A 107511-nucleotide genomic window follows, 5' to 3' on the forward strand; every position below is an offset into this window, starting at 1 on the left:
TTCTATTCCTTCTTGTATGAATATCAGTTCTTCCTGATATAACAATAGACATGTAGGAATACAATTTTCTTCACTCGATCTAAAATGACAAAGTTCTTGTATTGATCCATTTAGATATAATATATTCATGGATAGTGCCCTGGATTTAAAGTTTACTCTGTGGTGTTCATCGTTTTTTTTGTTCTTCATGAAAGAGATGATAGAGGTGTAGAGATAACAGAGGTTATGGGTGGTTTAACAGAGAAAAAGCAGCAATGACGTGGTCCAATTAGAATTGTCTGTCACATATGCCAGGTGGAATATTGACGGGAGCATATATAGAAAAATTTCTCGTGCAGGTGCAGCAAGAAAAGTATTTTTTATTTCTGGGAAATTATGGACTCAAAGCTTTAGAATTACATTAATTTGAAACTTATTGGCATAGCTCTCTGGTGCAAATGATACATGTAGGTTTTCTAGAAAACAGGGATTTTTTGGGGACATCAAACAAGAACCGATGATTTGCCTGCTGAAATGCCCCTAGGATGTTTGTTCCTTTATCACTACTAGAGAATATAGCCATGCAGTAATAAAAACCCACAAGTTCGAAAACAGCCCTGGGATCCGGCACAACGTTTGCCCATCCTTTAAAGTGGAATGTCATTGATGGCAAACTCTTGTTTCCCCTCCTAATGATCCATAGCAAAGGTCAAACATACCTAGCCGTGTTGGACGCTTTCCAAAATTCTCCAACATATACTGCACCATCGCTGCTCTCAATGTATTATATGCTCCTTGAACAAGCATAGAGTAAGGACTACCTGTGTCTATCATAAATTTTCCTCTCTCAAAAAAAAAAAAAAAAAAAAAAAAATCCGCATATCCTGAACAGTGCTGGATCTATATTGAGGCGCTTTTGAGCAATGGTGATACCTTAAAGATGGACAAAGTATGCCTGCATATTTCTTGCTGTGAAAATCTCTGTTTTCTGTACACTTCCACTTATTTTTGTATCCTTACCGAAGCTTAATGTTGTACGACTTAACCTTGGTGTTGTCGATGATGGTAAGCGGTAAATGTAGCGCCGGTTGGTCTCCTTAGCTAGTTGTATTAGGAATTTAGGATTGACCGCTGCCCCAGACCTAACCCAAATACGCCAGCTATCGGATTCTTAGGTCCATCATTTTTACCAAAACTGATCTTCTGGTTATCAATGCCACAACCAAATGCTACCCTGAAGTTCATAGAGGTATTGTCAGTGCTTGGGAAGGTGAAGGTGTCAGTTGAAACCCCCCCCCCCCCCCCCCCCCCCCGAGGTTTTGCTTCCACCTCCATATCCCATCTTGTAGTGACACATCCCTCCACTATCACATAATTTGGGAACACAAAGGGGCCTACAAGGTAAGACACGATGTGATGTAGAGTCATTATATTTGAAATTTCCTGCAAGTACAGGGAAGCAATTGCGGCATCCTTCACGCTGAACCCATATATGTATCAGCAGCGGTCGTATCCACCATTAAGTAGGGTGTATAGAGTTGTGAGCCAATGCCAATTCGCGTTACGTAGTAATTACTTAGAGATAGAGATATAGGGGGTTGTATAGTAGTAGGCATATCAGTCATGAACTCATCTGATGGGTTCATTGCTCCGACTGAACTCAAGGCCATGAGGTTAAGAACTCGATTTCTTGATATTTCAGCCATTAGTTTATGCCTTGCTTCAGGTGTGTGATTCTTTGGGAGGATAACTGAACCAATTGGGATGAGCGGGATGTTAAAACCACTGGTTTTGATGGGAAGAGAGAATGAACAAGAGCAGGGTCAACATAATCCCACACTTGATTTGCATATTGCTTCTTGCAGTTAATTAATCTCTTTGTTTTGTGCAGTGCGTGGCAGTATTTATAAACTTAGATGTCTTGTTGTATTTGATATGCAATAAATTTGCTTTACTAAAATGAAATTTTCTTAGCTTGCATTAAATTACTAGATTAAGTTTTGTATTCAATTCGATCTGGTGGATTGTTCTGCTGTATACTTGATGAAAATGATATTCTCAGTGGCAATATCATTACATTTTCCGATTTTGAAGCAAACTAATTAGGTTCTCTAGCTAGTTACTATCGTACTGACTTTGTCATTAAAATTGCAATACAAAGTAAGGGGATTTAGGAATCTTTCTTCTGCTGGATTTTAAACTTAATGTCTACCTTTTCTTTTTGTATAATTGAGGCCGACATGCTAAACAAGCTAGAAAGAGACTGGCCAAAATAGATTCGAGCCAGTGCTCAATCACGTTATATAGTAGTTACTTAGAGCTGGAGAGATGGGGAGTTGTACATCATTTCATGAACTCCTACGGCTTATATTGCTCTGGCAGAACTCAGGGACATGAATTTTTTTTAACTTTTTATTTTTATTTTTTATTTTTTTATCGTAAGGGACATGAGGTTAAGAACTCGATTTTTTGATATTTTAGCCGTTAGTTGATGCTGGCTTACAGGGTATGATTGGTTGAGAGGCAGCTTAATCAATTGGAATGAGCGGAAGCCACTAGTTTTAATGAGAGAGGTTGAAGTGAGCATGAACAAGAGCAGGGTAATTATTACTGCAGTCGGTTAATCGCTTGGTTTTTCTTTGGGAGTAACACGAGTACTAGGGGAAGTATTTACTAAATTATAGAGAAGTCTAGATGCAATAAATTTTGAATTAGTTGCTGCAAGTGTTTGATAGCCTTGGTAGTTGTTTTTGCGTGCAAGCCACAAACAAGGAAATAAAGGCCGAACTCAGGGATCTGAGCCATATGAAGATCGAGAAACCCTCACAAATATTCATATTTTGGAGATGATGCTATTAAGAATATGATCACCATATAAAATCTGAACTTTAAAGGAAGGAAATTAATCCACTCTCCAATGAAAGTTGGAGACAAACTAACAATCCAAAACGCTCAAGGAAAACAGAACAAACGCAAACAACATAACCCATCCTACATCAATAATCAACATAGATTAGGTACAATATGGAAGGCCTTGAAAGACAAATTGACAGAGGGCCGCGCTGTAACACACATATTTATCAGCAGTAAGTAAACAACATATAAGAAAAAGTAGCTTGGGTACATTCGTATAAGAGTGCGGCTTATGATCCCATAGACTTTACATCGATGAGGATTGGCTCAAAAGTCGCAAATTTGCAATTCATAGACGCAAATCGTTGAGCTTCTTAGTCGCCAGCATCGTGGTGACCGTATTGTATGCAGGATGCATTTTACTGCAACATTCCACAGCCTTTCTGACTATTGTTAGTCCCTCCAAAGGACCAATGGCAATAACAAAGCCATCGAAAACAACCCCATCGCGAACATACCCATCACGCGAAAAAATTTGGCATGACGTCTGCCCTTCCAGTTCCTTTAAATAACTATTGTTGACTTTACTAAGACCAGTGAAGATGATTTCGCATTCGCAATTGGGCACTTTTATTATGTTTAGTGCCGAAGATGCCGGAACATTCCGTGACAAAAGTTGGAGAAGATGCCTCGCCTTGCGCGCAATTTCTGGCTCCTTGGTTCTGGTTGTTGAGAATGTCATGCGACTGTTAACCATATCCAAATGGCAATTAATATCATGCTCCCCCAAAGCAGATTTCACAATCGGCCAATCTCTATACACATTTGCTTCTATTATTATAGGAAAGCTCTTAACGAAATAGATGACTTCCTGAATTCCATCTTCGAGATCTGACATCGAAGAACAAGAAGCAGACGATGACAGGAGAGGGCCTGGGGTTGATTGTGGGATAGAGTCGATGACCGCCATTTGTAATAGTCGATGGAAATTAAAACTTGGGTAATTGTTGGATTCTAAGAGTGTAAGTGGTCTTATTTATAGAATTAGAGTCGGTCGTTCTCTCCTAATCCTATTCAAGGTGGGATTTGGCTTCTCTCCTATACGAGGTAGGATCAATCCTATACAAGGTCGGATTTGGCTTCTCTCCTAGACGAGGTAGGATTTCCTAATTATTTCAAGCGTGGCCAACGTGGCAAACGTTGTAGCAGATGAGAGTTCTATTCGATACATGCGCGGCTAAGTTTGGACAACCTAAAATTTGTTAAAAGTTTATCTATATTTTAGGAATTCTATAGGAAGATGATGAACTTCTCTTAGTATTTGTTAAGTCATATTTTGTCAAATTACATATTATTATTATTCTTATAATCTCAGACGAGGAACGTCACAAACCAAGTGAGTGCTTCAATTAGTTCAATCTCAGATGGGTCTTTACTGGTGGCTCGGAAAGAGGCATTGGAGTGGATTTTGAGTGTGAAAGCGGAGACTATATATGGGATCTCATGCTTGACCATATACATGCACTACTGCATGTTTACTCAGCTGTGGCTTGTCTATCTATGGCTGCCATAGTGGAAGAGACCCTTGCCATGTGCCCCTTCTTGTAGATTTGCAAGTATGTGTATGCATGTGTAACACTGTACTGCTGTGCTTAATTTTTTTATACTTTTTTTTATAAGAAATTCGACTGTTGTGAAATGGTTATACTGTTGATCGTCTTCTTTATTAATCAATGTGGGTTGTTGTTCTTGTTGTTGTTTTTGTACCGCGTTGTGTTTAGTGGAGGATCAAGTATGCATTTGGAGCGAGGACTATTCAGTCCATGGAGCTATTAACTATTAACTGGAGGATGATTCCACCAACCCTAAGTTCATTCTTTGATTGAATTATTAGGAGGCTTGGTTTGAAGATATCCACTTTCATTGTGAGATTCGGTGAGACGTGAGTGCCCCATTGTCTCTGTCATTGCGGGTGAGCAATAATCAAGTAGCTCTATCTGGTTGCTAATCATCGAGTCTATTAGTATCAAATGCGCATCATAATGGTTGTAGAAATCTACGATATGGATCAGTAGGCTTTCAGTATCTGCCTTCCATTTTAGCTGCTGCAAAAATGAGATCACTGAAAACATTATTGCTGAATCGGCTTCCGGGTGTACTTAAAGTCAGCAAGTTCTTGTACTCAATACATGGATATGTCATTTATTATGTACTTCAATGTTTGCTAGATCAGCGCTACTTCTGCAAATATATACGCATGAATGCATGATGTCGATTGAGACCAAAATGGATGTCCTAGTTGTATATTAATTATGGATATCTTAAGTTTAATACAGAGATAGCAACTACTGTCGACGTATTTACAAAAGGTGTATCAATATATGTATAGAATTTTTTTCTTGAGGTTTTATTATATTGATTCTGACAAGATAAAGCAGTAGAAGATGCATTAGCAGATTATTCTTGTTTATCAAATAAACTGATAAGATATGTATATAGAGACGAGTTTGAGTTGTGACACAGTTGTTCTTATGGGCAAAAGGCTGTGGAATCAATCCTATATAACAGTACAAGTCCCTGAACTCTCTCTACCTAACCTCTCGTACTAGTCGGCCATCTCAATATGATGGTGGAACCAGTGGTGATCATCGGGAGAAGTGGTAGGCTATAATCGAGAAGATCTTCCCCATTGTAAGTGAGGACATGACCTCCACCGATGATGCCTGGACCTCTGGGGCCATGCAAGATCCGATCCATCAGTGTGCCAACAGTGTTGTCTGAGGTAATCTCGAGTGTATCAATATATCCACCCACCTCAGAAACGATATTCACTATAGTTGGAGTATAGTGAATATCACTAATCCTGCAAAAACATAACATATACCATAACATATACCATACTAAACATTCAATGAACTAACTGTACGTGGATACTAAACATTCAAAAGATATTTGTGAGATCAAATGTCTCCTCCCCATAGCTATTAACAAAAAGATAGCAAATGCATTTAAATACTTTTGAGAACCGATGCATTTAAATACTTTTGGGCATGTGTACTAAATTTGCACTACAAATTAATTGAGCAGTCCTCATCCTTTGCTCACATTGAGCCAAAACAAACAAGGAATCGAGATCATTCCATCAGAATTCAAATCAACATGTTGCATAAGACAAACAAGGAGTCAAGGACAAATTAGAGCCCGTTGATTCAAGACCAAGAGCATCATAGCATGCATATCAACAGCTGAAAATATCAAGAATCAGAGTAATTTATAGCAATTCAGTATATGTTTAATAAGGTACGTCTCATATCAGTCCAAATAAACAAACCATGGCGGAGTTCTGATCATTCAAATTAGTGTAGAGATAAATGGAGTTGTATTATGTTAACGAAAAGATTAAATACGCAAATTGCTTTCGGTTTCCTAGCTAGCTTAGGAAAAGCCACGTGTAGCATTAGCAAGACTATAAATTGTTTAGCTATCTAAATTGTTTTAACGAATCAATTATTTGACGGATATAACTAACGATTATAGTCAAAGTGTATATTTTCTGATAACTGTCTCTAATTCTCTTAAGAAAGGTCAAATGCTTTCAATAGGAGGCTGAGAGTTTATTCTTAAACTTTAAAGAAATTTCAGGCAATATTGCTAAGCATTCCTCTCACTTGTGTATAATTTCAATTCCTTCATGCATTATAGCCTTCATATATAGGTGATCTCCTAGTGATAAATCTTTTTTATCTACATCAATCATGTGCAAACAATAATCCTGAAGTACCTTGCAACAAATCTAAACATCATATGATCCTTTGCATCATCCATATGAAACAGAATGCACAACATATTCATGCAAACAAGAGAAAGTGATGTATACATTTGCAGTTTTAAAGAGTAAGTGCCCTGATTCCAGGACTGATTCATTTAACAGAATCTAGTGAAACCTGATTGTATCCTAGATGGTAACAACTGAGTAAATCTAATAAGCAAGGGAAAGCACGAACAGAGAGCACAACTAGAAAGTCTAGAATACAAAGGATGCTACTAACCACTGTCATTATATTCAGCCGGCATGATATTGTGCAGATTCCAACAGTTCAATTTAAGAGAAGATATTATGAGAACGAGCCATATAAAAAAGTTACCTTATGTAGCTGCAGTAAGCATTCACTTCAGTAGATCTGTTAGCCACCCCAAAAGCTGAGTCCCCACCAACGCTGATTACCAAAAGACCAATCACTAAACCTGGGCATATATACTAACTTTGCACTACAAATTAATGAACAAGTAAAAAAGTTACCTTATGTAGTTGTGGTCTTCACTAAAGTGTGTTTCATTGTCTCCAGACTCTCCACCAAAAGACCAATCACTAAAGATGGATAATCAAATCCAAATCAAACAACATTGTTACTTGGTGACAATCAGATTGTAACAGAATTTAGGAAACATATAGAGATATAGTCAAAATGTTCTAATACTAAATCGAAACAAATGGCCACCATGACTTCGGAATCATACCTCCGCCTAGCTCGCCGAATCCTCCTAAATGGCACAGGCTCATCAATGTGTAACATCATCACCAGAATATCAGTCTTCCTAATATTAAGTTGCCTCGAAGAGAGATGGTCGGGAAGTGCACGAAGACTTGCATGGCGATGGAGGGAAATCATCTCAACTGGAATCTTGTAGTTGTCATGTATCCATAGCTTCATTTCCTGAATGGTCACCTCATCTGAGGGCGGCGATACAGAAAACTGGCAGTAAATGGTGTTGCTCTGTCCTGCATAAAGCCGAACACAAATCGCATTATGCCTTGAATCATATTGATTTAGATCTAAACTTCTACATACAGTAATAACTTTAGCTAATTTCCTCTTACTCACATTATGAACAAGCATGCATGATTGAATTCAAGCTGCTCTTAATCAGTCATTCCTAAGTTTCTGCATTAGCGACTTATTTATTTACATAGGCTTTCAGTTACTCATGTACATTGAAAAAAACTTTCAACTTCCTAAGAGGGAAATATGATCCTTGAACTCAAGCTTCATTACTCAAACTTAAGCTTCACTAGTCCAATTACATCTCTATCCTCTGAATTATGACTTCATTGTCTAAAATTAGCTAGGGATTTCATTTCCATTAGTTGTTCAAAGCCATAATACACATTGAGACTTCAACAACAAAACTAATCATGCTCAAATTTCAACTTCCTAAGAGGTAAATCTGATCCTTGAACTCAAGCTTCATTACTCAAACTTACGCTTCACTAGTCCAATTAGATCTCTATCCTCTGAATTATAACTTCGTTGTCTAAAATTAGCTAGGGATTTCATTTCCATTAGTTGTTCAAAGCCATAATACACATGAATTATGCTCAAATTCTCAACAAAGCGACTCAGATTCATGAATCGATGAAGGAAACGATCGAGTTTAAGCCTCAAATTAAAACATGAATCGAGGTCCATTACATTTCGGCAAACAAAAACCTAATTCCACTGGATCAGTCTCAGCATAAACAAAGACGAATTGTTTAGCAAAACCAGACTCAAATCAGAGAAATCATGCTCGGAATTCACAAGTGAAATTCTCGTCACTGAGTTACCTGGAAGCTCCATCTTCAAATTCACGAACTCTCTGCGTCGGATCTTTTGCTCTGAGAAAGCTTCGCTTCGCGCCCCGTTCTTTCTGGAGAGAAGAGAAGAAGAGCTAGCTTCCTCTTTTGAAATGCTGCAGAGTAATTGGTGTTTTCGAATTGGAGGGAACTTTATAAAAGAAAGCAAATCCGGGTCACCGGGTCACAAAACTCTTCTAACCCGTACCCGAATGGTCTCCCGGCTTTTGTTTTATTGCATCTTGGTTCCCTTCTGACTTTTGAGGACGCTGTACCCAAATCCTTGTTCCAGCACTGTCCCTCCCCTAACAGTTTGACACCTGGCCAGGAACCTTTTGAGGACGCTGTACCCAAAATCCTTGTTAAGCTCCTTCCCAGCTTCCCCAGCAGATTATGGGTTGAAAGTTGAAACATCACAACTATTCGAAAGCTCAAAACCCAAGCCATCAAATCATAACCCCTCGAAATCAGAATGAAAAACGGATTTTAACCCTTCTTGACCCAAAATTGCCAACACGAAGCACCCAGAATTCCAAAACCAAAGCGCATGAAATCCAATACGCTTTGATTCTCAGCTCGGGAAGAACCCATGAAGCAAATGGTTTCTGTTTGTTTCAGGATCCCAAATACCCATCTGAGTGTAAAGAAATGCAGGAACCAAGTGTCTCGGAAAACTGAAGTGGGGGCTCATGGATTTTCAAGCTCGGCCAAAAGCGACAGCCCCTGGCTTCGCTTAGAAAATAGAAACCCAAATGAGGACTACAGGAGACTGAAAGGAAGTCATGCGGTTTTCGTTTTATTATTATTATTTTTTCGATGACAAAGGAAGTCAGGCGGTTGAGAGTTAAAATGTAAAATTTTTTCCTTTTCAGGGTTTTATCTTTTATTTTCATTTTCAAGAGCAAAAAATAGCATCTTAATATTTTTTTGTTCTTTTTCAAGTCCAGCAAATACTCAAATAGTCTCAGGCGTTACACAAGTCATCAGCGTTGTGCTCGTAAACATATCAACGAAAATCATATTAGACGAACTTTTTTTTTTTTTTTTGTTACAAAATGTTAGACGAACTTTGTGTCTACTACACCACATGATTTTTATTTTTCATTTTTCATTTTCGAAATACAATGTTAGGAATATTTTGAAGGATCTATTTATCATTGGTTGACGTATACTATGGATTCAATAAAATGAATTTCCCGTTAAAATTAAATTTAACATTCTACCGAAATAATTTTTTTAGAAATGTTTAATTCAAAGTTCAAACCATTACTATGCCACTAGTGTCTTTTCTTCTTCAGAAATGCTACTTTCTGTGTACATTAGTTGGAGTATTTGGATTTTGGAATGCCCGGAATGATTATATTATTTGCAATAAGTTGGTTGCTGCTCCATTGGGATTACAGAAAGCTTATAGGTTGATGGAGGATTTAGTGCTAATATTGGGACTTTGGGAGTATCTTACCTACTGGGCAGCAAAGACACCTGCATCCATCTCGATCACTCTACATGTCCCGAATGGGTGAAGCATGTTTTCCCTTTTGTGAAAATCAATGTTGATGGTGCAGTTAATATGGAGAATGGTCGTAGGGGCTTACGGGTTGTGATTCCCCATTGGGACTGTTTTGTATTACTTGCTAGTTGCTATCAAAGGTTTAACTGGAATTTTCTCTCCAAGGGCAACAGAGCTTTATGCTGCATCTTTGGGTCTTCATTTAGCAAGGAATGGAGGGTACACTCGTGTATTGCTTGAGATGGATGCCAAAAAGGTAGTAGACTTCCTTAACTCTACAGATGAAAGTTGGGCGGCTGATGGAGCTCTATTGACTGTAGTTAAATCTCTTTGACGCAGTCGGAATGATCGGATTGATAACCTAGGTTTACCAGCAATAAACCTAACAAAAGGATTCTGGAGTCCACCAGAGATAAAAGAGAAAATCTCTATTTTATTTATTAAAAGTTGAAAGATGCGTTCTGCAGCCACATACGGCTGCTTAAATAGGAGAAATAAAACCCTAGGGCAACTAACATTGAACCCTAAAGCCCATGGGTAAAAACAAAACAAACTAGAAAACCTAAAATAAAAAGAATGCAAAACTAGCCTCAAATATTAAATCCCGAATCGGATAATTAAAACGACATATTTTGGCCTAAATCCGTTAGGGCTCACTAAAGCTTGAAGATCTCGTCGTTCCCATTCTGGAAAGGTATCATGCGTCTCAAACGGACATTCTGGTCAAAAGTTAGTCAATTCTGATTCAAAATCAAAACCTGACTTTTCGCACAAGAAACCCGAAAAGTCCAAAACCAATTTTTCTTGAATATTCCAGCAGCTAATAACCTCCTTACACGTGAGTTACCTATTTTCCAATCACTTTTCTTAATTATATGCCGCTTCTTTACTTTTATGATTTTCTGATTGAATCGGGTCCATTCTCGTCCTACATCACTCTTTTTTCTTATTTTGATGTAATTAAGTGTATTTTCTCACCCCGTGAAAGTAATCAAGCGGCACATTTGGAAGCTAAATATGCACTCATGTCCCTTGATTTCTACGTTTGGGTATGTAATAACCCTTCATGGCTAAATTATGTATTATCTTCATAGGTCTAATTCCTCTGTAATTAAATAAAGTCTATTAAAAAAAAAAATCAAACCATTACTCTAAATTTTGGACTTAGCACTTTAGGGAAAATGGTCCGTACGGTACCCCGCCTTTTCCTCCTTATAACTTTTGGTACCTGACAAAAAAAAAAACATCAATACGGTACATGAGGTTCTTTGCCCGACCGAAGATTGGTATATATGACCGTTAGCTCTGTTACGGAACTTGGCATCTGACAATTTTTTAAGGGCACTTTCGTCATTTTATGTCTTCATCCTCCCTAATCCCAGTCATGTCCCCAATGTTAATAGATTGATGGTAATGATCATCTAAACCTCTGCACCCGGGTCGCACCAAATCACTCCCCCCCTCCTCCTCCACCACCACCGCCGCCGCCGCCATTAGATCACCTACGACCACCACCACCACCACCCCCGCACACTCCCTCTCTTTCTCTTCCATAAGCTTCTTCTGAAGTTAATGATCATTCAAACTGACAAAAAGCAAACATAAAGGAAGAAAGACAAAGACCCATATCGTTCAAAGTGTCATGTTGAATCAAAATCCCTCAAACAATAACAAAACCCACAAGATACAATTTCACCTTTTGCAACCAAAAAACCAGTTTCTTGAATCAAAATCCCTCAATTCTTGCATAACCTTGATCAAGACTTGTGCTTTTTCAACAAAATATAGGAACCATTTCTTCATTACTATTGCTGCAGAATAAAGGATGGTTAAGACAGCAAAAGAAGAAGAATCAAGCTTGAATTCCGACGCACAGGACCAAAGCTCTCTCTTTTAATTTCTCCATTTCGTTTCTCTGTTCATTTTGATTTAGATTGGATGACAAGTGTAGAAAACCACAGCGGAAGACATTCCGACACCAACATCGACGACGACGATGCCGCCAAATACTACTAGTCAGTCTCCGCCGTTGATTCCGAAGACGACGACGAGGATCAGTATCTCCATTATTGCCATTGCCCTCTACCGCACCATCTCCGTCCTCCTCCAACTCCTCCTCGCCCTCCTCCGCTGCCCGAGTCGACCCGTCCCTCTTGGACCTATCCCCGCCCTCCGCTCCCTCCTCATGACCATCCTCTCCTTCACCATCTTTGTCGGCATCAACCTCTTCCGCTGGTTCTTGCGGCGCTCCAAAACCCATGAAATTGATGGTGAGATTCAAATAGATTGGGATAGAGAAATGAGAGGGGAATTAAGGAAAACAAGATCGGAGGAAATTGAAAGGAGTGATGGATTTGGAAGGGAAAAAAATTGAAACTGAAACGTTGGGTTTCTGTTTGTATTTACTTGCTTTATTTTGATAGAGCTTCTGGTAGTGCAACTGAAGAAGAAGAAGAAGAAGAAGAAGAAGAAGAAGGGGAGAGAGAGAGAGAGAAAGAGAGAGGAAAAAATGTTAAGAGAAAAAAAAAAATTAAGATATGAATGGGCAAAAGTGCCCTTCTAAGATTGCTAGCTGGCAAGCTCCGTAACAGGGGTAACGGCTATATGTACCAATTTTCGGTCGGGCAAAGAACCTCAGGTACCGTATTGATGTTTTTTTTTGTCAGGTACCAAAAGTTATAAGGAGGAAAATGCGGGGTACCGTACATACCATTTTCCCAGCACTTTATGGAGTCGCAATCTTCCTTTCAGTTGCTGCCGCTTCAGTTTATCTTAATATTGGTTGTCTTAAACATTTTTTTGTTTTGTTTTTCATTATCTGTTGCATTAATTTTTTTTTATCAAAATAAAATAAAAATAAAAAAAGTCACAAATAGTACCTCAACTTAAAGTTATTCTACACTTTGGTACCTCATTTTCTAAATAAATCACTTTGGTATCTCAACTTATTGCTCATGCTTAACATTCATACACGCCGTTAATAACATTATCAACTCAAGTGCTATGTGACCTTTTGAATGAGTGTTTTCGTCCTTTAAGCCTTCACCATATCAACTACTTCCCTCCCTCCAAAAAGTACAGCTGTACATAATTCCCTCCAAAATATTTGTTCGATCATACCCTCCCATCAACTTGGCATTTCTCTTTCAAGACTAAACCTGAAATTTGATGGAGTAGAGAAACATGACACTGTAGTGCTATTGGCCATGTCTGCTCAAATAAAATGCATTTACATTGACTGCAATCATTTGCAATATTGCCAAGTAAAGGAAAATAAATAAGCTAGCTTGTTTACAATCATATGCACTTTCATTGCTTTAATAGAAAACCATGTTCAAATAGCTTAACAATCTTCATAAGAAGTTTGCATTGTTTCAAAAACACATCTATTTGTTACACAAAACATTCAACTGCATCATTTGCACTTTCATTGTTTTCAAACATAAAAAGATAATAAAATGCCACAAAAATAAATGTGTGTCATAAGTTTTTTTTTAAGGGAAAGACGACAAAATTATATTAAGTGAAACTGAAAAGTACATGGAGCGATGCAAAAGCATCGAAAGAAACAATAAAGCATAACAAGATGCACAAACGCATCTATAAAGTAGGAAAATAATAAAAGATAGCAAGACGCACAGACGCATCTAAAATTAAAGGTAATCATGTGACTTGATGTCGGACGACATCGCTGCACTGCATATGTCACGAGAGCAGTGTAAAGATATGAGTAACCGTAACCGTAGCTGTAACCGGTGATATGATCACCTAGGAGAGGTGATTCGCTCACCAGGAGTTTGAAAGTAACCGAGGGTGTCAAAAACTCAAAAATTAGCAAACAAACTCCCAAGAACCAGAACAAATACCATATCAATATGAGCAGCTGTCTCTGATCCAAGATCCGGAATTGTAAGCGACCAGGATCCCAAATACGGATCCAAATCCGGCCCGAGACCAAAGTTAGGTCTGCCAAAGCAGCCTTGACAAAAGCCCACGCCAATTCGAATCTGATTAGGGCACCCAAGCTCATGGGCACCCCAGCATCATCTCTTCTCTGAGCACTCGAAAGCCTCCGCACCCAAACACCAGTGATCCGAGCGGTCGCGCTGTTATCCCCGCCTGAATCAATCCGGGGCTCCACCAAACCTTGATGGAAGAGACCATTCCGGGGAAGGCAGCTCAACAATAGATCTGAGATGCCCCGCCACGTCAATTCGATCTGCGAATTCTGCCAGAGTCGGCCCGAATGCAGCCCCTCCAACCCTCGTCGAAGAAGACTCAACCATCGTTCCAACTTATCACACCGGACGGGGCCAGCCTCACCTTGTAACGATTCGGTGACAACACCGCCCGATCGATCCGGTCTGGGCATGCCCTGAACAGCCAAGCACAAACCAACCCGACCCACGTCACCAAATTTGAGACGCTCCCGCTGAGGCCTCGACGAACCACCACCGTGAGCCACCCTCCGCGATGATAGATAGGCTATCATCCTCAACACCGATCGAGCATGCAAAGCACATGCCGCTTCCAACTCAACGCAGGGGACCGTCAGCGGATAAAACGAGAAGGAGGGAAGACGAGAGTCCCCACTCCAAAGAGCCGACACCACAGAAGGTGAAGGAATAGAACCCCATTGAAGGGGGAAGGTGCTGCAAAACCTCACCCAAGGGCGGCGGCCGCTCAACCCTAGCAGCGCACTGCTAGGTCTCATAGTTTTTTTTATGTGTGTCATAAGTTAGCTCCAAGCATCAATACTTTCATGTCTTTTGGGCTCCTGATTTTGCTCGATCTCATTCTTTTTGCTTGTGCCAATGTTAGTTGCTCCTGGTTTTTTCAAAAAGTTTAATCCTATTTGTAGGTGAGAACAACCTTCTTGCTTGATCAATTTTAGTGGTAGACTTGGCTGTAGACATTGAGACTAGTTTTACATGTACCTTCATTACATTGTATAATAGCACTAGAACAATTAATAAGCTAGCTAAAACAAAATTAACCAATTCACACTTTAAAAACTAAACAACCAAGTATAACAATCGTACTTGATTTGCATAATCCAAATTCTCATTTTGCATTTGTAGATTCTGTAAATTATCATCTGCAACATTAATAGTGGGGACTTGGATAGTAAAAGATGACAGATAATCAGTTGGAACATTTGAATAATTATCACATCCCACATTGACATTCATATTTAAATTCACATTATCATTCATCCCCAAGTTCTCAAGTGGGCTCCAGTATGCTGATTTGGGATTACATGCAGCTCTCAAATTTGAGATTTTCACATTGTCAGATGGAACTGCTCTAATATTTGGGTTTTGAGTTATGGAGATACACGAGAGTGAATGAGATTTTACCAGCCTTTGAATCACTAACATAACAAATAAAAGGTTAGGGCGTATAAAAAAACAAATAAAAGGTTAAGGGAAAATGGAAATGGACGAAAATACTCATGGCAAATGTCACATATCCCTTGAGTTAATGGTGTTATTAGCGGTGTGTATGAATGTTAGGTATGAGTAATAAGTTGAGCCGTTGAGAACTAAAAAAGTGATTTATTTAGAATATGAGGCACCAAATTGTAGAATGACTTTTAACTATGTTATTATTTGTGACTTTTTTTCAAATAAAAATTAAAAATGTTTTTGAATTCCTCCTTTTCTGATTTCTCTGCATTTCCCTCATGCGGGCCCCACCCAACGAAGTGCGAACCAATTGCCAGCGAAACGAGAGAGTTGGAGCACGCGTCCAACTCCCGCGAGTATAGCTCAAGTTTAGTCCACTCGCTCACCATAGCTTAAACAGAAAGACAAAATTACCCTCGACCAAAACCCCCAAAAAAACCGAGTCAAAGGACCCAGCCACAATAAAAATCGAAACCCACTCCCAAAAATTTCCACTCTTCGAAAAATCGCAACTCAGGCGAGACTGAGAAGAAGAAGCACAGGCTTGAAATTCTTCACTCTTTGATTGATTGATAAGGTTGGTAATCCAATTCCATTTGTTTCCGATAATTCCAAGGCTTTAGTTTTAATTTGTTTTCCGTCTCCGCCGATTTTGTTCATCTTGATTTTGACGAATTAGAAGAGCTGGAGTGATCCGATTGGCGATATATGAAATGATCAATGAGGTTTATCTTCTGCTGTTTTAATCTCGATGAGGTTTTGCGGAAGCTTGGGGTTAACTATTTCCACTTCGATTTTAATTTTAATTTTTGGTTAGGTGTTGAAAAAAAAAGTGAGGATAGATTAATAGGTTGCGTGGAAATATTGATATGAAGCTAGTTTTTTTTTTTTTTTTTTAAGGCTAATCTAAATTGCAGTTTGTTGGTGGCACACATATTTTGTAGTGAGTTTTGGTGATTGCATAATCAATTGTGGGTTTTCGGAGCGATAGGGGAGTTTAGGGTGTGTTTTCTGCTGTGTGTGAGTGAGGCGTAACTGACTAAGAAGTTTCGGGGCAATGTTTTGGTATGTGACATGAGAGAGTAGCTTTTCGACTGAATCAAGAAGAGATAGAAAAAGAAAAGAGAAGATAACGTTGGGAGCCTAAAGTTTGCATCTTTTTTATGTGCTGCTTTTTAACAGTAACTGATCGGAGTTTCGTTGGTTGGTTTCAGTTGTAGCTGCATTAGGTCTGTAGGTTTGTCAAGTTATTAATCATAGGTTTAGAGCTGGTAGTGATAGATATTCCTTAACATGTAGAGAAAGCAAATTGCGTTTTCTCATATGGAAATGTTATATGTATGCTGATAAACTTAAATGAAAAAAAAAAGCAAAGTTCTTGTGCTCTTGCTATGCCTCAAGTCTATATGCTACAACTGAGGTCCCTAGCTTTTAGGAAGTGATGATTGTCCTCCCTTTAAATTTCTTGGTTGATCATTAACTTTTATTACTTTCTCTTGTAGTTGTTTCGGCAATGCACCGAGTGGGTAGTGCTGGGAACACGTCCAATTCTAGTCGCCCTCGTAAAGAGAAGAGATTAACATATGTATTGAATGATGCTGATGACAAAAAGGTGAATTATTTTGTATCTTTATCCTTATTGTTTTTGAAGTATATGTCTCGACTTCAGTATCGTTTTTGTTTGTTTGAGACATAAGTGCACAGGTAGTAGTTTGCGGGTCTTATTGTAGTACATGTTTATTTGCCTTTAACATCAAGATATTCCTCTCCATATTGTTAGCATGGCACTGGTGCTAAGTCATAGATACTTGTGTTACAGTATTGAATGGTTTCTCTGTTTGCAGCATTGTGCAGGCATAAATTGTTTGACTGTATTGAAGGCATCAGCGTCTGGATCTGATCACCTATTTACTGGGAGCCGCGATGGAACACTAAAAAGATGGGCTGTGGCCGAAGATGCCGCTACCTGCTCAGCAACCTTTGAGTCTCATGTGGATTGGGTATTCATTTTCCTTCCAATATTTAAGTCTAGTATTTGACAGGACTTGCAATATGATCTAGATGCTAAAATGATGGTATTTCCCTAAAAAAATAATGACTTCTTATTTGGTCTTCAAATTTCATTGTATTTTCTTCTAGTCTCATTTCAAGGTGGACAGAGTCAATTTTTCAAGTGGAATTCGTAATTCAGTCCAATGAGCTAGTAAATGGTCGAACGCAGAATGAAAAAAAAGAAGAAATTGTACTTTGTTTAGAATCTCGTAGACTGTTTTTGAGTGGCATTTTTATGTACTTTGTAGCTCCCCATAGGCAGTTTTTCCACTGAACATTTTAGGACTTCTTGACTGCATGCATAAGTTATGAACTTATACTTAAGAGAGAGTGCTTCTGTTGTGCAGGTTAATGATGCTGTTCTTGCAGGGGATAATACACTTGTTTCCTGTTCTTCAGATACCACCCTCAAGGTTTGTTAGCCTTGATGTTTGTTGTGACCTATACATTCTTTTTGAGCTGTTCCTGGTTCGTTATATAATTTAACTTATTTGTCATTGAATTGCACCAGACGTGGGATTGCTTGTCAGATGGAACTTGTACCAGAACTCTTCGTCAGCATTCTGACTATGTCACTTGTCTTGCTGCCGCAGAAAAAAATGTAATTTTCTTGTCAAATTTCTGATCAAGTAAATTAACTGCATGGAGAAAGGGTGTTGTCGGTTTATTCCTGCTGTATAATTAGTTTCTGTTCAATTTTGGTAGCATTCTCAAAGGCATCAAAAAACTATATAATAAGAAGTTCATTATTTGATCCTTCCATAGTTGTATCCGTAGAAGACCCTGTAATTGCTTATTGCACGTGTTTCTCAGAGCATAGATCACAACTTTCTACATTGCCCTTCAACTTCTTAAATTTAGAATTAGTTGTTGCAAGCGTTTTGCTGTTGTCTTCACCAACACCCCACAAACAAAGAAATAATGCATCTCAGCAGATCTGAAAATGATTCGAGTCATATTAAGAGAACTCTCATGCAGTTATATTGGTCTTTTGTCTTAGTGATGGATTTTTTGGGTATGCAGAAGATGATAATTGTTATTGTGCAGTCTTTGCGGTTATTTGGTTTGCCTTTGATAAAAGTGAACTACATTAATTTTTGAAGATAAAGAGGTGAGGAGGTAGATTGTCTTTGGAAGGGATGCATATATTTGGCACTTTTCAGGCTGAATTGGTGAATCAGTTTAGGGACAACCACGCTAGTTTGGTTAATCTTTATTTGGCCGGGAGTTATACTTCATTTGAAATGTTTCTACTCTGCATTACATAGACCAACATCCTGTCTGTCTTTGCTTGTATCCTTTCATTTTTAATACAATTAATTTCTTTCTATTGAATAAGAAAGTTTCTGATCCTTTTATAGTGTCATGCATTTTAGAGCAATATTGTTGCCTCTGGTGGACTTGGAGGGGAGGTATTCATTTGGGATCTCGAAGCAGCCCTTACTCCGGTCTCAAAGTCAGGTGATTCTGTGGAAGATGATTGTTCAAATGCCACCAATGGTTCTGGAAATGCACAACCGATTACAAGTTTACGTACTATCAGCTCTAGCAACAGCATTTCTATGCACACAACTCAGGCACATGGATATGTTCCAATCTCTGCCAAAGGCCATAAAGAATCAGTTTATGCACTGGCAATGCATGATAGTGGATCACTTCTTGTCTCTGGTGGAACAGAGAAGGTAATAGTTTGATGTTCATGCTTGGTTTCATGTTGACTTTGTTATGTTTCTCGTGGTCATACCCAAACAAGTCTTAAAATGGTCTGGTTTGGATAGAATAACTTTCATCTTCTAGTAAGTGGGTGAGGATAATACAATAGTGGTAATAACTTTAAGTCATATCCTGATTCCCTCTAGGTCGTGCGTGTTTGGGACCCAAGAAGTGGCTCGAAGACTATGAAACTAAGAGGGCATACAGATAATATCAGGGCTCTGCTTCTTGATTCTACTGGCAGGTTGGTTGGATTAGTTCTTCATAGGCTACGTTGATATAATGCTTTATATGATTTTTTATATTTGTACATGAATTTTATTTTAACTCTTCATAATCAAGCTTCGTTCTTAGATTGAATCCATTTAACTTGCGTATGACTCTATACTCTGTCTAATATTTTTCTAAATGTCTTCCATTGATACAGCAAAATACATTTTGCATATGAGTTAGACCATGATCTGAGATTAGAATGATTTATTCTTCCCATCTTATCTATTATATGTAGTGCTTCTATGCAATTTTGTTATGTTGTCAGTCCATTGACCAATTTCTCTTTGAACTTTCACTTTTGCAGGTTTTGCTTATCAGGATCTTCTGATTCAATGATTAGGTTGATAACTCACCTATCTCTTCTTTACAATGCAAACAATTAGCATTTAGATGCAAGATGAATTATTTATGTCATAAGTAGTTGGTAATTTGGTACTTTGTCCGTTATCTACCTAATTCTCTGTCTATTTTGTAGACTATGGGATCTTGGTCAGCAAAGATGCGTGCATTCTTATGCGGTGCACACAGATTCTGTTTGGGCACTTGCCAGTACGCCAACGTTTAGTCATGTATATAGTGGTGGGAGAGACCTTTCTGTGAGTACAGTTCCTCCTTACAACTTGACTTCCCCCAGACATCTTTCGTCTTTGGCTGTTTGGCTTTGTTGCTCATCGTTTAATGCTCAATTCTGTTTATATTTTCAGTTGTACTTGACAGACTTGACCACAAGAGAGAGTCTTTTGCTTTGCCAAGGAGAACACCCCATTCTGCAGTTGGCTCTAGATGATGATAGCATATGGGTTGCAACAACAGATTCTTCAGTTAATAGATGGCCTGCTGAGGGGCGCAATCCTCAGAAAATTATCCAAAGAGGTGGCGCTTTCTTGGCTGGAAATTTGTCATTCTCAAGAGCAAGGGTGTCCTTAGAAGGATCTACCCTAGTAAGTACAAATTAATTGTCTGTTTCATAAAAATATTGTTCTCAGGTCCTTGTGCATTGAACTTACTACAGCTTGGTCAATATTGTCCAGGTCCCTGTTTATAAAGAACCAGTCTTTGCAATTCCTGGAACTCCTGGAATAGTGCAACATGAAATATTAAATAATAGAAGGCATGTCTTGACAAAGGTAATGAGGATGATTTTCTCATGTGTTATTTTTGATGTGTTTGGTCAACTTGAGTCCTCAAGTTTTGTTTATATGCAATCTCATGAACCAATGTAACTTTGATAGGATACTGCTTCTTCGGTGAAGCTGTGGGAGATTACTAGAGGTGTTGTTATTGAGGATTACGGAAAGGTAATATATATATATATATATATATATATATATATATTTATTTATTTATTTATTCTCTCTCCCTAATTGGTCAATGCTTCATCTGGAAGGATTTCTGAGTGTTTTCTTTATATATATATGTGTGTGTGTGTATTATTAAAAGTTCATTTTTTAGGGACATCATAAGCATTTATCCTTTTAATGTGTATCATACAGGTCTCGTTTGAGGAGAAAAAGGAAGAGCTTTTTGAGACTGTATGCTTCCTATTCCACAGTGATTTCAGCTTAATAAATCTGATTGATTTTATACTAAATTACTGATGCTTACTGCTTTACTGCTTCAGGTAAGCATTCCTGCATGGTTCACTGTGGATACCAGGCTTGGAAGTTTATCTGTACATATGGATACCCCACAATGCTTTTCAGCAGAGATGTATTCGGCAGACCTTAATATTGTAGGAAAGCCTGAAGATGACAAGGTAGATATCATCTTGACCTCATCTTTACTTGTTTGTTCTTCCCTCTCTTTCAGTGGGTTCTGGAAATTGTCTTACTGTTCATGTTATATTTGGTAACTAAGAATGTACTGCAAAAGTGCTAGGAGGCGCAACCTTTACACTGCAAGTATACCTAATAGATAAAAAATGAAAAATAACGGTGTTCTTTGTGTGATATCAAAAATTCTCTCAAATGGCTAGCCTTGAACACATAATAGTTTTCTTCTCTCCTTCAGAAGCTTTTATCTTGTACTATCACTTTCTGACAAAAAAAAATAAGAGACCTCTCTCTGACTTTGTAGTTTCTAAATGAAAATACATTCCAATTCAACTCTGCCTGCTGAAACTGAAATTCTTGTGGCCAGACACTGCAGAAATAGAGATAAATAACAAATTTAGAATGATTGGTAGTACGTTTTTATTATAATTATGGATCAGTACTTCTCATATTAACAATATATTATTCTACTAGCAATTCCAAATCTAGATACATTATTTGTTTCTTTATTGTTTATTTCTTTTTAGCTTTTAAAGAGACCTTTTCCCTACCTATTCCATAAAAGTGGTTGTACCAGAATTGAATTTATTTCTTGTCACACTGCAGGTTAATCTAGCGCGAGAAACGCTTAAAGGGCTCTTGGCTCATTGGTTGGGGAAAAGAAAGCAAAGATCGGGAACACAGGCATCGGTGAACGGGGATGTGTCATCCGGAAAGGAAATCACTCCTAGAAGTATTACCCACTCAAGAATGGAGGTGGATAGTAATGCCGAAAATGATTCAATGGTCTATCCTCCCTTTGAATTTTCTACAGTTTCCCCTCCTTCTATCATCACTGAGGGCTCTCAGGGAGGACCATGGAGAAAGAAGATCACTGACCTAGATGGAACTGAAGATGAGAAGGACTTTCCATGGTGGTGTCTGGATTGTGTGTTGAATAATCGCCTACCTCCTAGAGAAAATACCAAGTAACTTTCTTATTTTTAATGTATCTCCTTTGCTTTTGGCTGGAATTTTGATTTCTTGCTTGAGACTCTTTGCAGTAGACAGTGGTGCTGGTTTATATTAAAAAAGATATACTTCCCTGAAGAATGCTATAAAATTTGTGCATATTTCATACTTCTGTCATCATTTTCTTGAGAGATGCACCCTCTAGCCAACTGTTCCTACACAAACTGAGCTTAAAGCTATCATAACATCTAGTATAAAAGCCATTATATCCTGGTTCCTCTCTCTTAGGTTTCCTTGTCTCAAGTTCTTTGGCTTCTATTTCCACCTTTCTTTTTCATTAAATATTTCTTTCTTTTTGCAATATAATGCTCAATCTTCATGTTGCCAATGAAGTTCTGGTATTCTTTGGCTCACAATAATTGGAACTCTGATGTACAGTTACCTAGTTTTGCATGATTATTCTTCTCGAAAATAAGTTCTTTGGTTATCTTTACAGGTGCAGTTTTTATCTACATCCATGTGAAGGTTCAACTGTTCAGATCCTCACACAAGGAAAACTAAGTGCACCTCGTATATTACGAATTCATAAGGTAAAGTTTTGGATTCATGGTATTTTGTGCTGCAACGATGAAAAATATTGTTCCGTTGCTTTTATGAAATTCATCAGGAGAACTTGATGTTATAGTAAATTGGTGAACGATACTTCTCTAGAGAAATATTGTTTGGTCAACTTAATCTATTCTTTACAAACAGGAACTATTAAGTTGGGTCGGTCATTTTCAAGTTTGCTCTTAACATCAGAAAGCTTTTCTTTATTTTTCTCTTTGATGTAGTCACCATTTGAATGAAGTTAATGTGTATCAGAAACATAACTTACATCATCGAATGGATGAAAGCTTTGGGGTTGTGTATTGTACACACACATATCTTTTCTTCTTTTTCATAAAGTTTATTTTGTTAGACAGAATATGTGGTTGGGAAACGAAACTCACATTCCTTGCATGGATATTTTACATATGTGTATATCTTCTGTTTGTTTCCAGTAAAGTTACTATAAAAAATGTGTTGTGCAAATGCAACTCGTACTCATTGAACAGATGAATGCTTCAGGATTCTGTGTTGTGTGTTCACTCTCCCACATGTATGACATTGTGCCTAATTTATTTATAATATATCCTATGGCCAACTTGTCTTTGTAGTCTGTTTGTATGCGTGCGCGCGCACACACACACATTTCGTTTTGTTAATTTGGGGTATTGTGCATGGTAAACTTTTTAAATACAGTATGGCTAATTTGGTTTTGTTATTTTGGTATATGCAGGTTGTTAACTATGTAGTTGAAAAGATGGTCCTGGACAAACCATTAGATAGTGCAAATCCTGATGCAACATTTGCTCCTGGTCTTGCTGGAGGGCCAGGACAACTCTCTGCCATTGGAGATGGATCTTTTCGGTCTGGATTGAAGCCATGGCAGAAGCTTAAACCTTCTATAGAGATATTGTGCAACAATCAGGCAAGTGGACAAACATTTTGGATGGCTTCAATAGATATACTTATTCTGTCCTACTCAGACCGTCCTGTTAAAACTTATTCTGTCCTACTCAGACCGTCCTGTTAAAAAGTCTAACTCATCTTTTTCTTTGTATGTGCAGGTCTTGTCGCCAGAAATGAGCTTAGCCACAGTGCGGGCTTATGTATGGAAGAAATCCGAGGACCTGGTTCTCAATTACAGGGTGGTTCAGGGCAGGTGATTCTGCACAATTTTGTGGAGGTGAGGTTTTTTCTTTCTATCCTTGGAACTTCATATGCTTTTTTCAGCCATCAGTCCAGCACTAATCTATTGTAGTCAAAACGGGTTGTCAATTATTTCCACTTTCTTTTTTTTTCTTTTTTTTTAAACAATGATTTCCACTCTTAATGCCTTCCATTGAAAATCATGAACTTGAGACCTGAAACTTTAAATTGGTTCTGTAGATGAAATAAAGCAGGCTTTTCCATCGCTCATTTTACTGCTGTTAAGCATGAAAATGTCCATTTGGACTGTAGTTATGTGTATGGCTGATTGTCTGAAAAAATTTGAGGGATGATAAATTTTATTATTCCACTTCAAAAATTTGATGAAGATGAGTGCATGACTGTCTTATTTCTTGAAAAAGAAATAATATCAACTTGTGTTACTAGTTAATATACTACTATGGTGTTCATCCCTAGAATACTGATACAGACTGCAGTTTATGCCCTTTTCACTAGCAAGGTGGGGCAGTACCTGAAGCTTTGTTGTTGATATTTTAAACTTGCAGGTCATAGTTTTATTTTGATAATGGGAAATATTGATTCTTCTGGTACGCTCATGGTAATCAGAACACTTGTAAAGTTTGATAGCCGATTGATTACCGTATGCATGCATCCTCCAACTTGCTGAGAAGGCTCTGGTTAGCATGTTCCTCATTGGGCAGGTGCTATTATGAATTTTGAACTTCATCGCTGACATGCAAGCTTTGCTGGACGTTGCAAATTAGTCAATTTGTTGTCGGGGCATATTGCAGTAGATAAGAGTATTTGACTATGGATGAGAAACAAACAGAGCCGAATTAGACATATGATGATGAAAGTCTTGTAGATTTGTATTGTCGGTTATGATACCTAGCCATAGAATGCTCTATTGTGAAGGGACGTTTTTATGGAAATTTAACTCATGGAATAAAACTGTTCCATTTCTGTCCCATATCGAGATTTCTTTTCCTTTTACCTCGTGTACTGCTCCCGAATGTAGTTCTTATTTCTAGAGGACGCTACTGAAGTAAATCCCAATTTTGCCTTGCATTTGTACTTGTACCTTCAGGGCTGATAGTCCCGGGTTCTTTTTTTTTTGTCCAACAGTGGTTTGGTTTTTCTTACTGTATTTTCATATGTGCATTTTATGCAGTTCTATCAGTGTTTTTGGGGCACCTCATGGCTGTGTACATTTTCTGCATTACATGTTACAAACGTTTACAAATGGCCAACGAACACAACAAAAAAGTAACAAATGAAATGAGACATCGAAGACGATTCCATAGTAGTGACAGATTTATCAGGAATGCAAGCTTGGTGAGAAGAGGCTGATGTCGAAGAGAAAAGGCCAGACTTTAGTGGATTAGACAGAGGACTGCATCAATTTCTTTCCTAGAAGATTAGGGCTTAGAAATAGAGACAAGAGAATCATGTGTCTGGTTATGAACTTGGATGGTCCATCAAGCCACCAAGGGATGGTGAGTATGGTGGCGTGTTCCCTCTATTGTTCTCTTTTGGTTATGGATTGTGTGACTGCTCTGAGTCTTTCACTCCCGGGTGGTGGGCATTGTGACATGCCTCTTTCGATACGAGTCGTATGTGAAAACATCTTAGTGCTCCGGAGCATCGGAACTCTGAACATTCTGACTTTGAGAAGCATTACAGATCGTCCCTCTCGTATGATTTCTCCTTCACCCCCATTTTAACGTATTCGGCGCTTTTGTTTGATTGGTATACCTTGTACGTTTTTGAGCGGGAGAATTCCTACTATAAGACTGAAGCATTTGGGTCCCCAATAGTCACCCACTCATACTTTTGATTGGTTCTCTTTACTTCTTTAGTGCCGTATGGGACTCTGGAGTTGAGCCCAACTGATTATGAGACTTAACCTTTTCTTTAACCCATTTGTATTTCCCAGACACCAGAAAAGACGGTTATTTTTGGGTGCAGGCCTCCATTTAAATTGTTGTCTTCTTTAAACTGGGCGGTGTGGAATGTAGAAATAGTAAAATTACCATCATTTTCAAGTAATGTATTGTGAGATTGCATGACTCCCACATGTGGCCAATTGACAACCAGAGCGAAAAGCAATGGACAGGACGGAACTCTTTCTCTGCCACTCAGACCCACCTCAGGTAGAATCCAAATTCTTGGCTAGTATACTTCCATTTTTGCTCAGTTCATTTCTGTAGCATTATTGCACATTCTTTGTATCATTTTTTGCTGCCAATAATTAATTCTTACAGTAGATTAAAGCTCAGAGCCTCGGAACTTTGCTTGTGTTAGATATCCCAGTTTGGTTTTCTGGGTCTGCTTCTAGTTTCACTTTTGTGACTGTTTGTCTGTTTCTGTGTTGGGCTTTCCATATATATTCCACTTTTGGTTACCTTTCTTTGTCAGACTACACAAATTCCAGTTTGCTATCTGGGTTTGCTTCAAGTTTCACTATTGTGACCATTTCTGTGCCTAATGTGTGATTTTATCCGTAGAGGGTTTTAGGGGCCAACTGAATTTAGTACCTTCTCCTTCATTTCTGTTCAGAAGTGCTAGTTTTTGGAGTTCCAAAGTTTCTCACTTGGTGAATAAAGGGTCTAGAATCAATCTTCTGTAGTTGTTTGCAGAAGAAATGGCATCAGTTATAGGTTTTGGGGGACCTCACTTTTTTGCATTAAGTTCTGAGAATAAGCCTCGGTTTCGAGTGCAAGTTAGGAGTTTAGGTAATCAGGATGCATCAGTTTTGCCTTCAGACTCGGTTGTAGTGAATGGAGCTTCTGTAGTTGGGGAGAGGGAGGGAAGTAGGCCTTTGGTTGATCAAGGGAATGGGAGTTTGAGGCATAAGGTTAAGGAGAAACAGAGGATAGAAGATGGTGTTCTCGAAAGTTTGGAACCTTTGTGGGATGATGGGTATGGGACTGTGACTGTAAAGGATTATTTCGATGCAACTGAGGAGATGATTAAGCCTGATGGTGGTCCTCCTCGATGGTTTAGCCCCCTTGCGCGCAACCCTCCATTGAAGGATTCTCCAGTTCTTTTGTTTTTGCCTGGTAATTGATGCCGGATCAGTTACAATATGTCATTAATTTTGAAGCTACTTTAGTTTTGTGTTTTTCATTGAAGTGATATGCACAGATGGCCTTGAGGAAAAATGGATGTTATGTCTCTTATGGGAAGAAACTTTTGAGATGAGTTTGTTAATGAGTGAAATATATAGCAAAGAATGTTGTTTAATCATTTTGTTATTGATACATACAGGGTTAGATGGTACTGGTTGCGGACTCATTTTGCATCATAAAGCTCTTCAGAAGTAAGTCAGTAACTCTTATCTTTGATTTTTGACAACTTTTTTTTGTTGCTGAGATTCCACCCCTGTAATAGTTGGCCTTGCTAGAGAAACATGGCACTTCTACAGATCAGGTTTAGCAATTTAACTTGGGGTCAACTATTTGTTCTGACCTATACTTCCTTAAACCTTGCAGGGTCTTTGAAGTTCGATGCTTGCATATTCCAGTTAATGATCGAACACCATTTGAAGGTCTTAATTTTTATATCCCTATCCATTACATTACATATGTTTATCCATACAATTTATGTGTAAATGACAGTAATTTCTCGAGTTATTTGTGAAGTTATTTCACCTATTGATGGGCAGTCCTGTATTTATAACTGCTTTTAGCTACTTAATATTTTGCATTGTTAACAACAGTTAGTTTCAATTTTTTTAACGTGATCTGAACACTTAAGGATTTGGTTGCTTGTATCCTTTATCTAACGATGCTCATTTTAGATTCTGTGTAGGATTGACTTTCAGTACGCTTTGTTGCCAATTTATTTTCCAAATGTGTACGGTATTATCTTTAGAATTGAAGGGCGATGACATAGTTTATGACCACAAGTCCACAACTTAAGTATAATTGTAAATCTAACATTTATGTAGTCGAGATACTCCAATTACCTTATGCATGTTAACAGGCTAAACTAGTGTCTAACTTGTAAGTGGGTTTTGTCTTATGCTTGTTCGTTGCTAAACCAACAGTTGCTTCAGTTCTCCACTGACCATGTGGTCTCATTTATACCAAACCACAATAGGGCATTGCTTGTTGTTGAAAAATTTGAGTATCATCAAACTAAACTATATTGTCAATGCCCTTGATTCAATCATTTTAATCTTCAATTTCTGAAACCATTAAGTGGCTATGGATATATGCTGTATTGCTGGACATTTTGTAGTCTCTAAGCCATACTACTTTACCTATGCACCACGTGCATACATTTTCTATTCAAACTTATGACAGTCAGGTTTTGCGCCGTCTTTATTTTCTTCTTCTTCTTCTTCATTTTTTTGTTTTTTTGTTTTGAAGATGTTTGTATCAATCAATTATATAGTGGGCTTACATTTATAGGGCTGGTGAAATTGGTGGAAGAAACTATTAGGGTTGAGCATGCTTCATCTCCCAACAAGCCAATTTATTTGGTAGGAGATTCTTTTGGAGGATGCCTATCACTTGCCGTTGCTGCACGTAATCCTACCATTGACCTAGTACTGATACTAGTCAACCCAGGTTGGTGTTATGGTATCTAGTTTAGTTTCCTTCCTCATATAGTCTTATGTGTTAATGAACTTTGGTTGATACACCAAGTCAGTTTGACTTTTGTGGTTTTCTATTGTAGCAACATCCATCGAGAGGTCTCAGTTGCTACCTCTGTTCCCAATCTTGGAGGCTATGCCTGAAGAATTACATATCACAGTTCCCTATCTTCTCAGCTTTGTTATGGGTACGTGATTTGCTGCTTCCAGAATCTAAATCCACTTATATCTCTGGAGAAACCAGACAAGCTATTTCTAATTTAGCAGTTCTCCATGCTTTACTGCCTTTAATCCTGTCTTAATTATAAACTGTATTACTTTGGTCCATAAAAAGTTTATTGTCTTAAGGTGCTGCTTAAATAACAACTGATAGCCCAGCCGTGTTCTTGCAAGCCTGGTTATGAACCCTGGTTACTCCCTCAAATTATATTTTCTTGCTACATCATTAAATTGCATCATCTTATATTGAATATTACATTACCGGGAGCAATGCTTATGAGGCAGTTTCAAGAACTTTTTTATGTTAATTGTCCTGGAAATTTCATGTGTGCCATGACAGGAGCAAATTATAGGCAGTTTCAAGTTTCTCTTGTTTTCAATCACGATTACGTCAGTTCTGATATTTCCTTTAAATTTTCATGCTATCAGGTGATCCAATAAAAATGGCGACGGTTAACATAAAAAATAGGCTTCCTCCCGGTTTAAAATTTACGCAAATATCGCAGAACCTCACTGCTTTGCTACCATGTCTCTCTGTAAGAAGCATTTGCATTTATGTTTGTTTAACTTTGTATTTTTCGTTCTTGGCATTATCTTTTTCTCTGTTTAACTAGGTTTGTTTTGTTATTTAGTGCAATTTGTTTATACGTGCTTCGCTTATCATTTGCTGTTGATTTTTTAAGTTAGTCTTTTGGATTTACACCATTCTTTTCCTTTCCCTGCTATGGTCAGTAATTAGTCTCATTCATACCCACATCAATTAAAAAGCATGTGTTCACTATTATAGTAGTTGTGCTCACTGGTAAGGCAGATGATAATTTTAAAAGGTATAAGTAATTGAAATGATGCTCATCTTGGTTGAAATTCAAATCTCCTAGTCATGAATTATGGCTATGGCAAATGGAGTTCTCTAACTTACTTTTAAACATCTACTTACTGTCAAGTGTGTCAACATATGGTGAGGCACACACCTTATTCTCGATATATTCATTGAGACTGGTGCATTTTACTCTGAAACAGCTTAATGTTGAGAAGCTTAACTCTAGAGCGTCACTGTTGACAGACACGCCAAACATTGTTCAATGACTTAAAATTAATCTCTATTACTTTAGACACTAAACTTGAGTTTCCGCCTGAGGATCATACACTTTTTGCATAGGAATAGTAGATACACATTTGATACTCTATAAAATCCCTGCACTCTTTATGTGATTTCTGAAAGTTATAGTCACAGCGAGCACGTCATCTTGAATGGTTATAAGAAAATGGTGGATAAGGATGAATGTAGCAGTGTTTTTCTAACTCATGCCATATCATCATTTGCTTTCGTTCTCGTATCTTGTTGACCTACATACTGTATAATCATTTGGGATGAGAGTTGTACCTTGTTGTCTATTTTCCTTTATTTATATCATTTTCTTCTCAGTCTTTGGCCGATATTATACCAAGGGAAACTCTTCTTTGGAAGTTGAAGCTGCTCAGATCAGCTGCTGGTTATGCAAATTCCCGTCTTCATGCTGTTAAAGCTGAAGTACTTGTGTTGGCTAGGTTCTTACTGACTTTCCCTGTCATGGTTCTCTTGTTTTATGGAAAATTGACAACTTTTCTTCTCTTTTTATTTGTTCCTTACCTTTGTTCATTCTCAAATTGGATACTGGCACTTTTGGGTATAACTGATTATTTTTTTATTTCAGTGACAAGGATAACATGGTTCCTAGTCGGGATGAAGTGGAACGACTAAGGAACTCATTACAGAACTGTTCAATTCGTCACTTCCCAGACAATGGGCATACCCTGTTACTGGTAAGTTAATATTTATGCATTTTACAAAGCCTGGCTGCTGGCATGGTGCTATCGGATTTTCTGTTGATCTGTTCTGTTAATACAAAATTACTGACACCAATTTAGATACATTTAAACCTAATAGACTTACTTGATACTATCAAACTGATTAAGGTGAATTATCTTGTATGTTGGCTTTAGTTTGACTTTTAAATAGTGGTTTATAGAATTATGATCAAATTGAGAACAAGGTGTACGCTCGAAGGAATTGCTGGATTTGATTTTATAGAATTACTTCAGTTTCTCTCGTTTTTTTTTTTTCAATATTTGCTGTTGCTTGATCACAGCACTCTTTTGTTAGTTTCTACAATTGACAAGTTGGATGAAAGCTTGTCAAAGATGGAGATTTGACTCAAAAATTCTCCAGGGATATCAATTGGTCCATTTGTCAATGGACAGCTAGACACTAATTCTTTTTTGGATAGAAGCTGGACACTAATTCTGTGACAACATTATTTTTATTTTTTTTATTTTTATAATGCAAACTTCTATTTTGTTATTTCAGTGCAATAGAAAATTTTCCTTCTGGGTTTAATCGCCTTTACCTTGTGGAAATACAAACTTAATTGACTGAACTCCTGTTGCCATGTTACAGGAAGATGGGGTTAATTTGTTGACGGTTATAAAACGTACTCTCAAATATCGCCGTTCGAGGAAGCATGATAGTGTCTCAGATTTCCTTCCTCCTAGTATGACAGAATTCAACTATGCATTTGATGAAACAGTCGGGTAATTTAGTTGAGCAATTTCTCTCTTCCTTTCCTATTCTATTTGTTAATTTTTGATGGCAAGCTTCCACACATGCTACTTCTTAAGGTTAATTAAGGACTCCATTGTTTGTCTACTTTTGAATTTTGTTGTTAATATTAGTTGTGTTTTCTAATGCTTTTGTCTGGACTAAGTTCAGATGATAATAATGTCTTTGAGTTCAGATCCCAAAAACAATTTGCATTTGAAAATTATTCTATGAAGTAAATGAGGTAGTTCATCCTGTTTATTATTCGGCTTTGCTTTGGAATATACATTAAAGTTCTGTTGCACAGGTATATAAAAATTTCTGCAATTATAAGTTGTTTTTTTGAGTGTGGAAAATATTTTCTAAAGGAATATACCATGTAAATATATAGCTATTATCCGAGTCTTTTGACGTCAGAAAAACTTTCGATATCTCATTATACTACAGTACTACTTGAAGAGTTTTTGGTGATGAGAAGCTAAAAAATAAAAACCATAGTAACAAATCTGTCTAGGATCCAACTGTTCCACGTTGTGGATTTTCTGTATATATTTTCATATATCAATTAAACATAACCCTACACATTCATACAGCAATCCCTTTATAACTCATGACAGCCTTTCTGGTCTTCAGAAAAAGAAAAAGAAAATTGCTACTTATATCTAGGAGACTAGGATCTTATAAGAAGTCTAGATGCATCATGTATGGGTTTCACTTGCAAGTTACCTGGACCAGGCTATGTTGCATCTAGTATCTTTGGAATATTTGGGACCAAAGGTGATACTAAAACAACTGAATGGCAGATTGTTACGCTTTGCTGCTGGTTCTGCTTTTTTCTCAACATTGGAAGATGGAACGGTAGTGAGAGGTCTTGCAGGAGTTCCAATTGAAGGACCTGTCTTAATTGTTGGCTATCATAATATAATGGGGCTAGAAATGTATTCTTTAGTTGAAGAATTTTTAAGAGAAAAGAAAATAATGGTTCGTGGTTTAGCACATCCAGAACTGTTGTTGGGGAAGAGCTCAGCTGATTTTGACTTGTTCAACGTATTTGGTGCATTACCTGTTACGGCAAGAAATCTATTCAAAGCGCTTTCATCAAACTCACATGTTCTCTTGTATCCTGGTGGTGCACGTGAAGCTCTCCATTACAAGGTGCACCAACTGCCTAGTTCCTTATAGTACTATATATTTTGAAATGGCAGTTTCCTTGCATTATGTTCTGTCTGCCAGAGATTATCTGATTTTCAGACAGAATTTTTTGTGGGCATTTAAATATATAAGATTTAAAGGATACTAGATGCTTTAACAGGTAAAATGGCCAGGCTAAAGTGGATTTCTCCTTTCATGACAGTTTTTGAGCCAGAGCTAAAGTGGCCATTGTGTCTATCATTGCTCTTAGATTTATCATGGAAAGTATAACCATGAAAGGAGAAAGAAGGCGCATAAGCATATGCACATGTGAATTTGTTTTCAGTTTATTCAGAAAAACATAGGAACTTCAAACTTTGCATGTTTTAGAACATTCAGGGTCACAAAGGAATACAAATACAATATACAGAAACTCTTTGATTTTGTGGAGTAATCAAAGATGTCATAGTTTTTTGTTGCCCATGATGATAGAGTGATTCTATAATTGGCAGGGTGAAGAATACAAGTTATTCTGGCCTGATCAACCTGAATTTGTCAGAATGGCTGCACGTTTTGGGGCCACAATTGTACCATTTGCAGCTGTAGGAGAAGATGACTTACTCGAAGTAAGCTTTTGTAACTGTTATACTCCAAACTTCTCTTGGTAAAATTAAGGACCTTTTCTCTGGGTTTATGGAATCTTAGACAGGGTATATGACTCTCATTAATATTTCTTATCATTTTCTCCTAATCGCTGAAAAAGATAACAAAAGTAGTGTTACCAATCCAAGGGTGTTGGTGGAGAGTAGATATACACTGCATTTTCAATATGTAGGATTAAATTGGTATCAGATGCGATTCTCTAAAATAGGAATAGTAAGCATAACCAATGTAATAATGGTTTGTACCTCGCAGAGTTTAAATCTCTCATCCAAAATACAGGTTCTGTCAATCCTTCTGTTTGACTTTCACTTTTATGTTCTGCTTCTGATAGATGGGGCCTAACTCCATCTTAGTAGTATCTTATGTGGCCATATACCATCTTCTTCTTTACCAAGAATAATATAATAGACATTTTTGTTTTACCTCAAGTTTTAACATCTTATAATGTACTTTGGAAGTTGTGATGATATTTCATTTCTTTATCGACACCTTCTGTCTTGAGCTACAATTTTGAAGTTAACACATTGTAACTTGGTTCTTATTTTGGATGTGGCAGTTGGTTCTCGACTACAATGACATAAAGAAGATCCCTGTGGTGGGCGACTATTTCATCAATGCTAATAATGATGCTATGAAATTGAGGTAAAGATATCCTGAAAGACAATCTAGATTAATGTGATATATGTAAGTTTAAATTCTCTTCTGATCGTTCTCTTAACAAAAATGTGGTCTGGTTATAGGGAGGATACACCTGGAGAAGTTGCCAACCAAGACCTCTTCTTTCCGGGAATTCTGCCCAAGTTACCAGGCCGCTATTACCATTTGTTTGGGAAACCGATAGAAACAAAAGGAAGGGAAGAGATCCTGAAAGACAAAGACAGTGCAAACAAATTGTATTTGGAGATACAATCTGAAATTGAACGAAGTTTAGCATACTTAATCAAGAAGCGAGAGGAGGATCCTTACAGGAATCTTATTGACAGAACAGTATATCGGGCACTATATTCCCGTTTAGATGAAATTCCAACATTTGAGCCTTGAAAAATTGGTTTCGAGGAGCATGCTCTTCTTGGTTTTCACTGCACAGTAGTACAAGTATTTCCTGGGGACAAGGATGATGCTGTGGCCGAACAAGATCATTATTTCTCTTGATACTGAATCTCGTGTTGCAATCTAGCGATGGGGTCTCAGCTGAAGCATTGTCTCTGAACCTGCAAATATCAGACTTGTACATGCCCTTTACATGTTTGTGATATGTATATTTCACAGAAGGTGATAGTGTACTTTAGGGGTAACGTGTACACAGAATAGATGACATGTATATTTCTTTTTTAACCCTTGGCTATATGATATTGTTCATGGCTTAATATGTAATAGTGATACGACACAATATCATAGTGATGCTACCCATTGGAAATCATTATTTGATTGATGAACAAATCTTACAAGGTTTTCGATTACAACAAATCAGACAAGTTTATGCATACATCTTCGTACATGTTCTGGTTACCAACTGTTCAAATTTATGGCAGTGGCAGTGTTTGATTTCTTCTATGTGTTCAAACATCAATACCAGAAATGACAATTTTTCCAGAAACATTTGATAGGTTCCGTACACAGATTTAGCAGTATCAGCCTTCTGGTGTGAGAGTTTCTTAGTCATGAAGCCAGATTTGTATCTCCACCATAAAAGCAGTCAGCGTTGTTTCTAAAGGATGTATAGTAGCTTATCTTTATTATATTCTGCCGAAAGAAGAATGAATTAGGAGTAGGGAAAATTGGGTGTATGTGGAAATCAGAACAGAGGGAATATATAACAGCGCTTAATGGAGGTCCCTATCCAAGTATGAGCAGAACATGATTCTTCAGGTCTGGCCAAGCAAAAGGATAGAATTGATCCACGATATCTTCAGGGATAAACAGGAGCCACAATTATGGTCTTTCAGCTTCAATTTGTAAGTGGTTTCTTTATGCAATATCTATTCGAAACGTAACATTTTCGTGTATCTAAAGTTATTCTGATCTCTTTCCTTCATTAGCTAATGGAACCAATGCATTCTGAACAGTGAGAGACTAGCTCAAATCAGAAGACAATGCAGGTCACAATCCATAGATATTTTTGGCAGAATATGATTCCTTCAGCATTACCAAGGCATTGGAAGAAGCATATGTGATGGAAAAGTAACATAGCTAGTTGCTGTATATAAATGCAAGGACAGGCTTCAACATGTTGCAAGTGAGAAACAAATCCTAACTTGAGTTCCAAGCAAGAGTGACAGAAGTTCCAACCTTGAAGCACAACCATGGCTTACAATGACTACGGCAATTACAGACCAGGTTACTCCACCGGTGGGGTTGGAGCTTACACCGACCAATGGGGAAATCCAAGGTATGCTTCTGATGACGAGGAGTGCCGTACAGTAATTGTTGATGCTGACGGTACTCGAAGAACAATCATTGGTTGTGTCCCTATCCGTAAACCAGAAATTTATGTTACCACAACCGAGACTATCATTGAAGAACGTGTTCACTCACCTTTATTACCTTCATACAGGCAAAGTTCTCACCCAGGTGTTGTTGAGCCAGTTAGAGGCTACGGCTATGCTGCTGATGACTCATGGCAGCGCAGGTCTTCGAGCCCCGTCAGAGGTGGTTATGGTTATGCTGACCAACCCTCCAGGATTGCACCATCCAATGGTGTGAATTGGCGCCAACAGCCCCATCAAACCGGACCCTACAGTGGCACTTCAGCAGGCTATAATGACTATAATGACTACAGCAACAAGCCAGGTCACAAGCATAGCGGAAAGACTGACCACTATGATGACCACTACAGCAACAAGCCAAGTTACAAGCATAGTGGAAAGAGTGACAACTATGATGATCACTACCGCAAAAATGAAAGTAGCAGCTATGGACCAGCTGTCAACATGATATCAAACATGGTATCAAGCCGGCCTAAGCCAAGCCGTACTGTATATTCTACTGGTGCACTCCCCGTTCGCGGTGATGGCAGGCTCACTGTTCCAACAGATGACATGGAGAAGGCCTTGCACTACTTGAAGGAAAGTGCAAAGACTTCACCATGGCCACGAACATAATGAAATTGACTTTCAGGAATGTCATGTATGTTATTTTCATGCTGCTGGTTTAGTATAATCTAGCTACTCTTATCTGTGTGTTTATCTGCTTCTGTAACCTGTGTTGATGGCATGTATGCCTTGTGATATGAAATTATAATAAAGTATTGTAGCAATTATGCCTGCAATAAATATAATATGCATCGGTTCTATTTTATTATATGTTCAGCTTTGTATAAACCTTAATTATCATAGATAATATTAAGATCATATTTCAATTAAGTTTTTACACAGCTAAACTACCAATGAAATTATCGGAGGTTACGGCGCCGTCTTTCGGGATTACAAAGGAAATTATCTTGGTGCTTTTGCCTCTAATTTGGACATTCCAAGCTCTGTCGCTGCGGAGGTAATGGCCGTTATTAAAGCAATTGAACTTGCTTGGGTAAGGGACTGGAAGCATATTTGGTTAGAAGTAGACTCTTCTCTGGTTCTTGACTTCATTCGCTCTCCTCATTTGGTCCCTTGGAAGCTTCGTATAGAATGGGGTAATTGTTTGCACCGAATGTCTCAAATGCAATTCAAATCTTCGCATATATTTCGAGAGGGTAATGAAGTGGCAGATGCTTTGGCAAATTTTGGTTCTACCTCCCCTGGTTTAATGTGGTGGAACTCGGCGCCATCCTTTATTCAAGCACATTGTAATAGCGATCGTTTAGGTCTTCCAAAGTTTCGTTTTCGTTAATTTGCTTGCATAGTTCTTTTTGGTCTCTGAGGTTGGCTTTGTTTCCCCTCCCTTGTATTCTTTTTAGTTTAATAAATTCTGGAACTAAGAAGGGCTTTGCCTTTGTTTAGTTCTCCAGTTTCACCAAAAAAAAAAAAAACTACCAATGAATTTATATCCAATGATGAAGTTACTATGTTTTTGTTGAAAATTAGGGAATATGACAGTGATAATCAATTAATTTTTTACACAAAATTGGATTTATATCCAATAATGAAGAGTAATAAGGCAGTTGGCATGGAGTTAGTTTAGTTACCTCTGTACCATTGGATTATGGTGACTCGTTAATACTTTTGTAAAGCCATGTGTTTTGCCCAACAAGTACTTTTTTGTAGGAGTAAAAACTAAATCAAGTCATGATCATATAGTATTCCTTTGTACGTACTTTTTGGTTTTGAGCTTCAATACTTTCCTACCATGCCAGAATCCATTGGATGTAAAACCAGATTAGGACTCAAGCTACCACAATCAAGATTTGGAATGCAAGACACAAGAAAATCTCTTTTTTGCATAATACATTTATTGCAGATCCAACACAAGAACCATACATTGTAAGCTTATAAATCCTTCCTCTACTGACAACCCTTTATTAAAAAAAAATTTAAAAAAATAAAAAAATCCTTCCTCTACTGATAACTCTTCCTCCCAAAGCAAAAGATAGAAACAAAAATGGCTTTGATAACCATCTGCAGCAATATATTGGCTGTCCTCCTGTACATGGTCACTGCAATGCTGCCCATTGGAACCTGTGGTTTTAGTCTCCACCTCACCCCAATCAATTCAGTCTTCCCAACAAATTTCACTCTGGAACAGAGGCATCAGATGGTTGAAATGTCAAGAAATCGGGCAGAGTTAATGATGAACAATGCAGCCAATGATATAATACAAGCCCCTATTCTACCTGCTCTAGGCCATTACTACATAATGCGAATGATCATTGGCTCACCACTATATTCACCTAACTTACTGGTGGACACAGGCAGTGATGATACATGGGTTCAGGGTGATGGCTGCAGTGGCTGCTTCCCGGTCAAGATAGGAAATTTCAAATATAAAAATTCCTCATCATACAGCAAGTTACCATGTACCCACCCACTTTGTGTTCCGAAAGTATGTTCTAGTGATGGACACTGTCTCTACAAGATCACATACTATGGTGGTGGCAGCAGTGAGGGTTGGGTTTCAAATGACACCCTAACTTTCTTGAGCAGTAAGCGAAAATTTATAAAGTGCCCAGCTGCATTTGGTTGCGGCTATAATAATAAGAACATCAGCTTTGGTAAAAATACAGGGAAGATAGCTGGCATCTTTGGTGTAGGGGCAGGGCCGCGGTCCATTCTAATGCAACTAGCTGATCAGACACATGGTCGCTTCTCTTACTGCTTGCTGCCATTGCCTGCACGAAGAGGAGCTCATACATTCTTAAAGTTTGGTGAAGAAGCAACAGTAGGAGGACTTGTACGAACCACGAAGTTAATCCCTGAGGGCTTTCCTAGATACTATGTCAACATGTTGGGTATTAGTATTCAAGGAAAGCGCCTTAATATAGACCCAGGAGTGTTTAAGTTGAGAACAAACCCCAGGGGTGGTGGGTTTGCATGCCATAGACTCCGGTGCTCAATACACTCTACTGGTTCAATCTGCATATCAAATTTTGAAACAAGAAATGGTGAAGTATATTCTTCAGCGTTACCGAAAGAGTCCTGTGTTTGACCTCTGCTATGCATCTAGAGATTTGAGATATAAAACACTGATTGACATACCACTTTGAAGGAACTGACCTGCTGCTTTATCCTAAATCTGTTTGGGAAACTATTGGCCGTACTATCTGCATTTCTGTGTTTCCTACTAGTCAGACAGGAATAAAAATCCTTGGAGCATTTCAGCAGGCAAATCATCGAGTCTTGTTTGATGTTAAACAATCTACAGTTTCATTTGCACCAGAGATATGACAATAAGTTTGCAACAGTTCAAGTTACTGAAGAAAATACTCGGAAGTTTATGTGATATCTAAGGTTTCCATGTGTTAAGAAATTTTAACAGTTAAAAAATCATGATAATCAAATTTCCTAAGCTCTTCAAAGAGATCAAATGAACCCTTTGGAATCAGTGTCTAATGGCTTTTTTGCTAGTAGTGTGAGGGTTGGATTTCAGGTGATATCTTTACTTTCCCAGGCACTAGCTAACAAAACCTCTATGAACTTCAGGGCAGCATTTGGTTGTGGCATTGATAACCAGAATATATATCAGTTTTGGTCAGGGACCTAGGAATCCAATAGCTGGCATATTTGGGTTAGGTATGGGGCAGCGGTCAATCCTAAAACAACTAGCTAAAGAGACCAATGGACGCTTCTCTTACCGTCTGCCGTCATCAACAACACCAAGGGAAACTCATACAACATTAAGATTCGGTAAGGATGCGAAAATAAGTGGAAGTATACAGAAAACAGAGATTTTGACAGCAGTAAACATGCAGGCATACAGTGTCAATGTTTTAGGTATAAGCATTGCAGAAAAGCGCCTTCAGTCCTTCACATATATCCAGAATTTTTCAAGCTGAAATTTGGCCTTTTTGGTGGATTTTTCATAGACACAGGTACTCCTTACACTATGCTTGTTAAAGGTGCATATACAATTTTGAGAGAAGAGATGGTGAAGTATGTTATGCAGCATTATGGACAGCGTCCAACAAAGCAAGGTACTTTTGACATCTGTTATAGATCGTTAGGAGGGGGAAATAAGACTTTGCCATCAATGACATTCCCCTTTAAAGGAGCAAACCTTGTGCTGGATTTGTTGATGTTGTCTTCACTTGAAGACATGGCAGCCGAAAGGAATGGAATATATCCCAAGCATGTGCTAGCTTTAATTATATATATGAAGACAATGAAGTTGGCAGAAAGTAGAGAAAGAGAAAGAGAAGTCAAAAAGAAAACATGCAAAAGAAGAAAAGTAGAAAGCATCCGGCTTTGAAGAAAGAGCTGGAGAGAGAGTGTGGGTAATATATTTCCCATAAAAAGGAGAAATAGAGAGAAGCAGAAGGGAGAAACATAAATTGAAAGCCATCCTTGAATACTCTGAGAGTTTTTCCTCTTTCTTTGGAGACTTAGCAATTTCATAGTTAAAGCTTCTTAAGCTTAGTTGTTGGTGTTGTTAAGTATTGTATATGAGAAGTAAGAATTCTTCTTCTTCTCTATTTGGCTAAAGAGAGAGTTAATAGGTTTGGGTGTATTGGGGATTTGGGTAGAGAGAGTTGTTCATAAACTCTTGTTGTATGTTTCTCCAAATTGATCATAGTGGAATATCTTGCCGGCTCCGAAAGTGGATGTAGCTCAATCACACTGATTGAGTGAACCACTATAAATCTTGGTGTTCTTTGTGGTTTGTTTATTAGGTGTTTTTGCTTTGTTTGTTACTGTTGAATTCATATCAATACATTGTTTGTTACGCTTCCGCACAACAGGATTATAAGGCTGTGTTTGAACGTTTCAATTCTAATTTCTGCATGGCTATATTCCCTACTAGTGATTTAGGAATCAATATCCTAGGGGCATTTCAGCAGACAAATCATCGGTTCTTGTTTCGATCTCTTTTTGGTAGAAAACGTTCACGAGTGTCATTTGCACCAGAGATGTGCCAATAAGTTTCAAAAGCAAATGTAACCATTACTTCTCTTACGGCACATGCACAACTTGCATCCACATACATACATTTTCATACAGAAATCAAAATGAAAATCGGAATTTTACCAAGGAAAAGTTCCTGTTTAGGGATTAAAAGAATGAAAACAAAAATTTTGACTCGAAAAATGCGGTATTGGGTATAGTAACATTATTGCAGATCCAATACACCTACATATCTTTAAGTTTAGCAAATATTACCACCATGGATAAATACAACTTTCAAAGCAAACAACCAATTGCAGATTATGGGCTCCTTCACTATCAAACTGCAATGACTTCATGGCAAAACTTGCTTCTTGCATGTCCTTATTGGTTGAGAGGTTTATTTTTCTTTGAAGCAAAAAAGAAAGAATAAGAGAATGTCGGATGGAGATTAGGGTTTAACAATTACTGTGGTTCACTATTTATATTTTATTATGCTCTAGTATTTCGTGTACAACTTTTATGGGCCAAAAATATAAATATAAAAGTCCAAGACTTCAAATCCATATAAAGCTCTTGACTTTCAAAAATGCAATGCAAATTAGAGCTTTTATGGCTTCAACTCGCAACCATTTAGTCTTTCCTGGTCTCCCATCTTCTTCTTCTGCTTCATGCGTTCTCTCTTCCTTCTTCTTCATCGCTTTGTGCCCAATACACCCTTCAAGCTCAGCCCCTCATCTTCTTTCTCAGCCTATGCTTCTTCTTCTTCAATCAAATTTCCCAACTTGAACCAACCCCAACCTAAAGTTCAAAACTTTTTGTCACTCTTGCAACGATTTTCGAAAAGTCTCATCTGGGTCAACTCCATTCATGCCCAGATCATCACCAATGCGCTATTCAGAGACCAAAGTTTGGTCTCAAAGCTTGTTAGAGTGTACTGCGACTTGGGTAGTTTGGTTTATGCACGCCACGTGTTTGATGAATGTCCTCACCCAAAAACCATTCTTTACAATGCTATGATTTATGGGTACTTGAGAAAAGAGAGGTACAATGAGGCCCTTGAGTTGTTTGGATTGATGGGTTCTTGTAATGTGGAGGTGGATAGTTATACATGTAACTATGCGCTCAAGGCGTGCATGGGGCTTTCGGATTATGATACGGGTGTGGAGGTTATGAAGAGAGCTGTGGATAAAGGGGTTGAAAGCAATGGGTTCTTGGGGAGTTCAATGATAAACTTTTTGATGAAATTCGGTAATGTTGATGAGGCGCAGAGGTGTTTTGATAGGATGCCGGAAAGAGATGTTGTTTGTTGGAATTCCATGATTGGTGGCTATGTGCAAGCTGGTCAGTTCGGCAAGGCATTTGATTTGTTTCATGAAATGTGTGATTGCGGCATTAGGCCGAGTTCAGTAACTATGCTGACCATGATTCAAGTATGCATTAAAACTGCGGATTTCAAGCTTGCGAAATGTGTTCATGGTAGCATAGTTGGACTGGGAATGAGCAATGAGGTTTCGGTGCTTACCTCGTTGGTTGATATGTATAGTAATATTGGTGACGTGCTTAGTGCATGTTGGGTTTTTGAGACCATGCCGAAAAGAAATTTGGTTTCCTGGAATGTCATGATCTCAGGATGTGTTCAAAATGGTATGGTGCATGAATCGTTTGCCTTCTTTGGTAGATTAGTTGCAAGTGGTGTTAGGTTTGATTCAGGGACCATGGTGAGCCTAATTCAGGGTTGTTCCCAAACAGCTGATTTGAAAGGTGGAAAAATCCTGCACTGTTGTTCATTAAGGAGGGGTTTTGACTTAAATCCCATTTTGTCCACTGCCACTGTTGATCTTTACTCTAAATGTGGTGCAGTAAAGCAGGCAACTTTTGTCTTTGACAGAATGGAAGAGAGGAACGTTGTTACGTGGACCGCTATGCTTGTGGGACTAACACAAAATGGGCATGCAGAAGAAGCCTTGAAGCTATTCTGTCAGATGCAAAAAGAGGGAGTTGCTGCCAATTCAGTGACACTGGTTAGTTTAGTCCATTCTTGTGCCCATTTGGGCTCTCTGAAGAAAGGAAAGAGTGTTCATGCTCACATAATCCAGCAGGGCCATTCATTTGACGTAGTTAACATGACATCCTTAATTGATATGTATGCCAAGTGTGGAACAATAAAGTATGCTGAGAGGATATTTAACAATGGATCCATTTGTAGAGATGTTATCCTATGGAACTCTATGATAACAAGCTATGGTATTCATGGTCATGGACAGCAAGCTCTTGGTATGTATAGAAAAATGAAGGAGGAGGGATTTGAGCCAAACGAAACCACCTTTCTCTCTCTTCTAACTGCTTGTAGTCACTCAGGACTTCTTGAAGAGGGGATCAAGTTTTTCCACAGCATGGAGAGAAACCATAACATTAGGCTGACAGAAAAACACTATGCTAGTTTTGTGGATCTTCTAAGCAGAGCAGGCAGATTTGAAGAAGCTGAGGCATTGATTGAACAAATGCCTTTTAAACCAGGAAGCTCTGTTTTTGAAGCATTGCTCAGTGGATGTCAAGCTCACAAGAACATTGAACTGGGTATAAAGACGGCAGATAGATTACTTTGTATTGATTCCATGAATCCTAGTGTTTATGTCGTTGTTTCAAATATTTATGCTCAAGCAAGGAGATGGGATGATGTGAACTACATTCGAACCCTCATGAGGACAAGAGGTCTAAGGAAAACACCGGGGTGTAGCTTGATTGAAGTGGGAAACCAGGTCCACACATTCTTCGCTGGAGACAATTCACATCCTAATTGGGCAGAGATTTATCAGCATTTAGAGAACATAAGAGTAGAAGTGGAGGCTTCTGGTTATATCCCCAATACAAGCAGTGTTCTTCGCAATGTGGATGAGCCAATGAAGATAAGGCTGCTATGGGGGCACAGCGAGAGATTAGCCATTGCATTTGGGCTCTTAAGTACACCAGCTGGGAGCTTGATTAGAATCACAAAGAATCTAAGAGTGTGTGTTGATTGTCACAATGTGACTAAACTTATATCAAAGATGATGAGGAGGGAGCTTATTGTGAGAGATGCCAATCGTTTTCATCACTTTGTGAATGGGAAGTGCTCTTGTAATGATTACTGGTGATGAGCTCTTTTCTTCTTGTCACAAATTGCCAAACTAAAATCTTATCTGCTATTAAACTGAAATGTGCCCAAGAATTACTTGCTTGACTGACTTTGAGATACAGAGTACGAATAACAACATTTGCCAGTGGAGAAAATTTAGGTTATGTTGTATTCTATTTAATCCGATGATGTTGTATTGTTTGATTTTGACCATTCCAATGCTCCTTTTCGCCATGCATAAATTGAACCAACAATTAGGATAAGCACGAAAATTAAAGCTTCTATAAATATAGATACTCCCAATACATCGAAACTCATTGTCCATGGGTAAAGAAAAACCGTTTCAACATCAAAAACAACAAAAACTAGAGCAAACATATAATAACGGATTTGAAATTGTAACCAAGCATCTCCATTAGTTCTATTACCGTGATCTGTCATTACGTGCGACTATCTCCACTATAGAAATAAAATAAAAAAGGGAAAGAAAGAAGAAATCCGTTAATAAATACTATATAAAAATAAAAGGCCCTCTGCTCCTTCCGTCAGCAGATGACTGAAAGTAGAAAGAGAAACTTAGACGCTAAGTAGTCATCGAAAAAAAAAAACAAACTTAGACACTAAGTATTTATTCAAAGAAGTAGCCATGCAAGTTACTTTACTTTTGCTACTTTAATTTACTTTTGCTACTTTACTAAACTGCTATATCTTTCTTCTTCCTTGCTACAATTTTTCTCCGACTATTCATATCTCAACCTCAGAACATTGGACTAGGCCACGAAGGTGAATTCGTGTGGTTTGCTTTTAGTTATTGTTTTTTTATGGTTGTGAGCTAATTTGATGTTTTGGATTCGTGGTGTCAATTGGGTCTTTGTGATTATTATCTTTCATCTTGGTATTAATTTTATCTGCCTTAAATGTGGATTCGGATGTTGTTAATGGAGAGCAGCCTCTTCTTATTCTTTCTGAGCTTATGTAGTTCTTTGTGTAGTTTGAGATTGAATCATGGGTCTGACATCTGAGAGAGGTGGGTTTAATATTGATTAATGAGTTGACTTCAAACTACATAAGCTTTATTTAGTTGCTGAAAATGAATGTTGTTGAGTTGATCAATTGTATATGGTGCTTAGGTCCCTAGTCTATCCAGTTGAAAGTGAAATAAGGAAGATAGTTGAACACCGTGCGTCAGAATTTTCTTCCATAGTAAGCTAAGTAAACAAGACTTTTATGTATGTAAGCTTATGTAGTAAAGACGGAATAATAAGCTTATAGATTGTGTTGATTAATTTGAAGGAATAATTAACAGGTAAAGGGATGTTCATAAGCTAGTACTTTGTAGCTGTTCCATTGATCATTGATGTTAGCTTCATGAGAAAATGTGATAAATCTTTCGTTACTTGTTTGAGAAGATTCGAAATCCAGATTGATTTGACCATCAAGATCAACGAAAGTTGGAGAGTAGTTAGCTAGCTGCTTCATATTGTTTTGCAAAGATGCACATTGTAATTTGATAGTTGAATTGCAGAAATGAGAGGGGGGTTTCATTGATATATATTTACCTTCTTATGTTCTTGCTCTGCTATGCGGTTGCAACTCTAATCAGAGCTTCGTCATAAGGAAAGACATCAAATTACAAAATAATAATAATAATAACAATATATAACATCACTGTCAGATGTTGCATTGACTGTTTTTTTTTTTAATTTATATATCTATATTATACATATCATGAAACCTTGAAAGAATTAAAACATCAGAAGTGGGGCTCTGGGATTTACTTCTTTAAAAAGGAGTTGAATTTGGTAATATGTCATGCTATAGGGTAAATTTTTGTACTTTCAGTTTTATTTTGCTTACCTTTTCCTAGCATTTTCTTGTAAAGTTAAACTGAAAATATCCTTGTCATCAGATTGAAAGCTTTCTCTACATCTTACAGAACAGCATTTTCAATTATTGTATTTGTTATATGTATGCAGACATGTCTAAGAACCGATTGCAAGAGGAGGCTCAGAAAAGTCGTTTAAAATTTCCCTCGTATTTACACACCCGGGAAGGACCGGATCATGCCCCAGAATTCAAAGCAACCGTCAAATTCAATGGAAAAATTTACAAAAGTCCTACCTTTTACCCTACTCTTAGACAGGCAGAGAATGCTGCAGCAGAAGTAGCATTGAACAAAGGTACAAAAGGAGGGCATAAGGCCGCAGTACTGGTGAGTAGCAAAAACCGTAGTGCATACATGTTTAAGAACCGATTGCAAGAGAAGGCTCAGAAAAGTCGTTTAAAATTTCCCTCCTATTCACACACCCGGAAAGGACCGGATCATGCCCCACGATTCAAAGCAACCGTCAACTTCGATGGAAAAACTTTTGAAAGTCCAACCTTTTACCCTACTCTTAGAGAGGCAGAGAATGCTGCAGCAGAAGTAGCATTGAACACAGTTGAAAAAGGAGGGCATCACCTAGCATTGGCCGCAGTACTGGTGAGTAAAACAAAAACCGTAGTCTTTCTAACTTTGGAGGTCATGTTTTGTTGTGGGTTTTGGTGGGCTGTGTTCAATGTTATCATTTTGGGCCGTGGTCCATATAGAGGGTTCTAGATAGTTTCCACACCCATTTGCTATTGCTGTAAGAGATCATGAAGAATATTGAAATTTACATTTGTTTAATTCCTCTTTGTTTTCCTTTCCTTCCTTTTACAACCGATGTTGTTTCACGGCTACGACCCTCGGGATCGTAACAACTGGTATCCGAGCCCACAACTGGACCTTTCTCCGGTGGGTTACGGCAGTGGGATCTCCGGCGGCGGGTATTACAGCGCTCCTTATCATCCTTACGGTAGCTCTACCTGTGAGTTTACCCAATTTTCATCGCAACCAAACCCTTACCCACCATTGCAACTCAACCCTTCCGCAACCATCATCAATGGCCACCTGTTCCCTCATCAATTTCCATGTGTTGCTCAACAGCCACTCACCACCACTCCTCGAGGCCCATCCATCCCTACTTACCACTCACCTCAATCTAACCCAAATCCCTGCATCTATCCTCCGATTTCACAAAGTCATATCTATGAACCATCAATGACTGGTGTTCATTCTCAGTATGTCCCCACAAAAACCATGACTACCCAACCCATTTCAACGGAATTTGACCGGGTACACAATGATCAAAGGGACGCGAGGATTCCGAAGATGCAGGATTCTTTTGAAGCCATCCGGACACAACAATCATCATTCAGAGCTGAAATTTTAGAAGAGCTGCGTCTGATGCGCAGGGACGTAGCCAGGAATCCTCGGAGGGTTGGGCTAATTTTAGCCATATAAAAATTTTGCGCAGAACTCTTTTCATAGTGCTCTCGTCCAAAGGGCCTTTGGCAAAGGCTCATGAGTTTTGACAGTTTCTGGACCGGCATTACCTCCTTGGTGATGCTGAGGTTGGTGTGTAGTAGAAGAATCTTCGAGAGCTTCAATGGCGGCCTTGGCCTTGTGAATGAGCCAATCAATGGCCTTGCCTGGTCTATCAAAGCCAAGAAGGTCGTGAACATCATAGAACTCTATGGCAGTTTGAGCTGAAAGCCGGAACCTCCTGTCTCTTGGGCCCTTGGACGTGTAGATCTTGCTGTGCCTGTCTTTTCTCGCAATTGATCTAATAACGTGGCCAATCCTCATGACACCGCACCAATCTTGGGATCAATCACATTCACCAAAAGACATAGTTTCATCTCATCTTGTCCTACAATAGCAGCAAATGGATACACCGGCCTCTGGCGCTAAGCCTCAGTGCCTAAAATATGACTAGAATTAACAACACATAAACGGAAAGACATAATCTTTATATACCATTTCTAGTTCTAAACTTAAAAATAAAAAAAAACTATTTCTTGAAACTCATCAAACACAATGTTTCTCCAAAATGGACATAATGAACAAAACCCATCAAAATAATCAGAACTTTCATCTCAAATCAGACCAAGGGAAGCCAATTACAATGGCATAAAGAAGATTCAGACCTGTTCAGAAGGGTTGACTTCAGTGCCACTTAAATGGCCTAAGCAAAATGAAATCAGTAATGCATATTAAACGGTCATCAACTATCACGGACAGACAATTATCATTTATCAAACAATCAATTATCATTTATCAAACATGATGAACATCATCAACATTCAACAACCCTTGCCAAAAAAAAAATCATCAAGTTTCGACCTCACAGGCAAACACCAAACATCACGAATCTGGATAACTCATTCCCAATTATCAAACAGCATCAGCAATTCAGCCATTCAGGGATTGAAGCCTTGAAGGAGTCGCAGACTCGCAGTGGAGGTGGCTCAGGCGGACTGCCGGGACTGGAAGGCTGGAAGGCAAAACCAAAATCGAGACAGCGGCCAGCAGAGACTGGGAGAGTATGAGAGCAGGGAGTTTCGACTGACATTAGTATATTTTTTTTTTATTTGCATTAGTTATATCCCTACTTTGCAGATTTTGGCCCAAATTTTCCCTTGGGCTACAGCCCAAGTACTGCTGATGCGTTAGGCACCAAAAAACCCAGTGACTGAAGCTACATCTCTTATGGCGTCAGGGGACACATTAACAGCTACCACTATAGCTGGAGGTAGTATTCGAATCTCGGAATCAAATTTTAATCTATCAGCTCATGAAACAATATTGGATTTGAATAATGATATTCCTGTTGTGGTGGTATCTGGAAGTATTAGTGAGGATAATATTGCTGTTGGTATGACTGACAAATTGAATACTGTGAGTACGGGAAATAATAGGGAGTCTGAGATTCAAAATACTGAAGGGGTGTGTGCTGTGGAAGAATAAGGCTCAATGCCTCAATCACATTATTTCCAGCATACTAGCTTTGATAATGGATCATCTGTTGGGAACACACTTTTCGGTTTCCATGGATGTTGGCAACGGATTACTTAATGATAATATTGGTGAAGAAAATGTTTATGCGGATGACAGCTATGAGAAAATGCAAGTGACTTCTGAAAGTAACTTTTGAATTTAAATTTTCAAGATGTTAGAAGAGTTTTTGAGAGTTTTATGTCTGATGTGATTAAGCTCTATAATCCTAGTTCTTTGAACTCTAAAGTTGGAGCTGAAATTTGGCCTCCTGATGATGGGGAATGGTTGGATTTGGATTGTCGAGTTGTGAAAGGATTTCTTGATAACAAAAATGTGAAAGAGTTAGCAACTTTGATTAGTAAATTAGCTAGAGTCTTCTACAATTGTGGTTGATAGATCAGGTTGTTGTGGTATTGTTAATGCTGAAATGAATGCTCAGGGAGGTATTTTGGGGCTTGATGTGCATGTGCCAATATTGAATGCTCTTTGCAAAGTGCATACAACTGCTGAAGCCACTCAACTGGTTATGGATATTAGTAACTTGGAGCTTAAGTTGGACATGGAAACATATATATGATACTCTAATAGAAGCATCTATGTCTAGTCAAGATTTTCAATCGGCTTTTGATGGGGCATTATGTGACTTGATTAAGCTTTATGTCATGATTTATAGTGCTTTCAATGATAATGCTGGGAATTTGCTTCATGATTACACATTTGGGATAATGGAATATGTTGCGAGCTCTCTTGTTGATATGTATGCCCACTGTGGAACTTTGAAGAATGCATACAACATATATAATTGCGTTAGAAACAAAAGCCTAATTTTTTGGACTACCATGATCAATGCGTATGGGATGCATGGTCATGGCAAGGGAGCCATTGATTTATTCGAGAGGATGCATGACCAAAAGATTGTTCCCAATCATATTATGTTTTTGGCTCAAGTCTTTGACATTAAGGGTCAAATGGAAATTGATGATGGGTTCGCAAACAATTTGGAGAAGATGTGTTTGCTTATTGCTGGTAGGTTTGAGATAATGGAAGGAAATGCAAGAGTAATGTTGGATGACATTTGGGGAAGATGGAAATCTTAAGTAATTGCTGCAAATGAGAATGGTACTGAAGAGTTGCATGTAATTTTTCTTGAAAACCATATGGAGCTATATTTGCAAAGTGCTTGGGACATGTGAAGTCTACCTTGGCTGCTTTTCATATGATGCAGAAGTTGGGATTCAAACCCAATTACCCGAATTGCCTTCAATTATTCCCACCTTATGTTAGTGTGTTTGTTGTGAATAAGATTCATTTTTAACATCTATTGATTGATGAAGACTATTATGCACGTGTTGAGGGGAGAGAAATCACCTCCAATCTTAGTAAAGTTTCTGCAGTTGCATTTTATATCTTCTTTGAGAATCTAAATGCAGAAGTTGTTGCTGGAATTATTGGGAACAAGCAAGACGTTGTTGATCACCTTACATGGACCTTCTTGTACAGGAGGCTCACTCAAAATCCCAGCTATTATAATCTTCAAGGAGTTATTCAGAGGCATCCGTCTGATTACCTCTCAGAGCTTATTGAAAATACATTGACTGACTTGGAGACAATCAAAGAAGATGTTGTTGAGGAATCACGATTGAGGACTGCTACATATGGATCGTTGAATGAAGTTGTAAGGTGCTGCATCAATGAGATTGCTCCAATGGTGATGCAATTAGTTCCAATTATTATGAATGAACTCCATCAGACTCTTGAGGGACAGAGGCCCTCAATTAATGAAAGAGACAAGCAAAATGAACTACAAGGCCTTCTTTGTGGTTGCTTGCAGGTCATCATACAGAAGCTTAGGGTCACACAAATTGTCCAAAGTAATAGAGCTGCGAATATTGGTCTTGAGCGCTGCACATGTTTGAGAGTTATCGATTTGAATATTAACATGATTTACTCTGAACTATTGATTATGCCTCTGCTTGTCATTCCTGCAATTGTTTCTATCTTTGAGGATCAATATTGTTGGAATGTTAATTCATTAACGATAGAACATGAATAAGTTTTTCTTGAGAAAAGAGGTGTAGAAAATGTGCACAAATGGGGTTGGTACAAACTCCAGGCTATAGTGGGAGTTGATTATTTTTTGCAAGCTGCAACTCTGCAAGAATTGATACAAGAGGATGTGGGAGATGGTATTCCACTTGTCCTTGCACCTAATATACAAGACAATGAAGAAGATGGTGGACTTACTGTAAACGATGAAGATGTGAGAGTTGATGTTGTTGCTTCAAAATTAGTTTCCAGTGATCAGATTTCTCTATATAAGCTCGTGGTTTACATCATGCTTCTTGGTCTTGGGTGTCTTATGAAGGCTTTGGCTTTGCTACTTGGTGAATATTTTGAAATGCTGCAGGCTGCACCCATTGCTTCCTTGAAAGTTGTTAAATTTGTGAGGAGCACCATAACAAAAGTGATGGCACAATTGGTGATTATGAACCTATTGTTTCGACTTGTGCAGAATATCATTGCTGTGATTACATATTCAACTCCACTTGCTGCCGTTCAGACCTTACATGACAACCATACTTCTATGGAGAAATTTTGGGTGGACAATGCTCATGCAGAAATTGGTAGCTCTCTCTAATTTCTACCATTACTACAGTCTACAGGCATGAGGGCATGCCTTATTTTAGGGGGGGGGGGGGGGGGGGGGGGGGGGGCAGAATTGTTAGGACTCGAATACTTGTCATGGGCTATTTTGTCTTGTGGGCTTTGTTGGGCTGTGTTTCATGTTATCATTTTGAGCCGTGGTCCATATGGGTTCTAGATAGTTTCCACACCCATTTGCTTAAATAGCAGACATCCATTGCTGTAAGAGATCATTGAAGAATATTGAAATTTACATTTGCTTAATTTCTCTTTGTTTTCCTTTCCTTCCTTTTGCAACCGATGTCGTTTCACTCTACGACCCTGGGGATCGTAACATGTTTCTACATGTATTCACAATTAGGAGTAAACAATTAATGACCATATACACATGTCTATTGACATTTATATGTATTGACCAGAAAATACCATTGAGTGTAGATTCCCCACTTCCAACAAACACAGTACTAATCTTTTAAGGTAAACTTTTTTGAGACTTCACTCTTCCTTGCAATTCGGTTGAGAGTGGAGAAGAATCTAGTTTGACAGGAAACCAGGAAAGTGAAAATACAAGAAACCCTTTAAATCAACTACTATTCTCTCCCATCTTGTTATGCTGGACTCCGCATGCTACTTCAGAAGAATGTTGTTCACATAGTTAACATGACATCCTCAATTGATATGTATGCCAAGTGTGGAACAATAAAGTATGCTGAGAGGATATTTAACAATGGATCCATTTGTAGAGATGTTATCCTATGGAACTCTATGATAACAAGCTATGGTATTCATGGTCATGGACAGCAAGCTCTTGGTATGTATAGAAAAATGAAGGAGGAGGGATTTGAGCCAAACGAAACCTCCTTTCTTTCTCTTCTAACTGCTTGTAGTCACTCAGGACTTCTTGAAGAGGGGATCAAGTTTTTCCACAGCATGGAGAGAAACCATAACATTAGGCTGACAGAAAAACACTATGCTAGTTTTGTGGATCTTCTAAGCAGAGCAGGCAGATTTGAAGAAGCTGAGGCATTGATTGAACGAATGCCTTTTAAACCAGGAAGCTCTGTTTTTGAAGCATTGCTCAGTGGATGTCAAGCTCACAAGAACATTGAACTGGGTATAAAGACGGCAAATAGATTACTTTGTATTGATTCCATGAATCCTAGTGTTTATGTAGGTGTTTCAAATATTTATGCTCAAGCAAGGAGATGGGATGATGTGAACTACATTCGAAACCTCATGAGGACAAGAGGACTACGGAAAACACCCGGGTGTAGCTTGATTGAAGTGGGAAACCAGGTCCACACATTCTTCGCTGGAGACAATTCACATCCTAATTGGGCAGATATTTATCAGCATTTAGAGAACATAAGAGTAGAAGTGGAGGCTTCTGGTTATATCCCCAATACAAGCAGTGTTCTTCGCAATGTAGATGAGCCAATGAAGATAAGGCTGCTATGGGGGCACAGTGAGAGATTAGCCATTGCATTTGGGCTCTTAAGTACACCAGCTGGGAGCTTGATTAGAATCACAAAGAATCTAAGAGTGTGTGTTGATTGTCACAATGTGACTAAACTTATATCAAAGATGATGAGGAGGGAGCTTATTGTGAGAGATGCCAATCGTTTTCATCACTTTGTGAATGGGAAGTGCTCTTGTAATGATTACTGGTGATGAGCTCTTTTCTCCTTGTCACAAATTGCCAAACTAAAATGTTATCTGCTATTGTGCCCAAGAATTACTTGCTTGACTGACTTTGAGATACAGAGTACGAATAATAACATTTGCCAGTGGAGAAAAAAGAGGTTATGTTGTATTCTATTTAATCAGATGATGTTGTATTGTTTGTTGTTTGATGTTTTTTTTTTGATTGGATTGATGTTTGTTTTTTGAAGAAGGAAAAAAGATAAACAAGCATTGAATATTTGAATATTATGACAGAGCTCAAATTGTTATACCAGTACAGTACAACCATTAACGTACAGGCCCTCTGCTCCTTCCGTCAGCAGATGACTGAAAGTAGAAAGAGAAACTTAGACGCTAAGTATTTGTTCAAAGAAGATGCCATGCAAGTCGATTTTACTTTAATTTACTTTTGCTACTTTAATTTACTTTTGCTACTTTACTAAACTGCTATATCTTTCTTCTTCCTTGCTACAATTTTTCTCCGAATATTCATATCTCAACCTCGGAACATTGGACTAGGCCACGAAGGTGAATTCGTGGTTTGCTTTTAGTTATTGTTTTTTGATGGTTGTGAGCTAATTTGATGTTTTGGATTCGTGGTGTCAATTGGGTCTTTGTGATTATTATCTTTCATCTTGGTATTAATTTTATCTGCCTTAAATGTGGATTCGGATGTTGTTAATGGAGAGCAGCCTCCTTCTTATTCTTTCTGAGCTTATGTAGTTCTTTGTGTAGTTTGAGATTGAATCATGGGTCTGACATCTGAGAGAGGTGGGTTTAATATTGATTAATGAGTTGACTTCAAACTACATAAGCTTTATTTAGTTGCTGAAAATGAATGTTGTTGAGTTGATCAATTGTATGTTGTGCTTAGGTCCTTAGTCTATCCAATTGAAAGTGAAATAAGGAAGATAGTTGAACACCGTGTGTCAGAATTTTCTTCCCTAGTTGAATTGCAGAAATGAGAGGGGTTTTCATTGATATATATTTATCTTTTTATGTTCTTGCTCTGCCATGCGGTTGCAGGTCAATCAGAGCTTTGTCATAAGGAAAGACATCAAATTACAAAATAATAATAGTAATAACGACAAATATAAAACATTAATGTTAGACGTTGCATTGATTTCTTTTTTAAATTATATAATGATACAACCTAGAAAGAAATAAAATATCAGAAGTGGGGACTCTGGGATAGTGGGATTTACTTCTTTAAAAAGGAGTTGAATTTGGTAATATGTCTTGCTATAGGGTAATCCTAGCATTTTCTTGTAAATTTAAACTGAAAATATCCTTGTCATCATATTGAAAGCTTTCTCTACATCTTACAGAACAGCTTTTTCAATTATTGTATTTGTTATATGTATGCAGACATGTCGAAGAACCGATTGCAAGAGAAGGCTCAGAAAAGCCATTCAAATTTTCCCTCGTATTCATCCACCCGGATAGGAACGGATCATGCCCCAAAATTCAAAGCAACCGTCAACTTCAAAGGAAACACTTTCGTAAGTCCTACCTTTTGCTCTACTCTTAGAGAGGCAGAGAATGCTGCAGCAGAAGTAGCATTGAACACAGTTGAAAAAGGAGGGCATAAGGCAGCAGTACTGGTGAGAAGCAAAAACCGTAGTGCATACATGTTTAAGAACCGATTGCAAGAGAAGGCTCAGAAAAGTCGTTTAAAATTTCCCTCGTATTCACACACCCGGAAAGGACAGGATCATGCCCCACGATTCAAAGCAACCGTCAACTTCGATGGAAAAACTTTTGAAAGTCCTACCTTTTACCCTACTCTTAGAGAGGCAGAGAATGCTGCAGCAGAAGTAGCATTGAACACAGTTGAAAAAAGAGGGCATAACCTAGCATTGGCCGCAGTACTGGTAAGTAGCAAAAACCGTAGTGCTTTCCTTTTCTAACTTCGGAGGTCATGTTTCTACATTTAATCACAATTAGGAGTAAACAATTAATGACCATATACACATGTCTATTGACATTTATATGTATTGACAAGAAAAATCCATTGAGTGTAGATTCCCCGCTTCCAACAAACACAATATTAATCTTTTAAGGGTAAACTTTTTTGAGACTTCACTCTTCCTTGCAATTCGGATGAGAGTGAAGAAGAATCTAGTTTGACAAGTGAAAATACAAGAAACCCTTCAAATCGACTATTATTCTCTCCCATCTTGTTGTGCTGGACTCCGCATGCTATTTCAAAAGAATGTAGTTCAACACCAAACCAAGGGAAATTTGAGGACTACTCTCCCTTTTTAATTATCGTTTTTCTTTCCATCCTAATCTAATGCAAACTTCCATAGATAAAAGATCATCAATATAACTAGTCTTTTGCTTCTTTGCTGGTCGGTAACTAGTACTGTGCTTCTAATGCAGGCTGTCCTATTCCTATTTCTACATGCATGGCTGTATCCCGAGTCCACAAGAGAACCCTGAAACGGGAGCAAACCGCCCTTCCACCTTTCTCGAGTGCTGCAGGAGTAAACGTCTTTGGAGCTTCTCAACAGGAAAATCATCGATTTTGTTGTTCAGTGTTATAGAATCTACCGTGTCGTTTGCACCAGAGATAAATAAGTTTGTTAAACTTGTTCAATGTTATACAATCTACCGCGTCGTTTGCACCAGAGATAAAAATAAGTTTGTTAAACTTTATATCAGTTGCACCTTCTTTGTTCGTTGTTCTGTTTTGTTTCGCTCGTTGTTTGGTTCGTGTTGTGTAATGAAGTGAAAACTGAGAAGTGTGATCCGGGGTTTGGAGACGTGTGATCCGGTTTTGCTACATGACACCATGGATACCCCAAGTCTTTATCATCCTCGTCTACCGAAACTGAAAATGGAGCAGTCACTTGGGAATAATCTAAGAATGATGCTAGTTAAATCGTTCTTCATTTTAACAAAAGAAAGGATGATATGAGATTTACCATCAACGTACAAGATACACAATCGTATTGTAAATATGATATGACAAATCTTAATATAAAGAACTGCTGCGAGTTCACTGTTATAACCCTAGCAACTCTTTCAATTTATGGTGGATGAGTTTTGGTTAGTGTTTGTAGGAAGAAGAAGGTTGATTTTTGTGATATGACCATAATTTAATATTGAAAAGAAACACATTTGGGATTGAAACACAATTAACTGCGTAAGAAATTGATATCTGGTGGTCTGATATGCACAGAAAAATTTAAAACATCTTTTACTTCTTTTAAGATTACACACGCGGTGAGACGTAATTAGACGATCAAACAAACCTAATGATCCGATTGTTTTACTGAATATCAGTTCCAATATGTACATAAACACATAATGCGGCTTCCCTAATCATCTCCTCAAATCCGATAAATATGAAAACTGAGCTAAAATACAAAGTGTGTGAAACCCCAAGATTAATCAATGAACTCATATAGTTTAGAAGTAAAAAAAAAAAAGAAAAAAAAATACAACAAAATTTACCCAAGAGACAAGAAAGAATCAACCAACCAAAACTACCAAAGATACAAAAAAGTCAGGTTAACCAAAACGACAGCCCATAAAAGACTGCTTCCCTTAGCTCTCCGATGTCTAAATATAAATTGGCAGAGTTCCAAATTTGCTATACAAGTATGTAGTAGAGTACTCATTGGTCTATTCTCTAACTGTGAAAGTAAAGTATATATAGAAGGGCCTGAAAAAGAGAATCAATACCAAAAAAGCCCCACACTTTACTAGTACACTGCTCTGTCTCTCTTATCGTTCTTGCAGCTTTTTCTTTCTTTCTCGGGCTCTGGAAAATTGGTATCTCAGCCTCTGGAAATTGAGCTACCCCCAGGAAGGTGAATGCCTCTCTCACTCTTTTGGTTAATACCCAGATCGTTTTTTTTGCATTTGATTGCTTAAAATTGAAGTCTTTGATGAGTGTGAGACAATTTGGTGTTTTCAATTGGTGGTGTCAATTGGGTTTTTGTGATTGTTTTCTTTGAGTTTGGCAGTGATTGTATATGTATTGATGTGGGTTTGGATGTTGGTAATGGAAAGTAGCTTTCTTTTGAGCTGCTGTAGTTCATTGTGTGATTTGAAATTCTGGGTTTTGGTTGGTATTGATTGAAGAGTTGGTTGAAACTTGAAAATTTCCGTGGTTGCTGAGAATGATTGGTGTTTGAGTTAATCAGTTGCATATTCTGCTTTAATTTGGTTATGATCGAGATGATTCGTATGCGTTTGTTTTGCATTGAGGACTATAATGGGTTGTTAGGAAAGTAAGGAATATAGTAAACATTGTGCCTTAGAATTTGGTCATATTAAGCTAAGATAACAAGAAACTGCAGTGGACACATGAATTATTCATAAGCTTATGCATTGTGTTGGGTTAGTTTGTTGTAGCTAATAGGGAATAGGAGGTTCATTAGCGGGTAGTTTCTAGCTGTTTCCTTTATCAATGATATGGGGGTGTAATTTCATTCGTTTCACGATGACAGAAATGTTTTTTTCTGCTGAAAAAATGTGTTAAGTCTTTGGTTATGTAACTTGTTTGAGAAGATTTGAGAATCCTCACTGATCTGACAATTAAAATCAATGAAAATGGAAAGTTGTTAGCTTTGTTTCTTCATTTTGTATTTCAAAGATGCAAATTGCAGCTTGTGTTGGCTTCTTAATATTTTGGGACCTTTACAGAAATTTAAAATATGTTGGAAATGAGAGTTCTCGAAGTCCCACCAAACAACAGGCTATTTAACTTGAGTTTGCATGAAAGGTGGCTGTTTGATATATGTATACTTTTTGCATGTTCGTGCTCTACTATGAGGTTGCAGGTCCAAAGAGAGCTTAGTAATAACAAAGCATATTAAAATACTTTAAATTTTATGCTGTTGTTAGATCTTGCATCGAGTTCTTTCTCTTTGTACTTGCACAAAACATCACAAAGTGTGCTATCATATACACTTCTTCAAAAAGGAATTTAATCTGCATTTTTTTTTTTTTTTCTGAAGTTTCATGTATCTTACTTTTTCCCAGCATTGGGTGTAAGGTTATCCTTGTAACTTTGTTAAGAGCACTCTAGTTCTTTGAAACAGAACTATGTATGTTATCTGGATACAGGCATGTATAAGAACCAATTGCAAGAGTTGGCTCAGAGAAGTTGTTTCAATTTGCCCTCTTATTCGTGCATCCGGGAAGGTCCAGATCATGCCCCTCGATTCAAAGCAACTGTCAACTTCAATGGAGATACTTTTGAAAGTCCTACATTTTGCACTACCCTTAGACAGGCAGAACATGCTGCAGCAGAGGTAGCATTGAACACACTTGCAAGAAGAGGACCTTCCAGAGCATTGGCTGCAAGAGTATTGGTGAGTAGCAAAAGTCGCTGTGATTTCCTTATTTAACTTTGGGGGTCCATGTTTCTAGATGTATTCACAATATGGGAGTAAACAATGAATGACCATATCCATATATCGAATAGTTGACCTATGACCAAGCAATCCCAATGACTGTAGATACCCCCCCCTACTCCTAACAAACTTAAACTTTTAAAGGGAAAACTGTTTCAAGACCTCATTCTGCTTTGCAAAATAATGATACTTTGGGATGAAAGTGAAGTAGAATCTGGTTTGATAAAAAATTCCCTCTTCTTGTGGTGAACTTCTGTTATTTGGGGTACATGAGGTTCCAAAAGAATTTAGTTCAATGCCAGGTGAGGACACCTGTTCAAGCTAACTAATATGTCAGGTCCCATCTTATTTTGGTGGATTCTACCATTTTAATTGGCCTTTGGTTTTCTTTCCTAATTTAATGGAAACTGCGGTAGATCATAGCTGATCAATAACTGTACTTCTTGCTGCACAGGATGAAACTGGAGTTTACAAGAACTTGCTTCAGGAGACTGCTCACAGAGCTGGTTTGAACCTTCCTGTTTATACTACTGTTCGATCTGGACCAGGCCACGTTCCTGTTTTCTCATGTACTGTTGAGCTAGGAGGAATGAATTTTATTGGGGATCCAGCTAGGACAAAGAAACAAGCTCAGAAAAATGCTGCCATAGCTGCTTGGACATCCCTGAAAAGACGTATGCACTATCTCATTATTATTACTTTTACGTCTTCCTCTAAGTAGGTTTGTTAGAACTTAGAATTAAACAAGCATATATGGTTTTGCCTTGAAAAATTTGCATGCATTATTTCCTCCATTTGGCTGCTTACAATTCAATTAAGAAACTTGCCTAAAAAACAAAATACAGTGAAACACATATATATATACATAATATTTAAAATTACTCTTATGTTACTTATGCAGTGGCTCAACGTGATTCATCTTCTCCCTCAATGGAGTCCCAAGGCATTGAGGAACAGGAACAAGTCATTATTTCTCGTATTCTTGGACATTTGCGTCCATCTGATCCTAAGAACCCTCGAAATGATCGCAGACATGGACAACATGGATACACTCCCATCTGCAACAATTCTACCCTGCCAACGCCAAGCCTATATCCGATGCAATTCCATCACTGGGCTTATTCTAATTATTCCCCTGAACTAGCCATGTATCAATTGTGGCAGCAAGAGCAGTTACTACAGCAACAAAACCGATTGTTGGCGCTTCCTGTTTTACCAGCTGTTCCATCCATTCCTCAAATGTATCCATTTATGCAATCCATGCTTCACCCAGATCACCATCTTTACTTTCCATCAAGAGAGGAAGAGTCAACCTCTGTTGGACCGAAATTTACAATCTCTACTTCTGGCCCATCATTCTGCTTCTCAAACCATTTGGTTCCTAATCCAATCAGGGGCAAGTCCACAGTGACTATTCAAGAGATACAGGAAGAAAAATCAGAAGAATCAGCTGAGTACTCTCCATCTGTAGTGCCAGTTCCCTTTGGTCTTGGAAACAGTACAACTGAACTAAGAGTCCAGGAACAAGTGCGGGATGACAAACAAAAGCTTGTCGAGTTGGGAAGCAGAATTGAAAACCTTCAGCTGGAAGGGAACCAAACTGGGCAATCTGAATGGGGTAACCCAGGGACCATGGATTCTAGTTTCAAGCCAGTGGATTTTGGGTTACAAAATCCTCCAAGAATGAGTCCTCCTAGAAGTCTTAGACCACCATCTGCTGCAGATCCTGTACTGATCAGAACTGTAAGACCGTCTTCCTCATTAGGATCTAGACCGTCTAGACCACAGAATTTGCCAACCAGGTTTCCTGCTCCACCAAGAATGAGAGCTGGAATCCCTTCATATTCAGCCACACCCACGCTTCAAAGAATGGAATTTGGCAGACCAAGACCTAGCTTCATGGCACCAGCTGTTCGAATTAGGTCAGTTGTACCAGTTTGTTCAGCTCCACCAGCAAGAAGCATGCAAAGTTCCAGCCAGGAGACTGTGATACCCAACATGGAGAAGAAAGATACCAGTCAACACGACATGTCAAAATCAAGTTAAGAGCTTCATTTTCTTCATATATGAACCAAGTATAGGTAATACAGAAAGTCCTTTTGAATTTGGATAGTTTCTGGTGTGAGCAATAGGGCGGTTCAGGAGAAGCAATTGGTGCTTCTACAAAACTAAATAATTCAATAAATGAGTAGCTTTTTTGGGAGTACCTGTATAAATTTGACATTGGTTTGGTTAGCTTAATCAGGGTTCAGACATTCATTCTGATCTCTTATACATATGATACCAATTTAAAGAGGTCTGATCAGAGGCCCGGTTAGACAAATTGCTTTGCACAATCTGTCCAGAAGTCAATGTTGATAACCTTCTTACTTCATATTTCATACAATGTCATGAGGCGAACCCCATTATGCAGCAGAAAATTTTTGGTTAAACAAACTTTCATCAATTATAGTCTACAGATTTCAGGTCATAAGGTTCATCGGAAAGGTTATACATAGGTCGGAAAGGTTATACATACTTCTAAATTCTACTACGGTTTTTTTTTCTTTTTTCTCTTTTGAACCAAAAATTCTAATTTGTTTTGGAACTCAGAATTTTATTTTTGGTACATAGAACTCAAAATTTTGAGTTCACGTAAGAGATGCCAAAGAAAAAAAAATGTGGTTGGATTAGAGACCAAATGAGAATTTTTAAAGCGAGAAAGATCATTGGGAAAGGTTCGACCTGTATGTTTACGAACATGGGTCTCATTTTATTACGGGGAGAGGCCTTTGCGGCATAATGATTGATCGGCATATGTGTGTCCAATTTTTTAAGCATCCTCTCTCACGAACGGTTGGTTAGTGTAAAGATGTCGTGTTCGCAGCCAAGAAAGCAGTGTGGAGTATAACCCAAAGTTTTTGCAGGCAAATCATTTGTTAGAAAAGCTGTGTCTCATTTTATCTTAGTTTTCATCTAACCGGTGGTTATTGGTCAATATCCTTTAAAATTAACGAAAATGCAAAGTTCCAGCCAGGAGACTGTGATACCCAACATGGAGAAGAAAGATACCAGTCAACACGACATGTCAAAATCAAGTTAAGAGCTTCATTTTCTTCATATATGAACCAAGTATAGGTAATACAGAAAGTCCTTTTGAATTTGGATAGTTTCTGGTGTGAGCAATAGGGCGGTTCAGGAGAAGCAATTGGTGCTTCTACAAAACTAAATAATTCAATAAATGAGTAGCTTTTTTGGGAGTACCTGTATAAATTTGACATTGGTTTGGTTAGCTTAATCAGGGTTCAGACATTCATTCTGATCTCTTATACATATGATACCAATTTAAAGAGGTCTGATCAGAGGCCCGGTTAGACAAATTGCTTTGCACAATCTGTCCAGAAGTCAATGTTGATAACCTTCTTACTTCATATTTCATACAATGTCATGAGGCGAACCCCATTATGCAGCAGAAAATTTTTGGTTAAACAAACTTTCATCAATTATAGTCTACAGATTTCAGGTCATAAGGTTCATCGGAAAGGTTATACATAGGTCGGAAAGGTTATACATACTTCTAAATTCTACTACGGTTTTTTTTTCTTTTTTCTCTTTTGAACCAAAAATTCTAATTTGTTTTGGAACTCAGAATTTTATTTTTGGTACATAGAACTCAAAATTTTGAGTTCACGTAAGAGATGCCAAAGAAAAAAAAAATGTGGTTGGATTAGAGACCAAATGAGAATTTTTAAAGCGAGAAAGATCATTGGGAAAGGTTCGACCTGTATGTTTACGAACATGGGTCTCATTTTATTACGGGGAGAGGCCTTTGCGGCATAATGATTGATCGGCATATGTGTGTCCAATTTTTTAAGCATCCTCTCTCACGAACGGTTGGTTAGTGTAAAGATGTCGTGTTCGCAGCCAAGAAAGCAGTGTGGAGTATAACCCAAAGTTTTTGCAGGCAAATCATTTGTTAGAAAAGCTGTGTCTCATTTTATCTTAGTTTTCATCTAACCGGTGGTTATTGGTCAATATCCTTTAAAATTAACGAAAAATAAATAGAGATTCCCACATGAACCCTAATCAGGGATACCAATAAAAGAAAAAAAGAAAAAAAAAAGTCTAGTATCTGGTGAAAACCCCACCAAAACCCTAATATTATCACCTGTTATGTTACCCACGGCAGCATTGGTACACCCGTCTTGTATGCTCGCCACGTAACAAGACACAGTAATTATTGGACAAAAACACCCGAACTAAATTTGGCATAATCCCCAACGTACCCTGATTAATGACACGTGTCGTTCAGTAAAATCTCGCACTGTCGTGCAGAAACCCCTATATAAATTTCGCATCTTTTCTAAAGGGTTCCTTTAAACCCTAGACCCTCCTGCTCTCTCCCTCCCCTCACTCCAACGCAGCCAAAACCTCCATCGCAGCCAAATTAAGAGGTAAGCTTCACATGGGTTCTTCTGGGTTTGTCTCCTTTTGTTGCTCTGTTGCTAAAGTTTGGACCTTTAGTGTTGTAAGTCTGATCATTTTAGTTGGGGCTTTTATGTGTTTTTGAGGGGTTTATGGGGTATGAAGGTGAGAGCTTTCAGCGATTGGTTTCAGGGACTTATTTGGGTGTTGTATTGTGTAGGGTTTGTGTTGAGGAGCTGCGAAAATGCTTCTGTTGTTTGAAAACCCTGGAGGGTTTATGCTCTTCAAAGTTTTGAAAGATGATGGCAAGTTCACAAAAGCTGAGGTAATGACAGTCTCAGGACTCTTATATATGTATTCTGTGTTTGATTTTGTATTTTGGTTTTGCAAAGTAATGGAATATATGTGTGAGCTACTTCTAAAGTTTAAAGAAAGAAAAAGAAAAGGTGCTAGCAGTTTGGTAGTTTGATTAGTCTGTGTTGAAGTTGCTGGAATTCGAGTGGGGAGTTATATATAGATATAGATTGTAGATGTCTGTCATTACAAATATATGAAATAATTGATTTTTCTCAGCTTTTGAGCTTTGGGTGTAATTTTCTTTCCTCGTAAATTGTATTGCAGGCGCAGGACATAGCGAAGGAATTTGCAACTGGAGAGTCAGCAAGAAAGGTAATTTCTCGTTGTGTCTCTGTTTTTTATTATTTTGTGTGTGTATGAGAATGTGTTTTATATATTATCCAAAACCTTATTTTGGGAGTTGCTTATTGCATCATGTACTATTTGTGTTTTCTTTGCTTGATTTAAGTATTTTAAGTCATAAATCTAATTTGTATATGGTTTGGATATGTAGGTTGTAAAACTGAAAGCTTTCTCCAAGTTTGAGAATATGTCAGAAGCTTTGGAGGCAGCAACGATGTTGATCGAGAGTAAAACCACAAAAGATCTGCGCAAGTTCTTGAAAAAGCACTGTGAGGGTGAAATTCTGGGTGTTGCAGATTCAAAGCTAGGAAATATCATTAAGGAGAAACTGGTAAGGAAGCTAGACGTCTGCGGTTGGTGTGAAGCAATGATTAAATAGAGCAGTCTGTTGTAATCTAATGTTTCATGGTTATTTCACATTATGTTGATGCATTTGATATTTTGCAGAAAATCGAATGTGTTCATGACAATGCTGTTATGGAGTTGATGAGAGGTGTTAGAAGTCAGTTGACTGAACTTATAACGGGTTTACAAGTTCAAGATATGGCACCAATGAGCTTGGGTTTATCTCATAGTTTATCTCGATACAAGCTCAAGTTCAGTGCCGATAAGGTGTGTATCCTGTAGTCTTACCATCTAACTCTTGAATAATTTATTAATTAGAAGATCATTTTCCTCTTAATAAAATGAAGGATTGTGAGGAATAGAGTAAATTCATTGATGCATAGGGTTGTGCATTTGTATGCCCCAAGATTGATAATTCATGTTTGTCACAGTATATAATGGTGCTAGGTGGTGGTTTCTTGTCATCTGGTTTGGTTATTTACGTTCTTTGAGTGTTTTGCATATTGCTTGGTGGATTTTGGATGATTTTGCCATTGAAATCTAGACTACTTTTTTTAAAAAAAATATTTTATGTTTGTTATTCTTTTCTCTTTCTAGCTAAAATAAAAGGAAGACAAAGAGTACCTGTAGTTCTGTTTTGCGTATTCTTTTGTTGTTTTTGTTTTACATGGTGTGTTGTGAACCCAACCGACTGCATGCACGCGAAAACTAATAATTGAATGATATTTATTTCGTGGTTTGCTTATTTAGTTATCAAAGGGCTGGTAGTTATGTCAGTACTGCAAGTGGCATAAAGTGTAATTTACTGAAGAAATTTTCAACTCTCTATTGTGGCTCATTATTATGTGAAGGATTGAGTTTTGTGTGTGTACCTGATATATCACTGTGTTTCAGGTTGATACAATGGTTATTCAAGCCATTGGTTTGCTTGATGATCTTGATAAAGAGCTAAATACATATGCAATGAGAGTTCGAGAATGGTACGGTTGGCATTTCCCAGAACTTGCTAAGATCGTACAGGACAATATTGCTTATGCCAAGGTAGTAAAGCTGATGGGCTTTCGTGTTGATGCTGCCAAGCTTGATTTCTCAGAGGTAATAATCGGTTATCTATTTTGCGTATGTAATCATTATACCGTCTCCTTGGGGTGAATTTTTGAAATTGAATATTCTTATTGCTCTAGATGAATGCTCTTTACGGATAAATAGGGTCTTATTTGCGTGTTATCATTATATTTTTGTGAACCCAAATCTTGTTATATGTGTATTTGTCATCATTGTAGTTGCCATATCAATTATGAGATGAAGGTTTTGAATCATTTTTTTGGTCAATATATTTCAGATATTATCAGACGAGGTTGAGACTGAATTGAAGGAAGCAGCTGTTATATCTATGGGAACTGAAATTAGTGACCTTGATTTGATTAATATCAAAGAACTCTGTGAACAAGTCCTTTCTCTAGCCGAGTATAGAGCCCAGCTATTTGATTATCTAAAAACAAGGATGAACACCATTGCACCAAATTTGACTGCTTTGGTTGGGGAGCTTGTTGGTGCTCGCCTCATTGCTCATGGTGGTAGCTTGGTGAACCTTGCAAAGCAGCCTGGGAGCACAATTCAGATTCTTGGAGCTGAAAAGGCTCTCTTTAGGGCACTCAAGACTAAGCATGCAACTCCAAAATATGGGCTTATCTACCATGCATCCTTGGTTGGTCAGGCAGCACCAAAGCTTAAGGGTAAAATCTCTCGGACACTTGCTAGCAAAGCTGTGCTTTCAATAAGAATTGATGCTCTTAGGGAGGGAGATAGCCAAGATAACTCGGTGGGAGTGGAAAGTCGAGGCAAAGTGGAAGCACGGATAAGGAGTCTTGAAGGCAAAGCGTTGAGCCAGTCTGCTGGATCGGCTAAAGGAAAACCATTGATAGAAGCCTATGACAAGGATCGTAAGAAGGGGGCTGGAGGATTGATAACTGCTGCCAAGGTCTGACATTTATTCTTTAGTTCTACTTGAATTTAGTCAGTTAATTATGTTGATTATCACATCTGTTTCTGTTCTTTGTAGGCATATAATCCTGCAGCAGATTCGGTTCTTGGGCAAACGACTCCTGCTGGAAAGACTGATGAAACAATGGAAGAGGCTCCAGGAGATAAGAAAGAGAAGAAGAAAAGGAAGAAGGATGATGACGAGGACATGCCTGAGACAAATGACAATGTGGAACCAGAAAGTGAAGAGCCTGTGAAGAAGGAAAAGAAGAAAAAGAAGAAATCTTCAGCTGAGGATGTTGAGGTACAGAATGGTGAGGGAGAGAAGAAGAAAAGGAAAAGAAAACACGCCGAAGAAGAGGAAGAATCTGAAGCTCCAAGCAAGAAGAAAGAGAAGAAGAAAAAGAAGAAGACTGAGGATTGAGGAACTTTGGCAACTCGACAATTTTGGTCAACTTAGGCACTCAGTCGGCATTTCGATATATAGAAATCTGGTTTCTGTTGTTTTATCCCTTTACTAGTGTGGACATTTTAAGCTACTTCTGCAGTTATGTAACCTCTCTAATTTATTTTCTTATGGACAACTGTTGCATGAAGTTGGTCAAAGGAGTCCTATTCAAGTGTTATCCATTTTATTTGTTCTTCCGACTCCATTTGGACCGTTTCCGAATTTTAATTTGCCGGCGGCTGTAAATCATGACTTTTCTTACCGTATTGATGGGTACCTTTTCGATTCTTATACTGATTTGGTTTGCTATACAGAACAAACCCTCTTTTTCAAACTCCTTTTGCCCTATTCTGATTCCATTTCAGTACTTGGACGCTTTGCATTTTGTAAGGGCAGCACTGCACACTATACATGTGATCATTGTGTTGTGGATGGTGTTTTATATTTGACAAATTGCCATGTGCCTTTTGGTAATGTTAAAATCAAATTGTCTTCTGCGAGTACAAGAACCAAATCCTGACAAATCTGTTTAGTACGACATATGTGACCATAACACTAAATACAGATGCTCTCTGATTTTCACATTTATACGGAATCATTGATGATCACAATTCACCAATACTTTGCATCTCTACGTTGCAATTTTGGAGGTATTTAGCTGTTCTTATTACCCTCTTGCATATCTTTATGCTTCATTAACTTTCGCTATTGCATATATAGTGGAAATTTGATAATGCAAAGAAGTCTCAGATTCTCATCCCATTTAAAAAAAAAAAAATTTCACAAAAAAAAAAAAGGTTACGTAAAACGAAAACTTCAATATTCCTAGATCAAATTTTTTACTTTAAACTCACTTTAAGTTAACTCTTGGGTTGCATCAAATATTGAAAATGAAATGAAAATGAAGAGTCCAATGAGAATTTAATGTAAATCACAAGTAACAAGTGGGATGAGTAAACAAGAGGTGAAGAAGTGAGCCAAAGCATTGTCTTGTAAAAGCATCTTTTGATAATACATGAGAGCAACTCTAGCAGCTCTGTCAAATGCCAGCTGGAGCTCTTAACGACAACTTTTTTACTGATGACATTGTCTCCAACTTAGATGTTAAATTTATCGTGGACGACAGATTTAATTTCATTTAGCAAATCAGCGGTTAAAGTCATCCGCTTTCTTTTCTTTATTGTTTTACTCTCTTTCTCCCACTTTTCCTCTCGTCTCTCTTTCTTCCTATTCAAACCTAACCATAACCCATTCAGGACAAACCTTCATGAGGTCTTTAAAATCTACGATATGTATGGCCTCAAATTAAGGAAAAAGATAAATAAACTTACCTAAAGAAAGAAGAGGAAACAAGAAATGCAATTTCTATGTTTCATAAATTTATCAATATATTAGACCAAGAAAATAGTAATATTAAATATATTCCTTATTTTAGAGAGAGGGATAGAGATTGGAGAGAGTTGTCGGGTTTGACTTATAAAAATTGGGAGATCTGCTTATTCGTCTCTCTTGTCCGAGAGAGAGCCAGAAAGGACATCAAAGCACCACACCACACCAAACCAAAACAAAAACACTAACAAATCTTACCAATCCAACCAACACAGATTCAATCACAGTAAGTTTAACTCTACCCTTCTCTCTTTATTTATATAAATCCACTCTCTTTTTCACATCTCTCTCTCTCTGTCTCTCTGTCTCTCTGTCACTTTCTTTGGAAATTCATTCTTTCACTCAACTCCCCCAATACCCAGATCAGATTTTTGACTTGTGAGTGAATCTTGAACAGAACCCAGTTCTTATCTAACTAAAGTTTCAAACTTTGTGCTATGGTTTGTGTTAGTTTGGTGATTTTGATTATTGGGTTGTTTTTTTAATCACATGCATTTATGTACTTGTTTTGGTGAACAGGTTGATCCATGGGAGTTGTTGGACTCAGTTTGTGATGATTTTTTAGTTGAATCACTGGTTCTTGGGGTTTGTGAGTTGTAGATTTGAAAAGGGTATTTACTATTTAGCCAAATTGGTTAACCAATTTGGGTAGTGATTAGTTTGGGAGGAGAAAAGGAAGAGTCTTTGTATGTAAAATGTTGAGAGATGAGGCTTAGATTCAAGAATGGGGTGTGTAATTAGCAGAGAAACGTCCTCGGGAGTAGAGTCTGAGTCTAAGGGTGTGAAGAAGGATTTGAGTGTGGAATCCAATAGGAAGGTAGATGATGTTGCGGTGGCCAAGGTAGATAGTGAGGCTGAAGTCGGGGGTGAGGTTGCTGTTGGTGGGGGTGAGGCTCAGAAGGTGGAGAATGGTCATGAAAGTCAGCGGCCTCCGAAGGGGGAGAGAAGGCGGTCCAAGCCAAACCCGAGGAGTAGTCTGCCACATAAAGCCCGTGGCGAGCAGGTAGCTGCTGGGTGGCCTCCTTGGCTCACGGCTGTGTGTGGGGAGGCGCTCAATGGGTGGATTCCACGAAAAGCAGACACCTTTGAGAAAATTGATAAGGTGTGTTCCCTTTTTCCACTTTCTATTTCTGGAGAAAGATTATTGTGATTCTGAATGGTTGAATTCGAAGTTTAATAACAATGGTTTATGGAATTAGTGATGTTGTTATTGTTGTGCATTGAAGGGAAACTTTATAGGTCAGGTCATTTTAGATGCATTGTTCAATAACTCCTTATTTGGAATGTCTGTCATAAATGTGTTGCCATAACAACATAGCGATTACTTTTTGTTCATATGCAAGTAAACTTGATGGGTCACATCATTTTTAATGGATCTGTGTATAGCTTGCAATTACTTCCTGTACTTTTGATTGTGCATGATTCTATTAATTCTTTCCTAAACTTTGATTTATTTTTCTCTGATGTCAGATTGGGTCAGGAACATACAGTAATGTGTACAAAGCTAAAGATATGTTGACGGGGAAAATTGTTGCTCTAAAGAAAGTTAGATTTGACAATTTGGAACCTGAGAGTGTGAAGTTTATGGCTAGAGAAATCCTAATTTTGCGGAGATTAGATCATACTAATGTTGTGAAGTTGGAGGGTCTGGTCACTTCAAGGATGTCATGTAGTTTGTACCTGGTGCTTGAATATATGGAACATGACCTAGCTGGACTTGCTGCAAGCCCAGAAATTAAGTTTACAGAAGCGCAGGTTAGCCAGTATTTCCCTAACCTTTGGCATCCAATTTAACACGTTTGAATACATATTTGGTTTTTTGCTCCTGTGATAATCTTGCAAATTGATGCACTTCACATTTCAGGTCAAATGTTATATGCATCAACTATTATCTGGACTTGAGCACTGTCACAACCGTGGTGTGCTTCATCGTGACATAAAGGGATCCAATCTTCTGATTGACAACGGAGGAGTACTTAAGATTGCTGACTTTGGCTTGGCTTCTTTCTACGATCCAAAGCACAAGCATCCCATGACTAGTCGGGTGGTTACTCTATGGTATCGACCTCCTGAGCTTCTTCTAGGGGCTACTGATTATAGTGTGGGTGTGGACCTTTGGAGTGCCGGTTGCATTTTAGCAGAGTTACTAGCTGGGAAGCCTATCATGCCTGGTCGTACTGAGGTAACTTGTTAAATTTTGTTTTTCCATCCCCTGGTTTTTATTAGTAGTCCTTTGCTTTTCCAGTCATTATAATGGGGACTCGTTTTGACATGCCAATCCTTGTCAACGCTCAGCACCCTTTTTTTTTTTATTGAATTGAGACTGATCTCTGTCAATATCTTGCTAGTTGAATTCATTCCCTCCTGTTCAGTTGGTAAAAAGAGATGTTGGAAAATGATTGTTCTTTTTGTCCCTATCTTCCATTCTTCTTGTTAGTGGTTTAAGTTTAAGATGCTGTTATCATACCATATTATTGAACATTAATAATATTGCTGCAATTCTGATACCATAATACTGCATTCTTGTGATAAATGTGTGACCTACGTATTTGTGAGCGTGTCTAATATGTTTGTTGCTTATAGGTAGAACAACTCCACAAGATATACAAATTATGTGGCTCACCTACAGATGAGTACTGGAAAAAAGCAAAGTTACCAAATGCAACTTTATTTAAGCCCCGAGAGCCTTACAAAAGAAGCATAAGAGAGACTTTCAAAGATTTTCCCCCATCAGCACTGCCTCTAATCGAAAGTTTACTTGCGATTGATCCTGCAGAGCGTCAGACAGCCTCAGCTGCATTGAGTAGTGAGGCAAGTTCTAATACTATGACCATTTTTTGTTCTAATTAAGTGCTTCTGCAATTTTTCTCAATGTTTTCTTGATGTTAAGGCTTCTTTGTATATATTCTATCTCTTTTAACAAACTCAATCAACCAGAATGCATCTTGATTTCATGACAAACTGGATTGGATTCGAGACTCAAAAAGAAAAAAAATTGTGATGTGTTATCATATTCAGCTTTCCATGTCAGTTTTTTGAAATATCTGACCTATATCAAGGAAAAAAAACATGTGCACAATGGATTGTGCGACAACTCAAGTGCCATTTAAGTTGTATAAGGAATTTTTGTATTAGTATCTCTGCGTCCAATTTCCTTAATTTATGGTTGGCCCTTCTGGTTTAAATGAAACTAGCGGTCCAATCCTTTTGACTACTACCTAGTCTTACCTGGTAGAGTGGTCATAACTCAATATTTTTATGATAATTGATGCTGTTCTATCCATGACTTTTGTTGATTACAATTGTGGATATGGGTTATGTTAGCTAATATGGTTCCTTCGGATAAATATGCTTATAGTCTCTGTTTTGCCTTTTCTTTCCTTATTTGCAGCTTTTCATGACAGAGCCTTATGCTTGTGAACCTTCTAGCCTCCCAAAGTATCCCCCGACCAAAGAAATTGATGCTAAACGTCGAGACGATGAAGCTCGTAGGTATGGATCTTGTAGAATATGCATGCATCATTGAGATTGAGTATAATAAATTGTGTGATTTTATTCTATTATAAATGATTCTACTATTTTAGCTGTTTCGTTCATGTTGCTCCGGATTAGATGGCAGATGCCATGGTGACATCTTAAAATTTCCTGGAAATCTCTCCCTCTCTGTAACATTAGCATCTGAACAACATGTATCATGCTGTCATGTTGCAATACTAGTTGAAAAGAAGGAAAAAATTAGCATTTCTTACTGCTATTCTGGTATTATTGTGGCAAAAGAAGAAAAATAAAACTCTTGGTATATCATGCATATTCATATCCTGAAGGCATATTTATGCAGATTATTTGAAGCTATATATTGCAACTTTTAGCCACCACATGTAAAATTAGTTCTATTAACTTGCTTATCTTCAATGATGTGTGATATGTGATACGTGATGAGTAAATTTTTGTCCGCTGCAGGATAAGAGCTGCTGGTAGAGCCCAGGCTGATGGTGCAAAGAAAACACGTACACGTGAACGTGGTCCTAGGACAATGGCAGCTCCAGAAGCCAATGCGGAGATTCAATCTAATATCGATGTATGTCTAATACGTCGCCTCTACTAATATTGTCTTCTTTTAACTTGATAGTCTGTTACACATGCATGCTTTTATGGTATACTTTACTAAAAGATAATCAAAATAAATGGCTTGCACCATATAAAGAATACTGTAAGATACCTGTGACACTTTACATTTAGCTTTAGCATTGTGGTTGGCCACTGCAACATGCTAACATTGCAGCATCGGCATATCTATTTGCCACACATAAATGAGTTTTGTTTAGTGTACTCCAAATCACTACATGGTTACAGATAACTTGTCCATATGACCAAACTTTAGTATAGTTATTTGATTCAGGTTTTGACTTGTATGTTAACCTGTTGTTTTAATCTGCAACAGAGAAGGAGACTAATTACACATAATGCAAAGAGTAAAAGCGAAAAGTTTCCTCCACCGCACCAAGATGGGGCAGTTGGTTACCCATTGGGGGCTTCGCATCATATTGATCCTGCACTTGTTCCTCCTGATGTCCCATTCAGTACAACCTCATTTGGTTATCCTAAAGAACCAATACAAACATGGTCAGGTCCTTTGGTTGACTCCACTGGTCCAAGGAGGAAGAAACATACCGATTCACGAGAACCTTCAAAGTCCTTTATAGGAACTCATAAAGATAAACATCATGATGCGCGAGTTAGAGGAAAGAAAAGTGCAGCTTAAATTCAAGTTCACATCATGGAGACATGGAGAACATAATTGTTAACTGTTGGGTGCTTCTTCCAATTCTATACAATGGAAGACTTATTGCTGCTAAGCAAAAGCAAACTTATCGGCCCGGCTTCTTCTCACACAATACCATTATTTCATTAGAGGTGTAGGGGGGAAATCTTCTTCTTTCTTTTTGTGTTATAATCTTATTTACATTTCCCCCCATCTTTTACAAGATAGTGATTTTTTTGTTCCTGTTCAATTTGTTGGATGGTGAAATGGGAGGATATGTATATGTTCATCCTGATTCTTTTTTCTCAAGTTTGTGGTATTGAAAACTTACTGCTTAGAAATAGTAAAGTGATTTAATAAATCATCAAGAGCCACATTTGTCTGTCTTATGTTTATGTTTCTCCAGATGCAAAGGCGTGCACCTCTCAACTTCTTATATTCATACTATATGGTACAAAATGTATGCAATTTAGGGCTTTGAAAAGGGGGCAACTGATTCTTTGCCCAAAAATTTCAAAACCAAGGACATTTTATTGATAACTTTGAGGTCAAATATCGTTGTATCGCCTTATGTTCTCTATAGTCTATCTCCACAAAGAAGATATGAGTTCCTCGTCTCATGTGCTCAATTACGAGCAAAAACAATCTTACAGTTTAAAAGGTAGTTTTGTTAAGTTACATTTAACAAATATTGAACATAGAGGGTAATGATGATAACGTTTGTTTTCTGTTACATCAGAAGGGATAATTATGACAATATCGAGAAAATTGAAAAGTCGTTAAGTACTAATTACAAAGAGATATTGCACATCTTAATTAGTTCACATGCTAGAGACAATGAGACATTATCTATCTACCATTAAAAGCAACTTTCAAGGTAAGATTAGTAATTCAATTTCGTTTCTTATTTGCCGTGCTTTTAATTTTCGCTCCATAATAACAGTTATTTAACTACCATGCATCCATGCGCAGTAGTATTTTGAAAATGTCCAACCTCTTCTTCACTATTTGACCTCTTCTCCCATTCAAACATTTCACTCCCTCTTCTTTCATGCATTTCATCATGCGTGGATAAGTGGATTAACTCTGTAATAAAGAGCAAGAAAAACCAAAATCTTTAATATTAATTGCTCCTCTTTTTTTTTTAATAATAAACAAAAAGAGAATAAACAAGGCAAGAGTAAAGGTGGCATCTCAAAAACGTTCTTATTAAACCGCCACTAAACTCCAGAGCACTACTCTCCTCCTTTCTCCTCTCAAAAACCCTCAACAATTCTCACTCTCTCTCTCTGAAACCCTAAAAGGTTGAAGCTTTGGAAAGATTGAAGCTCTGGAAAGATTGAATCTTTGGGAAAGATTGAAGCTTTGCAATGGAGGCGAGCAACAATAGCAGCAGCAACCTAGCTGGCAGCGTTGCCCAAGCCATTGCCGTCTCTCTCGACTGGAGCTCCACTCCCGACGCGCGCAAAGCCGCCGTGGCTTTTCTTGAATCGGTAATCCCTCTTTTCTCTATATAAAGGCTTTGTATTCTGGTGCTTGATCAGAAGTGTGTGTGATTTTGGCCTCTGAATTGTATCTGTTGGGTTTTGGAAATTGCGGTTTTTGTGATTGTGGGGTTTAATTTTGAGAATTGGAGTATGATTTCAATAGTTTGTGTATGTGGATTTTCGGGTTTAGGGTGATCAACTATTTGGTTGGAGTTTAAGAGCAGTGATAGTGTTTATCAGGTAGATTTGTGAGAAATTTGATCGGTGTAATCGGTGTTTCTGTAACCTGGCACGGATTTTAGCACTACATTTGTTGCAAAATATAGGGTACATTGGAGATTTTGTGGAATCTGTTGTCTGTCTTCCCTTTTTCTTTTCTAAGATATTGTTGAAACCAAATGATATTTCGGCGTTCTTGAAAGACTATTTGTGATGAATGTGAAGTATATGAAATGATTGGATGAATTTTTGTACAGCTTCCTTGAATTGAATAATCTCTCTGAAGTTGTATTGGCATGCAATGTAGTACTTGGTTTAAGCAGTTGATTGTACCTATTATTATAACCCAATTTTGATCCATTTCTTTTGTTTAAATTGTCCAGATTAAAACTGGAGATGTGCGTGTTTTGGCAAATACAGCGTTCCTTCTAGTGAAAAAGGATTGGTCTTCTGAAATTCGGTTGCATGCATTTAAAATGTTGCAGGTTTGTGCTCATGTGCTTTGCTCTTTTTACAGTTTTTTATTTTCTTAATAAGTATCTTAATGCTAGGTTCAAATAATTAGCAATTTAGAGTTTATTACTCGTGTGTCTGCGTGTTCTATTGATTTTTATTTTTTCCCAAGTAATATTTGAGATTTTATCACATCATCTTACTATTTCAGTGGTCCTGTTGGACTGCTTGAGATGAAATTTGGTTATGATCAAGTTGTCTTCCGTTGTGTTGCTGTCTTGGAACTAAGTTACTTTGACAGCCAACTGCTTCTGCCAATTAAATAAGCTGAACCTTTTTTCAATATTGCTCCCATCTGTTTGGGAGGCTAGCAGAGGAATAATGGAAATAATCCTGTATATGCCTAGTGTTCAAAAGAAAGCCAAGGTTACCAAAAAGGTTGAAGCTTTAGAATGAGAGTTATAGAAATCAATTCCCTGCCAAAGTCACTATTTTCTGTTGAAAAGGGTGATACTCAGATTGATGTTAATGTGTTAGATACAGAGTTTTTAAAATACTTTTTCAGTCTCCCTTTGTCCCCTTTTCATGTTAGATAGTGCAATCACGCTTTTATACATATACTTAAACTTCTACGGTAATTAAGTGGTCTGACCAGAATCCACTTTGTTTGTGCAGCATTTGGTCCGGTTGCGGTGGGAGGAACTAAACCCTACAGAACATAGAAACTTTGCTAATGTCACTGTTGATCTAATGTCTGAAATTGCAAATCCTAATGAAGAGTGGGCTTTGAAAAGTCAGACAGCAGCACTTGTTGCTGAGGTTTGCACAGCATTTGTCTCAACTCTGCTTAGTTAGCCAATGCTCATATTTCTGTTGTAATATTTATTTTTGTTTCTGTCCCAGATAGTTAGAAGTGAAGGAGTAGATCTCTGGCAGGAACTGCTTCCAACTCTGGTTTCCTTATCTGCAAAGGGTCCTATACAAGTAAGTTTCTTTCCAATAGTTTCAAGTTGTTCTTGTAATACATGCATAGTTATCACCTTCTTCTTATTCATCTTTATAGGCTGAGTTGGTCTCCATGATGCTGAGGTGGCTTCCTGAAGACATTACTGTTCACAATGAAGATTTGGAAGGTATTCCCCAATGTGTTATGAGCACTTTCGCTTCCTGTAAATAGGAAATAGAGTGTTTGTGTGCATGAGTCATGAGTGTGTTGCTTTTTCTCTGGATTTATACTGCTGTGTCTTACCCTGATTCTGAATGGTAAATGCAGCTGATCGGAGAAGGCTATTGTTGCGTGGGCTGACCCTATCCTTACCTGAAATTTTGCCTCTATTATACAACGTATGCATGACTCCTTAACTTTACTTGAAGTTGCATATGATGGCATTATCATAATGATTTAATCATGTCACGCAGTTACTAGAGAGGCATTTTGGAGCTGCCATGAGTGAAGCCGGGAAACAACAAGTGGACCTTGCAAAACAACATGCATCTGCAGTAACAGCTACTTTAAATGCTGTTAATGCATATTCTGAATGGGCTCCATTGCCTGATCTTGCTAAATATGGTATAATTCATGGGTATGGTATCCTTCTTTGAAGTTTTGCTGAATCTGATTTGAAACCAATGCATGTCTCTGTTTCTTATGCTCTCTCTCTCTCTCTCTCTCTCTCTCTCTCTCTCTCTCTCTCTGTACAGGTGTGGTTTCTTACTTTCTTCACCTGACTTCCGTCTTCATGCTTGTGAGTTTTTCAAACTTGTTTCCCCAAGGTAGGCAATGTATTCTTTCAATAGCTTGTTCAATGTTATATATTGTTATAAAATATGCTTTTGCCTCTTGTTAGTACATTTCATTGACAGTTGTGTTACTCTGAATGATGACTTGCAGAAAGAGACATGTTGATACATCGACTCCTGAATTTGATTCTGCAATGAGTACTGTCTTTCATATTTTAATGAATGCCTCCAAAGAATTTTTGTACAGCTCTGGCGTCAATGCTGGGGTGATTGATGAAAGCAATATTGAATTTGCGGAATATTTATGTGAAAGTATGGTGTCTTTGGGTTCAACAAACTTGCAATGTATCGTGGGTGATAGCACCACATTACCTCTTTATTTACAACAGGTAAGTGGAATTATTAGCATATGTGTATGTTTTATGCGTGGGACACTGGGATGATATGTTTTGGTGGGCTTTAGAAATATATTGTGAACTCCACAGAATGAAGCATTATTGTATGACTTATTTTGCAGTCATATGATATTATGACAAGGTACTAAGGGAAAAAAAAATTCATTTCGCTAATGCATGTGCTGAAATTGGGTTAAGGCTATAAGGCATAAGGTTCTCTACCGGCTATACTGGAGCCTGCTTAACGATATCTCTGTTTGTTAATTATTTTTCACTCATGAGGCACATATCTGTCTGAACTTACTCATCCTGCTAAAATGTTTTAATATAAGTATAGATGGTTATCAGGATGTGAATCTGTGTGCATGTTACCTGTCTTCATAATGCATATAGCTTCACCTTAACTCAGGGCACTTTTGCATATTCACCAACAATTTCCAAAATCTAGGTTTAATCAGTTTATACGTGATTTGTAGACATACATCTGAGACGTAACTTTTTCATTGGAGCAACTATTACTTGTTATTTGATTATTGACTGCAGCTCAACTTTTTTTTTTCTTCAGATGCTCGGGTTTTTTCAACATCATAAGAATATTACTTGTTAATAATCGATTATTGAAATGCAACTCAACTTCTTTCTTTTTTTTGTTCTCAGATGCTCGGGTTTTTTCAACATCATAAGCTAGTTCTTCATTTTCAATCTCTCCATTTTTGGCTGGTATGGATTCAATTTCCAGTTGTTATTATAGTGTGTCAATAATAGATATATGCCACACATTGCCGTCTTTGATCATCTTTCATGTTCAGGCACTTATGAGAGACTTAATGTCTAAGCCACCTAAGTCAAAGGTGGCTGCACACTCATCAGCTGATGGTTCTGACCAGGCTGATAAGGAAAAGCAGAAGATTTTGAGTTTTGTGAACGATGACATATGTAGTGCACTTCTGGATGTATCTTTCCAACGATTGCTCAAGAGAGAAAAGATTCTTCATGGAACATCAATCTCTTTGGGGTCATTGGAGTTATGGAGTGATGATGTTGACAGCAAAGGAACTTTCGGCCAGTATCGCTCAAAGCTGGTAAGTATTTCTTAGCTATGAACTCAGATATGTTTGCTTTTTCTATCTTAGCTCAGGTTTCTTTCAACTGAGAAAGCATCAAAGTTCATTCAACATGTTTGATTTCTAGTAGGATTTATTGATGGATAGGTCCATTCTTTTAACTCATCTCTGTCATGTTTTCTGTTGTCTTGCACTATATCGAGACTGATTTCTTTGTTCAGGTTTGTTTATTGTTGGTCAGTTAAAGTGGGATGAGATTATTTTATTCATCTTTCTAGTTGTGGCTATAAGAGTAGTTCAGTTGGCCTTCCTTGACCTGCATTGTTTAAAATGTTTGTCCGCTGATGTATGATCCTTTTGCAGTTAGAACTGATCAAGTTTGTTACCTCATACAAGCCTGTTATAGCTGGTGCTAAGGTTTCTGAAAGAATTGATACAATCATTAAAAGCCTCTTGCTTTCTCCAATGCCTGCTCAGGTTTCATGACAAGCATTTTCTCAATTCCATTTTCCATCTTCGGACCTGTCAGCTTTTCATTATCTCTTGTATTGATGGTCTTAAATAAAATTGCAGGACTTAGCTGTGATGGAAAGCATGCAGTCGGCTCTTGAAAATGTTGTAAGCACTATTTTTGATAGATCAAATGAAATTGGTGGGGGCCATTCTGAAGTTCAACTAGGACTATGCAGAATATTCGAAGGTTTGGAAACTTCTTTATATCTTGCTGGAGCTTTAGATTTCATATCTTGGGATTTCTTAACAAGCCTAGTTACTGGTCTTGTAGGTTTGCTTCAGCAACTTCTCTCTTTGAAGTGGACTGAGCCAGTCCTTGTGGAAGTACTTGGTCACTACTTGGATGCAATGGGTCCATTTTTGAACTATTTCCCAGATGCAGCAGGCAGCGTCATCAATAAACTATTTGAGCTCCTAAACTCACTCCCTTTTGCTGTTAAGGTAAATTTCAGTTGTTTTTGACAATTTGCTATTCAATGTATTTTAGTGAATCTTAGACAGCAAGTTATGTTTGGCAGGATCCATCTACAAGTAGTGCACGATATGCAAGGTTGCAAATTTGTACATCGTTTATTCGTGTAGCAAAAACTGCTGACAAAAGTATTCTTCCTCACATGAAGGTAACTTCCGTTTGTTGGATGCCTATGTTAGTATGGTACTTCCTGTGTACAAGTGTTGTCATACATTATATATTATGCTTTGTAGTATAGAAGACAAAATTTTAGTTTAAACACATGAGGTGACTGGTTTATTGGATGCGTACAAACCTGTACTTCCTGCGTACAAGAATGGTTATACATAAGACCTTATCATATACCAGTAGTATAAAAAGACAAAATTCTTAAGTTTAGACAATATGCATAAGTGGCTTAGAATGTCGTAAACTATATTTCAAATAGTGTAACTCTGCCAGATCAACATAACAATTGCTAGAATTGACATATTATGCACATCCTCTGCATCATTATGTTGTGTTGAGGAGAATAACTGGGGATGCAAGTTGACAAATTACTTTTGACCAATAATTGATACTTTTATATGCTACCCTTCTAAAGTTGTAGACATTATGCATTTTGACAAATTACTCGTTCAAACAATGATACTTTAAAGGTGTAAACATCCAAGGTTATGAGGAAAAACAAAAATTAGTCTGTAAATACATAGCCGCACTGAAGCCCATTTTATAGAACCCACAAGCTTAGTTCTTGAATTATCATTCAGTCGTTCACCTTGTTGGATGGTGTTTTATGCAGGGTATAGCTGATACCATGGCATATTTGCAAAAGGAAGGTCGTTTACTTCGTGGTGAACATAATCTTCTAGGCGAAGCATTTCTTGTCATGGCTTCTGCTGCTGGGTAATGATTCTCTTCTATGGCTTATATGGGTTCGCCCTGTATTTTTGTTGACAACTGAGTTGATAATTGAACACTTAAACATCTTTGGTGCAGATTTCAACAGCAGCAAGAAGTTTTGGCCTGGTTACTAGAACCCTTGAGCCAGCAATGGGTACAGATAGAGTGGCAAAATAATTATTTATCTGAACCACTGGGTCTTGTTCGTTTGTGCATGGAGACCCCAACTATGTGGTCAGTTTTCCACTGTATCACATTCTTTGAGAAGGCACTTAAGAGAAGTGGAACCCGGAAAACACATTTGAGTTCACAAAACAACTCAGCCGCAAGTTCTACTCCCTTGCATCCTATGGCTTCTCATCTATCATGGATGCTGCCACCTCTTCCCAAAGTATGCGTTTTGCTTCTGAAAATTAGTCATTTAAAATTCTTGATTCCTATTTCTTCTGAATATGATACAGTTATGCCAATTTTCTTATGTTAACATGTGTTCACATATATATAATTTATCTATGTTGTTGATCTGCAGCTTCTTCGTGCCATACATTCCCTTTGGTCTCCATCTGTATCTCAAACTCTACCTGGAGAAATGAAAGCTGCAATGACCATGAGCGATGTTGAGCAATACAGTCTTCTTGGTGAAGGAAACCCTAAATTGTCAAAGGGTACATTAACCTCTGGTCCTGGATCTCTTGTCACCATGAGTAAGGAAGGATATACAGAGCCAAATGAATCGGATATACGAAATTGGATGAAAGGGATCAGAGACAGTGGGTACGTCATCCTGCATTTGAGTTGGTTGTGAACTTTTTTCTTTAATATGCATCCTGGTAATGTTTCTAATAGAAAATGGAGTGGAGGGAAATGCTTTAAAATGAGGAATGCTCCTTTCTGTGGTGCATGGACATGGACATTAACCCCAAATAGCATTACGTGATAATAACAAACTGTTTCCTAACCGAAGATAGGATTATCTTTTTCATATTTACTCAGAGAAATTAAGCTGTACAGTGTCAAGCTTTCTTTTGTTTAAACAAAAGGTAAAATATTTTCGTAGCTGTTCAGAGTTAAACATTCATTGGTTGTCATTTAGACAGTGGGTATCCACTCCGGACAGCATGTTATTTTTGCTAGAAATTTTTTTATGGAATAAAGTTCGCTCTCAGATTGAACAAGTTTTATATAACACTGTAGAATTTGTTATCTATTACTGTCAGGATAATTATATTGAAAATGTTCATTGATTAGTCTAGATTCCAGAAGGTAGTATAGAATACCCTTCTACTTTGGCTTAGAAATCCTTTGAGAAAGTTTCTCTATGTTGATTAATCATCCATGTGGAGTTTTTCTTGTTTAGTGCTAACATGTTTGTGACTTTAGGTACAATGTATTGGGCCTGGCAACCACTGTCGGGGACACATTCTACAAATGTTTGGACAGTCATTCTGTTGCTCTAGCTTTGGTAGAGAATATACAGTCAATGGAATTCAGGCATATAAGATTGCTTGTTCATTCAGTTTTGATTCCTTTGGTTAAAAATTGCCCTGTGGATTTGTGGGAGGTATGGCTGGAAAAGCTCTTGCACCCATTATTTCTACACTCCCATCAGGCTCTTAGTTGCTCCTGGTCCAGTCTTCTACAAGAAGGTAGAGCAAAGGTTCCGGATGTCCATGCCATACTTGCTGGGACAGACTTAAAAGTGGAAGTAATGGAAGAAAAGCTACTAAGAGATCTTACTCGAGAGATTTGTTCACTCCTCTCTGCCATTGCTTTGCCACAGCTAAATACTGGCCTTCCATCCTTGGAGCACTCTGGGCAAATCAGCCGAGTCGATCTATCTTCACTCAAGTCTTTAGATTCTTTTGCATCGAGCTCTATGGTTAGGTATGTTTGACATTGTCTCTTGATAGTGTTTTTTTGGTCGAGGTAGTACTTGAACATTCTGAGCTTTATTTTTTTTTTCAATAACTTCTTGTTTTAAAATGGTGCTCCATTTGCAGTTTCATTTTGAAGCACCAAGGTCTTGCCCTTCCAGCACTGCAGATATGTTTAGAAGCTTTTACATGGACAGATGGTGATGCCATGACAAAAGTTTCTTCCTTTTGTGGTGCTTTGGTTGTTCTAGCTATATTCACAAATAGTGTGGAACTCCAACAGTTTGTTTGTAAGGATCTCTTTTCTGCAATTATCCAAGGTTTAGCCCTTGAATCAAATGCTTTCATCAGTGCTGATTTGGTTGGTCACTGCCGTGACATTTACATATATCTTTGTGATAGACATCCCGCTCCTAGGCAGGTTAGTTAAGATCTGTTGTACCTAATCAAATTTTTGGGTTACAAGTAGTTTATACTCTAATTGATATTTTTCTAAATTCAATGTGCTTGCCTCTTGTGTTTACCCAGATTTTGCTCTCACTTCCCTGCATCAAACAGCATGATTTGCTTGCTTTTGAAGAAGCTTTGACGAAGACAGCTAGTCCTAAAGAGCAAAAACAATATATGAAAAGCCTGCTATTATTAGCTACCGGAAACAAGTTAAAAGCACTTGTTGCTCAGAAAACTGTAAATGTTATAACAAATGTATCAAGTAAGCACCTCTGACTTGACTGACAATTATGTGATGCACTCTGTTTTCTTTGACTATGACTTTACAAGCATGCTTTAATCTTAATTTCAGCAAAGCCTCGCAACACGGTCAACGTTGCAGAAACCAGAGTTGATGAGGGGGAAGTTATTGGACTGGCAGCCCTATCATGATGTAAATGTGTGATTTCTTGTACAAAAGTGAGATCAACTAAAAGACGGAAATCTGTATTGAGGAATATGACAAGGTAAAAAGCCCTTTTTGGGCCAGAGTTCTACAGTATTTTTACATCGGTTCTCTGACAATTTACATCTCATAGAAGATTTATCATTTAGAAGTTCCTTGACAATATTGTATCCTGCTTGTATTGCCATGGAAACTGGTTTTGAAACTGATACATTTCTTTGTATAGCGCTTATCAAAAGAAAGAAAAAGATTGTTGCCAGATTAAACAAAGAAATGTTTAATCTAACATGTTTCAGCGCTTATCAGGATCCTAACATGTTTCAGTATATGAAAATCATTCAACATCTATTTTGGAAAATATTCGAGGAAGCACTGTTAGTCGACGAGTAGGTCGTTAACTTAAGTCATTCAACATTTATTTTTGTTTATTGATTTTTTCTATTTATTAGGAAGCGCGTTTAATAGTGAAAACCTCGTTGGCATGAATCATCCGACATTTATCTTTGTTTAATTTTCATTTGAGAAAGTGCTTTTAACGACAAATTAAATTGTACCCCAAGTCGATTCAACTTGTTTTCATTGGAGGAAGCACCTTTAGGTACAAATAACACTCGGTAGCACAAGTCATTCTACGTATTTTCCATTTTATGCAAATATAAAGATAACGGATATCGAGAAGTTGGTTATCTTTGACCAAAAAAAAAAAAAAGAGAAGTTGGTTATCTTGTGTAAAAATCGAGCAAAGGAGACTCATTACAAACAAATCCAAAACATAATAAGGGGTTGTAGAAAGACATCTTCACTTCTATATATATTATGGATCCCTGCATGACTAGCTGGTATTTTGACTGGGGCTGGTGGCAATCTCTTGGCACGGAATTAGTTTAACCTACTACGTCTTCTCTACTCTATCATGGAATTATACGTGAGCCATACTAGTGATTATCAGAAAATTTCGATAGAGTACAACTACTCTTATAATGTCATTATGTACTCCATGGCAAATAGGTGGCAGGCCCTCATTAGTTTGGCACCATCAATATCATCAACACCTCCTTGATCCCTTCAATAAAGAAACTAACAGTCCTAGTCATTGTTTTAGCCACTTTCTAGTTTCCACGTACAGCTTTGAATTGTAGCTGGAGAAGGAATGGTAAGTATATATTGAAAGTGTTGGTTCAAAAAGAAAAGAAAGTGAAGGTGTTAAAGCTATAGGGATATATGCTCCGGTGTGGACTGTGGAAAACTAGCTAGTTTTTGTAATCTTAAAATGTAAGAATTGGACTTACAGTTTTGCTTCTAGGCTAAACAATTCTAGAGACTTGTATAAGTTTCCAGTACATTCATACAGCAAGCTGTATATATAGTCTTTGGTCATGTTACTAGTGTGGTGGTTGTGGTTGTGGTGAGGCTGCTGGTTTTGCAGAAGGTGCTTCTGGAAAGCTACTAACGACGACAATGAGACCTGGAGGACCTGGAGGGCCGCCTGGCCCTGGAGGTCCGCCTGGTTGGGGTCCTGGCCCTGGTGGTCCGCCTGGTTGGGGCCCTGCTCCGCCTGGTCCGTTTGCTCCGCCTGGTCCGCCTGGCCCCATTGGTCCGCTTGGACCTGGACTACCTGGTTTCTTTGGTGGCTTCTGTGATGCAATAGGTGCTTGGTATGCAACTATATTCACTATAAGTACTTTGCTTTTGTGCGTTTTTAATTATGAATTAATTGTTTTTCCTTGATGGAAGATTTAATTGAATCTAGTTCATCTCCTTCTACTCAATTTCCCTCACAAGAGATGGAATAGTTTTTTTTTTTGTGGTCTGGAAGAGATGGGATAGTTACTATTGTAACTAGTTTCCTCTGGTCATTAAAATCACTGTTATACTCCTGTAGTGTACTGCTGGATCAGCTAGATTAGTAAGGTCTGCTCCTGTTATACTCCTGTAATATGACAATGCATGTGGTGTAATTTGAAAGAAATACCTATAGTATGATTCATATGTGGGCAAAGAAAAATTCATCAGGGAATCATTTTGAAGTACCCTTGTCTTTCATTCCTTGCTATTTTGAACTTCGTTTGTTTTGGTCATTTTCGCCAATGAGAACCTTGCTGCATGATTTGTATCACTAGTACTTAAAGAGTACTAGTTTATGTATTAATGTATATATCTTTAATCTTTTCCTTTCAGGTCTGCTAATCTGTGTCTCTCTAGTTGATTGGTTGATTATTTGTATTTGCTTCTATACTTTTTAAGAATTTCTGCATTTTGAGCAGTTATATATTATGGTTAGGAACTTAGGATATGATCATATGAAGCAAACATATCTGGACTGATCTGTTTTTTGTTGATCGGATTCTTTTGCAGTTTGAGTTTCTTCTGTTGCTGCTGGTTGCTGGGGGACTGCTTTGGTGGCCCAGGAGGGCCTCCTGGCCCCCCCTTAGGCCCACCTGGACCGCCACGTCCGTAGATCGCCGGGCTGTTTGGTGACTAATATATTTGGACGACTTGCTCCTGTTATTATCAATTCTTACCTATGTATTTACTACGTTAAAAGAACTGTGCTATCTTGTCAACTATTATATAAGATATTTCAAGTTCACTGCTAGCTCGTCAACTGTTAAAAGAACGTACTGTTGATTATTTCCATTGTTTACTTTGATCTACTTCTCTGCTAAGCATTTTTGAGCTTCACAAGCTATAGAAAGTAGCACTTAGACTTCCGAAAAGAAATGAGTATAAGTACCATAGGGATAAGACTGAACAGAAATACTGAATAGTATTTGTGCATATAGACCAACTTTTTTCAAAAGAAAAATAACAGTGATGGAGTTAATTTTCCTTGATGATCGAAACAGGAAGTGAGAAAATATGAATAGTAAAATGTCTAGAACACGAGAGAATCAAACTTCGGTTGGTAAAAACACATCACAAACTCCACATCGCTATATATGCCAACTTAAAGTTCGTAATTTTTGAACTATGTTACATCCTAAATTCTGTTGTAAGTTGGCTAAAGGTACTTTGTTCGCTACCTCAATCATCTCTACTGTTTTCGTGTGTAAGATTCAGGGTGATCTGTGCTATGCTATCATGAGCATTGGTGGTGATTTGTTTTCAAATATTTATAAATTTCATGTGTACTTGCTGAGGAAGGCATCAAAACCCCGACCGAAGCAACCTTAAAAAATCTTTCGCACATATATTTTAAATTGCTTCGCCCTTTGTTTGCAAAAAGTCCACCTTCAAACGGCTTTGGAATATAAAGTCCACCTTTATTCTTTTGAATGACCGTATTCAAGTAATGTTATAAAAAAACTAATAATGTTCAACCGTCTATTTTCAGTATTCAAGTAATGTTCTGGCATTTTTGAGCTTGGTTTGCGGGGATTGGGAGCGGTCCTCCGTAATGAGAATGGTGATCTAATGCTAGCAGTTTCAAAGGGGATGAAGGGTGGTTTCTCTGTCAAAGCTACGGAGTTATATGCAGCAGTACTGTTGGGTTTTCATACTATTATCCAGGCAGGTTTTCAATCGATAGCTATCATTTTGAAAATGGATGCTTTGGGAGTAATCAATGCTTTTAATGCTACTGATGTTGATTTGTCGATTGAAGGTGCTTTGGTTGAAGAAGTGCGAAACCTTTTCCATTTCTTCTCTTCAGTAATTTGTACATATAGCCCTAGGAAATGTAATCAGGCAGCGCATAGTTTAGCTAAAAAAGCGCTTTTGTTTCCTGCATTTCAAGTTTGGGTTGAGGAAGGTGTTTGGCTCCAATTTTGCTGCAGCTGGTCAACAGTCTCTTTTCTTGCGCGGGCGTGCCAGCACCGTTCGGGTGCGGTCGTTGGGGGTGTCCCTTAACCTGACTTCTTTCAAGCGATTGTAGACGAGGAGAGCACCAACCTCGTCGTGGGGATTCTTTCTGCCTCGTGGTGAGGACTTTGCTGAAGTTTCTTCTTGTTAACACAATCGATACTCAATATTGTAGATCGAGCAGAGCGACATCACCGGGAAGTGTTGAGATCTTGCTAAAGCGTGACTTTAGCTTGGCTGGGTTGCTAGGGCGTTACCCTTGCTTGGCTGGTTCCGTAACCGTTGTGGTCGCGGCACTACCGTCGGCTCCCGAGGAGACTAGGACCGAAGCACGTTGACAGAGGGTTTGGTGGCACTGAAAGTTGGCTTCTGAGAAGACTAGGACTAGGAGTGTGATCACCGGTAAGAGAAAGAGAAGGAGAGGAGTTGCTCTTAGAGAGGTTGCTCTAGAGAGAACTTAGATCATCTTAGAGATGTTTTGATGTTGTGTTGTGAATGTGTCTTGGTGTTGGTGTTTGGTCGTGGTACTACAATCGGCTCTCGAGGAGACTAGGACCGAAGTACGTTGACAGAGGGTTTGGTGGCACTGAAAGTCGGCTTCTGAGAAGACTAGGACTAGGAGTGTGATCACCGGTAAGAGAAAGAGAAAGAGAGGGAGAGGAGTTGCTCTTAGAGAGGTTTGCTCTAGAGAGAACTTAGATCATCTTAGAGATGTTGTTGTTGTATGTGAATGTGTGTGTTAGAATGAGAGGAGAAGGTGTTTATATAGGGAAGAAAAAGAAGAGTGAAATGATGAGTGGAAGAAAAATAATGAAAGTAGATCTAAGTTCACTTGTAAAATATGGAAAAGATAGAGAAATGATGAAATGAAAGCAAGGCATGAAGGTGCAAAAACATGGAAGTGATGATGATCTATTAAAGAGATTGTTGTAGAAAAATATATCCAAGGAAAAAAAGAAAAGCATCTAGCTTTCTTCATGTGGGTAGGAAACATGAACATGTGAATATTGAGCTGGTTTTAGGTCAGTTTCTGCCCCTTTATTCCTTCAATTATTTCTCCAACAAGCCTTCAGAATGAGCCTTCGACTTCTTCATAAAAAATGTTCCACTATGAGTGTAGATCATCCTGACAAATTTTCAGAGCTTTATTCCATGCGGTTGGGCTGGAAATGCTGCTGGACCTCTTACAGGTCCAGTTTTCCAGTTTTGCTTCTGTAGAAAATTGGACTGATTGTTTGAAGGCCTTCCACTCAAATGTAGCTCTGACACTCTTCATAAGAAATGATCATTGGGCTTTCTAGAATTAATCTGGAAATTTTTAGCTCATTTAGATTTCATTTGGTTAGTCTGCCGCCCCTCCTTCCTTGTTTAGCTCGGTTTCTCCTAGCCGAAGTAGGAAAATGTGCTAAAGTTAACTTTTCATGCTTCCATGCTTCCATAGTAGGCTTTATTTAGCCTCTAAATATATATTTCGAGCTTGTCGACAATATATAGCTTGAGCCACTGACATTGGCTCAATTTCTCCAACACATGCCTTGTCAGGCCAAAATGTTCATTTTGGGTCCAAACAGAAGGGTCACCATGGCTCTCCGATGTACTTATTTCTGATGTAACTATCTAGATTGCTTTTTAATGCAATTCACTTTCTCAAAAAAAAAAAAGTAATGTTCTGGCATGATTCTGATGAGTGTGAGCGGCAGCGTCCAAGTTAATGTTCAATTTAGGACTTGGTCTAATTGGGCCCTTTGGGCCTTCGATTGGAACAAGGGTCTTAGGGTTGTTTGCTCGTTTTTATTTTTTATTTTAGTTTGGGGTCTTTATTTATTTTATTTTTTTTCTAAAGATGATGGGCCTAGTTTTTCCCTCTTTTTACATGAGAAGATCGACATAGAAAATAAACGCTTAGTTGTTATTTTTTACATTTTCGAAGGTCTAGTTTTTCCCCTTTCTTGTTTTGAGCTGAGTAAAAACATATGAGTGTACTAGGGGTATGCTTTTTGTATTATACTTGTGGGAGGGTATACTACAGTAGTGTCCACTAAAAATGGTTTTTTCTGATAACCCTTTAGGCCATGTTTGTTTCCCAGAATTTGGGCATTGGGAAAGGAAAGTGTTTCCTTCCCTGTGTTTGGGACAGCCAAGGAAGGGAAATTGGTTCCCAAAGGAAAGGAAAAAGTGGAGGAAATTGGTTCCTCGCCCCCCCCCCCCAGGATTCACTTTCCCAACGGAAAAGAAAATGATTCATTTCCTTTCCACCAACCAAACAGGGCCTAAGCAAGCATTATTGTACTGCTTGCTGAACTATTAAAGGATGACATTTTGGTCTAAAAAAAGTAATGTTATAATTTATTTTGAAATAAATGTTTACAATGTTTTGAAAGAAAAAGACGGTTAAGATTGTAGCAGTTTGACTATTTAATGTTACGGCTAGGTTATCATCAATATATTTATTGTGATCGCTTTGACTATATATTTATTTTTTCCCCATCAATATTTTCTTCCCATATTAACAATCAAATATTTGAGTTCCAGATTCCAAAATGGAGAGCTTTATGAAAAAGCTAAGTAATCCTATATTAGTGTATTCCCGATTCTCTTTAAAGAAAACCCATAAATGTGAAAAAACAAAATTAATATACGAAATCCATCATTAATTCTCTTTTTAAAGAAATGAACGGAATTGCTTGGAGCAATGAATATCAAACCCCTATATAAACAGTGCACCAATATTCTCTTGGGCAAGTTTTAGATTCAAGCCATTGAAGTAGGTCAATACTCTCCAATACGCACGAACCATGATGCGCCCTCATGTGCTCCTCGCGTTGCTTGCTCTTCTTGTTCCTCTTGTTGTTGCCGATCGTATTGTTGTTTGGAAGCCTATAAACAGCACTAGCGACCTAATGGTGGTAGACACTGCAAATTTTGCGGTCTCTGAACACAACAAGGAAGCCAAAACAAACCTCGTATTTGAAAGTGTGGTCGAGGGCAGATATCAAGTTAATGCAGGCATCTATTACGAACTTGTTGTCAAGGCCAAGAATGACTCTTCACCGGCCTCTACTGCAAATTATGTTACCGTTGTCTGGGACCACCATCTAGGCGTCAGGCATTTGATAGACTTTTATAAAAAAGATTGAGTTTGGGTGATTGATTTCATAATTTATGTTTGATCTTTTTTTGCTTTGGATTCAAAACAATGGAATAAAGATATCATTTTGCATTGTTTTTTAGATGCCAATATTTTGCGTTGCAGATATGACAGTTCCAATATAATTTTGCATTGTAATCTATTTCACTCTTATATATAAGCATTTTCGAGGTCCAAGACAAACTATATGAAAGTGGCCCTCGACTCCTCCAAAAGAATTTTAACTACCACATATGAAAAGAAAATTCAGATTTGTGCATATAGACCAACATTTTAAAAAGAAAAAAAATAAGAACAATAACCAAAGCAGGAAATGAGGAAATAGGCTAGGGATTGATGGCTAGAACACGAGGGAATCAAACTTTGGTTGGTCAAAATTGTTAGTTATGTCTGTATCAGAAAAAAGAAAAAAAAGTGTTAGTTATTTCTCTACCGAATGCCAGTGTGATATCACTTTGAGCTTCCCACTAGCTCTTTAGGGTTGGAGACACTCTCGAGCTTTGCATAATGTATATAATAACATAAATACCTGTATTCAATTGGCTTTTTCTCTTTTGTTTTCCTTCGCTAATTATTGGCTGTAAAGCATGCATATCATGTAATATTAGAGATATAGACAAATCAAGTCACTCCCATTCGAATATTTTTGGCTGAAGTATATATAGCCTTTGGTCTTGTTAATTTTAGTTTGATTGTTGTGGTTGTGGTGAGGCTGCTGATTTTGAAGATCGAAGGTGTTTGTGGAAAGCTACTGACGAACGATGGGACATGGTGGTCCTGGTGGTTCGCCTGGACCTAGACTATCTGGTTTCTTTGATGGCTCCTGTAATGTTATAGGTTCTTGGTACGCTACTATGTTAGTTTACTTAAGTAACAAGTAAGACGACGTATAGTTAGAGATAGATAATATGATCTAGTCACACTTTCGAATTCAAATATTATGATCAGGCAGAATTGTTAAGATGAAGACCACGTATCAAGCATTTGGAGAGTTTGAAATCAGTGGCAGCTAGCAGGTATTTAGTATAAGAGCCATAGTTTCCATTCAATCTAGATCAGCAATTTTACAATTGCCATAAGAAAAACCAATATCAATACCAGCTTGTTTTCGTCTTCCTTATCTTCATCTCTAGCAGCTCCTTTCCAAGATTCAAGTTTCGTCTTGAAGATTTGTTCATACAAGTTTTTAGTAGCAACTCTTTCTCAAGATTCAATCTTCAAGTTTTTCATCAATGTCGTTTCCAAATCAAGCCTGCACTGCTGTTTCCGTTCGACTCGATGAAACCAATTATCATATTTGGTTGTTTCTGATGCAACATTATCTTCAAGGTTAGTAAAATTAGTTCATGGTTCTTATCTGTCACGCCCCGAATTTTGAATAATAAATTCAAATCCGAAACATGAATAAACAATTAATACAAATAACGTTCTGAATTTTTTTTTCTCAGAAACAAACACACCACTCGCCACTCAACACAAAACTCGAAAACCTCGAGTTAATTATTACAATTCACTCTTACAAAGTAAAATCGTAAAGCTCTAAATGAGCATAACAAACCTCACAATATAATGTTGTAATTCACATAACACTACTCTAAGCAGCCCGATCACCGTCCTGGTTCTCCTGACCTGTAGGATTACCCGCTACACAATTTGAATAGTGTACCGGGAGTTGCAACAACACAAAACCCGGTAAGCTTTTTACAGCCAGTATGAGTAAACAAGAAAGAACTGTTGATTTTAAATTACAATTCTTATAACTCAACAACACAACCAACAATCTCAACATCCACGACGCAAACGTCAACCAATTCAATATCACCACTTTGGTCCTATCACACAACACTATCACCACTTTGGTCCCATCCCATAACACGTTAGAGCTCTAACTGCCTCGTTACCTCTGACACCTTGGCCTAGGGTCAAGCAACGGCAAAAATACTTCGGTTAACCCTATAACCGTCGCGCTTTGGACATCCCCGTCCTCAGCACCATATACTTCGGTTAATAATAAACCGTCGCGCTTTGGACATCCCCGTCCTCAGTACACAAACACTCCGGTTATCCTTAACCGTCGAACTTCGGACACCTCATCCTCAGAATCCTACATTCTCTAACTCTATACATCCTCCAATGTAAATCATGAATATTAACAAGAACTCATCAATCATGTTCATCACATATAAATATGGTAAGTTACATGTCAATTCATGATAATTTAATCATCCCAATTCCACACTCTTCAATGTCACACCATTCACATATAATCACGTAAATATATATATACGTAATTATCCGCTCAGGGATAATCACTAATACCAACTATAGTTCACATGCAATAAACCGAGAAATTCATTTGTATAGTAAAAATCATTTTACTTACCCATGGACCGTAGTTGATCAAGTCCATATGATTTTAAAACAAATATTTATTTCATAAATATTTTCACGCAATTACGACAAAATAAGGTAATTAAATTTATTCGGTTCGTAATATGAACCACGTGAGGTTTACTCACCTCTAAATTCCCGTTGCGTCTTCTTAACAGCTCAAAATACAATTTCACGAATCGTCCGCCAAATCAAACCGTCGATCACCTAATCAAACATGACCTTAACTTAGCAAATAACTCAAAAACATAATCAAACGACAATCCAACGGTCGGATTGAAATTAAATGATGATCCAACGGTCGGATCCTCACGGATCGCCTTCCTAATCACTGTTTTGCATTTATACGAAGATCCAACGGTCGGATCTTCGCCCATGACTACACAAAGCCACTGGGACTGTCATAAGATCATCATATCAAAACTACAAGTCCATCTGACGGTACTAACTTCACAGATCACAAATCTAACGATCGAAATCGATCTAAACTTAAAAATTCATAACTTAATCATACGATATCCAAAAATTGCGTATAATATATCGAAATGATCGTATTGAAATATAGAATCTGAAAATGTACAGAAACCATATTTTTGATCCCCGGAGGTGGCCGGAAAGGGCCGCCGGAGTTAGTGGCAGAGCCGCCGCAGACCACCACCAATGGTGTCGGGGGCGGGCTGCTCTTCTTCCTCTCATCATGCTTGACAACTTTCATAACTAGCACGAAGTCTGAAAATGACCGGAAGGGGTCGAAAATTACCTTGAACAGTATGAAGGTGGCCGGAATTTTCCAGAAACCGGCGAGAAACTGCAGAAAACGGCGAGCTCCAATTCGACGTAAAAACGTCAATTTAAGGCTTCGATTCCTTCTGAAGAGTTGTTAAGAAACTCAAGAAGAACTCACTGGTTCAAGAATCACAGAAAAATATGGTCTGTAGCTCGAGATATACCGATCGAAAGCTTCGGTGGTCGGAAAAATTCCAGAATTTTGCAGAATCCGGCAAGGCTTGATTTGGACGTCAAAACTTCAATTTCAGGCTTCGATTCCTTCTAGAGAGTTGTTAAGAAACTCAAGGTGAGTTTACCAGTTCAAGAATCACTCAAAACGATGCACTACAACTCGAGATATACCTATCAAAAGCTTCGGTGGTGGTGGAAAATTTCCAGAATCCGGCGAGCTCCGACGAACGTGAATCCGATCACTCCAGGTGCGATCCTTCTAGAATGATGATCAGAAGGTTGAGGCGAGTTCAGGGAGCTAAGGATCGTGAGTTTTGGTGGCCGGAGCTAGGAGAAAACCGGCGTTGACCGATTTTTGTTTCAAAGTTTGCGGCTCCGACTGCCGGATTTGAGGCCGTTCCGGTGGAAGTGATCACGTCTAGCAGGTAGGCGGCGTCGAGGCGAAGGCAAGGGAGGTGGTCTGGTGTCGATTGGTGGCCGGAGGAGGGAGAACTCGGCCGGAGAGCTTTGCTCTGTTTTTTCTGGGCTCGGACGCGCGCAAGAGAGAGAGAGTTCGGTTTCCAGAAATGGAACTGAAATTATTTTTGGTAATTTCCAAAAATGGCAGCTTTATATTAAACTGGAAACTTTTTCAAAAAAATCATAACTAATTCATACGAACTCTGATTTTTGCATACCACATATGCACGAGATCGTATCGACGAGCTCTACAACTTTCATGAAGGAAGTTTTCCCCAATTATGAACGTATAAAAAGTCAACTCCTTTGACCTCCCCTAAAACGTTCAGTTTTCGAATAAAAATTGTTCGAACCAATTTCACCACTCCTCCAAGCTTCATACTTTCTCCCATGACCACGAAATCATTTCTAAAATGTCCTCGGAAAAATAATTTAGATTTTTCGGGGTATTACATTATCCTTGGCCATCTTAGTTTCTCATTGAAGATGAATAGATGATGGCTCTCTATCTTCAGTCAATAATCACAAATATGCTTTCTGCAGATGCACTTACTCTAGTGATTGGATGTCAAACTTCAAAGGAGGTATGGCCACTCTCGAGCTCAAGCAAAGATATGGTTCAATTTCAGAATCTCATGTTATACAATAAAAGATTACAATGCAAAACATTCAAAAGGGCTCAGATTCAATAGAAAAATACTTGTTACTCTTCAAAACTGTTAATGACCAATTAGCAGCTGTTGGTGTTCGAATGTCAGATCAAGATGTTAAAATTTTGATTCTTGCTGGTCTTCGGTATTCCTATTGAATATGGTCATACTAGACAAATTATCAGAGGGGAAATTGATATTGGAATGGGGGAAGTAAGGTACATGCTTGCATTATTTGCAGAATTTGAGTTGGAATTAAAGCACAATTAAGCCTTGGTCTTTGTCTCAATTGACTGCAACGATTGCATATGATACATCATCTATTTTGGGCTTTTGCCTACCGCTCTTGGTCATGTTGCTCTTCATTGTGGATTTCCAACATCTAGCTTGCCTCATTCTAGTTTATCATATCCTTATATGATTAATTCCTATATATGTTTTGCCAATTGATGTTGTGACTTGTGAGTGCTACTAGCAGTATCTATGCAGCCAATCCAACTAATCATGCATATTTTTGAAACAAAGAAAGAACAAATCAACCTCTCAAAAAAAGAAAAGAAAAAAAAAAGACGATCCAAATCAGAACAAGTTCTCCAATTTATTTATTGATTGATCCTAATGGATCTAGCACATATTTGGGGCGAAGGTTAGGCTAGACTGAGCATAGTCAATCATGAAACGAAAACCCATTTGCTGCTCAGCACCAACAATGTTGGGACCTTCAGGATCCAGCAAGATGAGAGTCATGCAAACCTCGCGCACCTCTTCCACGGTCACAAAAGATCTTTTGAGCTCGAAGACGGCTCCGCCGAGGAACTCCGCCTCAACTCTGGGGAAGACAATGTCACCACTGGACATATTGTTTGGCAGATCAAAACACAAGTCGTATCCAGACTTGGTTTTGTTAATAGGCTTCCAGCCGTAGATGTTGGCGAAATACCCGATTACACCGCCCTGGAGACCGTAGAAAGCCTCGTTGACCAACATCGTCAGGGGAAACCCAGCGTCAAGGATGACGTATGTCGCTTTTGGCCGAGAAGGGTTTACTGCCATGTACACAATTTCTCCATTGAGTCTTATGAACGTCAAGTTGAAGTAATTATAGCTGGTGTCGATGGCTAACGGCGTTGTGTGACGACCTGGGACAGTATCGTTGATGAAGGCATCACCCCCCAAATCAAGGGTAGGAGGATGGTCCGGATCCTGCGCCCGCAACTTTTCTGGTAAGCACCAAGCAAAGCGGCTGTAGTTGAGCTGATTTATTATGCTGGAAGGATGGCCCTTTCCCAGGCCAAAGGTGCCAGCAATGAGATCATCCCCTTTACGGCCGATGTCGAACACCACTGTGTTATTCACCCCAAGCCCAAAAGCAATCTGATTCCGACCGAAGTAGTCAACACCAAAGTAACCTTTGGTGCCAAGCGTTTCTGCTGCGTCATACATGCAAACGCCACCGGAACTAGGGTAGGCAATGGATGGAGAACAAATGTTGCTGTTTGAAGGTAGTGGGTAGAAAGTGGTTGAGTTTATGGGATCAAACGGAAATGACAGTGGGAAGCAAACCTCACACTCGGCCGGCTGGAGCCATGTGAGGGGACTGATCGTGTCCAAGGCAAGGGTAACTGGGAAGGGAGGACTGCCGACGTCAACTTTCACATAGAACAGGCTGGATGGGGTTCCATTTATGTATGTGTCGGAGGATTTAGAAAAACGGATTTTGGAAACGGTGAGAAGATGGCTGACATTGGGGTTGAACATGCGGCTGGGCGATATTTTGAAGGAGAAACCATCTCCATCTCCTTGAGCAGCAGTTGCTGCAAGGAGAATGGTGATGATGACAATGGTATAGTAGGTAGGCATGGTATTTGGTTTTTTCTGGTGTATTGCTGTGCTTGTACGTGGAAGACCAAAAGGAGTTTATATAGGCGTTCAATAGCATTGGTATGTGTATTGGCACGTGTGGGAGGTCAAGATCAAGTGTACGTACGTACATGCATTTTGCTTTGACACATATATAACTCAGTGGGTAGTTGGTTGCTAGATGAAAACTATTGCCCTAGCTAGCTAGTTTGTATAAAAACCTTAAACATTCATGTGTACAAGACAAAGTGACAAACACACCTTGGAGTTTAGGGATGGGATGGAAACGGCTTCATCAATATCTACCTTTGACATGACCTTCTCATCAATTGTAATGACCTCTTGATAATCTATGCAGATATATGAAATAATTTTTAATTGAGTGTATATTACATTTTATTAATTACCTTACCAGAAAGATCTAGAACATCTGCTTCTCACAACTTTTTTTCGATAATCTTCCTCTAAAACTTTTTTCTCCCCCAGATTCAATTTTTTCATGCCTTCTAAGCATAATTTTTTTTTTTTTGGGCTTGTTAAATTTGTACTAGCTAGCACTAGCCTAGCTGGTTGCTTGGAGAAGAAATTATCGATCAATGCTCATGAAGTAGGAACAATTTTCATACACCGAGGACTTTCCACCACTCAATTAATTAATTTACATCTTATTAATTGCCTCAATTTAAGGTGTCTAAGCTTACATTTTTTTCCTTTGCTTATTGAAGTTGTGGTACAAGTACTAGTCTTATATATGATGCTACTAATGGTTTCTACAGGCTAATAAACAGCTGTTTGCTTGGAAGAATGGACCACAAAAGTAATGGTTTCTGGTTCCTTCCGATTACCATTTTTGTAGTAGCTTGCGCACTACTACAAAGTCACTGTGCCACCCAATTCAAATATGATCAGTTCTCTTTTACAAACTATTAATCCCTGATCGAGCAAGCAATATTTCAAAATGCTACGGTTTGTCCTAGGCAACGGACCAAGGTTTTATGAGGGTGTCATTCGTCTGGTGGCTTCCGATAGCCTACGGTTTGTCCTAGGCAACGGACCAAAATGCTTGTGATCCAAAATTCAAAAGTTTGTTTAAGTAAATTCAGGGATTTATTCAGGGAACTCTAGCGGTTTATTTCAATTTGAACTCTAGCTGTACCTAAATTCAAAAGATACTATGGTAGGAGTTTGGCCATTTTGAATAACTTTTGAATTTTGGATCACATTCATGAGGTATATATATGTATCTTTGAGAAAACGTATTAAATCATACCTAAAGGGTGATCCAGATTTTGTAAAAACAAAAGTTGATGAGGTTGAGATCGATCTCTCCAAGTATGAGTCCAATATAGTGGTTAATGGAAGGCAATATGTTTTGTATATGTATCAATTAATTCAAGTAGCACATTAGCTGGCATAACAGTTGTTTTCCAATCCATCTTCAATTCTGAATACATACATGACCATGTTGCTAGGGTTCTTAAGTGGCCACCATGCACCAAGTATCAAATTATTAATTTTTCAGCTGTACATAGAAATCCAGATAAAGAAAACAGACGTATGGAATGTTATAAATAGGTTTGAGTTAGGGTGCAATGGTTTTAATTTCTTCCAAGCAAAACAGCTTTCTAAAAGGGAAGAAGCCAGAAACAGAAGGAAGCTAGATTAATATTAGACCAGTGCTATACCTTGCAATGATTTAGACTGAGAGAGCAATGATTTTAATTTCTTCAAGCAAAACAGCTTTCACATACAATAAAAAAACTAGTGCTAGCTAGTACTGCAACTTTGATAAGCAAAAAGATAAAACATTTATGCTTGGAAACTGTGAAATTTGAATCTGTGGGAGGAAAAGTTGTAAGAGATAAGTAAGTCAACCACATGCATACCTAGCTACCAGCTGCTACCACATTGAAATATTTCCTATATAGAGTCGATTCATCTACCTTCATCCCCCAAATTATCAACTAAAAAACAAATGAGTTTATGAGAATTGTTTTACTCTCCTCGATCTGACATCTGATCAACACTCAAAGAGACGTGCGAATTCCAATTTCATTTAAATGAGGAAGAGACTCGTCATATGGGCATCATAATCAGTGGCCACATATATATTAGGTACGTATAATTTGTAATAATTCCACCTTAGGATTTTGTACTGGCCGGACTGTTGACTATATTGGCATGGTCGTGAAATCTCATATTCACATATCATAGAGGTTCTTGAATTAGTCAGTCTATATCAATAATATTTTACGCAAAAGCAACAGAAGATGATAAATTCGATAAACATGAAATTATAAGAACATCTTGCCCTTGTTAAAATTTGGTGCTTTTAGGGGTATATATTTCAAGTGAAATGAAATTGTTTGTTTTTACTTTTTAGTGATGAATATATAATGGGAAAAGTAATTACATTCAATTCATTATCCACTTGTTTAAGCAATCCATCATTGCTTAATTCATGGCCAGTTCTTCAAATTAACCACCAAATTCATTTAATTAGGAGGAATGCTAATGCAGCTGCTGAATGGTCACTAATTCTAATTGTTTCCAACTGTCACCACAGGCAGCCCTACATGGATAAACAATATTAGGGTTTCTCAGCGAAAACCCTAATATGCATTGCAGATAAGGAACCTTGATTATCCCATAGTAATAAACTATATTAAGTACTACTACAACCTCTTAATTTAGTGGACAAATTATCAAGACAAACATCGTAAAAGGTGTTGCCCTTTCCCACTCCTATACAATATATAAAGCTGATTTAACATTTTGATCATCGAGTATGGAGCCTTGAATACACTCTCGAGTACGCTGGTTCTAAACATTGAAGTGATTGAACTCTTAGATCTTATGAGGATATACGCACATACGTACATTGCTTGTATAACCTTCCTAGCTAATTTCCTGTATACTTAACACATGTTAGGAGCAAAAGAGAGCTTGGACTGAGCGAGATCAAACAAGAATCTATAACCCATCTGCTGGTAAACACCTACTACGTTTGGAGCACCTTCCTTTAAGACCATGCAAAACTGATGCTCATCCGGGAAGATCTTAAAAGCATCCTGCAGATCTAAACTAGCCCCACCTAGGAACTGTATAGCAACTTTTGGGAAAACGATGCTAGAGATATTAGTCGGAAGATCGTAACACAAATCGTAAACACTAGGATAAACTATCTTGGGCTCTTTCCAACCATAAGTCTCTGCAAAGTACCTCACAAGGCCGTCTTGCAGACCATAGTAGGCGTCCTCAACAAACCAGGTGGTTGGTTCTCCTGTGTCCAAGAGCACAAGCTTTGCTCTAGAGCTGGTTTCTGGCATGATGTACACGACATCTCCGTTTACAGTTATGGTGGTCAAGTTGAGGTAATTGTAGTACTCGTGGCCGGAGATTGGAGTAGTTTGTACATTTGTAGCACTAGCATCAATAAAGGCATCAGAGCCGAAGTTGAGGGTTGGCTGGCCGGAGTGTGAATCAGACCGGCCGGGAAGGCAGTAAGAGAAACGGTCGGAGCCTAGTTGGCTTACAATGCTGGAAGGGTGCCCTTTTCCTAACCCTATCATCCCTCCGATAGGGTTGTACCCCCAACCCCCATCGAAGTCCACCATGGAGCGGATCCCACAGCCGAATGCAATTAGATTAGTTGAAGAGGAGGAGGAGAGGGGAGACAACAAATGGAACTCGTCGATTCCATATATGCCCATGCTATAGTAATACCCAGCGTCGTAAAAACACGACGATCCAGCACCGGCCGATAGATGAGCGAGAGGTGGCGAGCAGATGGTGCTGTTGGTTGGAGGAAGAAGTTGGAAAGTGGTGGACTTCTTGGGGTCAAAGTTGGAAAATGGGGGTGAAACGTTGAAGCATTTTTGGCAATCAACTGACTGAACCCAAGTGAATGGAAAGAGGGTGTCCAAAGCAAGGTTGATGGTGAGTGGAGGACTCCCAATGTGGGCGCTTACGTAGACCATGCCGGACGGGAGAGCAGGGAAGACTATGCCTGGATCAAGATTAAGGGGTCGAGCTTTTGCGGTTTGGGAGTGGAGCTTTTGACGAAGTTTGTATCTGAAAGCACTAGTACTCGTGTTGGTCAATCTCGTTGATATAGTGAAACTCTGAGCTTGGGCCATCGGTGGAGAAGTACCACCGGCGGCAAATATCATGAAAATGACCACAAGAAAAAGAGATACAAAAGACATTTTAGATTGAAAGATGAATGTAAAAGATGTAGAGAAATGAAAAGCGTACGTTTGGTATAAAATGTAAGGAAAGACTAGCTAGTTTGTGAAGAAAGTAAGAAAGATCCATGCCATCCGAATGAATCAGCTGCAAGCTAGCTACTAGTAAACTTACCCAACGTGGGAATGGTTCATACTTAGGCAACCTACTTCTAGTTGGTAGCCACTATTTTACTCTAGTTTGAAAACATATTTTGCATGCACTAACTGCATTACGATTCTATTTTACTGACATGACCCGCCTCGGCTTGGTGGCTACTGACTCTCTAGTTACTTTAATGGCATATACTTACTACGATACTAACATAATTCATGTAGCTGGCTAGTGTTGCTTATGTAAACAAGTGCATGTAATACAGTAGAGAACTAAAGCTGTTTTCAGTTTCAGTGGGTAAAAGATAACAAAATCACTGTAAAAATTGATGCCCTTTTCTAAGCCGATGTAACAATGATAATCGAATTTGGGGCCTTATAAATTCAAAATTGAATACTCTGGAGTACACTGGTTCTAACATACATATCACTACACTGAACTCTCAGATCTCAAGTTCACTGAGAACTATAATGTCAAACTGTCAATTTATCAGGATATACACAGCTTATAAAATCCAAAAGCTCGTAAAATAATCACACGCTGAATTTAAGTCCTGCATTTCTAGATATTATACATGACTTACAAACTTTTTTCACATTTTGCTTGACTCATTGCCATTGAGTGTTGTTCCGTTCAGTTGGTGAGCCGGGAACAAAGGGAACAAAACCCCGACCACCAAATACTGGACGCATGAAAGCATTATCAAACTTACGCCAGTAGCGATGTACAGTGTGTGTTGGAGTCGTCAGAAGATCACGTATGCTGGCTGGACGACGCACCTCATGACCGCTCAGATCAGCTTCAGAATCCTGCCCAAGAAGTGGAACAATGACTGATTTTGGAGAGGGTGGGTCTGACATAATGCTGTTTGTGCTGGTCAATTGTTTATGAGGCAGCAATAATCTAATAAGAGGTTTCGTCAACAAACCAAACACCTGAACAGAATAGAGTAATAAGAGTCATTACCAAATCCAACAAACTAGACATGTACGTGGAACAGCAGTAATATGAAGATGAAACTAATATAGATGCTGTTAGCAGTTGGAAACCACTTTTGACTAAAGAAGAGCTGGAAAGACTAGTAAGCCTTTGGTAGACCAAAAAACTCATCATGATTAAACAGCTACATTAGCTGTATGTATTAGGGTCTGACATAATGCTGTATGTCTTCTACTTGCTTTTTAATGCAAACCTAATCTGCTGTCCAGAAAACAGATAAACCTTTGGCATAGCAAGTACCGAAGTAATCCCACGACACAGGGAAATAAATAAAAAAAAAAAAAGAGAAAAAAAAAAAAGAATGTTGAAACAATGTTTGCGAGTTTATGAGAAAGAACAGTTTGAGAGTCCAAAACAACGTCAAGTCAAAATACACAATATAGGGAGCAGCTGCCTTACCACTGTGCTGACAAGAACAACACTTATTGTGCTAGTGATCATGATTGCATTTGGTCGCAATTGAGTGTGACCAGATCTTGTAAACTGCATTCAAAATAAAATTTTATTAGATAAGATATAAGCGCTATCTTCCTTTCCTCAATCCAGCTTTCTCACACACACACAGCTGACATTTGAATAATTCTGAAATAAAGTTTACTAATGTCCACAGAAGGTCAAAAGCATTTTCCTAACACATTGTCCAAATAATGCCTTTTGAAGGTATCTCAGTCCACATACAAAGATATTTCCTTGTCCACAAATTAACCGTTTACTCCACACACACACACAAAAAAATTCCTGATCGACTCATTATGCTATATACTAAAGTTGGTAATATACTGTTCATCGGCTTAGTTCATAATAAAACTGAAGTAAATGGAGGATTGTTCCTAATAGTGGAAATTACAACACTAGATGATGCTACTTCTTTTTCACCTGCTTGGCTAAACACACGTTTGGATTTCCAATCTTTTGGAATTATAGTCGGTCATAATAATCTCTTGGAAGTATCAAGTCTGTGCACGCAAGAATAAATGGGATCTCAGATGAACATAGACCCTCTAGCTACTCTTTAATTACTAGAAGGTGCCAATAAAACGACAGACCTCGTACAATATTTTGCAAGATTATATTTGTTCTATTTTTAGTAGCCTTTTCATGGAAGGCCAATTTTTTCCCTTTCCTTAACCGACTTGGGTAAATATAAACCTACAACAACCTAAAAAGGAACATTTTCCACAACTTGCCTGATTATAAGCAAGCGCTATAGACACAGCACCTCTCATAAGACCAGCCCACCATATTACCACCTATAGTAAGAAGAAAGTGCACAATTTGTCAGTTCACTATAGCAGAAGAAAAAGAAAAAGAAAAAGAAGAAAAAGTCATTGAAAACACAAAATGCGTACTTGCTGCTGGAGGCTAATTTTCTCGCTTTGATTTTTCTTAAATAAGTTTGAGAAAAAGGATAAAGGAAAAACAAAAGCTGCTCTTCCAAGCATAACAAGACTTAGCAGTATTGAACTCACTGCCACTGATGTTCCAGGACTGCACATACAAAATCGAGCACCATATGTTAAACATCAGTTCAATGAAAGATAAAACTAAAAGAAGCACCATCTGTGAAACCAGTAGACAATTATTCTAAATCAGTTAGTTCAACGTGTGTCAATGATATTCAGATAATAATACAAATGCAAAGACAAAAGGTGCAAAATATTCTTCATAAATGTCAAAGGGCTTACCTATCACTTACAAATCTCCACTTTTCAATGTCCAAGGCATCCATACCAACATAGAGGAAGATAAAAGTCTCGCAAACAAATGACAAGGTTGCAAAAGCATGCCTAACATGTCAAAATAAATTCAAACAGTTAGTTACACAACCTTGTGAATTAGTAATTATATGGATATTGCATTAAAATGGCTTAATAGTAATCTTTAAGTCATACTTGGTCGTGACTCTTGAACTCTCTGTCACATTGTGCCAGGTGTAATGGGACATCACAATCCCACAAAAAAATACCGTGAGAATGCCACTCAAATAGAATAGCTGCAATACATATCAAATATATCATCATGATTTAGCTATATGCCTAAAGCAATCAGATCTACATAGACAATATTGAAGCTGACAAGGAGAGTGAAGAAGGACCCTGAGCCTTTTGTAAAAGTCCCAGAGTAGAAGGAAACCTTACTTCAGCCAGTATATATGAAAGGTATGCCATGAGCATCATAAGAGCGACCTCACGATCTGTTGAGTGCCTAAATATGTCAGAAAGCAAATTGTCAAGGAAAATTTTTTTTAAAAACCAAAGGTTCTTTCAACATAGAAATTTAAAGATACTGTGATATTAAATGAAATTTCTTTTGGCATAACATGTAAATCCTAACAATATACCTTGCAAAATAAAGCTTTTTGATAATGAAAGCACTTAGCAGCCCTGTCTGCAAAAGAATCAAGTTATACCAAGGAAAAACGCAATATTTTTACACTTGTCTATGGACAAAAAGAATACAGAGAGAAGCTTACAATCACTCCTAGCATGGTGCTTGCAAAAAACAAATACAAAAAGTTGCCCATAAACTTCAACGCGATTCTGGAATCAAGGTGTGTTAGATCAAAGCTCTGGATAGCATTGAAAAGCACCACAGATGTAGCATCGTTAACAACTCCCTCGCCGAATACAAGACTGTACAGTAAAGGAGTCTCATCCTGATGGAGCACCTGGACCATTGGATAAACAAATTTAGTTTGGAATCTTGGCTACTTTTAAAAGCTTGAAAGCCTCAAGACGTAAATTGATATGTGCTCTACCTGCAACGTGCATACAGAATCCGTTGCAGCAAATATTGCACCAATTGCTGCAAATTAGGAGTTTAGAATAGTGAGGAAAAAAAAAGCCAGAATTTAAATACAGTAGGGAACTAAAGAAAGTGATAATACCGAGATAATCCCCTATGTCCAGCGAACCAATGTCCAATTTCTTAAAGATTTGTGTAGCACCTGAATCAAGGAAAGACCAGTAAGCTAACTATTCAAATGTTTGTATCACACTAGTACAACTTTGACTCATAAGTCACAAATGCTATACGTACTTCACATCATGGAAACCTTATCTAGAGAGTTGTGAGACGTACCAAATGATATAATGGTGCAGGATACTAATGTACCAATAGCACCGAACATTACAATAGTAATGAAATTACGGAAAAACTGCTTCTTTTTCACCTGAAACCTGGTATAAATAGCAAAGACCAAAGCATGAATGATAAGCCCAGAGAAGAAATACTAATAATCTAATGAAGTAGTCAACAATATGAGAACAACGAGGATAAATGATAAATAATTGTGAGATAGAAATAATTGGTTTTAAGCTGCTCATAAGAATGCTCAAATTCAAAATAGTTGTGGAAGGTGCATAAGCCTTGAAATTAGTAAATCTGTACTGAAAATTTTGCAATCTCCAGTTGATTGACTATAAGTCACATCAATCAAGTCTATGGCAGTATGATACTAAAATCTAACTACACCTGTATGGATGCAGGAGTGTATGAGCACATATTTCTACATATATCTTAATTTCATCATTCAGATAAGTTCTCTTATAGTTTGCAAAGGCAAACCAGTTGAGTTAGTTTTTCTTTCTTGTCTGCCAAAGAATGCCAAACTAGCACTGAAACACAGCTCAAACTAACGCAACCAAAACAAAAAATCATGTATATATCTGTTGCACAACCCATCAACCATTATATTATCAGATGCACTTGTTAAACAACTAAAAGGGACCGAAAACTCACCCGGCATTAAAAATAATAGGTGGTAGAAGGTAAATAAAGAAAACATCTTCACTGAATACTAAAAGATGCGAACTTTTTCCTCCACTGATCAGAAGAATAACTACTCCAGTACACACCCCCTACCAAAAAAACAAAGTAAAACCAATCAAAATCTGCCAAAAGTAGCATATACTTTAAAATTCCCTTTCCTGGTGTTCTTTAACAACATTATCAGTAACCAAAAGAAGTACTCACAATCAAAAGGGCGGTGATTGACTCATTCACCCACCGATTCTCCTCAAGAAGATGCCCAATCACAATACAAGCACAAAGTAGTGCCACGAAAAGGTTCAACGAGACCACAGAGGAGTGATCAGAAGCAGATAGATTTTGCAATTTGGGTAACTTGGTCATCAACATGGCCAAATGAGAAGCCATTGTATCCTCGTCTTCAACACAACCAATATGCAATAACTTAATCACAGATTCTTCAAACGAAAACGATCCTTGTATTCACGAAATCTATGTCTCCGAACTGTCCATCTCAATAATCTTAGATTCCCAATAAACCCTATGATCTCTGCATTGAAATAAAACAGCCCAAATGTTATTCACAACAGCAAAACCAAAAATCCAAGCTTTCCTTTCTCTCACCTTCATTCTCAAAACCCTGAAATGCTCCAAGTTCAAGACTTCAAACCCAAATAGCTAACACAGCTATATACAACAACGCATTGTTTGTTTTATCAGGAAAAAAAAAAAAATCTATTCTCAGAATGTCAAACAGCAAAGAACAAACTTTCCTTCATTTTCATTTTCCTCTGTTTTCTTCGCATCCAAACAACACAGAAAAAGAATACATACATATATATGTACACGTATATATACATATATATATATATATAATATATAAATAGAAATATATGATTTTGTTAATGTAATGATAAGTGCTTACCAGAAAGGTTCGGAGAACATACATAGCAGAGCCCCCCTGTTCTGCAATTTCTCAAATATACCCAGCTGAATATCAAATTCTTCCCTGTGATTTGGGTACAATGTCAAATTCAGGCTTCTGATTCTGGGTTTTTGAAACTGAAATCTTCACAGAGAGAGAGAGAGAGAGAGAGAGTTCCAACAGAGAAGAGCTGGAACTCAAATTCTGCTTTGGGAAATATATATAAAGCTGGGAAATGAGATGAAAAGACTGGTGCTTCTTTTTGGGTCAGAAACAATGGGATTGTGGAAACCTCTGGAAGAGAATAGTGGAGACCAAAATGAGAAAGGTGGAGAGATTTAAGAAAAGAGAGAGAGGAGGCGTGTGATTGAAGAAGTGAAACAGGGGAGGAGGGAGGACCCAAAACTAAACGAGGAGGATGTTAGTGTCTGATCTGGTGCAGCCGTGTCTGGAATAGTGAGGGAGGTTGTTAGGATCTGGAGCGTTGGTTTTGGTGACTGGAATGACGTGGGGTGGATTGGACGGTTGGGAGTTGGTGCTGGAGGGTTCAGGGTTGTCTGTGGTGGAGTAACGGATTATTGTCGGTTGAGGAAGACGAAAGGCACCAAAACACAGCCACTCGTGTCGCTATTCGCCCATTAGGAAAGTACACACCCACAATTTGGATTTTTATTTTTCTATTTTGGCCTATATTAATTTCTATTTTTTTTCTACCTTACTAAATTCCAAAAAAATTGGAAATTTTTTTGTATAGTTTTTCTGTTATTAGGTAAATCGCTGAGCTAGTAAAACAGCTCATAAGTTAATATTGTTATGACAAAATTGTTATTCAGCTGAATAACAAAATAAAACGACTAAATTGTATGTAATCGACCATAAAAAAGATAATTTTGAAGATTCATCTATGCTATTTTAGGAGAAACTATTGAATCAACCTCTGATATTATTCTAGTGGTCTAACTGGCCGGTAAATTATATGTTGACAAGTATGCAAATTAAGAGGAATAGCGAGAGTATTTGAGTAAAAATTCTTTACTAACTGTGATTTGTGAGTCTAATAATCATATTAATTGTGAGACGGTTCTAACCAAGATTTTAGACCATTTTCTATGATGAACACGTCAATAAAAGCTTTTGTTACTTATGCAATGACTTGTAAATTTGGAAGAGTTCAATTTCAAATTTTGTTTGAACTCAACTTGAAATTTTCAATCTTATCCAAAAAAAAAAACTTGAAATTTTCAATCAAAATAAGTAAATGAATTAATAATTATGTGGCAAGTGCAGACAAGTTGCATGCTAGTCATAGTATGACACCTGGCTTAGATAGCTGTGTCTAAATACATCCATTTCAACAAGAACCCACATGAATCTTAATTATTTCGACGTTGACGCTTTGACACATCGACGCAAATGAATCACAGAAACTACGACTCCATATTTAGCAAGCTTATCCAAATTTATAAGGTTGCCCCTTACTTATAATAATTGATTTGTGTTGTGACAAAGACAAAATGATCATCCTAATCTTGTGCTTTGTTTGTTTTAGGTTTTGTTAATGATCGATACTAGTAATCGGATACAAATTTGAGGGGTTCAAATTCCACGTGTTATGTGGGTGGATCTAGATCTTGGTAGGGAGTGAATCTCATTTATTTATTTTGATGATTAGCCAAGTTGGCCAACTTTTTTGAAAATAACGTATCACGAAAGGTAGTGCATTATGGCGGGGATCATGTGAAAATAGCTCCAAAATATCACATAAACTATGGTTGAGAAAAATTGATATTATAATCATATAGAAGTTTTCCTCAAAACAAAGCATATCATACATAAAGTTTTCAAAAATTAATTTTATCATATTCTGAAGACTTGAATCCAATAGATAAATATGAACCATTTTAATTTGTTGTCAGTTTTGGTCTGATTAAGCGTTGGCCATAACCATAAATCCAATTTAGTTTCGGCCGTTAAAATAAAGAC

The 107511-nt window shown here is 38.0% G+C and overlaps 15 protein-coding genes, 1 long non-coding RNA gene and 1 pseudogene across 24 annotated transcripts; 12 read left to right on the forward strand and 5 right to left on the reverse strand.

The window, feature by feature from the left end:
- Positions 1 to 3181: 3181 nt before the first annotated feature.
- On the reverse strand, positions 3182 to 3802 carry LOC133720972 (uncharacterized). Its single transcript, XM_062147466.1, has one exon. The coding sequence runs from the start codon at positions 3800 to 3802 to the stop codon at positions 3182 to 3184; it is 621 nt and encodes a 206-aa protein (XP_062003450.1).
- Positions 3803 to 15801: 11999 nt separating this feature from the next.
- On the forward strand, positions 15802 to 24957 carry LOC133720531 (uncharacterized). The gene is made up of 19 exons (XM_062146879.1): positions 15802 to 15941; positions 16867 to 16976; positions 17209 to 17364; positions 17764 to 17829; positions 17928 to 18017; positions 18793 to 19098; positions 19276 to 19373; positions 19707 to 19742; positions 19878 to 19998; positions 20107 to 20343; positions 20434 to 20529; positions 20635 to 20700; positions 20896 to 20934; positions 21024 to 21158; positions 21781 to 22142; positions 22622 to 22715; positions 23447 to 23638; positions 23778 to 23896; positions 24426 to 24957. Exons 2-18 carry the CDS (start codon positions 16878 to 16880, stop codon positions 23874 to 23876), a joined length of 2292 nt encoding a protein of 763 aa, XP_062002863.1. The 5' UTR covers positions 15802 to 15941; positions 16867 to 16877; the 3' UTR covers positions 23877 to 23896; positions 24426 to 24957.
- Positions 24958 to 25930: 973 nt separating this feature from the next.
- Positions 25931 to 36374, forward strand: LOC133720532 (phytyl ester synthase 1, chloroplastic). Of its 3 annotated transcripts, XM_062146881.1 has the most exons (15): positions 26107 to 26942; positions 27151 to 27202; positions 27375 to 27430; positions 28299 to 28457; positions 28567 to 28671; positions 29132 to 29238; positions 30129 to 30250; positions 30397 to 30505; positions 31140 to 31273; positions 32084 to 32435; positions 32924 to 33037; positions 33631 to 33716; positions 33815 to 35029; positions 35141 to 35463; positions 35629 to 36374. In XM_062146881.1, the coding sequence occupies exons 1-13, from the start codon at positions 26525 to 26527 to the stop codon at positions 34113 to 34115; spliced, it is 2115 nt and encodes a 704-aa protein (XP_062002865.1). In that variant the 5' UTR covers positions 26107 to 26524; the 3' UTR covers positions 34116 to 35029; positions 35141 to 35463; positions 35629 to 36374. The 3 variants fall into 3 exon arrangements, with proteins under 3 accessions (XP_062002866.1, XP_062002865.1, XP_062002864.1); XM_062146882.1 differs by lacking the exon at positions 26107 to 26942 and adding an exon at positions 25931 to 26033 and having other exon boundaries at positions 35141 to 36374; XM_062146880.1 differs by having other exon boundaries at positions 35141 to 36374.
- Positions 36375 to 37432: 1058 nt separating this feature from the next.
- On the forward strand, positions 37433 to 38719 carry LOC133723860 (aspartic proteinase nepenthesin-1-like; annotated as a pseudogene).
- A 2391-nt stretch (positions 38720 to 41110) lies between these two features.
- On the forward strand, positions 41111 to 43828 carry LOC133723859 (pentatricopeptide repeat-containing protein At3g12770-like). The gene has a single exon (XM_062150723.1). The coding sequence runs from the start codon at positions 41215 to 41217 to the stop codon at positions 43678 to 43680; it is 2466 nt and encodes an 821-aa protein (XP_062006707.1). The 5' UTR covers positions 41111 to 41214; the 3' UTR covers positions 43681 to 43828.
- Positions 43829 to 44314: 486 nt separating this feature from the next.
- Positions 44315 to 46643, forward strand: LOC133722087 (double-stranded RNA-binding protein 3-like). Of its 2 annotated transcripts, none has more exons than XM_062148906.1 (2): positions 44315 to 44444; positions 45638 to 46643. In XM_062148906.1, exon 2 carries the CDS (start codon positions 45640 to 45642, stop codon positions 46258 to 46260), a length of 621 nt encoding a protein of 206 aa, XP_062004890.1. In that variant the 5' UTR covers positions 44315 to 44444; positions 45638 to 45639; the 3' UTR covers positions 46261 to 46643. The 2 variants fall into 2 exon arrangements, with proteins under 2 accessions (XP_062004890.1, XP_062004889.1); XM_062148905.1 differs by lacking the exon at positions 44315 to 44444 and adding an exon at positions 44451 to 44688.
- Positions 46644 to 51817: 5174 nt separating this feature from the next.
- On the forward strand, positions 51818 to 55608 carry LOC133719874 (putative pentatricopeptide repeat-containing protein At3g23330). The gene is made up of 3 exons (XM_062146074.1): positions 51818 to 53376; positions 54217 to 54722; positions 55234 to 55608. Exon 1 carries the CDS (start codon positions 51826 to 51828, stop codon positions 52834 to 52836), a length of 1011 nt encoding a protein of 336 aa, XP_062002058.1. The 5' UTR covers positions 51818 to 51825; the 3' UTR covers positions 52837 to 53376; positions 54217 to 54722; positions 55234 to 55608.
- On the forward strand, positions 54219 to 56874 carry LOC133720977 (double-stranded RNA-binding protein 3-like). The gene is made up of 3 exons (XM_062147470.1): positions 54219 to 54722; positions 56599 to 56669; positions 56826 to 56874. The coding sequence occupies exons 1-3, from the start codon at positions 54219 to 54221 to the stop codon at positions 56872 to 56874; spliced, it is 624 nt and encodes a 207-aa protein (XP_062003454.1).
- Positions 56501 to 60479, forward strand: LOC133722003 (double-stranded RNA-binding protein 2-like). 2 transcript variants are annotated; one of them, XM_062148787.1, is made up of 4 exons: positions 56501 to 56669; positions 57906 to 58178; positions 58675 to 58894; positions 59122 to 60479. In XM_062148787.1, the coding sequence occupies exons 2-4, from the start codon at positions 57933 to 57935 to the stop codon at positions 60264 to 60266; spliced, it is 1611 nt and encodes a 536-aa protein (XP_062004771.1). In that variant the 5' UTR covers positions 56501 to 56669; positions 57906 to 57932; the 3' UTR covers positions 60267 to 60479. The 2 variants fall into 2 exon arrangements, with proteins under 2 accessions (XP_062004771.1, XP_062004770.1); XM_062148786.1 differs by having other exon boundaries at positions 57931 to 58178.
- A 2069-nt stretch (positions 60480 to 62548) lies between these two features.
- Positions 62549 to 66304, forward strand: LOC133721237 (probable nucleolar protein 5-2). The gene is made up of 8 exons (XM_062147793.1): positions 62549 to 62653; positions 62845 to 62949; positions 63246 to 63293; positions 63475 to 63654; positions 63771 to 63935; positions 64563 to 64763; positions 65011 to 65649; positions 65731 to 66304. The coding sequence occupies exons 2-8, from the start codon at positions 62869 to 62871 to the stop codon at positions 66073 to 66075; spliced, it is 1659 nt and encodes a 552-aa protein (XP_062003777.1). The 5' UTR covers positions 62549 to 62653; positions 62845 to 62868; the 3' UTR covers positions 66076 to 66304.
- Positions 66305 to 67557: 1253 nt separating this feature from the next.
- LOC133722343 (probable serine/threonine-protein kinase At1g54610) lies at positions 67558 to 72639 on the forward strand. 3 transcript variants are annotated; one of them, XM_062149229.1, is made up of 8 exons: positions 67558 to 67714; positions 68008 to 68590; positions 68959 to 69243; positions 69353 to 69670; positions 70072 to 70299; positions 70880 to 70980; positions 71449 to 71566; positions 71930 to 72639. In XM_062149229.1, the coding sequence occupies exons 2-8, from the start codon at positions 68213 to 68215 to the stop codon at positions 72248 to 72250; spliced, it is 1749 nt and encodes a 582-aa protein (XP_062005213.1). In that variant the 5' UTR covers positions 67558 to 67714; positions 68008 to 68212; the 3' UTR covers positions 72251 to 72639. The 3 variants fall into 3 exon arrangements, with proteins under 3 accessions (XP_062005213.1, XP_062005214.1, XP_062005215.1); XM_062149230.1 differs by lacking the exon at positions 67558 to 67714 and adding an exon at positions 67721 to 67866; XM_062149231.1 differs by lacking the exon at positions 67558 to 67714 and adding an exon at positions 67794 to 67928.
- Positions 72640 to 73434: 795 nt separating this feature from the next.
- Positions 73435 to 82602, forward strand: LOC133722341 (protein HASTY 1). 3 transcript variants are annotated; one of them, XM_062149227.1, is made up of 22 exons: positions 73435 to 73743; positions 74340 to 74441; positions 75085 to 75228; positions 75313 to 75393; positions 75473 to 75542; positions 75683 to 75753; positions 75829 to 75992; positions 76111 to 76182; positions 76301 to 76538; positions 77202 to 77264; positions 77354 to 77626; positions 78005 to 78085; positions 78182 to 78308; positions 78393 to 78562; positions 78640 to 78741; positions 79375 to 79478; positions 79572 to 79866; positions 80005 to 80249; positions 80856 to 81359; positions 81476 to 81770; positions 81878 to 82061; positions 82152 to 82602. In XM_062149227.1, the coding sequence occupies exons 1-22, from the start codon at positions 73621 to 73623 to the stop codon at positions 82229 to 82231; spliced, it is 3588 nt and encodes a 1195-aa protein (XP_062005211.1). In that variant the 5' UTR covers positions 73435 to 73620; the 3' UTR covers positions 82232 to 82602. The 3 variants fall into 3 exon arrangements, with proteins under 3 accessions (XP_062005211.1, XP_062005210.1, XP_062005212.1); XM_062149226.1 differs by having other exon boundaries at positions 73436 to 73743; positions 77972 to 78085; XM_062149228.1 differs by lacking the exons at positions 73435 to 73743; positions 74340 to 74441 and having other exon boundaries at positions 75104 to 75228; positions 75317 to 75393; positions 77972 to 78085.
- Positions 82603 to 83453: 851 nt separating this feature from the next.
- On the forward strand, positions 83454 to 84840 carry LOC133721275 (uncharacterized). Its single transcript, XM_062147844.1, has 2 exons — positions 83454 to 83899; positions 84600 to 84840. The coding sequence occupies exons 1-2, from the start codon at positions 83703 to 83705 to the stop codon at positions 84700 to 84702; spliced, it is 300 nt and encodes a 99-aa protein (XP_062003828.1). The 5' UTR covers positions 83454 to 83702; the 3' UTR covers positions 84703 to 84840.
- Positions 84841 to 90155: 5315 nt separating this feature from the next.
- On the reverse strand, positions 90156 to 93131 carry LOC133722478 (uncharacterized). Its single transcript, XR_009852766.1, has 4 exons — positions 92716 to 93131; positions 92345 to 92634; positions 91713 to 91791; positions 90156 to 90837 (listed from the first exon to the last, which is right to left on the reverse strand). It is a non-coding gene; the product is annotated as an uncharacterized LOC133722478 (long non-coding RNA).
- A 1146-nt stretch (positions 93132 to 94277) lies between these two features.
- Positions 94278 to 95513, reverse strand: LOC133720979 (aspartic proteinase nepenthesin-1-like). The gene has a single exon (XM_062147473.1). It carries the CDS (start codon positions 95511 to 95513, stop codon positions 94278 to 94280), a length of 1236 nt encoding a protein of 411 aa, XP_062003457.1.
- A 2740-nt stretch (positions 95514 to 98253) lies between these two features.
- LOC133720298 (aspartyl protease family protein 2-like) lies at positions 98254 to 100078 on the reverse strand. Its single transcript, XM_062146554.1, has one exon. It carries the CDS (start codon positions 99719 to 99721, stop codon positions 98432 to 98434), a length of 1290 nt encoding a protein of 429 aa, XP_062002538.1. The 5' UTR covers positions 99722 to 100078; the 3' UTR covers positions 98254 to 98431.
- Positions 100079 to 100209: 131 nt separating this feature from the next.
- LOC133720297 (sodium/hydrogen exchanger 2) lies at positions 100210 to 105901 on the reverse strand. The gene is made up of 15 exons (XM_062146553.1): positions 105529 to 105901; positions 104829 to 105153; positions 104595 to 104713; positions 103935 to 104032; positions 103741 to 103800; positions 103612 to 103658; positions 103327 to 103521; positions 103195 to 103241; positions 102992 to 103058; positions 102746 to 102846; positions 102539 to 102640; positions 102203 to 102341; positions 102041 to 102103; positions 101253 to 101336; positions 100210 to 100789 (listed from the first exon to the last, which is right to left on the reverse strand). The coding sequence occupies exons 2-15, from the start codon at positions 105009 to 105011 to the stop codon at positions 100463 to 100465; spliced, it is 1632 nt and encodes a 543-aa protein (XP_062002537.1). The 5' UTR covers positions 105012 to 105153; positions 105529 to 105901; the 3' UTR covers positions 100210 to 100462.
- Between the last annotated feature and the right edge of the window lie 1610 nt (positions 105902 to 107511).

The sequence above is a fragment of the Rosa rugosa genome, chromosome 7, assembly GCF_958449725.1.
Source record: "Rosa rugosa chromosome 7, drRosRugo1.1, whole genome shotgun sequence".
Taxonomy (NCBI): domain Eukaryota; kingdom Viridiplantae; phylum Streptophyta; class Magnoliopsida; order Rosales; family Rosaceae; genus Rosa; species Rosa rugosa.

Bases quoted from the DNA above. Each gene is read 5' to 3' on its own strand.
- LOC133720972 (XM_062147466.1), bottom strand. From the start codon at position 3,802: ATGGCGGTCATCGACTCTATCCCACAATCAACCCCAGGCCCTCTCCTG.
- LOC133720531 (XM_062146879.1), top strand. From the start codon at position 16,878: ATGCACCGAGTGGGTAGTGCTGGGAACACGTCCAATTCTAGTCGCCCT. The intron at 21,159-21,780 runs GTAGATATCATC...GTCACACTGCAG, and splicing joins GAAAGCCTGAAGATGACAAG to GTTAATCTAGCGCGAGAAAC. The intron at 23,639-23,777 runs GCAAGTGGACAA...TTGTATGTGCAG, and splicing joins AGATATTGTGCAACAATCAG to GTCTTGTCGCCAGAAATGAG.
- LOC133720532 (XM_062146880.1), top strand. From the start codon at position 26,525: ATGGCATCAGTTATAGGTTTTGGGGGACCTCACTTTTTTGCATTAAGT. The intron at 26,943-27,150 runs GTAATTGATGCC...TGATACATACAG, and splicing joins AGTTCTTTTGTTTTTGCCTG to GGTTAGATGGTACTGGTTGC. The intron at 30,251-30,396 runs GTTCTTACTGAC...TTTTTATTTCAG, and splicing joins GAAGTACTTGTGTTGGCTAG to TGACAAGGATAACATGGTTC.
- LOC133723859 (XM_062150723.1), top strand. From the start codon at position 41,215: ATGCGTTCTCTCTTCCTTCTTCTTCATCGCTTTGTGCCCAATACACCC.
- LOC133722087 (XM_062148905.1), top strand. From the start codon at position 44,667: ATGGGTCTGACATCTGAGAGAG. The intron at 44,689-45,637 runs GTGGGTTTAATA...ATATGTATGCAG, and splicing joins GGGTCTGACATCTGAGAGAG to ACATGTCTAAGAACCGATTG.
- LOC133719874 (XM_062146074.1), top strand. From the start codon at position 51,826: ATGACATCCTCAATTGATATGTATGCCAAGTGTGGAACAATAAAGTAT.
- LOC133720977 (XM_062147470.1), top strand. From the start codon at position 54,219: ATGTCGAAGAACCGATTGCAAGAGAAGGCTCAGAAAAGCCATTCAAAT. The intron at 54,723-56,598 runs GTAAGTAGCAAA...TCGTTCTTGCAG, and splicing joins TAGCATTGGCCGCAGTACTG to CTTTTTCTTTCTTTCTCGGG. The intron at 56,670-56,825 runs GTGAATGCCTCT...TGAGTTTGGCAG, and splicing joins ATTGAGCTACCCCCAGGAAG to TGATTGTATATGTATTGATG.
- LOC133722003 (XM_062148787.1), top strand. From the start codon at position 57,933: ATGTATAAGAACCAATTGCAAGAGTTGGCTCAGAGAAGTTGTTTCAAT. The intron at 58,179-58,674 runs GTGAGTAGCAAA...CTTGCTGCACAG, and splicing joins CATTGGCTGCAAGAGTATTG to GATGAAACTGGAGTTTACAA. The intron at 58,895-59,121 runs GTATGCACTATC...TTACTTATGCAG, and splicing joins TTGGACATCCCTGAAAAGAC to TGGCTCAACGTGATTCATCT.
- LOC133721237 (XM_062147793.1), top strand. From the start codon at position 62,869: ATGCTTCTGTTGTTTGAAAACCCTGGAGGGTTTATGCTCTTCAAAGTT. The intron at 64,764-65,010 runs GTAATAATCGGT...AATATATTTCAG, and splicing joins CCAAGCTTGATTTCTCAGAG to ATATTATCAGACGAGGTTGA. The intron at 65,650-65,730 runs GTCTGACATTTA...TGTTCTTTGTAG, and splicing joins GATTGATAACTGCTGCCAAG to GCATATAATCCTGCAGCAGA.
- LOC133722343 (XM_062149229.1), top strand. From the start codon at position 68,213: ATGGGGTGTGTAATTAGCAGAGAAACGTCCTCGGGAGTAGAGTCTGAG. The intron at 69,671-70,071 runs GTAACTTGTTAA...TGTTGCTTATAG, and splicing joins TCATGCCTGGTCGTACTGAG to GTAGAACAACTCCACAAGAT. The intron at 71,567-71,929 runs GTATGTCTAATA...AATCTGCAACAG, and splicing joins AGATTCAATCTAATATCGAT to AGAAGGAGACTAATTACACA.
- LOC133722341 (XM_062149226.1), top strand. From the start codon at position 73,621: ATGGAGGCGAGCAACAATAGCAGCAGCAACCTAGCTGGCAGCGTTGCC. The intron at 75,543-75,682 runs GTATTCCCCAAT...TGGTAAATGCAG, and splicing joins TCACAATGAAGATTTGGAAG to CTGATCGGAGAAGGCTATTG. The intron at 82,062-82,151 runs GTAAGCACCTCT...TCTTAATTTCAG, and splicing joins TGTTATAACAAATGTATCAA to CAAAGCCTCGCAACACGGTC.
- LOC133721275 (XM_062147844.1), top strand. From the start codon at position 83,703: ATGAGACCTGGAGGACCTGGAGGGCCGCCTGGCCCTGGAGGTCCGCCT. The intron at 83,900-84,599 runs GTATGCAACTAT...ATTCTTTTGCAG, and splicing joins TGTGATGCAATAGGTGCTTG to TTTGAGTTTCTTCTGTTGCT.
- LOC133720979 (XM_062147473.1), bottom strand. From the start codon at position 95,513: ATGCCTACCTACTATACCATTGTCATCATCACCATTCTCCTTGCAGCA.
- LOC133720298 (XM_062146554.1), bottom strand. From the start codon at position 99,721: ATGTCTTTTGTATCTCTTTTTCTTGTGGTCATTTTCATGATATTTGCC.
- LOC133720297 (XM_062146553.1), bottom strand. From the start codon at position 105,011: ATGGCTTCTCATTTGGCCATGTTGATGACCAAGTTACCCAAATTGCAA. The intron at 104,033-104,594 runs GTGAGTTTTCGG...TATTTATACCAG, and splicing joins CCTATTATTTTTAATGCCGG to GTTTCAGGTGAAAAAGAAGC. The intron at 101,337-102,040 runs GCAAGTTGTGGA...TTTTGAATGCAG, and splicing joins TAGCGCTTGCTTATAATCAG to TTTACAAGATCTGGTCACAC.